The sequence below is a fragment of the Melanaphis sacchari genome, unplaced genomic scaffold, assembly GCF_002803265.2.
Source record: "Melanaphis sacchari strain LSU unplaced genomic scaffold, SCAv2.0 Contig22_pilon_pilon, whole genome shotgun sequence".
Classification (NCBI taxonomy): Eukaryota; Metazoa; Arthropoda; class Insecta; order Hemiptera; family Aphididae; genus Melanaphis; species Melanaphis sacchari.
Window position 1 is genome coordinate 2,652,463 of NW_020271107.1, and position 144,071 is coordinate 2,796,533.

Consider the following 144,071-nt stretch of genomic DNA (forward strand, 5'->3'; position numbering starts at 1 on the left):
TATATCTATGATGAAAAACAGTGAAAACCAAATATGAAAATTTTAGATTTAAAAATTATTTTATAACTATCATCCTTATTAATTAATTATTAACATGATATATTCGCGATGAGTATATATTTATATGATGAGTACAATTCTTGTACACAATTAATTCAGAATATCTATTATTTATATTGTATTAGCTTAATCGTAGTTTGAATTATTTTAAGTGATTACAAAATCTGTATAATTTAATTCAGAAGACATAATCATATGTTAATATTTTGTAAAAAACTCTTTATAAAACATATAATTCAATTTACACATTGTATCAGATGAAATAAATTTCTGCAATTGATGTGACAAGGAATCTTTACAATCTTGTGATAAACCTTTTATTGGGGGAGACCTGGAAATATAGAAGTATATATTAATGTTGTAGAGCAGATAGTATAAAAGCAAACATTAAAACGAAATAATAAACATGTATTTAGTAATAATATTTTTATGTTAGTATTTAACTAAAGATAAATATAATATAATTAAAACCTTACATGGTGACAAGAATTAGATTTTAACAAACTTTAAAAAATGATATCACTAAATTTATATAAGCACGTAAATACTATTCGTACAAGTATCGGAATATAAAATTAATCCATCACATTTTAATTAAATATACTATCGAAAAATCAACATTAAAGATTTAATAGTAATAACACTAATAAGTAATAACTACCAAGTATCACAAAATAATAATAAACTTAATAAATGATTTAAAAACAAACGTTTTAAACCAAATCACGAAAACATTGAAGATTGAACCTGAAAAACCGCAAATACAATAAAATACAGTGTGAGAAAACTTATATTTTAATTTGGTAACATTGATTATTGGTATCACCGTGGATTATATTAAAATATAATTTTTAAACAACTTTACTCTATGTATCACAAACACGGTACCTATATAGTTAAATATATGTAGAAATACTAGAAATACAACCCTGAAGGCCTGAAGTTAAAATATTGCACTGTCCGTTTGAAAATTGAAGAGTTGTACGATTAAACAACCACAAGCTGCACTGCGGTAGCATTTGTTGTTACTATAGAATATAGATGCATAGGCCATACATGATATACTCTGTATTCACTATTTTTTATTTATTTAATAACCTGTGCACAGACTACGAAAACTTCGTATATATATATATATATATATATATATATATATTATATTTAAATGCTTATACATAAATGTATGAATATTATGTACACATCAGTATGTGAAAACGCTCTACAGTATCTATGTTATTAACATTTGTTATAAATAAGATACAAAGCTATCTAATATCTAATATGATCGTGCCATCGAATTGACTAAATAGATGGATCCATCGACTTATCGTTTGACGTTTATGGTTAGTGCCGTTAGTGGTGATTAGTTTTTACTTATTACCGCAAGCCGAAAATCAAGATTGATTATTATTTATTATAACTCGTTAGTTAGTACTAACTACTTACCTTACTCATACACACGTTACCTACTAAGTACATCAACTTACTCATGAGTTCCCAGTTTTCAATTTCTACTACAGATTGTCACGCTTATTATGTTCCGTATTACTTATTAGGTAAGTATTAAATAGGTATTAGTGGCGTAGACTTGGAGAGAGGTTTGAGTATTTAAACCGCCATTATTTTTCCACATCTAATATATGTATTATTTATATTGTATATTCAAAAGTTTACAACTCAACTTTGTACTTGAATAGTTTAATTGGGTAGCAAACATAACGAAAACTGTAAAAAACTAAGTTTAATTTTCACTTAACCTCCCCCCCCTTGCAAAATTCTGGCTACACCATGATAAGTATCAATGTAACATCTATTGATTTTGGTTGCTACTTTTATTAATCTTTACCATTTAATAGGTATAGGAGATACCAATTATTCAAATTTCTATGTTTTTTGGAAATTTTAAATCTAATATTTTAAATCATGAATTACTGTAAATATATCTATTTATTCAATGATTATGCTTTCATAATTAAGGGTGTCGGTCTCTATTAATTTATCTAATCAATTCACATATTGTATCGATGGCTCGTAGCAGGCCGTGCATTTGTGTGAGTATTTAATTTAAATCTATTTAAGTTTGTGTGTAATGCTTCCTAGAAATTCTATTATTATTTTTTTCAACCGGAAATTACAATATCTATGACTTGTTTATATTGAATATTGTATACTTTATTTAAATTTTAAAAGTATTAATCGTAAGAACCAACACTCACCAGATTTTTTATTAATATTATAGTTTTAAAAGTATTTTGTTTAATCTTTAGCTATTTAAAGCCATATAAAGTAATATTCTATTTTTAAATGTGATTAATCAATTTTCATTTGGTCAAATCGTTTAAAAATTTAATACAAAATTAAACATTAGTAGTTCTTTCAGTCTAATAAAAATTCAGAAAATACGTAGGTACAATTTTTTTTATAAGCATTTAAAGTTCAAATTTTTATAAAATTTATCAAAATTACGAAAATTTGCAAAACATTTTAGTTAAGCATAACATTTTCAATATTTGTACCAAAGATTTAAAAATTCAGAATAAGATTCTAGACAAGTTTTACTTATAAAAATTATGAAACAAATCGATTAAAATTCCAAAAATAATTGTTTTGAGCGTTTTAAATTTATTTTTTTTACGAAATTGAATATTTAAATGGAAATAGTAATTTTTAGCTATTTTGTTGTAATTCATAGTAAATATTATTCGTAGTAGGTAGGGACTTGAACATTTTTGACATTACATATATTACTATAAACCTGCTTTAAACATAAGATAATTTTACACTATAATATAAACTAATAGTAGGGTTACCAGATTATACTTTTCCGAACCCGAGACATTTTGAATGGATAAATATTATATATATATCTCGTCAAATTAAAGAAAAAAAATATATATGTAAATTATATTTATAATAAAATAATATTTACTTTTTTTGGTCATTTTATATATGTATTAATGAATTATGTATACAAGTAATATAATAATAATAATTCATATTCTTGTCCACGTAGTAAAAACCATTAAATTTATGATTATCGCGGTAATTGACCCTCAAAGTCTAAAAATAAGTCTTGACAATAAAATACCTATGATTATCGTGCGTAGGTATAACCTTGCATTTTGTAATGTGTAAGAACTAGAAAGATAATGTTTTCTTATAATTGAAAATCGGTATTTTATTGAGTAAAATTTTGAAACCGGAACAAATTGCTGTCCCAAAACACTTTCTCGGGACACTGGAACACTTCACACTTGGTTAAAAACTGGTAGTGTCTCGGCAAAACCGGGACGTATGGCAAATTGGCAACCCTAACCAAGGGCGGATCCAGCATGAATTTACGGTTGGAGCACTTTATAGGAAAAATTTTATAATATAGATATATCCTCCACAAAAAAAAAAATTTGATACTAAAATTTTTATTTTTTTTCCAACGGGGGTGGCACTTGCCACCAATACCCGCCCCCTGGATCCACCCATGACCCTAACTAATAGTATTTTAATCAAAGTATAAAATATTCTAGGCTGATATATCATCAATATATATTAATAGTTTTTATTGAATTATTGTCAATAAAAAATATGTCACTCAGTTGTCTCAGTCAAAAAACTTAAAAATTTAATTCAAAGTTTTAAGTTTCTAATAAGTCGTTACTAATATAATGTTAAGAAATATTTGAGTACAATTTTATTATTATATACAACAATTTTTTACAATACATGAAGTTAGAATTTATACAAATTTTGTCAAAACTTTTATTTTTTTTATATTTTGTACTTAAAATTATTTAGTTAAAAAAAGTGTTATTCAATAAATAAATAATTTTAAAATATAATCATTTGTTTCTTTTTTGTGATATAGGTAGAATAAATGGGAATTCGTTTAGTATGCGTGAGTGCGTTACATACCGGACTGATAATTAATTTAAAAATCATAGAATTAGGTTATTTTTATTATTACAGATTACATTAAAAATCAGTAAAAAAATTTAAAAAATTGTTATTAAATTATGTTTGGTAATTCACTTTTGCTAGTAATTGCTACATCATTTAAAAATTAAAAAAAGAAATTGTATCTTGTATAGATTCATGCCTTAATAAAATAGCGTGGTAACATTTCAGCTGATGTTCTATACATTTTTCATGGGATTTTGGTTTTTAATATTCCCCGTGAACAGGTAGGTCACGTACTAAACGAATACCAGATTATGTATTACTTTGTGAATTTAAGCAACCTTTCACTCCATTGATTATCGATCATTTCTCTGAGCCAGGAGTGTTACAGCTGTATAATTGTATTATATACTAAGTCGTTTAAAGATTCATCATAAATCCGAAACCGTATGGTCTGATATATACATTGTCATTTACTATAAATTCATATTGAAATATATATTATCATACTATGTTAACAATAACCAAAGGCTCTAGTATATGATATCCCCCTGTCACTTCGTACAAATATCGCCCTCTTTGCAGACGATACTACAATTTTCTCCAAATTACGTAACATTGAAGCAATAACCACAAATCTACAAATACGTCTTGATACAATATCTTATTTGTGTAATAAATGGCGTATCCAAATAAATGCGTCAAAAAGCATAGGTGTTATTTTCAGTCTTCGTTCTTACCGCCTCCCTGCACAATTAACATTTAACAATGTAAATATACCTTGGAACTCGTTAGTAAAATACCTCGGCTTGACATAGGTTAAACGGCTAACATGGCAGCTCCATATTTCATCCAAACTTCAACAGGCATATCAGCGCCTTTCTATGTTATACCCTATTCTCAATAAAAAATCTTCAATACAGAAAAAATGCTCTCTTCTTACACTCATGCGTGTTCGGTCTGGGGGAAATGCGCGACTATTCACTTCAGTAAAATTCAAATTTTTCAAAATAAAGTGCTAGGTACGTATTATCGCAAACGCACCTTAGTTAATAAGGAACGTAAACCTACACAATGACCTTCAGACCCAGGAAATCGTACACCACATAAAAACCTCATTAAAAAACTTCTATACCTTACTGCTCAACTCTTCTGGCTCACTTCACTATAACTTCCACATACATAGATACGCCTCAACGTAGATTAAAACGTGGACATTTGTATGACCTGGTTTAACAACTTCACATATATACAGCAGTTGTATGTTACTCGTAGTCTAATATTTAAGCTTTATAACTTGTTATATATTATATCTGTTTATACTTTTATATAATTATTTATTAATTATTTTTATATCAGTTCCTTGTTATTTAAATTATAGTCAGTTACGTCTCGGCATAATTATCACTAATGCTGCATATATAGGTACTAGATAGTAAATTATCTTACTATTTAAATTTCTATGTAAATTAATAATCATGTTCAAATAGTTAAAAATGTACCATTGTAAATATCAATATATGTAGATAGCAAAGGTTAGGAACATCTTATTTTAACTAAAAAAAAAAAAAAAATGTTAACAATATACCTAATGGAAAGCCGGCTCCTGCCTCCTTCTGATTACATCGTTTACGCAGTTTTGTGTCGTTTCATTATGTATGATTCAAGATATGTATATTAATATTTTATTTATCTTTAAAAATTAGTAGCATTAAGTTAATTTAAAAATAAAATTTTTGTTTATTATTAATATTAGGTACATAAGACTCTTAAGAGTTAAAATGTAAATTTTAAATTTTAGTAAAAGATTTAAACATTTTCTCATTACTTGTAGTATTGATTTTGTAATATACATATATCATAAAATCAATACTTGTAGTGTGTTTGATGATTATACAATAAAGTACTCGTAAAGTTATTAATTTGATGGGTATAATTTTGTCAATTTTGTGTAACAACCTTCCCTTCATTTGAAATTTCTAGTTGCGTGTCTACTCTGAATAGACATTTTATTATAATAAAACCTAAAATATGCGTAGTTAAATATTTATTTACAAAGATAAACGCTTCACTATTTTAGCTTCTCAAAATTTTACACTGTTCTTATTCATTAATAAATAAATATAATTAGAAATTTAGAATAATACTCTAAAGTAGTAGAATACATTTTTTCCTAGTTAGTAATATGTAATTGTCCTTGAGCTGTTTTGAAAGTCAAGATGCCAAGAGTATATAATTTAAGTTTTTTTGAAAATTTTATATTGAACTGTATCTAACAAAAGATTATTTTGTTTTAAAATACCAAGCTTAGTGAACTTAGATACTATAAGAGAAAGGAATAAGCTAGGAATAAAGTTAAATGGTTACAGAATAGGCATATTGAGATTTGCAAACGAAATTGCAATAATAGCGCAGAACAAAAAATATCTAAAATATATTTTTAAAAACATTGGAACAGGCGATGGAAAAATATTTAAGTATGAAAATCAACACAAAGAAAACAAAAGTACTAGTATGTAGTAGATACAATGATATGAGAACAAGAATAAAATTAGATGATAAAACTATAGAACAAGTAGAAGACTTCATATATTTGGCTAGCACTATAAGCTTAGATGGGAGATGCAAAAAATAAATTATAAAGAGAATATGCCAAGTTAAAGTGGCATTCAATAAGAAAAGAAATCTTTTTATTTAAAAAAACATTGACCTTAATATCAGAAAGAATCTACTAAAACGTACATCTGGAGCATAATGTTCTATGGATGCAAAATATGGACTATTGCAAGAAGAGAAATGAGAAGAATTGAGGCATTCAAAATGTGGTGCTATAGAAGGATGGAAAAGATAAGTTGGAGTGATAGAATCAGTGAATCACTAATGATGAAGTTTTAGAAAGTGTATTTGAGAGGAAATCAACGTGGAAGAGAATACAAAAAAGCCAAAAAGGTGAAATGAATCAATAGGTCATATTTTAAGATATGATGGGTTGCTATAACTAATCTTAGTTATCAATGAAAAAACTCAGAGGAAGACCGAGATTGTAATACAAGAATAATAGAAGATCAAGATATATGTAATTCATATCAAGAGTTAAAAAGGAAGGCTAGTGATAAAGAAACATAGAATTTTCTGCAAACCAATCATTAGATTGAAGATTGCAAATTTTAATTCATAATACATTTATTACCAATTTAATATAATTAGTGATTAATGATCATTGATCTGTCAAAACATCAATTTTAGATGTTGTTAAATATTACAAAATATTTAACTGAATTAAAATTTTATATTTATAAAAAATTTAATATTTTTATTTTAAATCAAGTCATAATAATAAACAAATTTAATAGTAAAGTTATAAAATTAAATCTCATTTACTAGCTATATTATACATATACACATATTATTCTATATAGTTTAATTAAAAACAATTAATTTATACTAATCAAACAATTTGTAAGCAGGTAAGTTATCATCATCTAAATCAGTGGATGCTGTCTGATTACTAGATAATCGCTTCTGAGGAGTCGATTGAGTAACTGAATTATTTTTAGAATTTGCTATTTGTTTAAATGTTTCATTAGAAACTGTTTTCTTATCACTATTAATAGGTCGTACAGTAACTTCTCCTGTTAGTTGACTAAAATTGGCTGCTGCTACATCTTGCAAATCATCTTCATTAATAGATATCTCTGATACTTTTTGTTGAATTTCTTCTTCCATTTGAGCTTGTGTTGATACATCCATACCTGATTCTTCAGCTTTTTCACGCATTTGCATTGTTTGTGCCCAAGTTACATACTCCAAATCTTGCATTAAATGTGTTGCAGGATCATCATCATCATCATCATCTTCAGATTCAATTTCTCCAACACCATTTTCCCCATCTAAATGTTTATTGTGTTGTTTCATAAGCCTATTATCATGTAAAATTTCAGCAGTTAGATCACTATCAACTGACAACAATTCTATAATTTCAGCCTTTATTGGAGATTTAGCTGAAGTCAGAGCACATAAATAGGCACGTAAATCATTCATTACAGTAGGTAGTTTTTTTTTGTTCTTTTCTAATTCATACTTTAATTTTAATACACCAGGTATTATGTAGTCAGTCATTACCATCTTGTATGTTTCCAAAACTACTCGTTGTTTAGCTAAATCAGCTACTTTTTCCAATGTTCCTGGGTCATCATCGTTGGTATTTTCTCGTGGTTTTCCAGATGTTAAAGCCATTTCTTTAGCTTTTAAAATCCAAAAAGCATCCCTCATGACTTGTGTGGCGCGATCTCTGACTTTATTGTTAGCTGCTGCACTAACATCTTTAACAACTTCTTCAAAAATATTAAATATTTTCACCATAAGTTTTAATTTATTATCATCCAACATATGTGTTAACATAAATCTATAAACACAATGACGTGATGCTTTCTTTGAATCCCCTTCCATTGAAAAAAATGCCTTTAGCTCAGGATTAGTAAAGCAATCTTCAACACCACTCGCGCGTACTCCAGTATAGCCATTAAAATGAAAAATCACTTCTATTAGCTTCCGTTCCATAATATCTTTATTTTTAATCAGTAAATAATTAACAATAAATGATGAAGTTTCTTGGCGTACTTGATCATCAGGATCTTCAAGCATGCACAACAAAGCAAAGAAGGCTACATCTCTAAGTTTTATGTAGTCCTCTAATATTAATCCAGTAAGTAATTTTAGTGCTACTCGTTTGACAGGAACACTTTCGGCTTTTAAGCAAACACACATTTCTGGAATAGCTTGTTCAACCAAAGTTGTACAGCGTAAACATAAATCAGCTAAAGCAGTTAAAGCATTAATTTTTATTGATGGGTGGTATGGATTTTTCAATATTGTTCCACATTGGACTATTGCTTCTTTTGCAAATTGTTCATCCACAATACTTAATTTACCAATTGTTAAGATAACAATAGTTTTTAAAGCTGAAGAAACAGATTCATCAGTTTTCCCTAAAAAGCCTAATAGATATTGTTGAAATTTATGTTTGACTTTTAAATGTTGTACTAAACCTATTTCACCCAATGTATATATATATCGAATAATAATCTCTTCATTATCCATATTTGTAGATGTCTCAATACAATTACAAATTATATTAAACAGTTTTCTTAAACTGGTATTCAGTTTTTCAGAATTATCTAATAGTAACACTGTATACAAGTCCAAAGATTTAGATATAAGACGAGTTGGTACTTTAAAATTAAATAGAAGATCTTCAAATGTGTTAAACAATCTTTGTTTTGTTTCTTTGTCCAAACGTTTATAATTTAAAAATAATATATCAATCGTAATTTGTGCATGTGTTAACAAGATGTTTAGTTCAGAAGGATTTTCTTCTCTTACAAACCATAAATCAAATTGTGTATCAAAATACTTAACGATAGGCGATACATTTGAAATTGTTAATTGATGGGATATCAATTGTAATAAATATAAGCTATGTACAGTCCATTCATGATTTGAAGATCCTACATATGTCATTAGGTCTTTAACATTACGTTCTGTAAGGAATCCATTAATGCGCCATTTTTCACATAAGCACATCATGTACTTGCCTACTTTTTCATTTAAAGCATTATCTAAAACACGCCATGGTAAATATTCTAATGGATCATTACCATCAATTATTTTGGTAGAATATGGTTTAATATTGTTCAAGATAACTCGATGCATACATTCAACTGCCAATTCTTGAATCTTTTTATCTCGATCTCCAACTAAATGAATTAATCCTTTAAACCAATACTTAAGCACATCTTGATTATCAGGATATCTCAAAAGCAAGTCAGTCAATCCAGAGACTGCCACTTTTCTGATGGTCATTGCGTTGTCCGAACAACTACTCACTAATAATGCTAAATAATATTTTTCCATTAACTTATTATTTATAAGAAATAAATTACACAAAAGTGTGAGACTTATACGACGAATATAAGCTCGTTCATCACGAGCATGTACATTTAACACCCACAATAATATTTTAGCACCAGGGTAAATGCTTAAATTACTTATATTATTTGGGTCAAAATTGGTCATATCACTATCCAAATATTGATAAAAATCATGGAAATCTTTTTTACAGAATGATGTATGATTTAAATTATCAAATTTAAGGTAAGGATCAACAAGTACACGTTTGGCTAAGGCTGTTTGATGTGCAGTAGCAGTAGGTGGACCTGCAGTCAAAGTTGCAAACAATGAAAACGCTTTAGAACGAACTGTCAATAATAAATCTTGAAATTTAGATAGAATAACAGCCACAATAAATTCATGTTTGGTTGCTGGCATAAGTTGCAATAGAGTTGGGTCTTCAGGTTCAACTTCTTCAGGTTCTGAAAGTAATTTGAAAAGAGTCTCCAATGCAACAATACGTATTTTAACATCTACATCATATACCATACGTAACAAATAATATTTAATTTTAATTCGAACATTATTTGGACATAATCTCCAAACCTCTAATATAATTTGAAATTGGCGAGGCCTTAATTCACTACGTTCAGGTCCTCGATGTAATAAATGTTGCAATAGTATTTCTAATACATGCTCAAATGGAGATCCCAATTTTCTAGTTATTTTTCGAATAAAAGACAAATGATGATCACGAATTGTATTAAATTGCCTCGTAGTCAATTGCATTTCACGCTGTCCGTCAACTAATAAACCTAATAACATACAATGCATAAGTTTTTGGCCTATAACAGTTGTTGATCCACAGTTTTCATTAAACATATCTGTTAAACCTGAATATGCATTGAATGCTAATGTTCCATAACTTAAGTTTTCAGTAGGCACTTGCTCTAAAATATTGCCAGAATTTCGTTCCAAATGGGTTACATCTATCATTATATCTATAATCATATCTAAAGAGCTAATTTCATCAAAGAATTGAAATCGTTTGACCATTATTCCTATGGTTCTCACAATAGCCAATAAATCAACCATTAAATCAATCTTTTCATCCTCTTCTAATGGTACATCATCACCACTATTTATACCTCCGGTAATATGTAACATAGCAATACAAGACTTAACTAATTCTGTGCATTTCGTAAGTATAGTAATATGATAAAATCCAATATTCTTACTACCCATAAATGTAGATGCTAATAAAAATAATCGTGTAGCAGACAAACCATTTTTTCTAGCACTAGGTTCATTTATAAATTTTAATCCATATTGAATGTAACAATTGAGTAAACAACTCAATGGTTTTGGATGAACATAGCATGTATCATCACTAAAAAACTGATCCCATAATATATGAGTAGATGGTTGTTGTAAGTAAACATTTAATAACTCACAAGAATCATTTATAATTGATGGAAAATCAATTTCTGGCATGACAATAGATTCATATGATTCGGGAAATTTGTAATAACTATAATGGCTACTCATAACTTGATCTACATAATCTTGGGATATGACACCTAATTGAAGGCCAGTCAATATGTCAACTACATCACTCACATCAGTTACTTCTGGAGCTTCTGAAATAAAAAAATGTAAGTCATTTATAAGAGTTATGAACTTAATATACATCTCAATAAGTATTAAATAAAGTAAAACAACAATGTGTTGCAGTTTTAACAATAAAAAAGTGGGTAAGTATAACAATGTATGTTGTAAAATTAAATAAGAAATAATTATTGTTAGGTTATGTAAATTTAAAGGTGGTAAAAGATCATGGAACAAGCTTAAGAAAAAAACGTAATGGCTGATACACTCTTATAAAAATCCCTACATAAAAGCACAAAAAAATGCCAAATAGAATTGTATTATAATGTATTTTATAAATACAATATATAAGTATACTTGAACATGTTAAAATAACCATTATAACATAATTTATTGACAAAAGGTAAAAATTACTAAACAATAATTGTTTTTTTGAATATAGCAAAGATAAATAATAAAATGTTCAATGTGCATACTTCTTGATAATCAACTAAACAAAATATTGCAAGTAATATTTTACTTTAAAAAAAATTAAATAAGAACATTATATTTTAATTTAAATATTACTAATAGTGATACATTAAAAAATGTTAAAATGTACTGTTTAAAATTTCAAAATTTGCTTGAATGAAATCTGATGAAAATGAATGTCAAGTAAATACATATTTTTTAAACATTTCAATTATACAATTAAAAATGTACTAACATAATAGTGTCTTAAACATATAAAGTATAAATATAGCTTTAAAAAAATGTAATTAAACGATTTAGATCAGGGGTTACTAATTATTATTTTTGAAGGGCCACATTATGGCTTTCAAAATTCTAAGAGCATATTTTTAATACAATATAGTAAATATTATTTTAAAATTGGATGTAATGAGGACATTATTTTTTATTTTTTATTATTACTCACTATAGTTTACAAACATTAAGAACATAATTAATATTACATATATTTGAAAAAATTTTAAATAAAAATAAATACAATAACACAAATAATTTTTTGGTAATATGTTATTTATTCTATGTCTACAGGCAGGATAAAATTTGTTCGCAGGCCACCATTTACTGATCCCTGATTTAGATCATGAAAAATGGATAATGTTTAGACGTAAAAATCTTAATTTTGTAAAAAAATGTATTTTACACTAATTAAGTTTTAGTAAATACATATTTATTGGTTAACTAATTAGATGCAAACATGCAGTATATATCATAATATTCCTCTAAAGAACTCTTATCTTTGTTGTAGAAGTTTGATGGTATATTATAAATTTTAAAATGTACCAAATAGATAAACCAATGAATATTTTGTATTTTTGACATTCGAGTTCACAAGCATTTAATAAATATTTACTATGCATAAATCATAAAGAATTGGTGATCCTAGTCTTATGAAAGTAAGAGAATTATTTAAAATATCATATAGCAAAACATTTACTTACCGGTCAATAAAGAAGACATTTTTTGGCGTGTTTTCTTTCAATGAACTGCTTAATAATACATTAATAAAGGTATTCGTGAGTTTATGCTTAATAGTTAAACTAAAACACCGGTATTAACATTAATTTAAAAATTAATAAATAAATTAACGTTAAAGAGATAGTAATGTTTATATTTTAATAACACTTTATTCTTGTAGTCTTATTTTGTTGATGTTGAAACAGTGATAAAATTGATATCACCTGGCGTTTTCCTTTAGGATCATGTTGATGATCATCAACAGGCTTCAAATTAGCAATCATAAATAATTATTGTAATCGTAGTACTGAGTATAAAAACATCGACTATTATAATAACAAAACATTTACACAAAATAATTAAATCGTAATGATTAACAATGGTACTTGCCACTTGGCGAGCGGGAATTTTAAGCGTCCCATAGCCATATTATGACAAAAACGGTTAAAAATGTTAAAATGATAATAACAAAATGCGTTTATTCCGTGATAATGAACGAAGTGCTCCACGATTTTGGAACATTTCGTCAATCGTTACTCGTCAAATTTTCATACGAATTTGAAACTGCTTCCATTCCAAATCCAAGTAATATTCAAGTATATCATGTCCATAGTTCATACCCATTTTTAATTCTTCAAATCCGGGAAATTAAATTATTATACCACCAAAAAATCAGTTTGTAAAAACGCCAACACGAGTCACAACCCCATGACTATGGTGATAATAAATAATAACATTGATTATAAATTTATAATTTATGAATAATATTCGAATATTCAGTCATTTTAAAAATTTTAAAACTTACAAGTTAAAATATGTTTATCTCATGATTATGATTTATGACGTATCAAAATTGTAATTTTAATGAGTAGGTAATGTTCAAGTTACTTAATTTTATGAACTAATAAATACATAAAATAAGTATAGATTCATGTTATGAATTTGAAAAATAAAATTATGAATATTACGGAAATTAATAACTTTAGTAATTAATAAATCTATCAACTAATTCAATTATCATGAATAATTTATTGAAGACCTAAATATAATTAATATTAGATCAGATTTTACATCTATTTTATATACCAAGACGTATGATAAAGTTTATTTTTTGGTGATAGGAAGTAATGTTCATTTTTTTTTTACTTTTCTATTTGAACAATAAAAATAACTTATTAGTTATTACCTTACCCTTTTAATTTACAATAAGAAATTATTATTTTTAGATTGGTAATGTATAAAACAAAAGTATTGCAAATTTGCCAAATTTCAAAACAAACATAGTAAAATATTTTTACTTACCATTATCCTAAAATAATAAAAAATTAAAATATTATGAATTCTTTTTTTGAAGGTACAACCATCAAACTCTTGATGAATTAATATTATATTTCAATTAATTTCTTAAAAACACCATGTATACTAATATAAAAAAGAAACAATTTACATACTTCTATAACAAACCAATGGGCATGAGTACAATTTTGATGAAAACACTGAAAGTACCCATGTCTCATTTATCCCTTTAGTTTGGTAATCATGGATTGGGCCATGAGCTATTTACTTTGCCAGTCACCATCCATTAAATCATTTAACAATCATAAATTAAAAATGGTTTTATTACTATTTATGACTAAATAACTTATAAGCTACATTATTTAGCCATGGTACTACATATTAATGTATTAACATAAAATAAGAACTGTAATTAACCATAAGGTCCATAAATTACATTAGTTATGAGAGGGCTTATTTAAAAACTGGGGGTGCTGGCACATCCAATTCGCTCTCCAAACATCTAAGCTAATAAATATAAAATGTTTTATAATAATAAAAAAATTAATATTTAACAATCTAAATAAGCTTTTACTTTCGACTAGGATATGTGAAACCTTTAGACTAAAATAGGAAACTAAATATTCTAAATAAGCATTATCAAAAGAAAAAGTATATAAACATTGATTTTATTAATTAAAATAATGTTTTTATAATTACATAATACACATTTCCTATGTATAAATATAACAATATATGTGTAATACATTTTAAAAATCACAACCTCTTGAATATTTTAAATTCATATTTAATACCATGTTCTTCTTGAATTCCTTTAGGTACATCAGCTTCATTTATTTCTTCAAATTCTTTAAGATTAAAATCGGGAAAAAATGTATCACACAAGTATTCTTGATCAATTTTTGTAATATATAATTTCTTACAATTATTGTCATTAATAGCTTCATTGTATAAACCTGAACCACCAATTACCCAAATTTTTGCAATATGATCATTTAAATATAATGATTTTAAAGCTTCTTTTAGATTTGAATACAGTAAAACACCTTCTGGTACACTGTTTAAAGTTTTAGAAATTACTACATTTTTACGTCCTTTGAGTGGTTTATATTTCTCTGGAATTGATTGCCAAGTACAACGACCCATAATGACTGCATTTTGAATGCCTGATTGATTCACCTGAGTAGTCATTTGATTGAAATATTCCATTTCCTTTTTAAGTCTCCATGGTAGATCACCCTTGTAGCCAATACCTCCATTCTTTGAAACAGCAGCTATGACATTGTAATTCATATTATCCACTGAATTCAAATCAATAACAAAACCAAAAGTATATATAAAAATAAAAAAATTACAAAGTAGATTTTAATTACAGTAAAATTTTGATTTTTGAGATAGGAATAACGATTGTACTGATAGTAGTTAAGCGTTTTTACAAACTATTATCAATTGTCTGTTATAATGATAAAGTATTCACTATTATCGTGATGTAAATTGTAATTTGTAATACATCACAATCTATTAATATCAATAATATCCATCACAAACTAATTATTAATTAATTAAAAATAAAAGATTAAATATGAATTTAAGAGTACTTTTTCCTGAACTATACGAATTGAAATATATTATGTTAAATAAATCATGATTTTTATTTCTGTAAGTAAATGTTGTGTAAATTTTATTGTCTTTTTAATGAAAAATAAAAATATTTAAAACTTTGTTACTTGATATAGTAAAAAACATGTTTTCAATAAATTGTGTTATTTTATTAATAGTGTATAATAAAATAAAATACATAATAATTCATTATTTTTAAGTAAATTATGACTTTGAATAAAATAATCATTGAGTTAAAGAAAAAAAAAATTTTTACAGCTAGGAAAATATTGCTCTTAAATTCACAGGTACTTAACAATGTTTTATTTGTATCACAGCTTTCTTTCTGTCAATTTTGATTTTAGAATATAAGTTGATATACCAAAATGGCTTGTAAATAATCAATTAATTCGAATATGATATTTAAAATAAGGGTTACTATTTAAAAAAAATAAAGGTGTGTTGTGTGTGCGTAATATACAAGAGTTAAAAAAATTGTGAATTAAAGGAATTAATCATCCTATAGTTAAATTTAATGTCCAGCAAACAGAATTAAAAAATAAATACGGTGTACTAGGTTATAAAGTGAACTTGTTTCCGAGGACACACGGTATATAAATAAATAATAATAATTTATAACTTATTATTGAAAAGCAAACATGAGAAATTATTTTCTATTCAATATTATCTATAATCATAGTATTGTACTAAAAAGTACAAATTAGATGACTTAGTAATGACATTTCGTTGTTATTATTTTTTTTATAGATTTACTCTTAATTTGTGATAAATACAGTGTTTACAAATAATAAGTTTAAAGAAACATGTTCATTTAATTTTGATTATTTTGTATTCAATATACCTAATGTCTTATAACTTGTGATTTATTAATTTACTAATTTTATCATTATTTATTTTCATTGTGTAAATTTCTAATGAGAAGTTGAAATACAACTTATACGAAAGTTAAGCAAATAGAATGACAGACAAATAAGAATATATTTTTTTATAAATATATTTGAAGTATTTTAAAGTTAAAAAAACTACTTTATAGTAATATTCAATTTGTTTGACTTCTATTAAATTGAAAATATTGTTGTTTAGGGGAAACCTGAGAAAAAAATGATTTTAAATGTCAAGCATTTTATGTAATTATTCATGTAAATTTTAAAACGCAATACATTCATAAAATTAGATATGTTTATAAATTATAATAAACCAATATAGTTTAGTTATAAATTATAATGTACTGTATAATAAAATTACAACTATGTCAAATATTATTTCTGTAATTATTTATTTACAAATAAATATAAATAGAGTATAATTATCTACATAATTATATTAATTAAAAAAAGACCGAAACAATAAAGTATATACAAAACATAATAATTTATATAAAAATCGTTGGAGATTTTTCTTTTTTATCAATAACTTAATTCTAAAATTAATATACACATAGGTTAGAGAAGAATATGTTTATATGTATATAATTATTATGGAATAAAGTTTATACAAAATTGATAACAAAAAAATAAAATATGTTCTAAAGAACTTGTCATATCAATTTATCATGAATTCACAAGTTTTTATATTATAGTATAGTTTATTTGTAAAATGAAAAATCTGCCAGTTGAGCTATCTTAAAATTATGGAAAATTTTATTTTTACACTGTAAAATTAAATTATGTTTTGAACACTTACGAAATACAATTACATCAAAATTGTATTAATACAACTACCAACAATGTGTGATCACCTTAAAATGTTACGATTGTCTATTATTTTTAAACAAAAAAAACAGACGTCCATTAATTATTTAGAATTAAAACGCTTCAAATAAAATATATTCAATAAATATAAGTATAAATAAGGGAAGTGTCCTACAAATTAAAACCAAATAATTCATTCTTTGAATAGTTTAAAAACCTTTGTTTTAGCTAATAAAATAGTCCTAAATTTTCATTTACTTCATTTAGATTCTATATAAAATCTTAAAATCTAACAAAAGTGAAAATTGAGATCTTTTTTTTTGACTAATTGTCAAATATATTAAATGTACTTAGAGCTAAAAACTGAATATTGACTAAAAGTTTAAGTAAAAAAAAAAAATTAAAATTTGGAAAAAATAGAAGAATAAATTTTTATCCATTACAAGCTTTTTATAGAACCTTTTTGTCATGTTGTCAAAAAAAATAAAACAATCACAGTTAAAAAAACAACCCAAGGCTTAGAATAACGTAAACTTTAAAAAAAAAAAAATATGGTAATATTATAACAAGTATAAAAAAAATTGTTCGATTTTAATGTAAAAGGTTAACAAATAGTTAAAAAAAAAAAAAACTTTACATAATATTTTGCATATTGCACATTAACATGAAAATTTCTTATCTTAAACTAGATAACAAAATTAAAATTAATTGACATCTGCTGACCTTAACATGATAATATCAATAACTTGGAGTATTCATAGAACATTTGTTTGTATTATTAGTTCAATTAATAACAAATTGAGGAAAACAACATTTTAATATTATAAATATACATTTTAAATTAATTAAATTTTTTTAAATAAATAAATATCAATGTACAAACTTAAATTAAATAAATAAATTACATCTTATTAAATTTTTATACAAAACGCTTATTAATGATAAGATTGATCTAAAATTATAAGAATTTTTACCGTCACCGAACTTCACAGTTGTTATTTAATGAAGTATCAGGATTAGTTTGGTTACTTGGAGGTTTCATAACATATCCTTCTTTACATCTAGATATTTTCAGTTTAATGGGAGAAGCTTTTTTCGGTTCTGTTACTGCACTGACTGCAGCTTCATCAGGCGCTGCTTTTGAGAATCTAATAATCAATTTAGGAGTGCTTTCTTTGGCCTCTATTACCTGAACTTGAGATATCTCTTTATTTGTGCGTGGTTTCTTTTTCCTAGATACTGATGGACTAGACCGACGTTTCTTTTTATTCTTTGTAGCAGGAGTTAAAGGAATTGAAGTGGATGCTAATGCATCTTCTTCAAAACGAGCAAATACTTTCTTTCTGAATTTCATGCTGTCTCGCCGTAATTGTTCCATAGTAGGTGCTATCAAATGATTAGTCTCATCATTTTGAGTGTCACAAATTCTCTTTTTAGGTGGACGAAGACTACGTTTTTCTTCCATTGTTGTAACCATGGGTTGTTCACCACCAATTTTGATTTTTATCTTTGGTGTAGTAGCTTCTTTACGAATATTGTTAAAATAATTGGATTTTGGATCATCAGACCCATATTTAGTGCGCTTCTTTTCCATATTAGCATCTACTACTGCTTTGTAGTCTTCTTTAGTAGGAATTGTAGTCATCGATGCAACTGCTTTTGGTATTGTAATAATATTTCGACTTAGTGGAGGGACTATAGGATGGTTTGTTGTCTGTTCTATATTATCTTGTTGGTTACAATATTGCCGAAGCAATTCCTTTTTCCTCATTTGTCTGAAATTGGAGGGTACACTAGCAGCTTCTGAAGGAGGAACTGAATGACTTGGTATATTCATACTTATAGCCGATGTATCAATTGTTGGTAATATTGGTTGATTTTGAACATTATTGTATTTAGCATTTAAGAAAGGACCTTTTATTTTAACTTTTAATTGATTCCTAGATTCGCTTTGTAATACTGTACTCGAGGCTACCGGTTCTTTTTCTATAGGAGGTGGTAGTTTGACTATTTTGATTTGGTCATCCATTGAAATTAATTGATCTTCTATATCTTTATCTTTGGAAGATAATTTTGATAAGTTCTGTAAGTCTTCTTTTAAGGTATTTACAATATCAGTTACTTTATCATCTGCATTAGTATTAGCATCATAAATGTTATCAGAATATGATGTTGTATTGTCATATGAATTATACGTTCTCATATCTACTGGTCCTGGTATCATAGGAGTCAGTTCATTTATTAATATTTGAGCTGGTTGATCTTCAATAGTAGTTTCAATAATAGGAGAAGGGGGTTTAAGTTCTTTTATACTTGCATGTTTTCTTCTGTAGTTATTAGGACTGCTATGGACTTTAGGAGACACAGGCGATTTACTATCCGCTTTAACATCAGATTTTTTACGTTCACGCATTGCTCGGAGATTTTCCATAACACCATTATTATCATTGCCAAATTCTTCGACAAAATCAAGATCATAGGCAGTACCAGCAAGTTTACTAACAGCAGGGTTATAATCAGTAAAATGATTTGATGAACGTCCACGTCCGCGTCCACGACCACGTCCAGAAGATTTGGACTGAGGTTTTGGTCCTCGTTTGTTTTGCTTTTTAACTTCTGGCGAATGATCAACTATTTCAGGTGATTTATAAGATAGAGCAGTAACACGGCTCGAAGATCGAGTAGGTTTAGAAGGAGATTTTTTATCAGAAGGTGTGCGATTAGGATGAGGTGAACTAGTCACTGAAGGAGATGAAGCAATAATGGACATTGGAGATCGTTCTGGCAAAGGAGTTGTAGGAAGAGCAGGTGATTGTTTAGGAGTTGGTATACTTGGAGTAGTTTGATTAGATACTTGGCTGACACTGATAGGAGTCTGTACTGGTGTTTGATTAATGTTCTGGTTAACCTCTGCTTGACATACAGATGGAGTATGTACTTCTGGAATAGACTGTTTATTCAAAGGTATTTGTTTTGGTGTTGATGTTAACGTTAATTGATTGGTGGACGTTACTTCAGTACTAGTAATTTTACTTTGACTAAGAACAGGCTCTTGATTATTAGAAATTATTTGTGGAAGTGTTACTTCAGTTTGGTTATTTAAAGTTACTGGTACTTGGTGTTGATTTGATGTTGATTGTAAATTAATCTCTTGAATTTGGTTATTTGTTGAAACTGGGATTAGATTATGATCACCAGGCATTTGATTACTAGTAGAAACTCTAGGACTCTTAGGAGATTTAATTGTTGGTATAACAGATAATTGATTATCTATTAGAGATGCTTGATTAATTGCATTGAAAACAGTATGCATCACAGTTTCTGTATGTAAAGATAAATTATTAGTACCAGAACCCATCAAAAGATTGCTATCATTATACATACTTATATCATTAAATGGTGGAATAAAATTATCATGATGTGTCATTGGAGATATCATGGCTGCAGTAAATGCCATATTTTGAGTTGATGAAGTGAAGGCTGCTGTACAGGGAGTTTGTAAATGTAAAGGTTTATTCGATTCTGGCATCAATGATTGATGAGTTGAGAATGGTGGAGGTATTGAAAATTGTTGAGGATTAAAAGTTCGCGATGAAGACATAAATGACATCTGATTACTAGTAGGTGGGTTCAATATAAAAGATGGATCCGAGTATTGAGAATACTGCATATTGTCCATTTGCATTGGAACAGATGAAGGAAATGGATGTATATTTTGATATAATGACTCTGTTGTACTTGGATCTCGATGTTCTGGAGATGGTTCATTTGATGTATCAGAACGCCTGGATGGCATTACAACGCTATCTGACCAACGGTTTGCATCATTAATATCCTGATATGGAGATTCTGCCTGGCTACGCTGACTTGGTGGTACCCACCTCTCATCAGATAAAGCGCTTTCGCTCCTATCCAATTTATCTCGTTCTGGAACTTTATTCACATCTACAACTTCATTGGACTGTTGATGGAATTTATTGTATGCATTATAAAGAATATTATCTGTCTTTTGTTCTGGTTCAGATGGTTTAGGCGGGTCGAGTATTTTAGGAGTATCGTTTAACTCAATATTTTCTATATTTTCATTTTCTAATGGTACAGATTTTTTGGTGATTCCTAATCTTAACTTTTCAACAAGGTTTAAGGTTTCTCTAGCTGTTACTTCTTTTGAATCATCTTTGAAGAGGAATTCATTGTTAAATGTAAAAGACAATGGCGCATTTCGAACATCTGTATCTCTTGTCAACCCAAATCCTTCCTCATTTGCTGCTTGTTCAACAGCAAGCATATCATTATCAAAATCAAAATCTGGAATATCCTTATTACATTGTTGTGGAGAAAATATTGATCTTTGACCACCAGAAAATTGATTATTACAGATGAATGGCGTTTTAGAAAGTTTTTTATCATAATCATTATTAACCAACTCTCGTTCTATATCTTGTCTAGTTAAAAACGAAGAACTTAATAAATTTTCATCTTTGAGATCATTTAAGCGATGACCACCTGGTAAATACAAATTTAACTCATCGGTTTTTTTATTTTCTTTATCAGATGTATGTTGTACTGGTACAACATTTTTGTTTTTCACTTCTTGTATGGTTTTATTAAGGCCATGGTCTTCTTTAAGAACTCTTTGATCTCCATCATCAAGTTTCAACTTCTTCTCAATCTCTTTGTCCTCAATTGCATGTACGGGCTGTTTCGTTTCAAGTTTATTTCCGTCCGGCTGACTAGTTGATGTTCCAACGTAGTCACGATCGCTCGATTTTCTATTTCCATCATCCCGGACACTAGAATCTCCACATGTGACGATTTGAACAGTATCGCATCGATCACTTCCAATCGATTTTCTTCTAGATTCCTCTCTCTTAGGTGGCGGATCCTGAAACCTGTGTTCAGGCCGCCTGTCGGAAGTTTTAAGCTTCTTGTCTGGCGCCCTGATCACTTTTTGGTCTTTATCAGACTCACTACTAGAGGAGGAACTAATTTTAATAGGTTTATTTTCTGATAACCAACCTTTAGATTTAGGAGGGCTTTTAGTTTTATTGACTTCTTTTTGTGGGCTTACACGCTCAATAGATTTATTTTTCTTTTCGGGTTCTGTATCACTTTCAGATGAAGACGAACCTGATGAAGAGGAAGAACTAGAAGTACTTGAAGTACTTGATGAACTACTAGAAGAACTACTGCTTGATGTAGAGGATAAAGAAGACTTTGTACTACGTTTGGACTTTATAGTTGAATCATCTTTTTTAACAGATTCAGGTACTTTAGTTTCTTCAACAGGTTTTGTCATACCACTCTTAATGCCTTGAATGGCTTTTTTAGCAGCTTGCCTCTGTGGAACAAAACTGAATGAATCTTGTGGATCTGATTCTTTATCTACTGAACTTAATTTTTCAAGGTTTTTAATTTTATTAACTTTAGTGGGTTGTTTATCTGGTGATTTAATATTGGATGTAACCTTTTCAGGAGATTTTTTATGTGTTGAAAATAATTTTTCTGGAGATTTCTTTTCATTTAAAATTTCGTCATGCTTATTATGTACTCGGTGAATACTTTCAGTAGCCTTCTTAGCAGCTTGTCTTTGAGGTACAATAAGTTCTGTAGGCACCGTAGGATTATTTTTACCATCTTCTTTTTTCATTTTCTTAATGTCTTTCTCCAGTAATGTTTCTTTGGTCTTGGACACAGAAGTACTTTTATCTTTTACATTTTTAGCTTTAGACTTTCCTTGAGAGAACTCTTTAACTGCTGCTTTGGTATGTGTATAAGATAGATTATCTTCTTTGTTTGATACTTCAGAATCTGAGTCAGAATAAATATTATTTACCTTAGTTGGACGTTTGGACAAAAGTTTAGGTAAAGCAACATCCTCACTATCATCACTACCAAACTGCTTTTCAATTTGTAACAATTTTTTATTGGGTGATGCACTCCATTTTTGTTTCACTTTATCGTTTTCTTCTTCAGTAGATGAATCAGTAGAAAGTTTTGTTTTTGAACGTTTTTTATTCAGCCTTTTTTCTTTTAATTTACGTTTGTTCAACATAGATTTGATTAATTCAGCTTCATCCATACTTGATCGTTCACTACTGATTAATTTAGGGGGTTTTAATTCAAGATCACTACTGCTTGACATACTTGAGTATCGTATTGACCCATTGATATAGGTTCGCTTATATGGGTTATTACTTGGGGGCCATTTTAAACCAGTATAATTAGATTTTTCTGGTGAAGCTGCTCCAGCAATACGAGACAACATTGTTTCAAAATCAGTGCTTAAGTCAGGAGCATCAGGATATGAGTATAATCGATCATATATTGATGGTCCATGATTAGCTTCTTGGACAGCTGATACTTCTGCTGAACTAAGATTAAGCTTAAGATCTGAAAGAACTGCCACTTGTTTGTGAAAAGTTTGCTCACGTAAACTGAGCAAGTTACGAGAAAGTTTTTCTCTTCTGCTGACCATATAACACAAATTTCGTACCTAACAACCAAATTTGATTTGGTAATTAATTTAAATCATTATAACATTAAAAATAATGATAATTTTAAATTTAATAGTATAACTTACCCTTTCTAAATCTTGTCTAAGTTGTACAAACATCTTATGTTTTTCTAAATCTGCTTGTTCTTGCTGTCTTCCAAGAAGATCACCATCATCAGATTTTGGTAATAACAATGGTCTGTTATTTCCAGATCTTCTTTTTAATACCCAATAATTATAAATATATAGAATACCATCATTATCAACGTCACGGCATTGTGTAACATCAGTGACACTAACATGCTTTTCAAATTCACTTTCAATTTCTTGCAACCTTGGAAAAAACATTAACATTTTTATAAAATGTATTATTTTAAATTTTATGTAATAAACATACTTGGCTGCTCTAGCTTGATTTTTTTCTTCAGAAGTCATATCTTTTCGTTTTCTTTTTGTAGAATCTTCATCTTCTGAACCAGAATTTCTATCTTTTTTACTAGTTACACTATGTTTTTGACAGTACGACTAAAATATTCAAAAATGTTTCTCATAAAACTGTTTAATATTATTAAAATATGTTAAGTGTCTAATGATACTAACCCGTAATTTTACTCCATCTTCAGCACTCTCATCTTCAATAATAGCTCTCATTTCAAGACCATGTTTAAAAGCACAAGTAACATGATAAGCAGTCTTGCATGTCTTAACTGAACATTGTATACATGCTCCAACTCGTTCTCGACACAATACACATATAAGTGCCCATCTACTAGGCTAAAAATATAGAATAATATTTAATTCATGATTTATTGCACTAATTTCTGATTTAAATACTTACAGGTATACTAGATATTTTGGTGATAGGTTCCATTTTTTCTACACATCCAATACTAACTTCAGGTATCCACAATGCACATGATACATGTGCCCATTTATGGCCTGATCGTGTGCATTTCATTGCACCATTTTTATTAGGACAAAGTACACATTCCGGACGAAAACGTAAAGTACAAGTACGACACAGCCAAGACCCAGAAGGAATTGTGGTAATACCATAACATGCTTGATGAACACAAATATTGCAATTATCACAAAACACCATTTCATTGCCATCTTCTGAATCAGGCTAAAAAAATAAAAAAGAATTTATTATAAAATAATAAACTAAATAATTTTCAATATTAATTAGTAATTACTAATTAACTCATGTTCAATAATGGTTTTAGGATATTTAGGTTTTAAACCATAATTACTCATTTTTCTCAATAATCATAAGGATTCAGTAAATATTAATCTATAAAATATATTACATAAAATGGACCACATGATACTTAAAATATTTGTTTGAGCTATTAAGAGGTAGTTCTATGTTGTTCATATTTATATATATTTTAAAATTTGTTAAATAAATAAGAATTAATTACTGCAGAAAAAAAAATTTAAAAAAAACTAATGATAAATATAGTATTGAAGATATTTGTTTCAATGTCAAAAATTATAAGTCATTCATTGCTGCGCGAACTGCAACATATTGACTCTCATCTCGAGCATCAATATATTGCAGTGGCTGAGATACCAGTGTTATGTAATTATAACCACCACGATTCAAAGCCTGTGTTAAGACACATTTTTTTTTTCAAATATTATTTATTGTATATTGTAAATATATAATCCATTCAATGGATATCCATCAAAAAACATTTTTGGTTTGGTTAGGTTAAGTAGAAATTATATTTTTACTTTAAAAAAAAAATATTTTAATGATAACATTATTAATTAATATTCACTTTAAAATATATTCTTTGGATTGTAATTCCATTGTATTGTTTGTGAACATTTTCACTTAATACCTCAGTTTTGATATTAAAAAAAAAATAAAATAAAATAAAAATTTACTTGACATTTTAAATAACTTATTAATCAACTAAACTTACACTAGCTGGACTACTGCTTGTTCATTCTACTACTATTCTCTTTTTCACGAGAGAACGGGACCGTTTCGCGCATATAGAATGAGCGCCAGTCGGCTTGTCCGCCTGTGAAATCCCCTCCACGCAGTCCGAAAGTTATACCTAACCTGGGCGGCGGCGACCAGTTTCGGTCGGAAGATGGTCCCGTTCTCTCGTGAAAAAGAGTATACCTACTATACTTCTTTATATATTTAGCAGATCATTTTTTAAAGTTTACAGAATAAAACAAGAAAACCTAATTAAAATTTATATTTTAATATTATACCAGCCATATTAAACTTGTGTCAATATTAATTTATAGCATAGCTGTTATATCAAACAATTAGAACATGAAAATAGCAAGACAACTGATATAATTATGAATTTCATAATTTTATTAAAAATAAAAATCATAGATAAAAAAACAAACCTTATTTTTATGAATCAATGTTGGTTTTATAACCTACTATATAAACTAAGAACGGCTTTGTGCACTGTTATGGTAAATAATAGCACTACCACTCAAATTTTTATAATTGTGTTTACGTTGAAAGTAAATTAGCTGCAAAGTTAGGTTATTAGTAAAATGGAGACTCATATTTTAAATGAATTATCAATTGTAACCATATTAGATAGTCATGAAAAATTATCATTAATATGAAACTATTTTATTTTTTTCACTAATTATAATTTCACATTACTTAATACAAATTAATTGATAGTATCATGTATAAAAATATATAGTTTCTTTTTAAGTTATAAGGAATTTTATTAAAATACTTACCTAAAAAATAAATTAAGTTCAATGAAATTAGTATATATTAATTTGAGAAGAACAAAACAAAATTGATAGTGTTGATAAATGTTCACCCTTTTATAAATAAAAATAAGGATAATCCAAATAAAAGTTCTTTGTTAACTGTCTAAAAAAATGTTGTAAGTGTCCCAGTTACTTTAAATGATGCAATATGGTAACTAGTTTTAAAAAGACCTACAGAAATGATTAAAACAAAACAAAATATTAATGTGAACTTTAAATCTTAGTGAAATGTTAAAAACCTAATAGCTTAAAATAAAAAGTCTTAATCGATAATTACTTTAAACAACACTATTGTCACTTAATTAAATGGCAATAACATAGCTTCAAGCTCTTGTGTTACTATATCTTACAACATATACTGTAGGCGATTTGTGTAGAGCAAAACCAATTTAGAGTTATTATTATAGATATGAATGAAAATTTAACTAATATTAAAATGTTTGCAAGTTGGATTTTTACAATATTTTAATTTTTATTGAAGTTACTTGTTTCTAAAATTTTGAATTATATAAATACTAATATTCATTTAAAAAATAAAATATCATAAAAATAAACATACTAACACATTTATGTTTTTATCTTTATGTTAAATAATAAGTTAATTTATTGTCTATATTAAAGCTAACAAAATAAAATTGGTTTAGCTGAATAATTTTGGTATTGAAAATTTATCGAGGCAAAACATGCGAGTATGCAATCTTCTTATTATAAAATACATAATAATTATTCTATTTTAATAAGTAAACATAAAATAAATATTAATAAACTAACCGATCGGCACACATCACAGATAACATTTTCATCATATTCAATTCCAAGGCCTTCTTCTTCTTTAATTATTTTTTGCACTTTTTCCCAGCACCTCATTTCTAACTCTTCCATAACATGTTCAAATTGATCATCTTTTATTTTTGGTAAGCCTAAATAAATGTTTAGATTAATATTTCATTGCACATGTTTACAATATTTTTAAATTAATACCTCCTAATGATCTTTCTCCATTACACAATTTTAACCAAGCTGAATCTAAATCATCCATATCATATGAACAAGATTTTTCTGCTTTCAAAGGTAAAAGTGATAATTGATGTTCTTCGGTTTTAAAATGCTCATCCTTAGTGATACGAATATATTTATGTTTTGGCCTAAAATAAACACATTATAATAGAATAATTAAAGAAGATTATTATTATTTTAAATATAATTAAAACAATTACAATTTGAATTCATTATGTTGAGAATGATAAATTGATGATGGTGAACGCCTAGGTGATTTAGTTGAAGACTGCAAGCAGACCACGGGAATTTCATGAACACTTGATCCAGGTAAAGAATCTGGATTAACTGGTACTTGTACACCTCGTTCCCACTCTTGTTTCCATTGGTCACTAATAATCCAGTATGCATCAGTAGACAATTGTTCAGAATCAGGAAGCTTCATGGCACTGATCAAGTCTTTACGAAATAACTATAATAAAATTGTTAAAAACATATATATATATTAACATTCGTAAAATTTTAATAAAAAACAAAATAATCACTTCAGCTGGTGCATCAGTTGTAGTCCGTGTATTATAAATTGATGATGGTATTCTCATATCTGAACGCGAGCCACTTTGAGTATCTAAGGAGGACGCTTCTTCTTCTTCCTGTAGCGTCGAAGGGCGCCCCTTCCGCCTCTTTGTCGGTACTAGAAAAAGTAAAAATAATTAAATATATTTTAATTAATTACATTAAACCAGTACTTACATGGACATTCATCTTTAGAGATCGGTTGACGTTTAGTTCTATATGACATGCTGAGTTTGCAAATGATAGAAACCTAACTCCGCCTTCTGCAGCATTGATGCCTGTTTTATATAATAACAATAAAAATGTAAAATACCAAACAATTTTTTTTCTTAAAAAATATTGGTGTCTTTTAAAAATGTGATTTATCAGTTTTAATTAACTTTTAAAATTCAAATTAATTATTATAATAATAAATTACTAAGTAATAATATATAAATGTATTATGTTATTTTATTATGAAATAAAAAATTGTTCACAAAACTAAGGTTACTAAATACAACCAACTAAAAATAAATATTACATTAAATAAATTGTATACATAAATACTTTTGTAAGTATATTTTTAACAAGGACCTTAAAATAATAGATTAAAATTAACCTAATGAGAACAATTTCAAATTTAATCATACATTATTTTATTACTTTTTGATTTATTAAAATTCATTGTAATAATACTTAATTTTATTTTACGATTTTAGATATTATTTCTTTATAAAATATTATTCTAAAAGGTAATATTTAATTTATAAAAGTATTTCAATTAAATGATAATTCAGATCAAAGATATTAGAAGCTATTATTTATAAGTTAACTGTAAATGATTCTTTATTCAGTGAATTTAGAATTTAGAGCCATAATGTAAGTTTAAATGGATTTAACAATAGGTCTATTTAAATATTGTTAAAAAAAAAAAAAAAATTAGTTTTACTATGCATGCAAGTAATGATCTGTGTGAATTAAAACAAAAATAAATGTAAATTAAGTTAATCAAAAAAGATTAAATTTAACGTAATTTTCTGGGAAATTAGTCAAAAATTACTTGAAAAAATTATGTACATAATATATTATAAAGCATTATATCACAGCTGCATTTATGACACTAGAGGCCTCAAGGCCATTCTATAAGTAAAAGATTTAATAAAAAAAAAAATTGCATTTACTCACCACATAGCAGAGTTAAAATAAAGGTGTATGATAAATTTTCTGATATTAGTTTTTCAAGAATTAACTGAAAAAAAAATGTCAACTAATATAATTTAAATACAACAATAAAATGATAAATATTTAACATTTTAAAACCAAATATAGTCACTACTAGCAGGCAATACAAAAACAAATAGGTATACTCGTAGGTATATATCATAACAGCCCACACAGCATGTAGTGTGATGGTTTAATTAACAAATATAAATATAAGTAATTTATTTATAAAAAAGAAATAAAAATATTAAGTTAAATTATACTATGTTTTTTTATTTTAACATTTAATCATAACAATATATAGCATTACCTAAGTTCAAATCAAAAATTCAAGATGTAAAAAAATACCTATAAATGTTTACTAAAATTATTAAAATAATTTCTATACACTTAAAATGAAAAAAAAAAAAAAACTATGTAAAAAATACAAATTAAGGTTTATACCATTTTATTTTGGGTGACATTAATCTAATAAATTAGATATCATAGTGATAAATTAGTATTAAATTTAAATATTTACCGAAGTATGACAAATTATTGTATTTTTTAATATTTAAATACATATCCATAACCATATTATCAATCATAAGTTAATTTTGTAACTACATTTAAAATTTATGTATTCTATTCCAGAAGTTATTTATATAATATTTAATTATTAAAATACTAGACTGTACTAAATATAATACTATTACTTATTATCTAAGCAATGGATATTGTCTATTAGTTACGATTTTTTATGTTCAAGAATTACAAGAAACTGAAATGAATTATCATTATAGGTACTTTTTTAAGAATAAAACACCAACAATATTTGAGACCCACTTAAAGATCACCCCACCAGTTACATTTTATTAGCCTAACTATGTTGAAGTATTCATAAATTATTGGTGTATTATTTATTATTTTGAATTTGTTTTTTTTCTTTTTTGATTAAAATGGCAGTAAAAGTTATTATAATTTTAAATTGGGAAATAAACTTAATTTTACACAATGATTTAAAAAACCATTGTAAAACATAATGCGTCAAGGATGTTAAAGCTACCTTCAACAAGGGCTAATCAGAAAAATGTATCATATTAAGAAACTTGCCATTTATACAAGTTATATGAACTTACATTTTTAATTTTATATATACTAATATTCTAATGAGAACTACTAATTAGAAGGTCAAAACTCTGATAAAATGTAATTTAACTACGTTCCTAACTATAACAATTTTGGATGCTAATTTGTTAAGAGTTTTCCTCATTCTGCACTTGAAACAAAGTAATTAGTTCAGCCAATTATATTTATTCATTTTGTTTTTTAATTATTATGTTATCTTGTAATGGTTGTTTGTTTTTGATATTTATATGATACTGATTTTTTGTATATTAATTATTTAGTTTTAGTAAAATGAAATAAGTATAATCAATTTTTAATTGAAAAATAAAATATCAAAGATAATGCCTTTAATCACAAATGCAGTATAAAAATGCAAGTAAAACAAAGAAATTGCCTCAATAAGAAAATAGAAGATACAATTTTGATGTCCAAAACAAGATTACCACAGGCATAAGTATTTTTTAAATTTTACTGAATTAAATCAAACCAACACGTTTTAACATTAAAATAGTGATAAACTGATTGTAAGAACATGGTAGTTTTAAATTTAAGAAGGAGGTACTATCAACATTAATAATGATATTTAATCATATTGAATAAAAATATTAGTTACTTTAGCATAATTTGATTTATTAATGTCATGAAAAACATTTGAAAAGAATGCTTAATTTACAAGCCACAAAAATTGTTTTAAATGCAGAAAACTTCAAAATTAAAATATAAATAATCAATATTTTATGAGTACTTTTACCATAGGTAATTAAATGTTTTTAAGAGTAAAACTATCATGATACATTAAACTTTAAACAATCTCAGACTTTAATAATATACACTCAATTAAGACCTTGAATTCATCTCTACCACCATTAAATTTATTGTAATCGTCAATTTACTTAAAAGACTAATATTTTAACAGTTATTTTTGTTTACTATAACCTTATCGATATTTATATAAATACACACATGAAAATCTTTATAAACAGTGACTGATACTAAGGGTTATTTTAAATAAAATAATAATAATAATAATGTAATTAATATAAAAAGTAGGTTGTTATAGAAAATGAATAGTTATAAATAAGACATAAATCTAATTCATTAGATACTTTTGTTCTATTGTAGGGTGAAATAGTTTTAGGCGACAAAAAGTCACAATTTTAACAAATAAACAAAAGAAATATCTTACTTAATAAACATAATCAATTTTAATGTACATTTAGTGAATAATACATGCATAATATTGAGAGGTAGAAAATTTAGCAAGCTGAGAAAATAAACTTATTGTGTTGATGGTACATACAGAAATAGAGTGATAGGACCTATATTAGATGGTTAACATAAAATGAAAAATTATTAGTGCATCACACGCATACACACTTTAAAAGACAACACCTATGTGGATTGGTTTATGACAAGTGTCGACGACTTACCAGGTATATTGTGTTTTGCAGTAATCAATTTGCTAATGCCAAGCAAGTCGGGACAGTACCAATGCTAGCGCATTCCATTGCTGCCGAAACGCGGGACGTCATATGACAATCGCTAGGAACATAAACGAGACATAAGAAAAAACGTTAGGGCGCTTGTTGGTCCACGGACTGAGGTGCACGTGTAGTGAAATTACGCAATGATTAAGTTATAGGAGGGGGCATAAGAAATTAAGAAAATTAGTACAAGAATTCGCACTAAAAGAATATATATAATTATTAAATAAAACATAAATTAGTATTTTAATATTCGGGAGCGTAATAATAAAACGTAGATAATGACAACAAATGCGGGCGGCCGGCAGATGGCACCACCGCCGTTTTCCCGTGTTTTCGTGTTTTGATTTGAGGGGGAAGAGGAATAAAAGGACGAGAAAAAAAATCGTTAACAACTGAAATTACAATCGGTTCCGCGGCTCATCAGAGTCGGGATTCGATCTCGCTAGTCCAGGGAAATTGTTACAAATACTCGCGTACTTACATGTGTGAGTCAAAGACTAGGTAATCCCAAACAGCTCTCAACACGTCCAACACATTCGGTCGGGGGGGCCCGTTTACATCAGCGGCGGTACGGGTCGGGCGAGAGCGCGGTTCAATGGACGATGGCGGCGAGATGCGCAAGTGGACGAACGGTCGCGGCGACGTGTACGCGACGGCGGACGTCCAAATGGCGGCAATAAACACGGTGTACGGATACACCAGAATGCGAGCGTTACGGATTTCGCACTTATCGTTTCATGCTCGACACTTGCGAGTAGCGATTGGCGATATTGGTATATAAAAAAAAAAAACAAAAAAAAACAAAAAACACCTTCCTGCTCCTGATGACTGCAGTGCTGCCAACAGACACGCCACTCTTCTCCCCACCACAAGAACAATACCGTTTCGTGATATACGAATGCCTTCCGATTCGACGGGCAATTGGCAATCACGAGTAAAATTCAAATTCTGAGATATTTTCTGGTTACCGTGGTATTTCTGGTTTATCTAGTAATTTTCCAGTAGCATTATTAATTTTACATTTTTACCTATCTTCCCGTTAGTCGTTATCTCTCCTTAATAAACATTTTTTATAAACCGTACAACGGATTATAGACTAATTATAGAGAAGAGATCAATATTGAGGATTAAAATATAAACACGAATTCAGACTCTGCGTAATTAAATGTTTAATTAAATGTTTAAGTATAAAAAACAATTGACATTCAAAGATAATAAAATATTATAAAAACAATTTTGTTGTCAACAATATATTTTTTTCTTAAAATAATGTTTATAATTTATGTTTGTTAGATGTTCGTTTTATGATTTATTATAATATTATAATATTGCAAATTGCAATAGTACTATCATCTCACCAACCAAAACCCTGAACCGTTGAGTTAAGCTGAGGCGCCGTCGATCAGTCACAGACAACAGTCGTGATCGTAAATAGTAAATTCTGTCCGGTAAATTTTATTACCTACTTATTAAATTACATTCACACGAAAAACTTGTTATTTAGTAATTAGATAATATAGCTGTATAGAATATAGATAGACAATTTATATAATATATGTATCTAAAATGAAATTTAAAAAATATATTATGCAGATCGTCGAGAGAAAAACCCGGACGATTTTAGTGGGATTTTACTTCAATGTAAACGGTTGGTACTACGCTAATAGTATACGTCGTTTGGCGCCACATTCCTGTACGGTTTTGTGTATACATATTTTAAATCACCTATACGTCTATAATCTATATCCATTGTAAATAAACCACGGTAGTATGTTACTATGTTATGATTAAATTCGGTATAATTACATAAATATATAATTTTTTACTACGATAATGCCATTATCACACTTTTAAATATTTTTAAATTAATTATTTTTCATAGGTAAAAATGTTATAAATATTAACCACTCGAGAGCGTAAGGGAGTATAATCGATAAATAACGACGGTGGTATAAAGACGAACTACATAGTCTTTATATATATATATGTGCGTATTAAATTTCCAACTGATAAAATAAATATTAAATATTATATATTTAAATATCTTACATAAAGTTAAATTATTTATTTTTATTAATTATTGTGTAATGGTTATAAAAGTACAAAATAATTTATTTAATTTAAACATTATAAAATATAATAAGGTACCTATTCGATATTCCCGCCTTGCTCTCTCAACCACACGGTCACTAATAGTGTCCATTTAGAGTGTTTTAAAGTTTTAAATACAAAAACATCCACTTTTAATTTAATTTTAACGTCTACATCATGCAAGTTCCAAAATATTGATAATTATTGATTAAAATATATTTTCTATTATCTATTATTTATCATTATTTCTAAAATATTCTAGATGCTAAATCTTAAAAGTTAATTATTGTCCATAGATATTTGTATCGGTAGGTAATTTAATTCGCCTATACGATACTTTTTTCTTAAAAAATATTAGTTCTTCATTCATAATGATGTTAATATAAAACGCGTTTTATCATTATTCGCACTACCTATACAGAATAAATCACTAAGTAAATTCAATCTTCTTACGTGTTTTTTCTTTTAATAATGTATTTATTCAAATTCTGATATTTAGAAATTTTAAACTCGAATACCATATTATAAAATTATTGAAGATTTTTGTACTAATTAGGAAATGTGGATAATTTTTTTTTAATTTTGACATACCATATTCAAAATTCAAATGAACATTTTTTAGTTATTAAAATGTTTATAAAAACAAAAAAAAAGGTCTTTATATAAAATATGTCAAATATATTGAATCTATTGGTTATTATACTTGGGCAATATTTAATTACAAATATTAATAAATAATATATATTAATCTATTGTTTATTAATATTAATTACCTACTAAAATGTTGAAATCGCCATAGCCCATTTATTTTCCAAGTCCATTATCATAAACTTATTATCCATAATACACACATCACACTGTTAAATAACTCAAAAACTAATTCTTATAATTTTGATTTTGGTTCAATAAAAATATGTACAATATTTCCATTAAGTACAAAGAAACTTGTTTATTTAACGGACACTTTTGACGGCCCCGCGGGCTGTGGCACGTGACTGTCTATTGAAGATAGAGTTTATTGTACATTGTAAATTGTAATTATAATTAATAGGTATTACATTTAAATTTTAACATTAGGTTAAGAATAAGAGATTTATTATGATCATTTATGACTAAAAATATTTGTCTTATACCACGATTTATCTACATAGTTTTTAATTTATATTCCACCCGCATGGTGCAAAAATCATCATAGTACAAAAGCTAAAAATACAGCATAGTATAGTGCAGTGGTCTTCAACCGGTGGATCGCGACCCATTTTTGGGTCGCGTAAGCCTTAAAATTAGGTCCCGACAAATCTTTTTTTGAAATAAAAATTAGATTTATAAAATTATATAAGGTAAAAAAATAATAATATTATTATATTATAATCATAATAGATATCAAGTATAATGTTTCATATTACAGTGGTATGATTCTATAATATAAGCAATTTGTTCTTTTTTATCAGGCTTACGTGGGTCGCGAAAAATAAAGGCCTAAAAGAGTGGGTCGTGAGTCTAAAAAGGTTGAAGACCATTGGTATAGTCAATAGTGGATATCTCATAATAGGTACATAGAATATTTTTATTAGTTTTTACTGACTAATTTTCGCAACTATTGTTATACCTACACAATTATATATTATTATTACCTGTATTATATTTAATAATAATATATTTATATAAACTAAATATTTTTAGAAGTATAATTCTTCCTTTATCTCATCACAGTGTTAGTTATTCAGCATAATCCGATAATGTTTAATATTTTTTTTAAATGGAAAATAATATGAATCCAGTTTAAATTTGTACGGTTTACCTTAAGTTAAAGAAAAGCTAGAAAGAGGTACAACCGCTTTGTTGTATTTATAATATAGTAAGTGATTTATAGTAATTTGTGGATTATACCTTACTATTATTATATTATAATTACAAACTATTTTAATATAGATACCTACTACCTAGCATGCATTTACATATACTACACATACCTATTAATGTTATTAACTTTTGACTTTTGAGTCAATATTGATTTACCGTAGATTGGTGAGAATAGGTTTGTATAGGCGAAATTTCAGTAAAAAGACCGTGTTCAAATTATTTAATTTTCTGAAATTTAAATTATAGTTAATGAGGTAAATGGCTTTTTAAGAAAAATGTTCAATAAATTTATCATACTTTTATAACCTTTTCATTTTGAACTATTTTTAATACTCTGTTTTTGAATAGAGTAAATTTAAAATTTTAAAATTATTTATTCATCGACAAATCTTGGTTTATATAGTAACAATCAGATGCTTGATGATAAGCTGCTTAGGTTTTTTGTATAGGTAGAGGTTTTATTATACAAATACAAAAATACTGGAGGGTGCTTGTTTTAAAATTGAGTGTTATAACTAATTTTAGTTGGTTTGGTAACTAAATTTTGTCAAATTTGAACTTAAAATATTGTTTACAAAAAAAAGTTTCTGCTTAGACGCTTAGACCAACATCGATTAATAAACTGTATAATATACTATATAGTAGTAGTTTCAACTTAGACTTTTTCGAATTGGAGTTGTTCGTATTCGAGTTAGCATTGTTGCAAAAATAATGTTGTTAGTTGATAATGAAGTATAATCGTAGTTTTGATAATATAACTATTATATTTATGAATCATGATTAGATATCTACTTCAGATTTTTTAGTTTTTCTGATGATGCAGATGATTGCCTATTATATACTTTAATTCACAAAAGAAATATTATTAATTTTTCACAACAGTCTAATGTCTATAAACAATCATATACATAATAACAAAACAGTGTTTTGCTTACGTATTCTTACATTACATAATAATTAATAATTAATAATAATATACAATATTGGGTTTTAATTTACTTTGTATTTTTTGAACCCGATTATAATTTTTAGAAAAATCGGTAAATTAATAGAACAGAAAAAAAAATGATGGATTCTCAAGATGCTAATCGCCCAGAACTACTAGAAGAAGTAAGATTGTTTCGCAATGCTCGTGAACGGGAAAAGTATGATAATATGGCTGACTTCTATGCACTAGTCAACACATTGCAGCATTTGGAAAAAGCATATATACGAGATTGTGTGACGCCCAAAGAATATACTGCTGCCTGCTCAAAATTGCTTGTCCAGTGCAAAGCTTCTTTCAAACAAATACAGGGTGATGATTTTCCAACGATTGAGACTTTTGTTAAAAAATACAAATTAGATTGTCCAGCAGCAATAGAGCGTATTAAAGAAGATCGACCGATTACTATCAAAGACGATAAAGGCAATACTAGTAAATGCATTGCTGATATTGTTTCTTTATTTATAACCATAATGGATAAACTAAGGTTCGTATTAGAATATAATATTATACGTTAATATTTAAATGTTATGTCTATTGACAAGTGATTTATTTAAAACCTAAGTTATAAAATTGGATAAGTCTTTAATATAGAAAATATCCATATGAGGTATTGGTTTTTTAAATAAAAAATACCAAAATAATTTAAAAATACCTAGGTACTTACTCCATTTTTGTTTATTTAATATCTCAATGTATCTTTATTCAACTACTTCCTGGACTGGGCCACTGTGTTACTGTTCTTTAGCACAGTGGGCTGCATGCCTCAATTTTGTAATAAAATACTAGTTTTTGTTAACAATTAATGAGCGAAAAAAAAAAGAAAAGTTTTTTTTAATATTATATCTATGGGTTTATGGGCCGCCTGCTTACTGAGAATAGTAGGCTGGTATTCTTCTAGTCCAGGCCTGATCAGTGCACATTCAATTTAGTTTGGATAGGCTGCACATTTTTCTACAGTTAATTTTTCATAGAATAAAAAAGAGCCTATCTACCCTTTTTTAATGGTTGGAATATTTAAGTTTAAATGTGAATACTTATATTTAACACACTCTGATTATAATGTCTGAGCACGCTTATGTGACATATATTAATATATTCATAGATAGTATTAATTTGATACTTTTTTTTTTTTTGTTTGATTATTTATCAATCCTAAGTTCTTTAGTTTTTACAAATTTATGAAACTCATATTAAAACCAAAAATCATGTTAATGTTTACCCATCTTATACTGAACAGGTTGTTTTTATATTTAGAAATGTTAATAATGATAATTAATTATCTTATTGAATTGCAATGTTTGTACATTAAATTTTCAATAAAACGTTATTCATTATTTAGCTAAAATTCCTTTTAATACTATTTTATAACTTTTGATAGAAAACTTCTCCCACTTAAATCTAGTTAATATCTAGTTTTGTATTATTTTAATCTAAAGTATACACACAAAAAATTAATACATTTTAACAATTAAATAGGTTGGATATTAAAGCAATGGATGAATTGCAACCGGATCTTCGAGATTTAATGGATACCATGAACAGACTTAGTATGTTACCAGCTGACTTTGAAGGAAAACAAAAAGTATCTGATTGGTTAAGTTCTCTGTCATCTATGAACGCTTCAGATGAGTTAAATGAAACCCAAGTGAGACAATTGATTTTTGATCTTGAATCATCATACAATGCATTCAACAAGTTGCTCCATCAGTCGTCTTAATTAAATTTATAAGCAATATTATAAGTTATAGCCAAATATAAGAATAACACCAGAGTATTTGAATAATTTTTATTTATAAGAATACAAATGATAATAAATTGATTATAGTTATATATGACATTAGAAAAAAATGTATTTATTAATAATAATAGTAGTAATATGCTTGTTGAAAAAAATAAAGATCACCACTTGATTATTTAGCAACAATAAAAAATATGGTATTTATAAATTCCATTGTATATTACTGATCATTGGGTTGAGACTCATCATTTTGTTCAGCTTCTGAAATTGCAGGAGGAGGAGGTGAGTCTACTGCTCCATCATCTTGATCATGGCCATCATATACCACTCGAATATCTGGATCTATGGCTACTGCTCCCATAGGGTTACCTCTAGCATCTAATTCCAAAACAGGATCAGCAGTCGCTTCTGCTAAATTAGTCACAGATTTGGACTTTAAGCACTATAAAAAATAAATATGTTCATTTAATATATATTTGTTATTATTTTAGAACCAGTGCCTATGTTATAATCTAATAATATGCATTTCCTATATAAATACTAAATAAGATAATATTTAAAATTAAAATGGCATAATTATCTTCAATTTTGAATTTAAACAAAGAAATGTGTTTTATTTATAGGATAAATCAATATAATATAGATATGCAACAAGTTAATGCAATAATTTTTTGTTTATTATTTTGATTTAGGTTCAGCTCATAAGTGACACATTGTGAAAGGAGATGGGAAATAAGTATATCACATCTATTGCTAATAATTGTCACTAGTGAGCAGAATTAAAATTAATATAATGAGTGGAAATTGTTAGAATAGGTATTATGCATTTATAGTGTTATATAATTTACAGTTTTAGACTTTTAAATCTAGATTACAATTTACTAATTAGCAAAAAAATAATGGGTTGATATCTCAATATTTCAATATTTAGTGGATATAGAAATAAAATATTCATATACAGTAAAAAATTTAATTAAAACGTGAGATAGACTATATATCCATTGGAAATAAAAATATGAACAGTGCTTATTAATAAACAGATTATTGATGAAATTGAAATTATATGATTTACTTGGAAATCTACGTGGCGACTCTTGGCTTCTTCTTTTTCCCATGACATATGGATAAAAGGTCTTTGAACATAATTATAAATCACATCTTCACGACCACCAGCTCTTTTTTTAATTTTTTCTTTATAAGTTGGATAACCTTCAATACCTAAACGAATCTTTTTAAGACCACGTTCTTTCATTACTTGTTTGGCAACATCTCGATTTTCAATGTACTTGAAGAATCTATATAAGGCAGTGCTGTTTACAGCTGAAAAAAAAAATTGAAAAATTTGAATGTCAAAATAAAAAGTGGAAATTAGGGGTTAGGTTAGTTCAGTTGTTAAGTAGGATTCAAGTGTACTATGTAAATTATTTCATAAGTATCTATATTAATAATAATTAATTAAAAACTAATTTAATTTTAATATACTTTGTTATTAATTAATAGATAATTAAGTATGATTCCAAAATAAATATAGTTATGAAATCATTTTAAATTAAAAATTTATTTTTATGAATTTAATTTATTAATTTTTACTTTGTGAATATTCTTCTCCCATTTGAGGTGGATATTCTTCATCCCAATCCACTATATCATCATCTAATAAGACTACTACATGACATTCACGATCTCCTCGTTGAGCAGAATTGACCATTAAAGGTAATATTAGATCCTCTAAAAATACTTCAAATTGACAACGAGCTCCTTCATTAGACAGCTCATGTAATAATCCTCCTAAATCAATAAAATTATTATCTCTAAAATTATCTTAAATAAAAATTAGTTACTTACTTAAATTTTGACATTTGACTGTTTTAGCATCAAAAGGTACTAACAAATAATCACAAGCTTCACGCAGTTCTTGAACTGAAATTGAAGATGGACACCGCATTACATTACCCTTATAATACTCCAAAATGCACCTAAATACATTTGCTGATACACCTTCTGCTACTACATATTCTCCACGTTCATTTTTATTTGTATATTCATTAAAACTGAACATTCTGTTAAAAAATGAGGTTGATTATAAAAACTTTTATTTTAGAATATAATTTTATTTTACATTACCTTCCAAGCATTGTATTTGAGTGTGCAATGAATATAGCTGGGTCAACAATAAATCTAGTGTTATCTACAATAAGAGTTACTCTTTCTTCTTTATTAGCAATATTGTTTCTAGAGTTAGTTAAATGACTTGAACCTGAAGTACTTGGATAGGATGAACCTGAAGTAGTTGCATTTTGATTCATCAGACTTTTCATAGAATTCATTGAGCAAGAAAATCTGGGCATAGCTTTTCTAATAAAAATAATTTATAAACATAAAAAATTTAATTAAAGTCATCAAAAAATAATAAATGATTATTTTTACAAAGGATATTTTAAAGATTATATTAAATTATTTAATTCAGTTTTAATGATAAAAATCAGTTGAACCTAGTTTTAAAACTTAATCTTAATGAATTGTTTAAATTTAAATTTTCTATTTATAGCTTTTACTATAGAAACTGAAGCTTATACATACAACAATAATTATGTGTGTATTTAATATTTTTATTTTAGTATAAATTGATATTTTCAATTATAAGTAATATATTGAATTACATATTTTATTAAAGCTATTTTTAAATTGCTTTCCTCAATTGCAAATTTTAATGAGTGAAAATTTAAAGTATATAATCAGGATTACATTTATTTAATATTTTTTCTTAGCAATTGATTACATAAACATTAAATTCTGAACTTACATTATACTCATAATAAATGATAAAAAAAAAAAAATGTTAACTAAAATATAATAAATATGTTACTAAAAAATAATCAAAACCAAATTTGAAAATTTCTTTTTTTTAAATAATTAAAAATATATTGTATTATATTATTAATTGACCGTAACCGATGATCAAAAAAATAAATTAGTTGTTATAAAATGATTAAAATTACTATCACTATATTCAATAAATTCAATAATAATGGTCAGGTACTCAGATAATATAATTTTGATAAAAACTAGTAACTACCTAATTCACTGTAGAATAATTTAATATTTTCAATTAATTGGTATATTGTGGTAATGGGTTAAACACATGGCTAACAAATAATATAGTGACAGTGTAATGATATTTAAAATACCTTCAGAGAAACAGTTATGAATTACTTATTTTTTTTTTGGAAATGGTTTTAAGGCCTGATTAAAACCACGAAACTTAAAAAAAATTATTTTTGAGAGGAAGTGTTCATGTTCATAGAGGTGATTTTAAATAAAAAATGAACCATTTGATGTAATTTTAAAATATTTAAAACTGATTATGATATTTATAGATTTAAAAAAATATAATTTATTTAAATCATAGACATAATAATTTGTTATGATTGACTATTCTAATCTATGTAATTAAAACCAAAGTCCATGAATTCTGAACTAGTTATATTAGTTTCAGCTGTTTCAAGTTTAAACTGTCTTGATTTTAATGTCATATGTTATTATTATATATAATAATGCGTTTAATTAGTTAAAAATTAAAAATAAATCGTTTATTTTATTGTAAGGTTTAAGTGGTTTCAACTATTTTAATACAAACAGTAACCATTGATCTATTAATCATAATCTAAATGACTAAAATTTACCTATTTCTCACTAAAGTTGTTTGTTGTTTATTGATTGGTGTCAGAGCCAACTGGTTACCAGTTGAATGACGTTGTACCAAACACGATTTGGGTTTTAAGGAACTTCCATAACTGTAATAAAAATATTAAAAACTTAAAATACTAAAACATATACTAACTATTATAATTTATAATATTACTATATTGTAAAAACAATAGCTTATGATCGAGTTATTGCTTACTTCTAAAGCCTTTATCGTACTATAAATGACAATGGTAAATTGTAATAAGTTTGACAAATATACCTTAGTCTTGTTTTGAACACACGGCGCCTATGATCTTCAGTGTCTTGATAATCTTCAGTGTCAGTACTTGTATCACGATCGTAGTTGTGACGGCCGTCTTTAGACATGACCCAGGCTAGATAAAAACAAATAAGTTTATTGTGAGGTACTGCATTCTACATTTGGACAAAATAAAATAAATTTAATACAAATATAATATTATGAGCATACATTGTTTTACCCATTAATAGGCACAAAACGCCAGTAAAAATTCAACGTCGTTATACTTCTATCTAGCAACTTTTATCTAACTTTCTGTTAACGAATGAATACTAAAAAACTTTGAACTTGTCAATGTAATAGTGTGGTAATAGTGAGTTGTTGAAATTAATTCCTGTTAACACGACTTAACAGGCGGTACTAAGCAATCAACAATGTGGCCACATCTATGTTTCGAACTTTCGAATAACTTATATTTATTATCGGGATGTTATGTTTTTGTTTTGTTCATTGCGTATTTTTATTTAGATTGTGTTATCATTATTATCAGAAGTACACCAACAAATTATGATGAGTATTATGTGACACGGTGGGGGCTAGATTATAGATAATAATGTAAGATTGATGTGTTATCTCTAGTTTAAAATGAAACTTGGGAGTTTTTGAGTTCCTTAACTCGATAGTTAATACTCATTACTCACCAGCTAACAGTTTATCTAGTGCTAAAAAAGTCGGATAATTTTAAGACCAATGTAGTTGTGAATTAATTAACAGTTAGTGGTTGAAGACAAGTGTCCAATGTCCTGATGTCTTACTAAAAGTTAATTTTTCCATTACCTATATAGAATTATTTATATGTTTATTTGTCAACTCATTAGAGCATTGATGGAATGGGGTCACGGATAAGGTGAGTAGTTACAAACATTACAATTCCATTAAATTAATTGTTATGACATTGATATAATACCGTTTATTAGTGTCTACTCTCTCTCTAGTGGTTAAATATTTAAAAACATTGTAATATTGTAAAATGTACATTATTTATTGTGGTATAATGATGTAGTCATTTAATATTTTTTTTGTATTTTAACTGCATTTGGTTTATATTGAATTAGATGTGTTTTAAGTGGTCCACATTTTTAATTGATGAATTCAATACAGTGCATATTAATCTATTTTATATTATACCAGGAATGATGTTGACCGATTGTTTGAGTGTTTCTGTGAAGTTGCTGGCCCTAGTAAGGAAAACACTAATCCATGGATTCTCCAAAAGTTTCCAGAACACTATAGAAAAGATGAACTGCTTGATACTGTACCTAATTTTGCATATCCTTGTGAATTTGACAGGTAGTATTAAATGTAAACTAATAATATCAATTCTTATTCTAAATTCTAATAATTTGAATATTTAGAACCATGATTCAGCACTATTCATTTGTACTGACCAATGCTGAATCAAAGTGGATTTTTGGATTTTGTAGACATGATCCTAAATCTGAGACTGCTTTAGTTGTTCTCAGTTATCTTCCTTGGCATGAATCATTTTATAAGTAAAAATCATTTGAAATATACAAATATTTATTTATTTTTTACAGTTAATAGTAATGTATCATAATTATTTTTGTTTTAGATTATTAAATTGTATATCTAATCTCACAAATAGTAATAATTCTAAAGATTTATGGTCATTTTTGGAATCTGTATATAGTAGTAAATTACCAATCAAAGGACTTGATTTAAAAATTAATAGTGATAGTGGTGAAGAGGTAATTAATTTATTCAGGAATTTTAACAAAACTTTAAAATTTTTTTTTTATAATTACAGTTATTTGTTTGTCAGTCACCAATTCAATTCCAGTTACCAAGCATTCCAGAAAACGTATGTTATTTGTTATTTAAATTAAAATATATATTTCTAAATAATTTAAAAATTTGATTTTTTAGTAATATTAAGAAATTATTTAGTGCATTATGTACTTATTTATGTATAGGTCTATGAATTTTCATTTTGAACTATTAGAAAAAAAAACTCAATAAAATATTAATTATTTTGTATAAAAGAATTAACATTTCAACTAAAGATTGATATTTTAAATTTTGTTTTAGAGAAATTTGACAGAATATTATAGTGCAGTTGATTGCCAAAATATGATTATTATATTTGCTTCCATGTTATTTGAACGTCGTATTATTTTTACTTCTAAAAAACTATATAGATTGAGTGCCTGTGTTCAATCTGCTAATGCAGTTCTATATCCAATGAATTGGCAACATATATTTATACCAGTCTTGCCTCAGTCACTTATTGATTACTTATTAGCACCAATGCCCTACTTGATTGGTTTACCTCACACATTATTCCAAGTAAATATTTGATTTAATTTAAATTTAGTTTTTGTCATAATTATTACTATTTTTGTTATTTTTTAGAATTTGCAGCGTAATGAATTGGGAGAAGTTGTTATTTTAGATGCAGATAACAACACTATTGAAACTCCATTTGATGATTTGGAAAATCTTCCAATAGACGTGGTCAGTAAATACTTAATAAAATATTACTACTGTACTCTGTCACTTTAAAAGTAACCTTAAATAGCAGCAATAGGTATGACGTTTACTGAGTATGCGCTCTCGGGAGTGTCATTTTTTTATTTTAACATTTGTATTGCTTGGATACATTAGTTTAAGATTAACATAGTTGTGTGATTTTTGAATTTGGCCAATTTTTGGAAAACTTTCCTGTGGGTATGGTCATGGTAACAGAACCGAACAAAAATTATTTGCCACCTTGAGTGTAATAAAACAGAATATAAATGAGTTTTTAAGGATAAATATTTAATTTGTTCTAGTTTTTTATGTTATGGAGTTTCATTTAACTTTGAATGATTTTGGTTGTTAAAAAGTTTCAAATAATAAGTTACTATGTATTGATTTGAAATTTAGTTTAGTACATAAAGAAGTAATTTTTTAGTAAATAATAAAAATAATCAATTTCCATATTAATTTGTACTTTATTCAAAATTCTTTTTTCAAATGTTATGGATTATTGATTTAGAATTCAATATTACAACAAATTTAACCCATCACCTAATTGTTATAACTTATTTTAGATCTATTTAATTTTTATTTTAGGTATCAACTTTAAGACAACAATTACGCAAAAAAGGTACACTTTTAGGCGATGGTGTTTCAAGAGCATTTTTACGTGCTTTAGTTAAGTTAATTGGTGGCTATAGAGATGCATTAAAATTTCATCAAGGAGAACGTATAACATTTAATAAAGAAGCATTTATAGAGTCTAGATCATCAAATATGCAACCATTTCTAAAAAAAATGTTGGAATTACAGATTTTTCAACAGGTATAATTATTGTAAATATTTTAAGTAATGATAGTTATTTGTGAAATTAATATTAAATATTAAATTATAATACTTAAAATATATAATTGTTTCAATATTTATTATTTTGCAAATAGTTTATTGAGGAACGATTAGAGATGTTAAATGCAGGACTTGGTTTTTCTGATGAATTTGAAATGGAAGTATGCAATTATCATGAGAAATCTAGTAATAAACTAAAGCATCAGTATAAAGATTGGACATTTACTGTAAAACGTGAAGGAACTGCATTGTATAAAACTGTTAAGAATGCGGTAAGTTAGAAATTTTAAGTTTTGTTTAATTGGGCATTTTAGATATTGTAATTGTTATTGTTTGTCATTATCTTAATATACATGGAAAACATTTTCAGTTTATAAATTAGACAGAGAATATGATTTATAAAAATAAAAAATAAAAATATTAGGTTCATCATTTTGTATGTGGTGCTTATTTATTTTGTAAATTATTATTATAGATTAATAACAATTACAATTTTATTTCTCATCTTATAAAATATTTTAATCCAAAAATACGATTTTGAGACTAATCATTCTAAAATTTTACAAAATTTATTACATAGATAATTTTATCCTGTACTTTAAAGAATATGAATTCAAAAAATGGATTTTTGGAAGTACCTACAATTTTTATAACGCAATTTATACATGGTTTAATTTTTGGTTATGAAGATTTTCTTATAAATAATCAAATTAATCAGATTATTAAATTTTCATTGTTAATTTTCAGGCTAATCCTACAGTAAGAAATGCTGTAAAAACGGTAAATTATTTTCATGTAAAATTTAAACTTTTAAATCATATGATACGTTTTTAGGTTAAAGAACGAGGAAAAGATTTTCGGTCGGCCTATAAAGACATTCGATCAAAATTTAATGTTCCGAACAAAAATCCTCGAACCAAAATTGGAAACCAGCCGAATTCTGCACCAAACTCTCCTTCAATGCAAAAGAGACTATCATGGTCACATACAACAGCATCTGCTAGTTATCGTAAAGAAACGACCAATGGATTACAAAAGTTAACTACATCACAAAAGTTAGTAAATATTGTTATTATTACAGTTTTATTAGATAGTAATTTTTTTTTTTCATAGTTTAAAAGATGCCTCAATTTCTCCATTACCAAAAATTGATTTGAATTTATTAGAAGATCTAGAAAAAGTTATATTCAGAACTTGTGATCCTCATGATCCAGAAAATTATTCAAAATTACATGTATGTTAAATAAATTTAATGATTTTAATTTCTTGATTATTAATTATTTAATCATAAATGAAATATTTTGTGTTCAGGACTGGGATGAGCCATTCAATCCAAAGTTCATCAGAGATAATTTAAACAATCCAGCATATGGATCTGTGCCAAATGAGTGTCCAATGGAAACTAAAGATCTGATTCGATTAGATTCAACACCTAGTATAGATGATTTTGATCCTTTAAATAGTCCAACTAACAGTAATGGTTTGATTCCAGGAGTAGGTCTTAGTAATCCTCTGTATCAATATTTTGTCCCATTAAATAAAAATCAATTAGAAACAAAAAATAATAATGACCTCCTTAACGAGTATGGATTAAACTTTGATTTGTTAAGTTGTTCTGATCAACCAGGTCCATCCATGTCATCAAGTCAATCATCTGTACCACCATTACCACCCAAACCACCTAATTTTAAATCAAACTGGACCAAATTTGAATAAAACTACAAATTAAGAGTTAATTTTATAATCCTTGTGATAAAATACATTTATTTTGCAATTATATTAATTTTAATTTAGTGGTTACCACTTATAATAAATATATTACATTATTGTCCATGTTTAAATTTTATTTAACATTTTGTTTTTTATATATATATATACTCATATATTATTGTTACACCAAATATTAACAAATGGACCAGAATGTGTCTGATTTAGATTGTATAACGCTCATAAATGTAATTGTATATTACATGTTATACATGGTAAAAGATTGTATGTTTGTTTATCATTCATTACTATTTTTTTTTTTTTTTTTTTTTTTGTTGATTGAAAATAAAATAAATAAAAATATATATGAAACAAAGGTCTATAATTTACCATTATTTTGATTTGCTATTAATTATTACATTGGGTAGGTTACTTCAACTATCCAACAGTTTTCATAAACTGGATAAAAAAAAAAAATAAATAACATGCTGTCACACCAAAATTATTCATATTATAAAAAATTTAAGGATGTGAAACCCATAGTTAATTTAAAGTGATAAAATTAATGATTTATTTGGTTCTCTAAAGGCATCTAATATTTTAATTTAAAAATATATTTTTTTATCATAAATGTTTTATTTATTGTGGTAACTTCAACTTACCCGATATTAATTGGGCCAGTGATTCATATGCTTTGGTTTATTCCTCACATTCTCTTATGTGGGGTGTATTCCCCCAAAATGTTTGCATATTATGGTTTTTACCAAACCAACATTATTCACAATTCACTGTTAAACCTTGTTTTCAGTGACAGTGATAAACTTAACATTAGCTGCTTGCTTGACCCATGCATCACCTGGAATTGATATCGTCCAATTTATTTCAACAATGTTTTATCCACTCATCACTTCGTAAATAATTATCTCTCCTATTATCATTACTTCTGTGGTGAAAATTATATATTAATCTTTACTTTTATTGGTAGTCAACTTTTTTAAAATTTATTTGTGAATATTCTACATTTGACTATGTTAAGATTTTTTCTTAAAATTTTATTTTCCTCCTAGTCTTTAAAAAACTAATATATTTATAATTATAAGAATACAATTCATGCCATATTTAAATCTTCATTCAACCACTTGATTACAACGCTTTTACTCTTATTTGTATTAAATGTAAATACAAATGATTTGTATCTAAACGATGTTTTAAAGCTTTTGTAAAACGAATATAAGATTCTCTTATTAAAGAATTAATCAAATTGTGGAATTCATTTGTAAATAAAAATAATCTAAAATTTTAAATTTTAAATGATATTATAGTTAAATAAATACAAATTTTGTATTTTTATTATACTAAATTACTATTGAGTTGAAGCATACATAGTAAATTCATAAATTTTAATAATGTATAAAAATTAATAATATTTGCATTTAATACATAAATAAACTTTCATTCAATAAGTATGGAATAAAAATGTTTTCAATATCACTAAGTATTAAATAAGGAAATTTTTAATCAAGTTATTAAACATAAAATTTTAGATGTTATAGAAAAAACTTATTTAGATAGTACAAGTAAGAGTCTGAATAAATATATTAAATTGTAAAATGTTAAGAATTGGTTATGTATAGAAATTAATCTAGAGATGACTATAAAATAAATAAAAAGCCACATTAAATATAATTTTTAATATTATTGTAAATAAATATTGTACTAAAATATTTAAATAATATAAACATCAATATTATGGTCACAAAATTAAAATAATGAAGTAGAAATATTCTTTTTTTGCAGTTATTTTTTATTCTTCATTCACAATTATGAATTCATTACGTTTAGTACTCCAATTGCTTCAGCGAGTCTATCCAATTCATCCTGAGACTGCTTAAGTTTTTCCTTATTTGCACTTCTTACATCTTCAGGAACTTTAATTTGGTAATCTGCTACATTCATTGCTTTATTTAGTTTCTCTACAGTTTGAGTTAATAGATCACTCTTTTTTTTCAACTTTTCTATTTCCTTAGATGTATCAATCAAGCCCTAGTTAAAACATAAAATAATACTTAGAATAACTTTTTATTTAAAAACAAAAAAAAATAAATTTCACATTAATTGTTTATAACTAACCTTTAATAAAAGATGTACTTGGCATTTATCAGATATAGGTAAGATAGCACATCCATTTGGTATAGATGACACATTTGCAAGTTCTACTTTACTGCAATTAGCAAAAGTAGCAATCTCTAAATTAAATTTAGTTACAGTTTGTAATGTACTTTCATCAGAACAATTAATATATGTTTCAGTTTTTGAACTTTTAGGTACATTATAATCTGATAAAGCCGATCTAATGCTATGAACAATTTTTTGAACCACTTCAACTTCATTTTCGGTTTTTAAATCTCTCCAAGAATATTTTATCTAAAAATAAATATTATATATGTGCATTTTATTATTTATTGTAAATCAAATCATAATTTATTTGATTACACTTACTGTTTCGGGATATACAGCAACAGATATACTAGGATATCTAGTAATATTAGAGTGTGGCAATCGCTGATAAAGTTCTTCAGTAATGAATGGCATAAATGGTGATAATAATCTCAATCCTGTGTCCAAACAGCAAAATAATACATTTTGAACAGTACTAATCTTATTTATATCATTAGATGCAAATACTGGTTTTAGTGATTCCTAAAATTGATATTTATAATATTATTTCTGTTTAAACTTAAATATTACTCAAAATTACCAGGTACACATCACATAAATCATACAACCAAAAATTGTAGCACGCAGTTGTTGCACCATTTAGTTCATAGTTTTCAAACGAAATATTACACAATTCTACAGCTAATGACAAGCGACTCAAAATCCATATATCCATGTTGTTTAAGTTTATAACCTATTAAAAATTACAGATAATAGTTACATTTTTTTTATATAAATTTATATATTTTTAAAATTCATTACAAAAATTAAATTAAATATTTAAATTTATTACCTCTGATATCGGGGAAGGTACAAATTCTTTTTTAAAATACATAAGTGCAAACTTTATGGCGTTCCAAAGTTTATTACAGAAAAAACGATAACCCTGTACCCGGAGAATACTCAAATTTATATCATGACCTGTAAAACAATAGTTATGTTGAGTTCATAAATAACAATTACATTCCAAAATATTATAAATCAAAAACATGATTTATTCGCTCATGATTGATCGATTTTTATTCAACTTAACAATAAAATTATGATTGTGTAAATACTAAATTGTAATATACATACCTTGGGACATGTATGAACATAAAGCAAAACGTAATGCATCTGTACCACATTCTGGGATTCCATTAGGATAGTCTTGTTTTTGTCCTGCTTTAGCCTTTTCTATTTCTTTTGGGTCCAAGTTACTGTCAGAAAGTTGTTTGTTTAAATCCTCTAATGAAATACCTTTAATAACATCTATGGGATCAACAACATTACCCAATGATTTGCTCATTTTACGGCCATGAGCATCACGTACAATGGAATGCAAAAAGATTTTCCTGATAATAAACATTAAGAAAATATTTTAAAGTTAGGTAAATTAAAGATTATATTACTTGAATCGGTTCTAATCATAATTAGTAAATCAATTTTGAAATTAATTCAGTTAAATTATAACTATTTTTAATTTTTAATATGTCTCACATTGAATTGTCTCTTTAATATCAGTAACAATATATATAAGTAATAACAAATAGCTTTTATACCATCAAATAAATCAAAATAAATAAATATAAGTTATTTTTTTAAGCACATCTCATACAATGATGAACAAAATGTTATATTATTTTTAATTTTATATCACTAATTATTACTTTTTTGTAGCATGAAGAGACTCTACTACTCTATAAGTTATCAAATTAAATTAAACAGTTAAAGGTCACAATGCAATAAAATTGTGTTGTATAATTATATGATATATATAGTATGTCAATTAAATTATTACTACAGTTTAGACTAGACTTAAACCAGTAAAATACAACAATAACATATAACTAATATGCTCCCATTTTCATTTTCAAGCAAATATAAAATCTAAAGTACATATTTAAAATGTATTATGTGAAATGTAATAATTATATTTTTATACGATGCTTCAAGAAAACATTGGTAATAAATGTAAATTTTTTAATTTCTAATATAATTTTTAATTACTTTAAGTATATGGTAAATTAAATTTTTACTTACTTAAATGGCAAACAACCCATTAAACGCTGAGAGAAGAAAACCATGCGAGCTACCCAAAAGAATAAGATATCATAACCAGTTTCTAATAGGGTGCCGGGGAAAAACATCTTTAAATCATCCGTCTTATAATAATAAAGAAATAATATGTATTATTAAATGTACTTATATTGTATATTAAATTGGATTTAAATTAATTACTTTATCAGGCCATCCAAATATCGAAAATGGAAATAGAGCTGACGAAAACCAAGTGTCTAAAACATCTTCATCTTGTCGAAGTGTAATATTTTCTTTTGGAACATTGAATTTTTTTACTGCTTTTAGTAATGCTTCTTCTGAAGAATATGCACTCACCCAACAATCATTCTCATTAATCTAAAATAATAAATTATATAGAATAAATTTGTTTTGTGTTACTTTAAAACTTACAAAATTTGGAGATTGATTATCAATGGTAACAAAATAAGCAGGAATTCTATGCCCCCACCAAAGTTGTCTAGATATACACCAGTCTCTGAAAAACCAAAATTTGTTTATATGATTTTTACTTGTTAATATTTTATAATTACCTAATATTATCCATCCAATGAAACCAAGTTTTATTATGTTGAGATGGTATAATTGTGAGATCACCATTTTTGACGGCTTCTGATGCTTGTTTAGCCATTTGGTCACAACGAATGTACCATTGTGGTTTAATGAGTGGTTCAACAACATCCTTGGATCGACTACAAACGGGTACAACCATTGGATTGTCAACAGTTTCACAATAAAGATTCTTTTTTTTTAATGCTTGTAAAATAGCTTTACGTGCTTCAAATCGTTTCATTCCCTTTAATATAAAACTTTAGTAAAATTTTAAGTTGACAAGTATTGTATTAAAAAAAAACACATACATTAAATTCGATACAATCACCAATAATTACACCATCATCATTAAATATTGTTATAAACGGTAGGTTGTGGCGTTTACCAATTTCATAGTCATTAGGATCATGAGCAGGAGTTATTTTTACCGCACCTAAATTAAATTATTAGAATATTGTAATATTATTAAAATACATAATTTTTGGAAAACTTACCAGTTCCAAAGTCTTTTTCAACATAATTGTCACAAACTATTGGCAATTTCCTGTCACAAAATGGATGTTGCACAAATTTACCATGTAAGTGTCGGTATCTAGGATCAGATGGGTGAACAGCTACAGCTGTATCTCCTACAATAGTTTCAACTCTAGTAGTAGCTACAATAATTTTCTCGTCTTCTCCTATGACTTTATAAGCAAATGATACAAGAACACCGAATTCAACTTTTTCTTCATAACCTGGTATAGATAGAAAAGTTCGACCAGGCAGTTCAATTTTGTCTACCTATTATACAGAAAGAATTTATGTAAAAATAAATTTTACAATACTTAAGTTGTATTAAAAATGTAAATTAACCTCAATATCAGAAATAGCACTTTTTAAAGCGCATGACCAATTTACAAGACGGTTACTTCTATATATATCACCACTTTCATGTAAACGTATAAAAGCCTCTGTGACTGCACGACTAAGTTTAGGGTCCATAGTAAAACATGCACGGTCCCAATCCAATGAAGATCCTAATAACTTTAGTTGTGTATATATACGATCACCTTTCCTAAGATACAATTATATTTTATGAAATAATGGTCTACAATATTAGTGTTTTAAGTCAAAGATTTTAATTTATTCTTCATTCAATACTTACTCTTTTTTCCAGTCCCATATTTTCTCAATAAACTTTTCACGACCAATATCATGTCTATTTTTTTTTTCTTCACGCCATAATTTTTTTTCGACTACTACTTGAGTTGCAATTCCTGCATGGTCACAGCCAGGATTCCATAAAGTAGTTTTTCCATTCATTCGATTCCTAGTAAATGTTGAATATTAAATGATAATTTAAATATCTTTTATAGCTTTATATTGAAATTAGAATTCAAGGAATAATTATAGAAATATTTAAAATATATTTACCATCGAGTAATTGCATCCTCCACTGCATTAGTGAGAGCATGTCCTAAATGTAAAGATCCTGTCACATTAGGAGGAGGAATAATCATAACAAATTTTCCTTTAGGGTTATCTTCCAATACATTTTTTTTCTAAATTTTAAAACAGATATACATACACATTAAGAATGAACATGCTGATATAAGACCATAAGGACATTGTATATATCTAAGTAAAAGTTAATATAAATTGTTTTTAATTATTTAAAATTATTTTATTTTGTAAAAACATAAAAAACTATTTTTAATGTCTAAGGTATATCCCATATTCTGGTTTGAAAAATCCTTCTTTTTCCCACCAGCTATACCATGCAGCTTCTACATATCCAGGGCTATATGAATCAGGCATTGGGCACAAAACATCTTTTTTTTCACCAGGTTTAGTATTCTGAGTATACACTGCTACTCCTTTTTCTTTTTTAACTGGCTCTTTTTTTTCTTTTTTCTAACATAAACAAATACATGATTAAGTTTGCATGAAATTTCAGTTTAATGTAAGTAACCTATTAATTCAATATTTTTACGTAGATACAGTATATTTAATACTTTATATTAATGTTTATTATATGAGAAACAAAATGTGTCATGTACATATAAGAGCTGAAATTGGAATACATACTTCTTCTTTTGGTGTATTCTGTTTTTGATCTTGTTTTTGTTTAAACTTTTCCAATTTGGCTAACTTCTTGGCTTCTTTTTCTAATTGCTTGGCTGTTTTTACTGGTGGCTCTTCCATGGTAGTTTATTTAATATGACTATAATAATTAAAACCGTAATTTTACATAAGTAAAAATATAAACGTACTGATACTTTAATATTTAGTAAATAACCTAAAATAATATGTACAAGGAGGTTTATCTAAAGACTTACAGGGACAGTAATTTAAAAATGCTACGAATACGAAGTATCAAATATTTGACCAGAAAATAACATAAATATAATTATCGAAGATCGTACCACTGCCACACGGCATTCACGAGTCACGATTCAGTGAACTGTATGTCTGTATAGCTCTAACCACATTACCACATGAATTAAGCAGTTTATAGGTATGGTACTATGGTCATTGCTCTGTTGACTGCACAGATATAATATCTGACATCTGTGGTTGACTGTTTCTGAAAGCATCTCTTATCACAAAGACTACTCTTTTTTTGTTGTTGCTTTAGTCTGCTAGAGGTAGACAGTGTTAGCATAGAATGATTCTGTGGTAGTTTTAACTTTTATCTATTACTGAGCGGTAAACAGGAATAAAATCCATAGTAATAAGTAGAGCCCGGAACTTGATGGCCTAAAAATCTTTAAAAAATAACCCTAAAAGTACTTAAAAATAAAAAAACATTTTCAAAAATTACGTTTTTTTTAATAATAAATCATAAAAAAAAAAATCGTTTATGAATTAATAATTTTTATTTAATTCATATAAATTTAAACAATGCTAATATTTTTATACATTAAATATGTGTTTTTTACAGACTATAGGGTCTTAATTGAATTTAAAACAGTAATTAGTAATAATGTCAATCAGTAATACAAAATAATTACAAAAAAAAAAATCGATATTTTTAGAAAAATAATTGACTGATTAGGCTGTACAATACATTAGTTTTTTCAAATATTTAGTTTTGTCAAAATAATATAAAAAAAAAAAATGTAAAAAATGCAAATGTATCTTCTAAAATGCAAAAAATGCATCAAAATCAGTAAAAAAAAATGACCGTATAACCAAAAATTACCGAAAATGGTTCCATTGAATTTTACAAATTTTAAGTCACATATCTGTAAATACAAGCCTTGTATAAACGCATTAGAAAAAAAGATGAAAATGCATTAAGTTCCGGGCCTTAATAATAACTAATAAGTAATAAGTGATATTGTAATAACTAATAATTTCTCAAATTTTTATTTTTATTTATTAATTTTAAATTAAATGATGAAATTATTGGTTATATAACAATAATTGTTATTGTGATTGCCATTATCTTTAAAATAGTAGAATAATAGCAAATAATAATGTTTCAAACATTGACTTGAGAGGTAATTTGTGTTAGCAAACTTGATCTAAATCGCACTTTTTTTGGTTAGGGGTGTTAAATAGTATAAAAATAGAATATATTAAATTTAATAAATTCTGTTATATGTTAATTATTTAAATTAAAGAATCTAACTTTCTCTGTACCTAATTTTCAAAATAAACAAGAAAAATGAAAATTTTTATGCCAATCCTGTTTATAAAACAAATTAAATTTTTTTTTTAATTGTTAGTCAAAGGAGGATGATTTTAAACATGGATTTTTCACCAAATATTTATTTAAACATTTTTTATGCTTTATTTAGGTATATTTTCATAACTAATGGAAAATTATTGATAATACAAGGTTCCTAATCAGTTATTAAATTTTTAATTTTAACACTTAAGTTTTCAACTTGTACAGGAATCATTATAAGTTTTTGTTATTGGAACTAAAAAAAAAAAAAAAAAAAATAAATATACAGGGTCCAGAAAAAAAATCTCCCGTATTTAGAGATCGCGTTGTGTGAATTGTTGTGATGGTACAATTATGGAGATTGGAGAAGGTATTGATCGATAGCTGTATAAATGCCATTTTTAGTAGGCGTAATGATGTGGATCATTGAAGATCACGCATTTGTCATAGAGGAGTATATTTGTATTGGTGGTTTTGCGATTTCTAGTCAGCAAGCATTTCGTATCCTATTACAACTTGACCGACACGTCTTCCGGTGTTGTTGTGGTCAAAGGGTGGCTAGACAGTTTTTTTCTTCAGTGTAGAACCCGTTATTCTAAAATTGGACACCTAAACGAGCATTGTTTTTCTATTAGGAACAAAATCATGTCGGTCAAGTTAGAACAGGATGCGAAATGCTAGCTGACTAGAAATCACAGAACCACCATTACAAATATACTCCTCTAAGACAAATGCGCGATTTTTAATGATTCACATTATTACGCCTACTAAAAATGGCACGTACACAGCTATCGATCGATACCCTTTCCTTAGTTGTACCACCACCACAACTCACACAGCGCAATCTCTAAATACGGGAGGTTTTTTTTTGCCAGACCCTGTATTTAAGCAACTAAACACACTTTTTGTGAGGAATATTTGTAGCTTTAATCTTTACGATATTGCATAATTCAAATAATATAAGTATAAAAACTTACAATAATAATTTTATCAACTCAATGCAATTTTAGCAATTTATGAGATTGGTTAAAATGTTCTAACATTTAATACTAGATTTCACATAAATTGTTCTTATATTTTCTATTTTAATTATGAAAGATTGAAAGTTTTTAATATGTCAATAGGAAAAGGTATACTGAGAATCATTAAAAATGTTTACCAGAGCATTTTGAAATGATTTCTAACATGAATCATTTTCTGGAATGCTATAATTTATTGGTATTTTTAATTTAAATACTAGTTATTATACAAATAATCAATTGCGTACAAGAATATGAGAAAGGAATATTACATTTCATCACTTTTAACATAAACCTAATTGGATTTTATTTTAGATTATTAGTTAACTCAATTGATAGTTAATATTAAAAGGCATTTCATTAATATAATAAAAATAAAGAAACCATTAAATTTTTTTATTACCAAATTATTTTATTATTCCATTGAATACAATATAATAAATATAATGAATTAAAATATAATTTATTATATTATACATGTGTATTTAAATATAAAAAAAAAATATTATTACTGCAGTATTTTTATTTCACCAAAAATTTAATCTTTACGAAGTTGAACTACACCCGTCTTGATTCCATCTTTTTTAATTATATTATATACTACTTCATCTCCAGTGTATATATCACGTTCTCCAGCGGCAGTAAATGCATCTTTCACCAAGCTTAATGCTTCTTCTTCAGTAACAGGGTTATCAGCAGTACGGTTTCCCAACTAACAAAATAAAGTAATTTAATACAATCATATAATTAATAAAAATTGATACATTATTTGTATTTATTATATAATTTTAGTACACAACTATGTTTATTTTAATATTGTTAAATTCAATATAAATATTCTATAAACACATAAATATTTAAAATATAACCACTTATAGATATATAAATGGGCACCAGATAGTTTTTAATTAGGAACATTAATATAATATGTTTAAAATGTTACAAACCTATGACATAAATGTCAAATGTATACAAATGTATATAACGAATATTGTATTGTATGGCGACACGTATTATACAAGTAAGGTCAAGAAAAATTGAAATTTATAGTCCAAGGAAAAGGATTAGAGTCGATACGAATATTAAATCTTAATGTAAGACTACTAGTGTAAACAAAGTTGTCACCACCACTTGTTATGAATCGATCATATTATAAATGGGAGATCGGTAAACGAGCTCAAGAACAGTTAGAGATATTCGAGACATTCAGAGGTAGGATCTAATAAAAATGTTAGTTATCTTTAAGTTTTAAATATGTTGCTGAACACTTACCTGTTTGCATTGAGGCAAATAAAAAGAAAATATATTTGATAGATAGCTTATTTACTAAATAAATGTTGTGATAATTAACTTATTTGAAGAATTCTTCACAAAAAGGTACGTTCAATTAAAGTAAAAAGAATTTAAAACATAACTTACCCAACTATCCAAAAACGGTTGCATGAGAACACCCGAACTGCCACCAGCAGTGTAATTCACTTTTTCACAATGGCCAACAGGATCATAACTGTATAAACAACCTTCACCATTATTATCGAGTCCAGCAAGTACATTGTACACATAGTAAGGGAAAAAACGTCTGCTGTACAACAAAGTAGATAGAAGTTGTGCAATAGAATTAGGCTGCATTATTGTGTTGTGATCGTATAAATATGACTGAAAAAATATTGCATTTAAATAAGCATAAATGTTTTATAATAAAAAATAATATTTTTTACCTTCAATTGAGACTGAATAATATTGGTCAATGATAATGTGTCACACCAACACCCTGTGCACCCAAGAACAGATTTGTCAGACAGTTGGAATAACTTTGATTGTTTACGTGTATAAATCATAAAGCCTTCACTAAGACGCGTGTCAGATGCAACAATTGCAAAATCCTTACCACTAATGGCAACAATTGAACTGTAGGTGTTTAAAAATAATTATTAGGTGGTATTTATCATAAATAATAATTTAAGTTAAAACAAAAAAAAGATCATCATATTTGTAACTTACCCTCCATTACTCGCATATGGTTCAAAGTTACGAGCTTTAGGTGCTCCTCTATCAATAATTGTATCCATATTTTAGAATTGCGACTTGAAATCAACTTCAAATATTTGAAAGTAGGTATTTTAAATTTAAAGTAAATGTATAACTTGATTATTGATTACACTTGAGACAGTTTGTTATTATAATGGCAAAATGACGAGTTAAAAAATATCTCACATCGAACCTAACCTAAAAATAATCAAAATAGTTGTTATCACATTATCACTACCAAGTTATAACACAATAACGTAAACATTATTTATGCAGCAATACCGCTGCTAAGATCTGAGACTGACTGAGACTTGAGTCCTGACCATAGGGTAAAAATTTATCAAGAAATTCGTAGTCTTTACCCTTTAAAAAAAAATAAATAACTTTCAAGATCGTTACGAAATCTATTATTTCTAGATTTCTTTTTATATTATTGAATAATTCTTGAATATATTGTTTAATTATTACACCTTTTATAGTGTCTTTAATTATCTTAATTTTTTTATAGAGAAGGATGAGATTTGTCTTGTCCTATCAGTATATTAGCATATCACATCATCTGATTCGTTGACAGACTAAAAATGTTCGTTTAATCTGTTGTAAAATACGATATCAGTTATCAGTTTATGTTTATATCACTCGCTGACCATTCTTATGAGTTAAGAGTGTTAAGACTTTAATATTTATGAAAGGGTTAAATAATAAGTAATAAGTATATAGTATTGTTTTAATAAACTACAATCGATATTTATCAGCATTGAGTATATTTTAGAGATAAGTAATTTTAATTGATTCAATATAATTTGTACTTTTTAGTTGATACATGCAAATTATTATTTATGCTTTTAATGACACCAAATTAAAATAATTATTAGGTTTAGAAGAAAATATAATACCCAAGTTAGTCAAGAAATGACGAATTACGAATACAATTATTACAACTTGAGGGGTTTAATAAATTAAGAAACCGATTAAAACGAATCAGAATACTAAAAATAATATACTACAATAATACTAACTGCTACAGACAGATTGAATGGTTAACTTGCTCAAAGACAGGTAAAATACATTATTTTAAATCATTAAGTATAATAACTAACTGTTGTACCAAAGCTTTTTTAAATCACCTAGTGGTACCCACTACCTACCTACCAAAAAAAAAAAAAAAACAGTTTTTTTTTTATATTTATAAATTATCTATAGATTGTATACCTTATTCTCTAATTAATTAAATAATATAAGTATTTAGCAAATGTTTTACCGTAAAAGTAATTTTAAATTTGTTTTTATTCGTATACTATTTATAGTAAATTATTACATATCATGTATTTATCATTCCATCTAATACCTGAAGATTTAAGAAACTTACCTCAATTGTAACTGGTATTAGATATTGCTGACAACTAACTACATGACTACTTTAAATTTAATTAATAAATATTAGATATCTTAGAATTTATTGTTTATTAAATATTTTTAGTAATAGTAACAAATAAAATATAATATTGATGCAATTATTATAATATGTTAAGACTGTTTTTTTTTTGTTTTCATTTCAAAACGGTTTGAGTATTTATTTGCTTTTTCTGTTGTATTATATTAAGTTTGAAATTTTAATTATTAAATTATAAATAGTAAAAAAAATGTCATAAAATACATCAAGTATCTACTAAATTTTTAATTCATACTAGGTTAAATAATATATTTATTTTTGTTTGTATGCTGTATCAAATACCAGGCCAAAGTAGTCATTAATCAAAAGTAGGTAGGCAACTAAATTTTTCAAGAAGAATAATTTGAAATAGTAGTTTTGCACCGATTTGTATCAAGGTTTGATTTTGATACTAATCAGTTTATAGACATGTAATTAATTGAATGCTTAATTTGTACCTAAATCGTATCAATACATTATCATGTAATTTAATGTAAAAAATTTAAATTAAAAAATATATTATGCATTGATAAATGTATAAAAAGTATTATGTTATTGTTGGTAATAGATTAAAAATAAAGTACTTTGTTGGTTTATGTTGAGATATAAATTCTCCATAGGTACTCAGTACTTAATACCCAGCCTTTTGAGTACTTCTTTTATTTCTAATTGCACAAATTAGAATTAAATATCTTTTTTTTCTAATTTTTATTTATTTTTTATTTATTTATAGTTACCTAATCAAATTTTCTGTACATTTCAATAAAATAATATACATCTGACTGGTACTGGTTACTGTTACGTGCTAAGTAGTATAAATTGTTATTTCTTTTTAAATTAGTAATTAATTGGTAGATAAAAATAGAGCTAATAAAAATGTGTGTTTATTTCAATGAAGTCTATTACTGAATATTTTAATTGTTTGATGTACTTATTCACGCCTACTGTAAGTCATAAGTTGTATTTTAATTCACCTAAGTCCAAAAAAAAAGTTCATTGTTTTGAATACTAGGTATTTATGAGATCTAATAAAATGATGAGATATCTATAAAGAATATAATAATTTTAAATTTATGTTTATTATGATTTATGACATTTAGACATATTAGGTTAAATGAATAACGTTACTGAAATAATTTTGTATAGAATATTTTTTGACTATTTTGTCAATGTCAGAAATTTTTTGATACAGGTTTTTGTATAAAGTTATATAGATATATATAATTAACATTTACATTTATAGATTTTGCTATCTTCGGCTTCTTTTAATTATAGACTTGGGCTTAAAGATAATATTATAAGTTTCTGTATACCTAGTATAAGTGTGATACAGGAGATATATTTTAATCAGTGTTACATATCCCATTATAATAAATAGTAGTGTAATACTTGAAAAATAAACTTGTATTTTTATATATTTAATTTATGTTCTAAATTAAAATGTTTGATTGTGTTGTTATTGAAAACTTTTATAATTATTTTCAGAAGTATTAACTAAAATGAATCGTCAAGCATTTAAGTTGATAACATTTGATATAACTGGTACATTATTAAAATATCGAAGTTCTCCTGCTGTAGAATACTCTAATGTTTTAAATAAATATGGATTAGAAGTAAAATTATCAACTCTTGAACATTTGATTAATAAAAATTGGACATTTATGACAAAAGCACATCCAAATTTTGGTCTTTATACTGGACTTAAATGGGAAAACTATTGGAGAACTTATGCAGAAAATGTTTTTAGTAAAGCATTTCAGATAGAAAATATCTCATACCATGTACCTTTGATAGTTTTAATTGATGATTTGATGATGACATATAGTACAGGAGAAACATTTGAAGTACAGAATGGAGCAATTGAGTTATTGGAGTATTTGAAAAATGAACAAATACCTTTGGGAGTTTTGACTAATTATGACCCAAGAATTAAATCTATGATAACAAATCTTGGTCTCTCTCATTATTTTAAATTTATTCTGTCATCATATGAAGTAAGGTCAGAAAAGCCAGATATTAAAATATTTAGAAAAGCAGAATCATATATTGAAAAAGGTTTAAATCGTAAGTTATTTTTGCATATTGGTGACTCTTATTTGTTGGACTTTAAAGGTGCAAAAAATGCTGGATGGTCTGCATGTTTAGTTCATACAGATAAAAATATAATTGAACAATATCCATCTTTAAGTGGTTGTATATTTGACAATTTTACAGCTTTAAAAATGTTTTTAATATCATGCAATTCAAAAAAAATGTATTCTGAACAATAGAATTATTATTTTGAAAATTTTTATCCTTTAAATTATGTTGAACATTTTGTCTTTTGTTGATTATGTTTTTTTTAGAAGAATTAACTAATAAAACACTTCTGTTTACCTATTAATAGTTATTTATTTTTAATTGTAAAATATATAATTTATTTTCTTAAATGAATATGAGCTGTATGGAATAAATGTATTATAACTTTAATTTAATATTTATCATTTTAATTTTTTTAAGTATTTTAAGATTATATAAAATTTAAGAATAATAGTTTTTTATTTGTTTTTGAAGTTTTGCTTTGTAATTATATTGATATATCTCTGTATGATTAATTCCTGATTTTTTTTCTTCGACAATTATTGTTTTTCATCCTATTATCGTAATCTACTGAATTATAGTTAGTAAATTTTATTGCCAATTTAAACATGAATATATTTTTTCAATAATTATATGGCCACTATTACCTAATTAAGAAGTTTTTACAAAAGTAAGTTTTATTTTTTGTTAGCCCAATTTGTTTTTATCAAATATTGATATGTATAACTAAGTGGTATGTATTTTAGTGTACTTATAATTGAATAATAATTAAAACATTTTTTTATTTAATACTCCAGTATAAAATTTTCATTTTCTAAAATCTCTTTATTATAATAGTTTTATTTTTACAAATTGTTTACACATTTTATGCATTTATATACATATATATTTTTAAATTTAACTGTATATATATATATATATATATATATATATATATATGTAATATATAAATTTGTTTTCTATTAAAAATAATACATCAAGTAACATTGATGAATACTAATTACTAAAAATCAACAATATATATCTACAAATTTAGAATTAAATTTTTTGATAATTAGTACTTAATTTTTTACCATTTTTCATAAAAATTACAAAAAAATCAACGAAAGTTTTAATTTTTGATATAACTACTTAGTCTTTTTGTTTGACAAATGTAGCTATTATTATTATTATTATTATTATATTATTATTCTGTAGACCTAATACATAATAAATTATTTTAAAACAATATTATTGCAAAATTGACTATTTAATAATGTATGTTTTGCATATTTTAAAATACATAATATACAGGAGAATAAAAAAAAATTGTAAGAAGTTTTCTTTGGGAAAAACATTGTAAATTCCTTGTCCTTAACATTTAATAATAGTACGGTTTCTCAGTCATCATGAGCTTTGTTTAAAATTTTGTTTATAATTTACAAAAAAATTATTTAATTTCGAGTTTATGTACAAATGAACAAAATGTATAAATATTCAATAAAAACGATAACAATATTTACAAAGAACGCATATTCGTTTACACTAAATACGGTACCTACACAGTATAAATATTATTGATATTGATGAATTTTATTTTTAATTGAATATGTTTTTTTTTTAATTGTTATGAATTTAAATTTTATATTTTAAGTATCACTAGGTATCTGATTTTATTTATGATAATACGAAGAGCCTATCATAACATGAAAACATTAATTTACTATTTAAACAATAATTAAGTGTTTGTAAATGAACCTACTACATGTTAAACCTTAATTAGGAATCTATTTTTTAATGTAAAATTTAAAAGAAATTTTTCGTAAAAAAAATATAATATTAATAATTATAATATGATGTGAAAATCATATAATATAATCATGGAGCACCAATAATAGGCCTACAATTATTTGTATAATATACAACTTAGCTATGTGTACGTCTTATGTGCGCATAGAAAATTATAACAAAAAGATTTAATTAATGTATGGTTAATTATTATTGATATAATACCTATTAATTATTAACTTGGTAATTGGCTGGTCCGAACTTGCATACATACAATTTATACATTATGTAATACCATTCCGTATAAGAAATAATTAAACGTCCATTTCAAATTTAGTAATATCGGATAATCATGAAAATTAAATGGTTATTAAAGAATTGTATCTTTAAAAAAGTATAAAAAATTTTATGGTTTAGGCGTTACTACGTGGGCATATAGTAACACAATATTTATTTAAATTTCAAAACAACGAAAAGATTATACCCCGCGAATGTAATTATTTGTTTATCACGTTTTTATATTCATATTTTAGTTTTAGTGTATTACTTAATATTTTTTAATTTTTAACGCAATTATCCTTAATATTATATTGTTTCTATTATTATCTGATAGTTGAGCGTAAAATTAAGCCGGATGTATTTTTTTTCTTTTTAAATTGTGTGATACATTTAAATAGACGTTCATTATTTGGTATGTTGATTCATTTTATATAATTGTGAACTGTATTTTTTGATATTTTTTTTTAACTTTAGGTGTACTTATTTGAAGTTTAGATACACACTCGTACATAAGGAATGCACATTGTAATTAGGTCGTGATATAGCTAGATTTAAAAAAACAATTAGGTATTATGTTAAATTTACTCGATAAACCCATAAAAATTATTTAAATAATTTGCATAATTTTTAAATACCTACTACACAATATAATTTCTTGTATTATTTATGTGGCATTATGACTGAAAATAATTGTGTATCATATAATATGTAAACAGGGAAAATATAATAAGTGTATATAATTTATCTAAACCGGATGATTACTTAATCTAACAATATTAATAATTTTTTAAAAAAAAACTATCAAATTTTAGAAAATAATTTTTTGCGTAGATAATTACAAGTAATCGAAAAACAATATAAATGAAAAAAAGATATTATTTAGGATTTTTACTTTTTATAATGACAGTACACATTTTAATTCCTTATTGCAAAGTATAATATTTTTTGGAGTACTTTAAATTTTAAACGAATATCATCGAAGCAGTTTATATATTATAATAAGAATTTTAAGTAGATTGATATAGTTAGCCAACTGGAATGGCGCAGTAAAACACCGAAAAATGTTGGTCTGCGAGTATTACTGCTCAATTTATCTAAGTTATAAATACTAACCTAAAACTAATTAATTACTCGTATGAAATTTGATTTGAAATATTCCGAATAATGTGTTGCTTTGGAATATGGAATTAAAAATGTGGATATCTTGTCATTCAAAAAATTAAAAAACTTAATGTAGTTAACGATAATAAATAATGCAAAATATAATTATTTTTTTAAAAATGTTGTTTTGTAACACCTTGAAACAATGAAAATTTTTTTTTTTAAAGTTATAAATAAGTATTATTTATAACTTGGTATAGGTGATTTATAAATAATATTCAATAGATAATGGTGAAATATCGCTAAAGGACGTTAATTGGTATTTAGCATTAATACGTAATAATCAAAAGCAGGTACCAAATTATAGATCTACTGATTACCGGCTGTAATATAAAATATGATTACCAAAATTATCGTCATTAATAGATAGTTGGCTTTATCTGTAGATCATGTTATATATTTATAGGTACATAGAAGATATGACTTGGCATATGATCTAACTTTTAAGGTTTTATCTTTTGAATTCGCTTGATTATAGAAGGTAGGTTATCCTAACGTATAAAAGGGTAGGTATTAGGTATATTATGGTTGTTATATTTTAATAATAAAATATAATAATGAAAAAAAGATCGAAATTGTCTTACGAATAAGCCTTACATATAATATAATATGTTCTATTTTTTTTTTTTTATTATAATGTATGTTATACATATTTGTTAAATATTTTTTGTTGATACAACGTTTTGTTCTAGTTTATTATTATTATTTATAATAATAACAATAATATTTTAATAATAATAATAATAATAATAATAATAATAATAATAATAATATGCATATAATAATAATATATATGCGACGGTTTAGTCCATTTGGCAAACGTGGTTACTGAGCGTGTGACTCGATCGGCGAGTTACGTTCGGAGACGTCATCATGAGGGAACTGCCAGTGTTGACGCATACAGCACACACCTCCGGGTCCGTCGGAGAGTGTTGTACTGGTGCTGTTTTGTGTAAGTGCCATGAAACAATAATAAAAAAAACATAACATTAAAATAGGAAATTAACAACATTCAAGCTAATGAATAATAGTATGGTACATTTTGCGTCGGTTGCTGTGGAGTTACACATATTTTATCCTCCCTCTCTTTTATTCATACACATACACACAACACTGTATTGGTCAAACTATGACAACACATGGGGGGTGTAGGGTCTTCTTAAAAAAAAAATTGAACGAAGCCAATGGCTTAAAAATAATAATATTATAACATAGTCGTATAGCTTTCCTGAGATAATATAAATAAAAATAGGTGTAATAATATATACTATATTATATAAACTTACATATTTTGTATCTTTAAATAATTATCTCTTATATTATAGTTTATAAAGTTTTCAGGAATCATATTTGTAAAATATTTAAAAAAAAATATTTAAGTTCTTTGCAAATAATATAATAAAAATGAAATAAAATTATAATTATTATTATAAGTATATTATGTATGCATGTAGGCGCGTGGTGTTATTGATCGGTCATTGATAAATAGTCAATAGATACCTATCAGAGATGACTAATTTAACGACCACCCTTCGAGTTTAACCATTTTTGAAACTTCATTTTTTTATGCCGGTACGTATTTTTAAGTTACAAGAATCTTTCAACTTTTCCCACCAGAGATTTCAGTGCATAATATGTTATATAACTCATACTATACATTTAAATTTATAAACTATAATGGTTACTTCAGTGAACGAGTTCTGTCTCAAACCATTTTAGATGCAGGTGCAAAATAAAATATTAAATTATATTAAATGGTACGCAATAAAACATTATATCAGTACCAATTAATTACCTATATGATAGTTTTTGGTTTTATTTTTAGATTTTAAAAATTACATATTATACATAAATTATAGTAAGTAAACATTCCGTCAATTATTTTTTACGAGGATAAAAATGAATAGTAACTACCAAGTTACCTACTTTTCCATTATATTTTATCATTATAATTATTCAATTAATATATTAAATCATAGAAAAACGGTTTAATAGTTTATTTGAAAAAATTAAGTTATAGGTATAGCATCACGTCATATGAATATTAAATAGCGTCTACTTATCTTTCATAATATTTTTATGATAAACTTTAGAATCAATAAACACAAAAAAACTTTTATTTAAAAATTAAATTACGTTTTTAATAAAGTTTAAGTGCCTACTACCTCCTACCTATACTTACATTTCAAAATTATAGAAAATATTTTAAGAATTTTGAGTTGATAAATAATATAAATTATAAGTATAGATATTATACCTAAGTAAAGTCTACACATTTATAAAAAATGCAAATAAAATAACAGGCTGTATAATGCTTATCTACAACGAGATTTTTATTAGTTATTTTTGGAAATAAACTGTCAGTATTATTATTTTTTAATTGTCATTCAAATAATAGATACCTATACGTCAATCAAGAAATTTAGAATATTATAGCATGTAATTATGACAATGATATTTTGTATGTACTTACATAAATAATAAGAAACATGCAACATTACCCAAAAAATATATATAAAAAGCATAGACAAGAAATCAACGAGATATTTATGTATATATTAAGCAAATATTCTATGTTTTGCAGGATTTTGGGTATGACTAAGCTAACGAAAAACGAGAAGTTATTTTGTAGGTGTATAAATTCAATACGCGTTATCATTTATAATATAGCACTACTAATATGATTTATTTAAATTTTCTTCAAAATTAAAATGTAAGAAAAGTGTATGTAGATATATATATAAACAAAAAAGAACCGATTGAGCTTACATGAGTCTGGCAAAGGTTTCTCCTCAGCCACCATTAATGATGCCCTTTCGGAGGGCGGTAAATGCTCGTCTAACGCGTTTGAATAGTTTAACATACTCCTGTGAACAATGTTTAATACTGGATATTTGTTTTTGTTTCCATTTAAGTACGTAGTAATTCTGCTATTTGGTATAAAATATTAGTGGTAAGTATATCAATATAAAATAAATCAATGCTGAATAAAATCAAAAAATAATATAATGATGTACAAAAGAATAAATACATAAAATAATTTTTGATGAAGTCTAACGTCTTAAATAAATAAATAATACTAAATAATAATAAAATAATAATTGTTAATCATAATATTTATTATGTTATTGTATGTTGGGAATATAAGTAGCGTATTTATCCGCGTTTAACGGTGTGTCCTCTGGTTTCACTAAGGTGATCGTGGACGTAGTTTTACTAGCCTCGATCTCTACCAAACTGAAAATATATATAAAATAAATAATAATAATAATAATAAGGAACAACTCAAAATAAATATATCTAATAACAAATAAAAATAAAATAACACATGCATTAAAGAACTAAAGAATAGTCACGTTAATGTATGCAAAGCCAACACCTTTTAATCATATTTTATTAGAATATATATATATATTTTATAAATATATATAATAGAATAAAAGTGCATTTTTATAAATTAGTATAAGTACCATAAAATATTTTATTAGTGAAGAAACAATATCGTTATGATTTTTATGTAAATACTATAGGGCATAAACACGAGCAAAAATAATACAAATTTAAATTTATAAAATGAATTAAATTAATACATAAATATTTTAACATGAACTTTAAGATCTTTCGGCTCATGCACTTACCCGTATAAGCGACTTGATTCCAAGACGCTTCCTCTGTGTTAGCAGCGTATACAAAATCAATGTGTTAGATTTTTTTGACAAGAATCTTATTTTAAAACCAAATATCTATAGTTATAATTTCTAAAAAACATCTTACCTGCCGTTTTGCCGAAATAGAGCTAGTATCTCTTCGAACGTTTTGTTTTTGGTCTCTGGCACTTTTTTATAAGTGAATATCCAGAATATTGCCAGCAATACGCTGAACGGTAGGAATGTATAATTATCCAATGCAGTCTAAAAAACAATTATGAATAAATATTATATAAATGAAAAGTATTAAATACAATTAAAATACTTTGAAATGTTGTTATTTTTAAATATTATAAATTAGCTGACCTTTAGAGGTTGGAAGCCTATGCCGACGGCGAAGTTGGCCACCCAATTTATGAGCACGGCGATGGACATAGCCGCAGGCCGAGGACCCTGGCTGAAGAGCTCCGCAGTAATCATCCAAGGTATTGAGCCTGGACCAACGGCGAAGAATACGACAAAACCAAGTATGGATACAACGGCCAAGTACGACATCCAGTCGATCATTTCCTGCACAAAACCGAAAAACTCCTAAGGGACGCTAGTAGTTGGTTCAACGTCCCTAGCCAATATTCTCAGTCATAATAAATCAAAAACAATAAATACTTTTAAATAATAAAAAATAATAATACATTAAAATAAAAAAATAAAATTGTGACTTTGAGAACTTTGGCTGGAACGATGTAATTGTAGGAAGAACAAAAATAATAAAAAGCTTAATTGCAAACATAAAATAACTGCTAATTTAGAAATAATATTTAAAATTAATGTATAACTATGTTACTTCGCTTATCTGATGAAGTAAAACAAGTAGAAAAAATAGTTTTAGACCCAATAAAATATTAACTAATAATAGGTACTATATAAGTGCAGCTAGTTGTGAAATACCTACAAAGAATGCATTTAAATAAAATATGTAATAAATGTTTAACCTCATTCAACAGAAATAATTTGTTTTTATGATTGATAAGTTAATTACCTATACATACTCTGTCCAGAAACCCGTGTCAAACATCATAGCTCAACGAAAATCGGGTTTTCTACGCATCCCTACACAGAACCCCACCAATTACGATGGTAGAGTGTTAAAGGGGGTGTGAAAAATTAGCGTGTTCTTTCGTTGGACAGAGTATAGATTCCATACTGATACATTATCAGCAATAATATTAAATATAATATATAATACAATTTGTATATTTTAAAAACTAACATTTTTTATTTAAAATATTTTTATAAACTTCAAAATGAATGAAATAAGATATAGTTCTCTCTTTTATTTACTCTCTATGTATTTTTTAAAATATTTATATAGTTCAAATGTAATAACGTAGGTATAAAGTATTAAGTATTAATGTTCTTCGAATATTTTGATATTTATTATTATGATTGATCTATTACGGAACAATTTTTATTCATTAGAAATTAGAATATGTATCAACTTATAAGCTATAGTCAGAATAAGGTAAAAACCATATTATTTGTGTATTTTAAGCATACCATAAAAAAATATATAAGTGTTAGTATTATAAACATTTTAAATTGATTTAGTTTAGAAATATAACTTGAAATTTCACTAAAAAACAAAGTAAATTTAAATAAGTTACATAATAAGCAGCAACAAAATAAAAAATTATGCATGCCTTAATCTAATTAAAATTAAGTATTGACTATTCAGTATACTCGTCATGTTGATTATTATATTTATATTTTTAGATACATGTATAGAAGTATTAAGCATATAATACGACATATTTAATTAGAAATTCATTAAAATAATAATAGTTATGTTATTTTATAATGAATTTCAATAGTATTTTGAATAAAATCATATATGAATAAATTATAATTTATATTTCATAGATGTATACGCTGACTATAAACTAATTGTACATTGATTTATGATTATTTACATAATTTTTTTAGTAAATATTTCAATAATTGAAATCTGAATTCAGTTAAATTTTGATTTAATCAACGTTTTACTAGACGTTGGAGTTTTGAAAATGTTTTATGATAATTATTATATAATTTATAATTTATTCAATAATCTAAACATTTAAAAATATCTAAAACTTAAAGCTTAAGGAGTAAATGTTAATTAATTAGTTATTGCTTAACAATGTGGACGGAATTTCTGGTACATAAATTAATCTCCAAATCTCCAATATTCTCATCTTCCTTTCATATTATAGGTACCTTTATTTATATTTTTATATATTATAAGTAGAGATGTTTCCATAAAATTTGTTGAGGGTAAACTCAGCAAAATGTTAATAATTTCAATTGAAAACTTTAGGGTGTTAAAAAAAAAGGTTTTCCATGTACCATAACAAGACGTAATTTCCAAAATAATAATAATTTTGTAATAAAAATAAATTTGGTATATTTAATATAATAACGTCATTAGCAAAATATTGGATAAGTATTTTTATAATTATTATTATCGGTAATTGCCAAACACGATTCTCTCACTCATTACAAAACCGATAACTTATTTTTCGCAAATTTATCGAGATTCAAGAGTATATGCAGTATACCCTATGGAAAAATCACTGATTATTAGTTTGCTTTATTCCAGATCTCACTGAATACATTTCTCATAAAATTTAATATGTGCTCTTTATAACTTACCGTGATTAACAATGATATCGTAATGAATATCGAGAATATAAACATTCCACCCAGACCGTATAAATGTAATGTTCTTCGACCAGTTTTATCCATCAATGGCATGGTCACTAGCGTCATATTCACCATAATTATACCAATCCCTATTGTTACAAATTTAGCTACATTCTCAGCCAAACCAGCAGTTATGAACAGACTAGTTGAATAGTAAAATACCTAGACATAAATATATTGTAAATTAATATATATCTTTTTTAAGAGACAAAAACATTTTAAATGTTATACAAAACAATACTCACGGCATTTATGCCAGACAACTGTTGCGACAACTGCATGACTACACTAATGATAAGTGGTTGTCTTAGAGTGGGCGAGCATACTAATTCCATCATGGATATCGTAGCTTCCGACTGTTGAGCACGTTCTTCAGCACGCATTTCTTCAATGTCTTCTTCGATCTGATTAGTTGCACGTAACCTCCGCAGAGCTAAAAGAAACATAGGTTATTTTAAATTATTTTTATAATAACTAAAAGATTAATTTTTAAAAGTTAATAATAATTTACAGAAATATTGATTATTTAGTTTTATAATTATAAATATACGTTATAAATGTTTTTTTAGCATTATATAATTAGAAATATAGTTGATTTAGAAGTTAAAGTATATAATTTAATTCAATTTTTATCGTAGAAAAAAAAAATATCAGATATCGCGATTATTTGATTAGTTCATTAACAACTTTATTAAATAAATATGGTTATTAACACCATATTATTATTCGAACTTGTCATTTTATATTTAAATTCAATTATGAATATGTTTTAAGCTGGGATATAAGTTTTTATAATCATAACATGAAAGGTATGCCTCTCCGCATTCTTTTTTCATCACTTAATTATAATTTTTTTATAGTATCTTAGTTGGGATCAAGGGATTCTTAATTCTTGAAAGTGTTCTAATACGTAATGATCATCAAAATTCAAAAATCATACATTAATCTATTATTATAAAACAAAATAGGTACATAAATGGTTTTTAAAATAAATAAAATAAATTAATAAGTAAGCAATAGTAAAATTATTTTTATATTTATACTAATAATAATTAATATAAAGGTTTTTTTTTATTGGTATTTTTTAATAAAACGTCTTCAAATATATTAAATTTGGAATTAAAATGTTCTCGTAATGCCATTAATAATAAGTATAAGTTATTAAAAAAAATAATGTCGTGATGAGCCTTTGGACCTCACCTCTTCCATACACAGGGATGGGAAACTCAAAATTACTAGAGGGTCAATTTTTAGAAAATTAAAATCTAGCGACTAGAACGTAGAAATCAAAAAAAAAAAAGAAAGGCCATTCAAAATATGCATTTAAATTAGTATTTATTTTGTTTAAAATGTGAAATTTTAACTTTAAAATTGTATGATGTAATTTGAAAATGTAGCATAGGCCGCTAGTTGCCGCGACTCCTACCTATAAACATTGGGATAAATATAGTAGATTAAACTTATAAACATTTAGAAATGTTAAATTTAAATTGGCTGAGATGGAAAACATTATATCTCTATGGATTATAAATTTCAAGTTATATAGTAACAGCTTTTAATATAAGTCTTGAACTTTTATACAGCTTTTTGGTATTTAATCACCTTTTCTTGCTTCTTCTTCCCATTGTTTGGTTATCAATAGATACCTTGGCGATTCAGGACATACAGGTAGTAAAATTAATTGTAAAATGGCAGGGCATATAGCTAATCCTAGAAGTAAAAAAGAAATATGAATAATGTTAAAAATATAATTGAATAAATTTATATTGTATAATAAATATCCCACCTAATAATAAAGGCCAGCCTTCGTCTGTACCCAAAATTTGTTCTACTCCCAATATCTGGGATATGAGCAGTCCAGCGGTTACGGCTAACTGATTGACAGTGCCGAGGCCACCTCGTAGGTTGAGCGGCGCTATTTCTGATATATACATTGGCACTAGTGATGTATTCAAACCTGTAAATAAAAAGGTTAAAATAGATGATAACATTTTCATTATAATAATATACTACGTATAATAAATATTTAATTATGTTTTTCATACCACAATTGACTCCTATAATGAATCGGCCAATAAATAGCACTTCATAGGAATTGAAGTACTTGGTGAGACCCATTAAACAAGCGCCACCAATGCCAACAAAACTATTAAGCAGTAAACCTCCTTTTCTATAATCAGTATGAAAATGTTATGTAAGTAATACTATAATAAAATACAAACGGTAAAAATAAAATGACAAGCTTCAATCATTAAAGTAAAATTAATATTATTTGTTTTTGTATATTTAGTTGGATAGATATTTAAATAAAACAAATACTTAATTAATTTATAATTTATATAAATTTATATTTGATGTAAAAGTACATAATATAATAAACGAAAAAATGCTTTCATTTTTGAAATAATTAAATTATTACCAACAATGCTGCATTAAATTAGATAAAATCAAGCTTTTAAATTATTATTTAACTACTATATATTATGAAAACATATATTATAATATGGATTTTACAATTATTATAATTTAGAACTATTTGTAAATAAGTAAAATTATTTTCTATTATATTATGAAATTCTAGTCATACATATTATTTATTTTTTTTGTTGTATTGAATTAGAGGCCATTTAATAATCTGTTGTCCTTGGAGAAGAATTGACAGCATAGTAGGTATATAATTGAATCTTATTTATTGTTTCCATTTCTAATATAAAAAACGTCATGGACACTTGTGTGTCAAAAACACGGTATAGAATATAATATTATTATTTATCAAATCAAGATTATAATTAGTTCTATTGAACATTAAAAATTATTATCATTTTATTCTTTACTAAATAGTATGTTTAGTCTTAAGAGTTAATTGTTTTAAATTAATTCCATATTATCATATTATTAAAATATAAAACACTTTAATTAAAGGAATTTATAAATTATAGTTAATACAATACGTTGTGATTTTTAGAGCTTATTGTAAACTAAATGATAAAAACCTTTAGCGAAATTTACATTATGGGCATTATTAAATGTTATTAAGTTCCTTGATAATGATTTAAATTTTAAATTTTACCATAAAAATGAAATGTTATTCACAAGTTTTAGATATTAAAAATATCCATTCTATTATATACAACGGCTTTTTTTAAATCATGTAACCCTTTTTTTAAATTCTAAATAATACTGTATTTTAATAAATTTAAAATTTAACTTTTTACATAAATGAAACTTATTTATATTTATTTACACAACGAAAATTATACATTTTATAAATTAATGTTGTATAGAACCGTTAATTAATTTTAACCAATAGCACACCATTTTAACATGTGAATTATTTTTAAATAGTAACGTATGCAGGTTTATTAACTAAGCGTATTACAATTATTTAATGTACAGCAAATCAATGATAAATAAACCACTATGATATAAAATATGTTTGTAATTGAATATTTAGTTAATATCATGCAAAAATTATAAACCAAGACATTTTTATGTTTTTTGTTATTATATATAATATATGTATAGATGTGTTTGTATTCATATTATTATTTTATACTTACATTTGATTAAAAAATTTAATTTATGTAAAAAAAATTATTAAAATGTAAATAAAATTCAAATTATGTTTAAATTACGATCACTGATTACTGATTAGTATAGGTACATGAATACTTGTACCTATGTAACTGAGATCGTTTTATTTTTATTATTGTGAATTGCGTAAGTATTCTAAAAGTTTTTTAGTATAACATGAGGTATTATACGTTGCATTTGAAACATTTTAAAATAATTATAAAGTTTAGTTTTCTTCCTAATCATTTAAAACAATAAAAGATTACGCAAAGATTATAGACTGACCTGCCAAAACGGTTGGCAATGATGCCGCCACTGAAGCCACCTAACATGCCACCGATGGCGAAAATGGATACAGCAAACGAGTAGAGTAACTCAGCTTGTGCGTGGTCCATACTTCTTTTATACCGATCTTCAAATACATCTTTGATGAACTTCTCTATGTTCTAAAAGTGTAAATAGGTCAATTAGAATTATTCATCATAACATAAATAATAAAATTGTATTTACCCCTTCAGGTGCATTTATCACTCCGGTATTGTAACCGAACTGAAGCATGCCTAACATCGACGCCAAGATTGTGTAGGATAAAAAGAACGTAAGCCCCTAAAAATTAAATAAAACAATAAGTCACATAAAAATTAAAAATAATTTTGCTACGAAATTTCAACGATTAAACTTTAATTTATTTTTTTAATAAACGGCAATATGTTCTAAATAAAATTGACATGCTATAAAATAAAAATAATGGTCCTTAAAAATTAAATAAAACAATAAGTCTCAAACAAAAATAAAATTGTTTTATTACGAAATTTTAATGATTTAATTCAAATTATCTTTTTCATTAAAAAACAATATATTTTAAATACATTTGGCCTACTATAAAATAAACTAACGCACAAAATATTAATGGCTACTTTAAGGCATAAATCCGAGCAAGTACGTACTTAGTTTCATTTTGTGCAAATATTAAAACTGAATTATTATCAATACTATTTTAAACGTTTTTGTTAATACGATTCACTCAAAATATTACGATTTATGAAATATAATAATCAAAACAACTAGATATCTAATTAATACATAAACATCATTATGAACATTTTTTTTTCAATTATATACTTAAAAATTAATATGTTTAATTAATTTTTAACAAAACACAAAATAACCATTACAAATACACATGCACTAAGACTCTAAAATAAAAATTATATTTTGTTTAAATAAAGTTGTGTAGGTTTAAAGTCATATATTTTTAGTTGATTAAAAACACGAAGGTATATATTTATTCTCTCCGTTATAACTTAAATATCAATACTTCAAACATGACAATTATTATTGTTAATTATAACTTTAATGATTGTAATAATATTTTTATGGTAAGAAAATATTTTTTAACCATTATAATATAAGCAATTGCGTTTTTACAATAATGATAAACAATAATATATTAATATCATATTTATACCAAAATAGGTAACTTATATTTTTATACTTACATATACACTATCACATTTATCACATTTATTGAAGTAAGGTTATTAATTTATAGTATTAAATATTAAAGAATGCAATCTCAAAGTATAAATTAAAAGGTTTACTGGTATTATAGTTATTATTTTAATTTGCGATTAAAAAAAAGTTTTGTATTTGTTTTATAGAAGAAAAGTAAAATATTTTAATTTCTGACTCTGGAGTCTTTTAAGGAATACTCAAAGCGAGCATATTTTTTAGTTTTTGCGTTTAATACACCTCTAAGGTACTTATTTGTTATCGCGACTACCTTTTTTTATGCGGCGTAAATCCCAGTTTTGCATTGCAAAACTTTAATGAACTACACGTTTAACAAACTACACTACACTATAAAAAGTATTGACAATATGAAAAATACTTAAACGACAGTGGTGTTAGCAAGTGTGTTGGAAAATAACAAATAGTATCAAGCATGCCCCATTAAAAATAAAACGTCATGTAGGTACTCATATTACTTATCTAAAAGAAATGCCCACAAATACTAATAAAAATCCACCACTCAATATCTTTAACGTCTCGTTACTGCAGTAACAATAACTGAATTATTTATTTATTACCGAACAGTAGTTATTTGGTTGAATTCGTGTAGTCAAAAGCATGATAATCAATTTATAGGTATTTTAAATTGCATAGTTGAACATTTTTCTCCTTGAGTTAATTATTAGTTTCTAATTTTGCATTTTATTCCTAATTTTTATAATAGTTTTAATATTTTTTTTTTTAAATTACGCCGCGTAATAACTGATAAGTACCCTTCTTCATTTTTAATTTTAGTTTGCTAGTGAATAAAGATAAAAGTTTCATGATTACAAAATGTATAATTTTTTGGCGATCCATCAAAGAAAATCAGGGAAAATTAATTTCAAGTGTCCCTTATTGGATCATCTCGACCGTGAAAGATTGATGTTAGTATCTATACTAATACTTCATTATCTAACTATATAATCATATAATGGGTACACCATGAAGACGAAAATTGTTTCCATGTCCATACTATTGCTTTATAGAATTAAAATAATTGAAATAAGAAAACAAATCAATGATACGAAATAAAATGATATTTAAATATTAAATTATATAAAATTACTGTTCAGATTATAACAAAAACATTTTTAATGTTATTGATACTTATGATTACATAACACATTGTTTGTAAAAATGTAAGTAAATGCCTTATACTAAATAAAATATTATTAAATTAATAACAATATATAATATGAATTTTAAGGAATATTTCATTGTACATATAACAATAATAATCGCAGTTATAAATAGTATATTATATTATATATAATTCATTCAGTATGTGAAAAAAAAGTTTTGTATTTTGCATTAACTAAAATAATTTTTAATTTTTGTTTTAAATAATTTATAAATGTACGATAAAATTTGGAAAGCGCTAGTTAAACATATTATTATTAATTATTATGTTAATTTACATATACTGGTCCTGGAAAATAGCGAGGAAAATTAATTAAAAAACTTTAACTTGATTTTCTTTTTGGTTCGCTTTCTGTTCTGAAAAATTCAAGGAACATTCGAAGTGCAAGGTAAACAATAATTTTATTATGATACAACGAGTTAATTAATGATATGGGAAATGAGCAAAATATCACATCATACTAATTTTTTCTCTGTTTATATAATGGTTCGCGATTTAGCGTGGTTTTGTAAAATTAAATAGTTTACGAACTTGGATTAATTATGTAAAGGTAAAGGAAGTTTTTTCTTTTGCACAAATAGGTCATATTAAGATAATAATAATAATTAAAACACGAGATCAAAAGGCTTAAAATATCATGTAGAGGGTATACTGGCTTGTATAACAATTTTAAATTAAAAAAAGTCAAGGTTATAATAGCTAATATATTAATTATTTATTTGTAGCTACTAAGAGTAGTGTCATGAAATTATTCTTATTTATCGATACATGTATTATACGTTCGGTTATACACTTTTACCGTAATTTTTATAGAAATAAAAATAAAATATAATTATTTACCATAATTTAACTGTACACGAACAATGCATTTTTAAATATAAAATTTGTTTAAAAAAATTTGTAAAACTAATACGTGAATACAGAATGTGTCAAGATAAAACAACAACAAATACCAGGTGTTTGACGTAGAAAATAGGTTTGCTATCAAACGTACAATTGTTTAATTTTTATGCTGAAAGCGATTTAAATATTTAGTTTATATTATATACTGAAGCTATAATAAAAACATGCAAAATTCAAATTCGCAAACTTCTAAGTTTAGATATATACCTATACAAATTTATTTATAGTCTATAGTTTCTGTTAAATACTTATATAATATTATTGTAATCAATCATAGAAGATTGTTGCTGCCCGCAGATTATAGATACGTATAATATTATATAATGAAACGAAAGAGTACATAATATTTTGTTAAAATTGATTAATCAGCAATATGGGTAAAGGGAAAAATAAAATAAAGCATGTTTCAAATAAATACAAAATATAACGTATTATATAAATTATGAATTTGCTTGAATAAATCAATTTTAAACCTTCACACCCAAAAATCATCATTATGTTTAAAATAAGTGTATTAAGGTATATTATGTTTATAATATGCTATATGGTATTAAATATGTATACCAATTACGTTATATTTTGTATCAGAAAATAAAAATAAAAAATGTATTTGAAATATTTATGACTGCCCGATCCTGAAATTGGGTATACCTATTTTGTTACTTATTAGTACCTATCTATTTAATATATGCAGTATACAATGACACGTATCCCTTTACCAATGTTATTAAATTAAATGGAATATATGTGATGGTGCTTGATAATGAGTTTATAAATAAGGGGGGGGGTGTGGTGATATAAAAGCTATAATAATTAATATTTATTTATTACCATCTTATGATGTGTAAAAATTGTTAAAACATAATAAAAATTGGATAAAATATAATACATACATTTTATGTGTCATAAAATTATTTTTAAGGGCTGTTACTCTGTAAACTTTTTATTGTAATATACATTTTATAACTCAGAAATTTTTATTTCAAATTTAAATTTAGATAAATAAAAATTTTCAAAATAAAATATAAGATTAATAATTTAAAATATAAAAATTGGTTTTATTTTATAAACAAAGTATCCATCATCATAGGATATTTCTTAAATGGTATATAAACTTAAGCATATGAAAATATGGTTCTTAAATATTCCAAAAATCAGAATTTGAATAAATTAATTATTAAAAGAAGAATGGGGATGAACATTCTTGGTGATCACTCTGTATAATAGATATTATATTAGTGCGTTGGTCACGCACTACGAGATTGTTTCCAAAGGATTACGAAACCGAACGCGATTTTTGTTTTTGTTTGTCACTAATCTTGCATTCAGCTTGTATAGGATATTTATAAATATATATAATATAATACTGTATGGTGGTGAACACGGTGCGCATATTATATACCTTCAATTATTAAAAAGACCCTTTTACTCGGTGGGTTGTATGCACTGATTACACATTATACAGGACCAATCTATTTAATTATTTATTTTTTTTTTTTGATTATTTTTTGTAGCAGAATTATTTAGGTATCAATTTTATTATTATTGTTATTTCTATATTTTGTGTATTTCTAAATAATCAAGTATTAATAATTGTAAGAAATATCTAATAAGCATAATAACTCATTTATTAAAAAACATTAATTTATCTTTAATGAGCAAAAGAATTCAGTACTATTCATATCCATCATGATTTATAAAAATGCTTCACGATAAAATATCCAAATTTTATAAAAACCCTGGAATCTATCATATTGTATACGAATTTATAAGAAAATATTCAAAGAGCTGTGTTAATATAATATTTTGAATATGTCCTCGAATCGTGATTCGTAACTTTCTGGTGGGTTAGTTAAAAAAAAAATACTTATAAATTATCTATACATTATATATGTGTAGGTAATTTTAGATATTCTTTAGGTATATTATTACATATCTGTATGACACATTGTATACAACCGTACCCATACTCGTATAACACTGCATGATACTAGTGCACACATTTTAGCCATATATATATATATAATTGTACGTCAGGGACGTGATCGGGGAGGATGAGCCTGTCATATCCATTCCCCTTTAGTTATTTTTTGTCAATTGACTTTTTATAATTTATTGTTAAAATAAAAATTCTAGTTTTCAACTTTATTTTTTGTGAATTTTAATTTTTTTTTAAATATTTTTGTTATCCATTGCAATTTTCACCAATATGTCACTAATAATTAATAAGTAATGATATACACAATATATAAATTCCCCTGAAACACGGTTAATAATACATTATTAGAATTGACTATAACACCAAGTAAAACAGTAAATGAAAGAATGTATGTATTTTTTGTTATAAAAAAGTCTGAGAATAGTCAAAAATGCATATATCCTTTTCCTCTTTCGAAAAAGGTAAGCACACCATTGCTTATACATACATGCAATAACATTAACTATAATATTTAACCGCATATCATTATAACACTACTGGCGTATGTGGATAAGCACAAAGTTAGAGTAGGTATCTACGGACACTAAGGACTACTAAAATAAAAAAATAAAAAAAATAACGGTACTGCATACACAAACATCATTGTAACACATTGTAGGGGATTTTGCGGGCGCATGATGAACGCGTAGCATGCAATATTCGTGACGCGCGCCCGAGGGGTTGTAGTGGGGGGGGGATGCATGGAATTTGGGGTTGAACGATCTGAACAGAGGGGCTGTCAAAAAGGACCTGTTCGAGCAGCCTGAGCTTCCTGCGGTGCGACTGCAGCTCCAGACGGTCCACGTACTCCCTGAGCTCCTCGATCTCCTCCTTGACCTGTTGCACCGTGTCCAGTTCGTTCTTGATGGCCACCATGTCGCGCTTCACCTCGGTCACCTCCGATTGGCACGACTCCAGCGACCTGGTGAGCTCGTGCAGCTGTGTCCGGATCTCGGACAACGCGACACTGGTCTCCACGTGGCCACGGTGTTCGGTGCCATAGTAGGCGACGGCCGGGCTCGGTGACACGCCACGCGACTGCAGCTCGTCCAGCCGTGTCGTCAGGTTGGCGCTCATGTCCGTCACCTGGTGTTGCAAGCTGCGCAAACCATCCACCATGTATGAGCTATACACACATAAGAAGGGCACGTGCACATCGTTATCCGATACTGACATTGGAACAAGCGGTACAGCCAACGCATTATTATAATATATATATATACATATATATATAATATTATGCAATAATATATATTTATATGCGCACGCTACTTATATATTTTGAGATTATACGCGGGTATGATTATGTAGTGTTCGGAAACGACATGTTCATTGCGTCCACGCTTTTTATATTTCACATGTATTTTTAGTGAATTTTGGAGTTTAAATTGTGGTTTATCGGGTATGTCTATAACGATTACGTTTATTATATTTTGATTTTGCTAAAAAAGAATGCGACGTGAACAGTGAATAATCAAACATATAATACGTTCATTTTATTTTGTGAACGTTCCGAACACTGCATGGAGCACTACATAATATAGTCTATTATATTATACAATAAATAATAATATATTTATATAGGCTAGGTTCCTATAGGTCAATTAGGTTACCCACATTCTCCTGTATTATAAAGAAATTAGAAAACAGTTCTACGAACTATTATTATCTATTTCCGATTTTACGTGTTTATTACTATATGATTATACTAAATAGATAGTATGATGGAAACTGCAAGGTTTAATAATGTGTGTGTATATTATATTTATATATACATATAAAGATACAATGAATTATTATTTTGCAATACTTTTCAGTATCATATATACGCATAAATAATAAGCATTATCATCTACGATTTATCATTAAGAATACGTTGAACGGAAATTCTACCGATAATTTTTGGTCAGACGATATTTTACCGCGCTTGTATAAGTACATAATATAAAATGAATTCAATATACGATAGTTAAATAACTGGTTATTAATTTCAATTTTTTAATAATCACCGAATAATGTCCACTATATAATGTTAACCAATTTTTGAACAATTAACATTTACCTAATTAGGTACTATATCCTAGGTAAATATGTTTATACATGGGATCTCTACTATGAACAGTGACCCATGAATATTGTCCTAATCTCTTTTTGAGCTTACTATTGTAGTTGCACGTGGTTAAAGTTTATGCTAACCATAAATTTTTAACTCTGAACTAACCATTATATTATACTTGAACAACAATTTGTATTTAACATGTTAATGTATTAATTACAAACTATCTGACACCTGTAGATGTTTAATTCAATGGCATTGGTATACAAAATATATTCGATTCTTCTTGAAACACAAGTAAAATTTTCAAACTGAATTAGGTAGTTTATAAAAAAAAATTTTAACGACTTGAATAATATGGCAATATTTTGCACATGATAATTATTATTATAGAATACGAATATCTTACAATGCATATCTGTCACGTAAGTACTTTGTCTATTTTATTATAATCACATTTCACATTTTATTCTTTATTATTTGTTTTATACACTATATAACTACTCTAATATAGGGTAATATTTTAATTTAAGATAAATCAACTTAAAATTCAAGTAAATATCAAAATATATAAAAAATATATAAAATTATTCAAAATATTTATGCGTCATATCATTTTTGACGATTGCTTTTATAGAAAAATATATAATTTCATTTTTATTTAATTCTTTTAGTTAACAATATTATAAACAGTTATATTAAACCATACATTTATAGATAACACGTATTTTGATTCATGTATTATTAATAAATAAATTAGATTTTTAAAAAATGTTTGGAGCTTTTAATGTATTTGTATTATTTACATAAATATTAAGATATTCATTGTCATATAATATACTGTATTTTAATAAAAATATAGCGAAATAAATTAGAAAAATGTCATTTTCATGAAATAAAAATAGTGGAATGATTTTTTTATAATTATTTATTCATATTATTTGATTTGTTAATATGAACAAAAAAAAAAAATGAACTTATATATTCATAAATATTATTAATAATGTTAACAGCTAAATAAATTCGAAAAAAAAAATTAAAATTAACAATTTTAAATGATTTATTTGTGATAATATTTATTATAATTTATAATATATTGTGGACTGTGGAATTAAAAGTGTAGGCAAAACTCAATCAAATATGCTGCGGTGTACATCTCAATTATTAATATGGTTAAAATAATCTATAATTATAGCTTTACGCATAGTATAATAATAGTATAGCTGCAGCCTGCAGTAAGAATCTCTTAAAATTATACGAACGAATCGAATGGTGCAAGTATACGTACGATCATTATATAAATACATCGTCATGTGTCGGCGATTCAATTTAAGTTCCCACACTGCTGCCATTGCCATACATACCTATTATTCAGAGTTCAAACATAGACATTATATGTATATATATTATTTAACATTGCGCAATGCACATATTTATGATATACTTATATACATATATATTATAACGAATGCGATATGTATACAATTAATATTGTTTCGTATGTACTGCACATAAGAAGCACATTTTCTGCTCATAATATACATATACAGCATCCAATAAATATATATATATATATTAATCGTATATTCCACGAGCAAACAGCAGACATTACCGGACGCAAACCATGTAGAAGTAATCCTGTATAATATATGTAAACGTAAAATACATACACACACAGTATAAGGCAAGACCACAAAAGAGAACGCTCGAAATCACATCAGGAGTGCGTATGAAACACACATACAGAGTTATGGAGATGGATATAATTTATATACTGCGTGTGACGCGATGTTGATGCGTGTGCGTGTGGGTGTGTGTGTCAATTCTTCCATTAAATACTTTAGTGCATCATATCATACATATAGCGATACATTTAAAAGTGTCTACACTCTTTGTTTCAAGAAGTTTTAGCTTTTTTAGAAATATTTTTTTTTAAAAATTCGATGTCACAGCTAAAAATCAGATGTATTTTCGAAAAAAAAAATGATATATTTACAATTATTTTTTTATTGTTATTCTTATTGATTTTTGAACGTCAACATACATTTTTAATTTCACATTTCAAAACAGAACATCTTTTACAGTATTTCAATACATAAAAATTAAACTTCGAACGAATAGGTACAGTAAATTAGTAATCATCAATGGTTATGGAAGAGACTATTCTGAATTTAAAAAAATCGTATCTGCCGTATATATACATAAACTGAATATGAAAACTAAAAAAAAATATACGTTATTATTTGAAATTATGAATGTATAGATATTTAAACGGACCACCTTATCGACCCTGCGTCTCCATAAACTTATTACAACCTATATATAATCTATTTTTTTGATATGTTTAATTTTGTTGTAAATTTGGCCTATACACACACAATGTATACCTACGCGCCCTCGTCTGCCTCTGGCTGTCAACGGTTAAAGCCGATCGGTCAGTACAGCATATTAATATACTATACGTGTACATAACACTGCGTAGTCGGCTCCTTTCATTAGTCATTACGTGTCCGAATTATAGCATTTATTATTGATTTAACAACTTATGAGTTACGACTTAAAGATACGAGTATACCTCTTAATCTTACCGATTTTAAATTATGCCAATGTCGAGAGAGTATTCAAGCAAAACTGCAAAAAGAAAATTGAAAATAAAAACAAAAAAATGATTAGATCAATGGACCAATTTTTAAAAAAAAACTGGTAAGTAGGTAAATTATAGACAAATGAAGACATGAAAATTAATAAAGAATTTCTTAAGACTTTTAATAGCACAAGATTAACTGACCAATAAAGCTATACTAAATGCTGAATAATGCCGTATAATAATGCTGAATATCTGATATAAATTTAAACAAGGCTATAAATAACTTCTCTAATTTAAAAGCAAGATAAATTAATTTTATTTAATTTTATTTATGAACATTATGATTCATAGACAATGATCTGGGAGAAACTATTTTGATATTTTATATATATATTATATGAATATGGTAGGTACACATTAAATTTTATTTTGATTATCATTTATCAGTATTAAGTAGATTTGATTAACTGATATTTTATTAATTATCTACATATTTATTTTTATAAATTTTTTTATAATTTTAAATAATGTTTTATAATAATTATATATTTAAATATAAATCTGATATTTACGTTTTGCAATATTTTATTTATAACCATATTTTAACATAATATACCGAGTATTTAATTAATATTTGTAATAAAATTAAATAAATAATAGAGTAGTTATATTTTAATAATAAATAATAATATACATGATGGTCACGGACGCACACTAATTGTCTCCCGAAGTCAAAAAGGCCCATAATTTTTATACGAATTGCTTCCCGGCTATATATCTACGAGTTGTCTCTCGACGTATCCTACATTTTATCATAAACGAAAAGAGTCTAGTACTAGTTGCCTCCCATTAGTCAGGTAATAAATATAGAAGTGATTCTAAACATTTTCAATTATCATGTATCAAAATAAGTTTGTAATTTCAAAGTCGTAATTTATATTTTTGTTATATTTTATATTTGATACGATTATATTATCTATACGACTAACCATTATGATAATATATTCTTTTGTGTAATGATAAGATATAATACAAACCAGACCTGAGCCATGCTCAATTATTATAATAAATAATATGCGTGATCGAGTAATGTTTATAGTTGATTTGCAACACTTGTTCTGGTTGTACGATATTATTTTTACAAATATTTTTAGAAACGTTTTTAGAATGAATCAATGTGAAGTGCGAAATATACTTAGTGAAAAGGGCAAATGTGTTAAATTAATTAAAAGTTTTAAATTTAGTTTTCAAAAAAAATTAGCCTCCAACAAAGAACGGCGGAACTGTACGATAAAAACAACATTATTCTATATATTATACCTAAGACTGATGTTTTTTAACATGCACTATATGTATATTTTTAATACGTAGTATACTATGTTTTATTTTTATTGATTATTTTTATATTGTTATTGTTTTTAACCAAGTCTAATATTTTTAATAATGAATAAACATTACCTATTTATGTGGAACTGTTTAATGAAGTTTATGAACCACTACTTAATTCTATATGGGAAGCAACTAGTATGAAAATTTTTGGGAGGCAACTCGTATATAATTATGAACTGCCCTGGTCATCGAAGGGAACTAGTGTAAATTAATCTCTTTATTTACGACAAGGACGGGAGGCAATTCGTATTTTTCGGGAGGCAACTAGTATGCGTCGATGGTCACAAGTTCTCTACATTGATAAGGGTTTCAAGTTTCTTAAATGTTCATCATAATTACCTTTGTAAACTTTAGGGCTTCCTGTTCAGGGTCCCATAAATTGATTGTGTCCGAGGCCTCAAGAATCCTAGTTGCGGCCTGGGGATAACGTGATAATTTGTACGGAAAAATTAATTTTCATAAAGATATTTTAGAGTATAAATTCTTAAATGGACGATACAAGTATCTATAGTTATTCTATAGTAGGACTGCGGAATAACCTACTGCAGATTTTGCATTAGGTTTTAAATGTGTAGGGTGGTTGTTATGAGTTCAATCACGGTGTGTACTTTTAATCCCCAACATTCGATACATTTCCATCAGAGAATCAATGAAAAATCGAACATTTATAATTTTTTCAACTTTCTATGAACACTATACTGGGTAAATTTATTAGTTAAAGTTTAGACTTGTGAAATAGCAGACCAATATTTTGAGGAATATATCCTACGCTATTCTAATCTGTTCATCTCATTAGATTTTTATGTATCAAAATAATTAGAAAAATATTTAGAATATAAAATTAAAAATGTATATTGTTATTAAAAAAAGCGTCGAAAAACAATAAAGATGATATACTTGTAGGTAGTGAAAAATATTTAAAAATAATTTCAAATCAGATATGCAAAAGAGAATAAAAAAAGAATATTTAGAAAAACGTTAATACTTATCGAAACAATGAGAATCAACTATTAAAATAATCACCCAACGTATAGGTAAACTGAACATTTTTGAGCATAGCTTTATCGTTTATATAATATAATTATAATTATAAATTAGTAATGATATTATAATTCTATCAAATACAATAAAATAAAATATAAAAAAACATTTTTAAATACAATTTCTTTTGTAATAAATTATGCTGTCAGATTAATTTTTAATAGTTTAATAGATTATAATTTAAATTGAATATAATCACTTATACTATAATTATATAATATATTAATCATGTAAATAAAGACTTTATTTTTTTTAATCCCTAAATGATAATGTTATTTTTATGTCGTATACAACTGTTTTATATATTGATAAAATAAACCTATTAAATTAAATGAGTATACGTGCACCATTATACTATTGTGTATATACTTTTCAAGTTTGTAATATTCATAAATATAAAGAAAAATGAGAAAGAGGAAGTTTTTTATAATTTTTTTTTGTTTATAAAAGAACTCTGTTGACAAAGTCAAACAGTTCAAAACTCTTGAACTTTTATAAAACTTTTACTATTGTCTTGTGGTGACACTTTTTCATTTTGTCTCCGGACGATTTAAAAGGAATAATATTCTCTCTATTTTTGTTCATCTTGGCAACCCCAAAAGTTAAGCGGGACTTAAATAAAGAAAAGAGCACGTCTTTTGATTTCTTAACAAAAAATGTATGTCTGGTATTTTGATCAATGAAAGAAGCTTATGGGGAACGCTAACCGGATCGGAAAGGGTAACATAGGACGTTTCCTAAACAAGTAAAACATTCTTAACGTATAGCCATAGGTATCTATTTGAAAACTTACTAACTTAACAATATACATTAGGCGAGTTATAACTTCATATAAAACATTTTCATTGAATCCGTGATATAAATCATAAGTTTATTTTACTTAAATAATTTAAACACAATGAATTGTGCAACTTATTAAAAATGTGAAAGATTGTTACATATTCGTACTTTTAAAGCGTTTGATTTATTTTAATATCTATTTATTTCCAATTATATTTTCAATTGATGATTTTGATGTAATAATAAAATAAATATATAAAAATATATTTTACAAATAATTTAATTTAATTGAGATAGTAGGTATCTAACAATATTTTAATATTTGTATTAATTTAATTTTAATGAAAATAATATCGATAATTAGTCATATTTCATTTCACTTATTATTATTATTTTGATTAAATTTGTTTGAAGATAGGAAGATAGATTCAACTAAACTTGATTATACTTTTTTGATTTAAGGTGTATTTATTTTTATAATTTTCCATTTAATAATTAGTATCATTTATTTTGTCATAATAAGCGATTGTGAGGAGCAACAATAACTGGCACAATCACAATCTGACTTTCATATCAGGGATTTGGAGACTCGCGATTTAGAGAGTTTATACATAAAATGTATTTTTTATAATATTAAAAGTATTTAACAAAATGCTATTAAATAGATTGTTTGACTATATTATTTAATAATAGGTAATTTGTCTGAAGAAATTTCAACTAGTACATGTTGATATCTCATAATAGGTATATCACTATAGGGGATACCTAAAGTGTGTCAGCAGTCTTATCGATAAATTATATTGAATAGCCCTAGTGCATTTGTACTTATATCGAAAAATTATATTGAATATATAGACAGGTACATAAATAAGTATTAGAAAAGTTATACGAGAGCTGAAAACTTAAAAAGTTGTACGTTTTGGATTATAGAGTCAAAGATTTTAAAATAAGTTATTAACTATTTACCGATAATTTTTTTTTAAGGAAATTCATTATTTTTATTTTAAAAATAAATTAGTAATCAGTAGTACACATTAATATGAGATATTAATGAGTAATAAACGTAAAATAATATCATTATAATTTAAAAATACAATTATTGATAAAAAAAAATCTATAAATGAATTATACATAATTTATCAAATTTTAATTTATTTATATTTATATCTTATTATAATTTGTCAAAAAAGTTTTTTTAAAATTAAATAATTATTAAATTATCATGAATTATTTAATATAAAATACCTATTTATTTCTGGTTATAAATATACAAACACAAGAGTTTAGTTATAATAACCAATGCATAAATAATTGATCATAATAAATTAAACATATTATAATATGAAAATATGTAATATGTACAATAGGTACTTAATGAATTCAAAACATGCCAAAAGCTAAATATATTTATAATCTATAATATTATTTACTTGGTAATCTACTAAATAATTTGATTATAAAGTGACTTTTTCTTAAAATTATAAAATTTAATTTCTATTATAAAATATTAAAGTCTAAAATGATTTGTAAACTATAAAGTATCTTTTTAATATTAATTGAATGCTTAAAACAGTTATTATGTTTAATCGATTTATCGCATTTTATTTATACTTTACAAAAGTTATCCAAGTATTAATTGTATTATTCTAATAATCACATTTACTTAAACGATGAAGTCTGGACAGTTTAAGCAACGTTTTAGTTTCACATATCCAGAAAAAGATTAAAAAATAATAGACAATTTTTTTAAAAATAATAATGTACATTATATTAAAAAAATTTTAATCTACCTACAGCTTAAAAGTCCTACGAATAATGAAATAATTGTTTGCTATAAAAACTAATTAATGTATAATGCTCATGACATACAAAACTGTATAAGTTATGACAGATTCCAATAGGTACATTGAAAGTTAACGAAAAATTCAAGAAATGTTGTACCTATATCATTAAAATATAATACTTTATAAACTTGAACCTATAATATTATTAGGCTCCAAATAAATAAAAATAAAATTATCAGTTAAAACAATTATTTGGTATTTTTGAAATATTTATAGACGAATTTCAAATTCTAAGAATGAATTCATAAGTACTTGAATGTTCGTCTAAGTTTTTAAATATAAATTTTCAATTTTGTTGAAACTGAAAATTAGCAACTATAAACAACATGACTATTTATACATACATACATATATATATATATATAAGTAATAATTATATTGTATATTATTATTGAGTAGTTTATGATTTTTGTGTAGTACGGTAAAACTCGGAGATAAACAATAAAATATCAAAATTTAGAACACAATTTTCCGATTAATTTTCTACCACATAAAGTTATAAAATACTTTTAAGAAATATTAAGAATTTAATTAAATATACAATTTAATCAATGTCATATGTTATTAATTATTATATATTTTTAGTAAGTAATAACAAGTAAAAAGAATACCGAAAATTAGATAGGTATGTATGAAAAATATTTGAAATGTTAATTAAAAATTATTTATCAGATTCTTGTTAATTGACAAATATTTTAATGTATTTAACACTGTGTTATTCTAAACAATTTAATTTTTTTTAGAAAACGTTGACGGTATTTGTAAGCTTTTTCATATAATTACGGTACAATAGTGGAAAGAGATTAATTGATTATATTGACATGTTATGTTATACGTTATTACATTATTATGTACGTATAGACGTAAATGTGAAGGGTTTTTTAGTGGGTTAATTTTAAAAACTCATCGATTGGTGTATGTGCGTACATAAACCACAAGCATGAGATGTATAACTAATATATTAATTTATTATACATATATACATATACAATATACATACATACATATATGACCGTTGCGGGAACAGATTGGATTTAGAAATTATGCAGACATAACAAATTCTAATAATATGTATGCACATTTTATTAAAAAGCCTCTGTTTCGAGTGATTCTATACTAATTACATGGATACCATTTATTATTTAGGTTTGAAGTCACGGTGATGCGTACTGTTATTGAAATTGACTGCATCAGTCATAAAACCGGACTCGCTAGAAATATCCGTCACTCGCGTCGTACAACGGAACAAATCGATCGGTCGGTCGATCGCAGCAGACGCTTCGGCCTTGGACAACAGAAGAAACAATAATATATTGACGGTGATCGCGCACGCTACACTTGTCGACGCCGCGCCGGCCTTGGATATCCGACACGAGTTTCGCTTCGCAATTTTGTATTATCATATACGTTTTGGTACGGCGTGTGTATAATATGATGGCTCTGCAATAGCGTATGACAGTAAGGCCGGTACCTACGGGGGAGGGGAGGGGGTGTTGTAAAAACAGGCGCCTAAACCGTCGGGGCGAGAGGATGCGGCGACGAGGGTTCCCTTTACGCCACGACGCTAAGAGGCCGCGTGTATGACGCAATGAGAGAGCAGAAAACACTTTGACGCCCTCCAAAAATGGTTTTATAAATTATACACATAAATCGTAAATAGATTTCAATTTGTATTAATCAACACTTTACTTGACGTAGGATCGAATTAATTCATAGCACACTATTGTTCGGAACGTTCGGATCATTATTTATACACCGATCGTGTCCGTCCATTTCTCTATTTTATAATGTTACATACCTGCGTATAATATTCGCAGTGTCGCTTTTATATTATATAACGGACGGGAGTTACGCTATAAAGTCGTTACGATATATTATTGGTATAATATTATGTAAAAAGGGTGTATATATATATACACACACACACATATATACGATTATAATAGCAGCGTAGTTGGCGTTATCAAATAGTCAGCAAGCATGCAACAATGGTGATGGTGCGTAGTAGCTTACCTCACAAGCATTTGCCTGAGCGTGGTCTCGTCGTCACTACCGTCGCTTTGGTCGGCCTTGTTCGAGCCACGCTCGGACGCTTGACGCGACGCAAACTGCCTCGCCACGCCCACATACCGGTCGCTGATCACTTCGCCCTGGTCGCTGACCAGCACGCCAGCTACCAGGCCGCTACCACGACCACCGTCGCCGTCGCCGCCGCCCTCACTGCACGGAGGGCTGCTGGTGCTGGCGCTGGTGCTAGTGCTAGTGCTGCTGCTGCTGCTGCTGGTGCTGGTGCTGTTGTTGTCGTTGTCGTTGTTGTTGTTGTTGTTGTTGTTATTGTTATTGTTGTTGGGCGCACCGCCGCCACCGCCACCGCCGCTGTCACCGCGGCTTCCAGCGTTGTTGCCGTCTTCGCCACCGTTGCCGCAAACACCGCCTCCGCCTCCTCCTCCACAAACTCTGCCGCTGCTGCTCGACACTTTCATACAACGAATCCACGGCGGGCGGTGCCGTCGCACGGCGCTCCACCAGACCGGCCCGCGGCGTGCAGCGGCGATACCACGTGCCGGCTGCTATTACTCCTCACACCAACCGTCGACACCAACACCTGAATAGCCCATATCACATACACATACACCACAAAGCTTTGTATTTACATACACACATACACACGGCATGCACTGAATGGTGTATAAAGTAGTAATTAACTAATGAGCTACGAGTAGGTAAGAAAATATATATTCCGAATGTAGGTACGTTAAATGTAATAAAACATTTTTTCTTTTTCATATAATTTATTTTTTTATTTTGTTAGAATTAAGGCTTTAATTACAAAGATTATTAGCCTGTTATGATATAATGGGATGTTACAGTGTGTGAAAGGATAATTAAACATTGTACGTATCTAAGTTTGATATTTTGTCAGTTTGTTTAAGAGATAAAGAAGTATGAAAAATGTCCAAAGTTAAATCATTATTTTCTTCTCGCTCGCGTGCCTAACAAAAAAATTTGTTAATTTGTCTGTGATTTTTTCAGGGCATTATTGAGTTGAAATTTTCAAAAAATGCATTTTCTGTTAAGTTTTAGAGCATTTGTTGATACATTTTGGGTATTTAAATTTAGGCCTTTAATTATAATTAAGCATGTATGCGAATTAATCAATATATATACTGGGATTTTATTTTTCGGAAATTTTATTAAATGAGATTCCGTTGAAGAAGCGAAAAAATGCCATTGATGATACTCTAAAATAGACAATTAACAGAAAGAAAGAATAAAAAATCGCCTGACACTTGTAAAGTTGTTATCAGATATCATATAATATGCTTTTCTTCTTGGAGGGATACATAATTATTTTCTATAAATAGGATATTGATTATACGGAGTGTATATGTACAGTGATATTAACTTGATGAGATTGCTAATACTTCCTAGTTACCTGATAGGAATATGAAAAACCAAAACGACAATATATTTGAATATAATAATTAAGGTTAGGAAATGCTTTATAGAAAGCATAGTTGCAGTAATATATTATTCTATATTATTATGTACCTACATGATTAATGTTATAAAATTTTCTTTGTATGATTTTTATTTTTTTACATTCATAATAAGGTTTAATAATTCTTATAACGGTTATAACTATGTACCTATTATGTTGTTAGGTTTTATTAAAATTACATATAATCATAAGCCATAACCTATATTATTTACAATAAGTTGAATAAGGAAAAATCATACAACAACATAAGCGTGACTTAGATATTTAGACTCTATGAATTATACTTTATGACTATACCTTATGTTAAAGATAATATTATTAATTATAATAGTTGGTAAATATAATATATATCTACAGTATAGTGCACGAGCTATATAAAACTTTGTATACTTTTATAATTAATAAAATTGATCTTATATTGTGTACTAGTTGACATTTTAATTTAATTTTCATGTTTTACATAAAGTTTATAATTATTATAATAGCCAATAGATACTTAATTATATACTATAGGTCAATATAATATTAATGTTATATTATTAATATTTATCATACTTCATAGGATTATAGTAATACTATTAGTTAAAATTGTGCCTTTTTATGTGAATACTTGTCAACAAATATATCTTTACTTATGGAATTATGCCTACATATTGGTTGGTGACTGTGCAGATAAATACTTATTTTGAAATGTTATAATTAAATAAGAAAAATACTTCATTGTTAACAGTTAAAATTATTACTATGATTATTATTTAATTATTTTGGGGTAATAATATATTATTTAAGGACTAAGAAACAAATTAAAATTTTCATGAAAATATCTTTAACACGATAAATAGTATCTACATTAAGACTAAAAAAATTAATTCACTTTATACGTATCCACAAATCAGTTAATTGTTAAAAATAATCAATACTCTTCTGAAATTTTATAGATAGATGCTTAACCATTATTGTTTTATTTATATTTTTGCTTTTATGATATTGATCAAAATTGTAATATGACATATTTTAATCAATATTAAAAAAGGTAAAAGCATTAACTGAAAAGTGAAGAATTAATACAATTTTATTATTTCTGTCTTTATTATTTGTATTACACATTGTTATAAAAAAATTATTTAATAGTTTAATAAGATATAATTAACCACTGGTCATATTTTTAATTTTAAAGCACAAATTTTATGAATAATGAATTTGGTACATAACTGTTGATGAAAATGAACAATGTTATAATAAAAATTAAATGTTACTGTAATTTTAAATAAAATTTAATACTCGATACACTAGTATTATATGTATATGCAATAAGTAATCACGAATTAAAAATTCAGTTAATATAATTCTATCATATAAAATAATATTATTATTATTATTATATATTACATGAAAAATATACCTATGTACCTACTAAGTAAATAATATACTTGGTATAATACAAAAAAATATTAATTTATTAATATTTAACTAACCTTGATACACTAATATGTTTATAAAGTATGTTATGCATTTTAGGTAAATTATATAAATTATAACAAAATATATACCTATAGTCTAATTTTTATTAAACAAATTTAAAATAAGTTTATTGACGAGAATATTGAAACTACTTGTAATACTTTAGCGATTTGTTCCACGATACCTAAATATAGGATTAAAACTTCAATGACTTAATGTTATTATAACTTCTTTTGCGATTCACAAGATTTTTTTACTACAGAGATCCTAATAAAAACTTATGTACTGCCTACTCTACAACAACTTTAAATACTGAATAAACTCAAAACTCAAAACATTGTTTTAAATTTTAAATTTTGAGCCGAATGTATTGGTCTTATGATATTTTATGTATTTAGATTACAGTAATAATTTTTTTTATATTGTTATTTTTTAGAGCTGAACATTTTTAATACGGCTAAAAAATATAAATCTAAATCATAATATTCACGTATTACAAATATCTAAATATTATCTAGTGGTTTAAAATTATATTTAATTTACAATATCGTAATTATAGGTTAGGTACACTGGCTTTCGGCGGAAATGCAAGCACATTTTTATACAGTTCAGTCAAAGTATAATTTAAATCAGATCGGCCAAGTACAACTTAACGGCTCATAACTGTAGGGGTTGCTCTTGCAACATCATCGGTAGTTGCACTGAATACTGATTTGTGAAAATTATTGAGTAATCAATTGGACCAGATTGATAGATTAATCTATTTATTTATTTGCGGTAATGATTTTTGATTTTAATTTCAACTCCAATGTGAAACATGGAATCAAAGAATTGATGCGATCCGATCCTATATCTAATACGCGAATAATAATATAATGCAAATGAGTATACAATAAACTGTTCAAAACTGTATAAAGCTTAACAAATAAGGTATTTACATGTTATGATCTAGGTACTACAATATGTAAATTAGATAATAAAATATAAATATTAAAGATCGATTTTCAAAAGTATTTATATTTTATGTCAAAACATTTTATAGTAAGTTAATATAATTGTTTTAGTATTTGTTATTTAAGTGAACATGATTTTAAATTTATTTCATTAAATCAATCAAATACTCGTACCTATATTCATAATAATTCTTAAAGTTGAAATGACTTTCTGCATTAATTATATAAAAATTAATAAGTAGGTAAATACATCGTGTCAGATTTTATTTTTAGTAATAAAATTATCGAGAGCATAAAAATATTTAGGTCAAAAAGCATTTTAATTTATGATTAATGATATACAACTATACAGTATACAGGTTTATAAATCAGTTAAATATATATATATATATTATTTTTAAACTATAAGACTTTTATTTATTTTATACTATGTAATCATAAAAATAATTTTGATTCAAAATAATAATAATAATTTTTTTTTAATAATTCAAAGTTATTTAAAAAAATTTAATTTTTACGAATACATATCTAACATTAAACATATAATGTGCGATAAATAATTTATTATGTTCATGAGAAAATGTTTAAGCGGTTAAAAGGTGAAAAAGTTGGATTTTTCCAGTAGTGATAATTTGTTAATGGTATTTAATCACGCTTGAATAATAATACAACAGATACACGAATTTATAGTAACACAAAATTATATATATATAATAAATGCATTTAAATATTTCCCAGTTGTTTTTGTTTAATACGTGTACAAATAACGTTTCGTATTCTCATAATCGTAAATTATGATATATATATATTATTTTAAGAAAACATTGAACTTGTGAAAATATGAAATTTGAATAATTTTTGTTATATTATTAGTTATAGTATCGGTTATTAAATTTAAAATTAAGTATAAAAATTATAAAAATATTTTTTAACATTATAAGATATAATGAAGAAAAAGACTGCATATATTAGTAAAAAAATAATTAAATAATAATATTTAACTTGGATTTACTCTAATAAATGTAACTGTAATAGCAAAATTTTTTACCTGCTGTTATAATTAATTAATTCGATAATATTTTACATTAGGCGCTTCGAATAACGATGACAGGAAATTAACATTTACGTAACTAGCACCTAAAAATATTTTTAAAAATGTTGTAACTACTTTAATATTTCAATAGTTTTTAATTATTTTATTTAGATCCTATATTAAAACTGTTTATGTTTTTCAAATAGCTTGTATAATATTAATGTCGGATTTTATGAATATTTAAAAATTGTAAATAATATAATAATAACTAATTTACCTAATATATAAAAGTAGTAGGGTAAGTTTTTTATTATATTTTTATAAAAAATAAATCATACAAATATTTAAAAATGATAAAATTAAATTTGAGTGTTATTCTCATATTTTTTAAAGTATTTTATATAATCTTAAAATTTTCAAATTTTGAGCACAAATTTAAAATTATATGCAATTAGAATAACTATACTATTCTTTGACATCAATTATAACTCTAGACAAACTAAAAAATATTTGTTTTTTCGTGAGCTCCCCTTTAAATTCAAAATTTTAAAAATTGGCTTCGAAGTGTACATTCTTAAGTATAGAATTACCTGTACCAACTTTCAGAACCTAGAGTACGACAGATTTGGCTGTGAATCGCTTACACACACACACACATACAAACATTGCTTTTTATTAGTATTCAATAAAGATAATCAATAATTTAATAAAAATAAAAATACATACATATAAATAGAACAAAAAGAGTTAAATATTTTGAATATTTAATTATGTCTATTAATTGCCAATATGAATATTCGGTTCTAATTTCAATTCTTTATAGATAGATATTCATTTTTGAGTAAAGTACAAAAAAAAATTTAAGAAAAAATATTAGTTTTTCTCAATATATATATTTTTTTTTTTTTTTTATTACTTTTTTGTGATTATTTCACAAATATTGTACATTTTTTACTTTTAACTCCAACCATAACAAATATACGTATAGATTCAATCTGCTACAAGTAACTACCTTCAAAATAAAAGAAGTTAAACATTGTTTCTACTGTAATGTTATACAATTTTTTTTTAATAATTAGACAAATTATGACTTAATATTACGCAAAAATAAACGAAAATTGGAAATATAGATGTGATATTTTGATTGAATATTTATTATTTTGTGATACTTGAAGAACAATATAGGGATGATTTTTATCTAGTTTTTTATTTGCAGCGAAATTTAGCCATCTTTTATAGGAAAGTGGATCCTTAAAAATATCCACAGCAATCAATTATTTGAGGATAGACACTAGTACACTACTGTAATCTATTATGCGATGGATATATGATTTAAAAATATATACCCCATAAGAATTTTATGATAAATTAAAAATTTCAGAGTATATTAAAAATATTAAACTATAATTTATTATATTTAATTATATTTAATATTATATAAGTTTAGATACTAAAGAATATAATTATTAATTATTAATTATTTTATTAAGTTAACGTTGATATATTCATAGAGTAAATATCAAACATCAAAATAAATAAATTAAAATGTGTTTTCATAAGTTACATAAGTATCATAATGACTTGTGAAAAAGGTCACTAAGTTTCCTAATAGATCACTGAAACTACCGAATAATTATAATAAAACAAAGCGGTTTTCAACATAATCGACCGAGCATGATAGAAGGAAATTATCGCTACTTCGCTAGTACGTAATTTAAGTTCCCTCACTCACTTATCCCCTGACAATTTAAATGGAAAATTCAAAATTATAATAATTAACTTTTCCATCGTTCCTTTAAATATAAGCAATAAGAACCAAGGGATAATTAATAAACTTTTTATTTAATGCTACAACACAACCATATTATCAAATTTCTTTGAAATTAAAATATTTCCAACAATGGATATTCTGAATTGAATGATACAATATGTAAAAAGAATAATATTGTCTATTAATATGTTATATTACAATATACGACACTCAATTTTTACAGAAATACAGATAGATCCAAGTATCAATAATTAAATATGTTTATATTTATAAAACTATAATTTTAGAAAATAAGGCAGTTTTTTTCATATTTAAAAATTGTCTTTAGAAACATTATAATTGATAAATTCATTAAAATCAATGGTTTGTGATAAATATTAATTATAACATTGTAAAAAAAATATTACTTTTAAATAATAAAATTATTTTCATACTAAATTTATAGTTAAAAATATATTTTTTTATTATAAGATTTAATGTATTGGAATTTGATATTTTTTCATAATTTTAATTATTAGATTAAGTTAAATACATTATTTTTCCCAGTATTATCTCATGATAATTATGGGATGAAAAACTACAAATATTTACATACTATCATCTATTTATATGAATGGAAATACCCTATTATCCCTACAACAGGTTGGAGAACTCATAAAACATTAGATGATTATTAAATTATTTGAATATTTGTCTATTAACCATTGGTGTAATGATTTTAAATATCAATATTTTTAACAACGAAATTCAACTCTTTAGTAAGAATTTAAAAATATAGAATGAAAATTCAAAAAAAAAAGAAAACTTGAAAATTGGTAAAATATTAATGAATACAAAATAAAATAAAAATAGAATAATTAATAATCTTATCTTATATACTTGTACTTTGATTAAAAAATAAAAATTCAACTTAAAATGCTTGTAAATTATAAGATTATTCAAGTTCTCATAAAGATTTATTATTTTAAAGTTATTAAATCTATACACTGAATATTTTAGGTAATAAAATGTACAATAGGTAGTAGGTACTTCCTACTAAAGAAATGAGGTACTTCTAAAGAAATGAATCCTTTTTTTTAATGTGATTTATTTGTGCATGCTATTACCATTAAAAATTAAATAAATTGAATCGATAGATAAAGTTATTAAATAATTGTATTTACTTAATTTAAAATAAAATTAAAACCCATAGAACAAAGGACGATCACTTATGTTTACGATTAACATAAAACTTTCGTGGTAGTCACGAATAATCATAAAATATAAACCTAACCGTTGTACATATATAGACGATAACTGTATAAAGAATAGTGGTGCTGTTTTAGCAAGTGAATAAATAAAGTGAGTCGAACAGGTGGAATGAATAGAAAGAACAAAATAATTCAGGCTAAAGAGCAAGAAGCATGCAAAATATAAACTGTAACCTGTCAGATAAGTCTTAAACTTGTTTATGATTAATGCAATATAGGTTTTCGTCTAGAACATGTATACTATGTACTCGTAAGTATGTACTATATCTAATTCAACCTACTCCTAGCTTGTAAGTACTACTCACAAACACAAAACAAGGGTCATATACACAATTTTATTATTTATATGAACACAATATATTTAGAGATATTATTAATATCTTAAGTATAAAGAATGATAGTGTAACATAATATAATTGAAGTTAATTAATCGATAATATATAATTGGAAGTATTGAAAATTATTAACTTTATTTATAAATCGTAAATACATAAATAAAATATAATTTTTATTTAGTATTTTATTTCAAATAAAGGAAAAAAAAAAGTATTTTATTTAAGATTATAAGAATAAAAAGAAGTTTATTAAGAATCAAAAAATTGATAGTAGTTTTAACAGTTGTGAAAAATATAAAAATGATTAAAATGTAAAACCTGTGAGCATTTAAAATTTTCTAGAATACAAATTTCAAATTGTTTAAAATAATAATAGGGTTTATTGTAAAAATTACCATTTTATATTCATTTATATAGTAGTCCTGGGTATATAATATATAATATTATATTGACACTATAACCGACAATAGGTATTAATTTCAGCATTCTCATGAGGATACTAAACCATGAATAATAATCATAATTTATACATGAATATACGTTTATATTAATAATATAAAGAAAAATGAACGATGGTTGATATGATCAATGGAAATATATATATATATATATACGATATATTACTATCAATTTTAAAAATGATTCTGTTTATATTTTATATAATTATAACTAATTAATATTTATTAATATATAAATAAACGTTATAATTAATAAACTTAATTTTTAACAATTCAAGATAAAACTTACCTCAACCCCAAACAGATATTTATTCATTTTTTATTCTTATATCTTTGCTGTTTATGATTTAAGTGTTGATAATGATAAGTACTTTCTGAAACACACATAAAACATAAAATAAAAATAAATTATCTATATAAAATTACGTACTTATTACCTACTTTAGACTATTTATTATAATTACTTAAACATAATATTATATACAAATAATTTAAGTGGTGTACGTTTGTAAATAATAATAATTTACAGATGAATTATAAAAACGTAAAATCTCTTAGTCTTTAATACATTTAACAGTTTCAGCATATATGATAATATGTGATATTTTATAAATAATTTATATGTATGTATAAATTAAGTGCTTTACATAATGCACCTAATCAAAAAATATGTTAAAAACAAATAAAATTAGATAAGAATACAAACATTTTTTTATTATTATTATTGAGAGATTATTTAATAACTATTATACAAATATGATATATGTATTATATATATATATATTATCTATTTAAAATTCTTATAAATTATAACTTTACATCGAATAAATGAAAAATGTCTGTAATTCACTTCATACATAAGAACATATTTTAGCTGGATTAACTTGGATTAAAATGGCGTTTCGAGTAATGAAAATGGGTATCTAAATACATATTTTGAAAATATTTTAAATTTTTATCTTTTTCAGTATAAAAATGTACAAAAGATAATTAATTTATTTTTAAATAGCAACGTTAATTTTTCACTGAAATTTGAGACTTTTTGGTTTCTAAATATAAGTTTAAAACACCTTATATCCCCGTTGTGTCTGTCCACGATGCCGTTAGTTACCAGTATATAGTTGCGATTGTTGATATTAAGATATTTATTTATTGTCAGTAGTTACTGTACTTTGTTAGATAAATGAAATTGAAGTTTATTGCATTATATTAAAACACGTTAAAAAATCTGGAATTAGCATGCTTGTAGAGAGAGCTTTTCTAACTTATTTTAAAACAATATTTTGTAAAAAAAAATATATTTATATAAACAAAGTTCACAAAGTTAAATTCATTTTAAATTAACAAATAATATATTTTTAACGGTATTTAATCATGTTTATACTATCCCCAAGATTTTCTCAATATAATTAATTTTTACTACTACACACATAAGACATAAATAAATTTAAAATTAGTTAATTTTTATTAATTTTAATGCTTATAATTAATTAAAATGATTTTTTATCTCATTTCTCAAATATGAATGTATAATATTAGAGTAAATAACAAAGACAAAGAAAACGAATTAAAAGTTAAAACTGAATATTCGTTTATTCGTAAATTTCAATTTACACTAAATTTATCAATCAATTTAATCATGTATGAAAACTTTTTGTGGAAAAAAGAATATTCAAATCTTTAAAATATATCTGCTTTACTATTTAAGAAAAGTAAGTTAAATTGTGATTGTGAATCTAAAAAGAATAACAAATTTAAAATTTTCTTAAAATATGTATTTTAGTAATATGTTTTACATTCCATACCTCATTTAAATTCAAGGTTATCCAGACGAAACATTTAGTTTTGTACACCTCTTAGCATGAGCAATGAACATACTATATTTATATTATTATATTTTTATTTATATTTATACTTTGAGGGCAATAAATTTAATATTTATGATAAAACTGGTTTATACATATTATATGAACATGTTTGAGAAAGGAAGCTTTTTTTGCCAATCTTTCAGCTGTTTATGAATCGTTCTTTGTTGAAATAATAAACTATACAAATAATCCAAGAATACCCCTACCATGCAAAATCACAAAAAAATTAACTTTATTTTTATCCTATAGTGAAATGTAGAAAGTTTCTTCAAATATACCAATAGCGCCCTTTTACTAGTGAATTTTTCCAGTGTACTCCACTGATAAAACTATTTTTAAATATTTAGTTTTGTTTTGTATTGAAAATTGTTATGAGGTAATTTTATTTTTTTAATATGTATATATTTTTAGTCGTTATTATTGGAGATTGGTTTAATAGTCAAAACTAAATTCTATTAATTTTTATACCAAACGTTTAAGTTTTACTATAAAATCGAAAAAGCAAAAAAAAGGTTATCAACTCCCCCCTCTTGGTTAAAATCCTAGCTATGCCCATGTTATAGAACTACAGAATTACTTATCAATGAACACGTTTATACGTCTATTGTAGTAAAATGGTTAAGCCCATGGAATTTTTAAGTTTAATATCCCATCACTTTAAAAAATGAATACTATTAATTACTTAATTACGCGTATTGCATCCAATAATAATCACAGAATATATACCTAAGTGATTTAAATATACGATCATAAATCTTTATAAAAACATTTCACTTATAAATATTTACAATTGAATACGTTTTGAACTTTTTATTTCAAATCAACATGCAATTCTAGAATATATAATATAAATGCTAATACAATTTAAAAAACGAAATAAACTAATAAATCAAAATATCTATTTTCCCACTATACATTAAATTGTTGCATCAATGAAGTAGGTAGACTAAATAAAGGATTTTTTATATTAAGTTATACAGAGATTTTAATAATTCATTCGAAAATATCTATTTACGTTTTTTCTTCTTATTTAAAGTTGATACTATGATAATGTAAATATTAAAATGTGCACTTATAATTTTTATAAAAGTTAAAATTATAACATTTACGATTTACTCTAATAAAAACTTAAAAGTGCATATTACAATTGTATCAATTATTATTTTATCGTAAATGATAAATATAATGCATTTTACTTGGACATTTGGGGAATCATTTTTTTATTTGATGCATTAAATATAAGCATACTTTTATACATTTTTTTTTTATGAGTCAACAATCAAAAACAATAGCTTAGTTGTTAAATATTAGTTATTCATCCAAATCTACTTCAATACTGGTTAAATATACAATTACGGTAAAATTTACAAGTAATTTTTGACAATAAATAAATACTAATTATTCTAACTATTTGAAATAGTATAGAAGGTCAATAAATAAATACTAATCATTCTAACTATTTGAAATAGTATAGAAGATCTAATTAATTAAATATCAATAAAGCAATATATTATAAGCACAATAATATTTGTACATTATAATTATACACCCAAAATATAGTATGGATTATAATAATATAATTATAATATAACAATATACCATAAACTAATAATTACAACAATTGCATTTATGATAATTAATGGTATTTAACAACAGTTTTGAAGGACAAAATAGTGGCCATAGAAATGTTATTCGTAATAAGTATAAGTAATAATATAATATATCTCAAATATAAACCAATAGTTGATAACTCTTGTCATAGTTTTCCACTGTTAGTAGATACGTACTTAATGGAAAATACTTCTAGGAAAACCTATGTCAAAAAAGTACAAACTATACTAATTTACATAAAAAACAGTAAGATAAAACAATTACTTTGAATGAAGCGAAATAATTTTTTCTCTTGACTATAATAAAGTATTTACCATAGTCAGTAGTCACCTACTTATACGTAAAATTAGTGTGTTCATCAACAATTATTAGATTGAGCAGAAAAAAACATTTACTATCCACAAAACAGAAAATGTAATTTTCCAAAGCTTTAACTGGCATCTAAAATTAAAATTTCTGTGCATGCGAGATAAAAACTTATTTTTATGTATAACAGTATTTTATCAGATTAGAATAACAGAAATAAATAAACTTTTTAAAAACAACTTAATTACCTAATTTTTTTAATTATATTTTTTGAGACCATAATGAAATAATTAGTTTGTGGTTGTAGACTAAATTAAAATGGCAAGGTTAAACTAGCTAAAATATGTAAAACTATCTTTGGTTTAAAAATGAGTTGAATGTGAATTTTATTGGATGAATAATAATTGAAAGTCGTACAGTGTTGACCAAAATAAAATATAGATTCTAAATTGAAATAGACTTAACAAGAATTGAATAGTACCTATCCACTATATTAAAGTTTCTACGACTATACTATATATGCTACGTTGAATATTACATAATCACTCCGTATCCATTTTCTTTGTAATTTACAAAGAAAACCATTATATTCAAGTATTCAATTTATCATTAAGTATACACTATATATAACAATATTTTCCAGATTTTATCAGATTTTGAGTGATGACAGTAGATGCGTATTGGTTTTAAAATGGTGTATTGATAACTTTTCACATAAAAATATAAAATAGCAATAATTATTTCCACAATATATCTATTAGTCATTTCCAAGTAATTTAAAATGACTTATTCTGTCTTAATATTTTATAAGTCAAGTATAATTATCAAAATGTTTAAATATATTTGAAGTTTGCCTGAATAAAACATTCAAGTTCGAATAAAAAATTGTTGTTTTCATTTTATTAAATTGAAAATATTAATTTCAAAAACAAGAACATTTTATGTAATGCTAATAAAAAATAATAAAATTATGTAATATTTTTTTTATACATAGATATTGCACATACATCAAAATAAGTGAAATAATCATTTAGATATTGTAGATTGTGTACATTACACATACTATGCAATATCAAATATGCATATATAATATACCTACGTCATGTTTATAATATAGGTATCTAGGCATGCAGACATATTCAACTTAAAATGAATACGTTTTCTTACAACGTCTTGTTTGCGTGATCATTAATCTACAAATGTGCACACGATATCGTATATGACACGCAAGACGTTACAATTTCAAATAACATGAGAAGTATTATACATTTTAACTATTAGTTATAATAAATAGTAGATATAGAGATTCAATTAGAGCATCATAGTATAAACATTTTGTAATTGTTACAAATTGTTGCACATTATACAAAACACTGTCGCCTAATAAATTATAAAGGCTTTGTGTCTTTATATTATTTATTAAAATAGGTATGTTGTCATAATAATTATAAGTTATAACTTATAACCATTAAAATATTATATAGTATACACATCTACACATGTCATGAATAATTAATATTTATTGTGGAAAATAAATTTAAGTAATATAAGTATATTTATTTTTTTTAAATCTAGTTTTTAATTTAACCTTTTTACTGCTAAGGACGTACTATTGTGTTCCTTTATGTATAGCATTCAATATGCAGGTTGTTACTTTAGTGATTACACCGAAAATGTACAAAAATATAATTAATTCAAAGGTATAAAAATCATTTTTCTATGTTTATTGTGGTAGCAATGAAGTAGAATTTAACTTATATTTATTTTAGTGGATCACTAAATTGATGCTATCGCGTAATTTTCATGTTATCTGATACTGGTTTACTGTTTTAGTAATAACAATTTATAAATAATGAATATCTATTTTTTATTGTTTGAATTGTGAATTACAACTTCTATAGTTCCAATAATAGCAATATTCAGTTTCAATAACAAAATAATAATAATAATAATAATAAATAATAAGCCTAGGCTAGGTTGCCTAGTTTGAAAACCCCGGGTCGTATAAACTTTTAACTTATAATTTAAGTCAATATGCATGTAAATATTATTTATTTATTTTGACTTCAAAATATGGTTCAATTTAACTAAATTAGTAATTTAAGATCAAGAAAAAAAAAACCTAAAATTAAGTCAGTAGAGCCGTAGAGGTGAGTATATTAGAAAAAAAAACTTAGCAGTGAAAATATATATTATACAATAATATATTGGTATAAACTGTATAGATTGTATAATGCTGTGTTGCTTTAGAAGATGTTATTGCTTTAAAGAACTTTTATTATTTATTACCAACTTTATATCATGAAAATAATTTAATCATCGTGAACTTGAAATTAATAGACATATTTATATGATGCTTGTTTGATGAAGTCTTTTCCAAGATAACTATCGTGAAATTCCAAAAAAAATTGAATTATTACTTAAATTTGACTATTTTTCAGTTTATTTATTAGTTTATTATTAATATTTAAGCCAAATAAAGCGGAACTGCGGAACCTAATGTTTTCAATTTAAATAAATATTAAGCATGAAAATATTTTTCACTTTTCAATATGATCTTTCTTCTACTTTAACGTGAAATAACGTGTAATTCAATACTAGCCGTATATTATTAAATGCAAAATATAATAATATTGTCTTATCTATAACTTAAATTTTGATAACGGTGGAATATTTATCAGAATAAATAACTTTACTTTCTCGAGTTTAAGATGATTAGATGATTAATTATTAAGTACGTATCAATAATGTGGGATGTTATATTACAACCGTTATTAAAAATAAAAATGAATAAAAATTTTCAAATTTTTCGGATAAGAGTTGTTATTACCGAGAATGAAATCAGTTTTTCAGCGCATCTGCGCATCACTGTCGTAGTGTCGTGTAGAACGGAACAACAAAACGAAATACGTTCTAATGTTTTTCAGATCGCAGAATTGAAAACTAATAATTGTTCTACAATCACGCACCGATCGAACAAACGACGGACAGGCGTTCAACCGACACGCACACTAACTAACCGCGTGGCGATTATTTCGACACTAAACCAAAACAGAACAACCGTTCAACGTTCAACTATATATTATTATTATCAGTGAGTAGTAAGTGATGAGCGGCGGGTGAGCCACTCTACGATGGTAATACCCTACTACCAAAGTGATTGCGTGACTGACTACGTCTACGCGAGTAAAGTTGTGATAGCGACTAGGCAAAAATCACGCGAAACCGGTTGGTATTATAACGGACGTGCGACGGTTGCACTGCAGTACGATATTACGTCAAACGAACGGTTTGTTCCACTAGCTGAGGCAATACTAAACAGGTCTAATAATAATATAATATACGATATGCGTGACGCATAAAATTATTAATGGTTATTAATTTTATTTGTGTTTCAGTGATCAACAAACAACAATAACTATTTTTTTAAATTTTAATATATAAATGATAAACAATATATCTGTTGAATATAATATATAAATGATAAACAATATATCTGTTGAATATTTTTTTTGAATTTTAGTGATTTTGGAATCTTTTGTTATTTGATTTTATATCCTCTACTAAAAATAAATAAAAGGAGATTGCAAAAATTGAATCCATAAGTAGTAATATGCATGAATATAATTTAGGTGTTGTGGTTTTATAATCAGTGAACATGGGTAAACTACAGGTACAGTGAATAAATAGTAAATATTAAATAGTAGGTATAAATATGCTCTGCAGACCAGTGGAGTTTTTATGATTTTCTAAAGTGGGGTATACGACGTATACGTACTACGTAGGGAAATAGATAATTTCTCCGAGAGGGAAAGATATTTATGTTTAAATTTAAACAAAAATCACAATAAATGTTTGTGAGGGATTGTAGGGGACTGAGGTCTTGAACAGTCAAACACTAAATAATACTATAAGTTGATAACAACCGTCTGAATGGATAGTAGTGACTACTGACTAAGGTGTTATGCTGGATAAAATTAAAATAATTAGTGTTGGTCAAAGATATCGATAATTTGATAAAATAACGATATCGTGAGTATTTTCTCAATAATTGCGTAATCGATATTTAAAAACAATTATTGAAAATATCGCTTTATTAAAATACGAATAAAGTTGACTGATTTAAATTTATAAATACGCTTTTATTATTTTTATCTACTAGATAATAAATTATGGCATATTGTGATATATTTCAAAGCAACGTTGATGGGAAAACCGCTTGAAGAAGAAAATTCGTAAACTGAAAAATATATATTTCTATTATTTTCATAGGTACTTAATTTTCTACATTTTTATAATTTTACATATTTTAAGTTAATACGTAATAATTAATAATTAATATACATATAATTATAAATATATGTAAATCGATATTTTTTCGAAATCGTGACACGATGTCGGAAAAATAAAAACAATATCGATAATTAAAAATGTATCGTTAGTCTTAAAAATAATACAACAATAAATTATAAAAATAACTAGTTTTTAGGGTTTTAGTTTAATTATTATCTGTTTTCTATTGTATTATTGGAATTATTTAGAATGTTGGATGAGCAAATATACTTATGTATTACAAATTACAATATTAGTTAGGTATAGTATAATTACATATCTAAAAATACACACCCTCGTCTTGTAATATATTTTGAATTTTTGATGCGTTATAAATTTGTAACATAGAATCCATTATCCAAATATACTAAATACGTCGTTGAATATTCAAATATTGTATGATATTTATTATTTACTAGGTACAGATCCACTAGCTATTGCCTTAAAATAGCTATCAAACGCTTATTATTAGAATTTAGAAGCATAGTTTCAGCTGGATGGCTATTGAAAATAATGATGTTTGACGATATTTTACTACAGGAAAATTTTGAATCATAATAAATTAGTAGTAAGCAGTGTATGGATGCGGACATCAATCAAAATACTTTCAAATGTTTAATATTTCAATATTATGATAAATTTTCGATAATTTATATATATTAATATATTCGACAAATATATAAAACATTATACCTAAATCAGTAAAATATATAAGACCAGAGAAAACTATCTCAAATGTCAATTCCCCCTCCCCTGTAAATACACCACTGGAGCAGATATATTTATATATATTATGTATTTGAGCATATTATTTACGAATAATCCTCTGTAACGTACTCTGAAAAGTTTATCATTTTACCTAATAAAATTTGATGATGTTATAGTATTTTTTGGTGGAATTCGGCAATATATAATACATTTTTTTTTATCTATAGTGTCTAAAAATATAGTGGGTTATAATATAGTGGGTGGTGAATAATTTTAATCTTCAAAATAATGTAAAAAAAAAAAAAATGAAAAATATATACCACTAAAGTACCCTATTTTAGAATACAAATATTTTAAAGGATAGGTAATATTACTAATAAATATTAATAAAAAGATGTAAAGTGCACTCAAAAATAATTTTCAACTATTCAAAAATAACGTTAAAATAATGTGTAGTAAAAATAAAGCTAAAAACATGGGAGCAAAATGATAAAATTTGCACCTTCGACCATCAGTCAACTTGACAACGCATATTCCCATTAGAATTGCGTGCAGACTGCAGTTACAAGTTACAATATCAAAATTAATAATTATCAACTGACTTGAGGCACACGCTTATTCGAACGTGTCTATAGGGGGAAAACTGCAAAGACTGGTGTACTAGAACTTCGTCATGCTATACGACTAATTTATAAAAGTTTTACTTGGATTTTACAAACCTACATAGCACATTATGTGCAAAATCAAAAAATTCAAATCACTGTTGTATAATATGATGTATATTGAATGCGTTCATTCCTACAAGGAACCAGTGAACACTTTAGAATTTGGATTACTGCAGATTAACAGGTTTATCTTAATCTAGGAGTCAGGATTTCTCCTTGGAAAACTGACGGTTAGAAGTGATGGGACATGTAAATATAGGTATTTAAACACTTAAAATTTACTTTACACTATTCGTACACTGCATGCATAATTGTTTCACCGGTATTTCGCCACATTAAATGAGCACTATACTGTCTATACTACAAAAACTTGTATCATTGTAAATCGTTAAAAAACTATATTTTTTGAGCCAAATTGCTACAATAATAATTAATAAGTTATTACGCGGGTCGGGAGTGTGAAATAATAATATGCACGTCCGAACACCAAGACTTAGACTTCCCGTACTAGGACCTATAGAACTTTAAAATATGTAGGAATAGCTGGTGTGTGTAATAACTTCAACAGTAGTGGTCGGGATCGTCGGACAAGTAATGTCGAGCTATGTAATGCGTGTTGTGTAATGTGTGAATGTATAAAAAATGATTACACAGGTTCTAAATAAACTTAAAGGTTGTTGTTTAATAAAAAAACGATTTTGAGTATTACTCAATACAGAAAAATCACAGCAGTATAAATGTATAAAATAATAATTCAATGTTTGTAATATAAAAAATAAGTAATAACACAATTAATGGAACTGATAAAAATAAAATTTACGGCCCTTTTCACCCAACAACATGAAAATGGACAATAATAATTTAAAATATAAAAAGTAATTAATAATAATAATAATAATAATATATAACAAATTAAATAAATCCAATAATAATACTTAATTATATGCTGCCTGTTGGCACAACCAACAATAAAATAATAATTAAATGTATAACAACTCACAATTTTGTCGGTGCCTGCTAGCCAGCTGCTACCCGTTTCTATATAATAAGTTCACACGCACACAATACGCAAGAGTTTACAATAATATAAAAAGCCACGGCGTTTCGTGCCCACGATTTATAATAAATGATAGATAAATAAATAGGTAGATGTGACGATTAGCGCATACAAAACCAATAGTATATATTAGTATAATATATTATGTCATGATTAATGACCAACAAAATAAAAAATATCGCGGTTGTCCGAACATAAGTATACAGAATACGAATACCAGAGTTAGAATATCTATACCGTGGTCGTCGACAAATAACAGAGAAGTTCTAAGTTTCTGGTTCACAAATATATAATATGTGTGGCAGACGCTAACGGTTAACCACGATATTTTCCGTTGGTCAGTTTCACGGTTAAAGATGGCTGATGAATCGTAAATCGTAATCAGTTCTAGAAAAACGATCATCCACTCTTCACGACCGTTTGTAGGCTGTTCAACTCTGCGCTTCGACAGAATAACGCTGGAACGATTTCCCAAGAAACTATGTGCGTGCAAGAACTCCGCAAACGTATAAAGGTAAGGTGCACATCAGGTGTATATTTTTCACAGATACCTATTATTGTAAGACCATACAGATGGTTATTTCATATTTGTATATTATGTACAGTGTACGTCTCTGTGCCTAATGTATTGAATTTATTACATTCATACATTACACACTATAATATGTATATAATGCAATTATATATAGGTTCGTAGATCCAAATAAAAGTCGTAAAACTTCGGTAGAATAATCGCGTTATATACTTATATGTATGTGCCGTATGACGATTTTTAATAGAATATAATAAAATGTTGGTGACTTTTTTTATATCTTACATGTCGTGCGGTATTCATACTATTGAAAATACGCTTGTCGTAAATTGTTGTACAGACTGTATAAATTAAATATTAAAAAAAAAAAAAAATTATCCTGTACATGAATAGGTACCGCGTATACGCGATACTAGATTTACAGCAGTATTATTAGGTATAGGGTATGAATCCGGCGGGGCGAAAGATAAAAGCATTAGCGTTAAACGATCGACGCAAAAACAAAACATTTACGTCAAAATGTCATTTATATAATAAATCTATTAATATATTATGTATAGACGCGGTGGTTACCATCACGTAGTTTTAATCCAGATACTTAAAAGCCTACATCACCTATTATACGCCTTGTCTATATCTGCATGGTTAACAAATACCATATTACAGTAGTAAATATATATATATATATAAGCCACTCTATAGCTGCAGTTGACAGATGGTAATATTTTGCTATTCGGCTTCGTACTTATGAGTTATTTTGAGCTGTTAAAAATAACAAATGATATCAATGAGATGCATTTAATTATTTAAGAAAAATAATGTATTCCATTTTCTCTCTACAATAATGCGTACATATTATATTGCGTTTTATGAGGCATAACTTTATACGCATAAGTAGATATAATAACAAAATATCTAGATTATATGACAGTCGGTATCATAAAGTATTTTATAAACAACAATAACATTTATAATAAACGGTTTTAAAACCGTAGTATGCATGGAAAAGTAGATAATATTTAAATTTAAATTTTCGCTAATAATTTTGCTTATCATGTACATTATAAGTTATGATCCATAAATGTACAAACAAACCAGATACAGGAGTAAGAATTTATTACAAAGTATATCGATTAGAATATCGACACTCTAACAAAATAAACATTAATTTTGTTTAATGCCAGTAAACGGTCATATTTTTTTTTTTTTTATAAGTATATTATTTTTTTAAATTATCACTGCGATAAAAAAAAAATACATTAAATGTTAATTCAGTCTGAAAATGGTCATTCAATTATTCTAAATACATTTTAGTTGCCAAAAGCTTGAATGATAAACATGTATAGTGATGACATTTATGTTTTTGAACGTCAATATTTATAATTTATTAATTTTATGTTATTTTTTTCAATTTTTACTATTATTAGTACTTATATTAAATATTTATATTTAAAATGTTCACCATTACATTTTCTAAATGTAGTGCATATAAATTATACGCATACCTATCATTATTTCGAGAAAACATTTATTAAAGTGTAACTCGTTATCATTAAAATAATTTATGTGCAATATAGGTGTATATAGGCGTATATATAGTATTAATATAAAATACGCAAGAAAGTAAATCGATATTTCTACATCAACTGTCAAGTATAAACAACACAATTATTTTCATGATTATTATAATTCAGTAGGTATTTGATTATTTTAAAATTGTTTACATTGACAAAACTTTAATAATAATTAGTCTATACTCTATAGATTAATACACATATAAATTATTATTAGATTAATTAAATTTTCAAGGTAAAAATGTACTAAAAAAACAATAAAAAATTGATTTTATTACTTATACATATATACAGATATGCTGCAGATATCTAGGCATGAAAAATTAGTAAACAACATAAATATTCTAGTTTCTTGGATATTCATGGCTGAATAAGATTTCAATAATTCATCGACAGTAAATTTTGTATTGGACCTATTATTAAAATAAATATTTTGACGTTTTAAGTATTGATTTAATTTCAGTAAGAATTTATGATCGAATTATTTTAAAATATTTTCAACGTACCTTCCTATTTATAAAAATGGTTGAATAAATAATTTAATAAACTTAATTTTATTTTAAATTCTATAAACAAGAATAAAATAAAGATTAAATTGATTATCTAATGCCTACTTATAGTCATTTGAAGAACTGAAAAATAATATACTATATTTTAATCACCTAATAAATATTGTGTTATTTATAAATAATAAATGTTTAGTACATTCTAGTTATTAAAAATATACCTATTTAAAATATTTAATATTTGAAATGATAAAATATATATTTATTGTTATGTATATTTACGTATGTTTTGTATAATGTATATTATTATTAAGCCTTAATGTCATATACACAAAGTGATTTTTAAATTATTTATGTTTTTTGTACTACTTAAAGAGTGTTTTATGGTGATATAAATTTCTATTTTTCTAGTGAGAACCACCCTTATTTTACTCTAAACTATAAAATGGATAACTTTAAAATGTTAATATAAGAATTTAACTCAACATTTGAATGAGTAGGTTTTTCAGTTATTCAAATATTTACATTAAAAATAAAAATCTTAAAAATGGTTTTACAAAAATATAAAATAAAAATAATATTGAATTTAGTGTTTATTATACTTGGACTAATTTTACAAATAAATAATCTTGATACAGATTAATATTAATTAATAAAATGTTCAAATCACCATAGCTGGCATAATCCTCGTATATTCTAATCCTATTTTGATGGGGTTACACCAACCGTTATAATTTTGATTTTAATACGTAAAAATGTTCGGAAAATCTATTCGCTGAATAATTTATAATCTATAATATAAAATGTAGTAGGGTTGTCATTTGAGAAATCGAATAAACAACTTGTATTTTCACAAAATATTTTTTAAGAGTTAAGTGAAGTAAAAATATCTTAAAAATTTGAAAATAATATGGTTTTAAGATATATTTAAAAATTCTAAAAATCAGATTTTGAATTATTGCAATATTGAAAAAAAGGAAGTGAGCATGCTTTGTGAATCACCTTGTATAATACAATACAATTATTCCTATTGATTTCGATTTTATAAGTCACTGTAAGTCAGTTATTTGACTTAGTCTATTTACTATCATTCGTTAATAGTATAATACATTATTATCTTTATAATTGGTAAAAATGCGTTTAAAATACATTTTGTAGAATAATAAGTAATAATTGTGTTATTACTTAGTGAACATAGATAATTATAATTATGATGGTAATAAATAATAACAACATTATTAATGAGTTGACAATTAAATCTGTGATAAATGAACGGTTTAATAAGTAACGTGGGTCACGAAAAGGGTTAAACTATATAATAATATATAGTATAGTGCACCCATAATAATAGCCGTGTTTTGATGATGGGTTGTCGTGTTGTGGTGGTAATATTAACGGTTCGTCGCCAAGGCGTCTATTGTGTAATATTTATCCACTATAGTGCTCACAGATATAGCCGAGCAATGCACGGCTCCAATGATAGGATAGGAGGGTATAACTTATAAAACGATGAAATTCGATCGGTAATGTTTTGTTTGTTTATTGTGTTCCCTTCGCACCAAACACTATATATAAGGCGATTAACCAAGCATACTTACGACCCTTTTATCTTTTAATTACGTATTTATTTAAATTCTGATTTTTAATAACATTTATTTAAAATATTATGCATTTTCAAAAAATTAAATTTTTTACACTATTCTTGAAGAATCATGTGCCGATTATATCGACTTTTTTTTCAAATTATATTTTTCCTTTTTTACTGTAAATTGTTACTTGATAATTTTTTTTTTTTAATTTTAACGCGTTAATCAAAATTTGAACAAGTACTTAGTTTTTAAGTATTAAAAAAATTCGAATTACATAAAGATGTATAAAATATGATACAACTAATGTACCTATGTATATAACTATTATAATTCTGACTGTAACAAATTGTGTGGACGGCATACGTAGTGTAATGACAGCGTCAAACGTTAGTGGCACTGTAGAACGTGAACAAAAACTTGAAACGGCGCAGAGGTAAAGCGGCTCACTTCAACATTGCGGTGATGCACCGAGAAATGGTTTCAGACGCCTATACTTCACAATGCGCCCATTTTATGACGTCATCAATCTCGTTCGATTTCACACGTACTTATCGATTTCAAGCACACTGCCACTGTCGTTTAACGTTATTTAGGAATCGCACTCTTTTCGCATGTTTTTGTGCGCATAATTTATTGTTATACGGTTATATTATTTCATAGTATACTAAATAATAATTAATGGTAATGATCTTTTTATATCGCGCACGACATTCTATACGTACGCATGGTGATGCCCGGACGGGCAGAATGAACGTTAGAATTTCACGGGAACTAAGCGAACATAATTTTATTGTATAGTTAATGTATCACAAGGCCAAGTAATAGTGTATTTCATTTAAATATTCAAGGTTTTTACTAAATTAAAAAAATTGCTTAAGTACCAACATTACTTTAAAGTATCAAAAACAAAAATTAGGTTTCGATTGGGATATAAGTGTATTACGTATGTATGTTATGTACCTGTATAGGTGGAATAGATGCTAAATTAGTGGAAATAATGTGTGCCAATACGTTGCTCTGATTTTTTTATTACATAAATACAAAACTAAATTAACAACATTGTAGATAATAAACTACAATTTAATCTAACGAACCTTTTATAATTGTTAATAATAATTAAATTTAAATTGTATATAAATTATAAAAAAAATTAGCCTTTTTTTACATTTTTTAACAGTTATTTTCAACACTCAAAATCTGTCTATTAAATAATTAAGTATGATGAAAATAAGATATACCAGTATTCCACAAAAATGTAACATAATGTATTAAATGATACAATATAATTTTATAATAACGAATGACATTTATTGGACGTACCTAAATCTTGAGGATTAAGATTTTCGGCACACCGGAATGTTTGTATACTTTATATAGCCTAGATCCTAGTCAATATTATAGCCATGCCTAAAATATTAGTACTCAAAATAAAATATATAAGTACATGTTGGCTTTCGTGGTTTCATAGTTAGCAAATAGAAAATAAAATAAATAAGGAGGAGCTAATTATATGTAGGCACTAAGTATTTATCACATGAATATTTTTTTGAAATGCTTAATATTACAAACTTTTCTGTTGCCTTATCAAAAATTCCCGAGAATTCTTTTTGAGGATTATTCCTTCCCGAAAATTCTAAGGAGTGCTATAATTCTACATAAAACTTATGTAAATGCAACGTGCTCTTATATTATACAAGGACCCACCTACGAACTGCAGAAAATTTTGATTGAATTTCAATATCGACGTGATTATAATTGTAGATAATATTATATTACACAATAATATACTGATAGGTACTACGGGGATTGTTGGCTTTTTAATAATGATTGTATAAATAATATAACACCAAAAAAAAAATTTAAAACTACAGAAAAAATAAATTTTAATTGAATTTAAAAATCATAACCTTTAAAAAAAATTTAAATCACTCACCATTGATTACCACCAGGTAACTGCTACCTATTAACAAGTTGTGTGCCCAAATATGAAATTGTGTTTAATATTTATTTTGGTTACATGAATGGTCTGGTAATTTTTTCATGAATCTCTTTTTTTTTGTAAATCCTTAATTATAAAATTAAGTTCATTAATATTACTTTTATTAGGTATTATATATTACGGCAAGGTTTCAAAAACAATCATAATTTATTGCTATTAATAAAAATAAAAATAAAATTCAGTAAACGTGATGAATAAATTAAAATAAGTACTATATAAATAACATAAGTTAATTTATTCATTTTAAATAATTAATCTATAAAAAATCATAATGGAAGTAATACAATAATTAAATAATATGTAAAAACATATTTTTTTAATTATTGCAAATAAAAAAGAAATAAATCAGGAATTTTGTATTGAGTCACGAGTTTTATCCGGGGAATAATAAGTTTATCGTCAGAATATGAAAATCGGTATTTAATTTTTTAAATGCGCAAATTGGAAATTAGTGCATGGATGCAAAAACTTTCAGGTCTCTGTGATTATTCTTTTATCAATTATAAAAAAAAAAAATTATCACGATAATAAAAATCATGCATATTCTGTAAAAACGAATTTGACCATAGAAAAGCTAATAGTGAATAAATAGCTAAATTTTAAAATAATGATGTCCTATAATCTCGGAGAAGGTAGAATAAATAAGACAATAAAATAATTGTTCTATTTTAATTTTTCTTATCGATTAGGTACTTAAGTTTTATTTGTAGAATCATTCTGTACATATTTTCTAAAATATACGCTACGCAACTGTCATAATAAGTCATTGACTTATGATTATAAACTATAATATTATAATGCTATTAAATATTTTAATTTTATTTATTGTGTCTAGTGAGATTAATCAATTTGAAAATCATAGATATAAAGGCTCTACATTGTAGGCTATGTGTTGTCATTGTAATAATGTTATTGTTCTCGGCGCAAACTATATTTAAAATAATACGTGAAAGTGATTTTGAAATCATAGCGGTCATTGACACCGCCACGATGCTTTGCTAAAAACCGACGACGCATATTATCTTTGCACTAATATATTATTATAATATCACTATTCACTATAGTTAATTAAAATTTGTTAAAATTATAAAAATTTAGAGATTACGAATATTTTTTAGAAATTTTTTTTAAAAATCTTTAATTTTTTAGTAAAATATAATTAGTACACGTAAATTTATTTTTTCTAATAACTTTTTCAACCGACTGATTAGTGAAAAGATAGTTAATTTGGTAAATTTGTTATTAGTTTTAGTTCATCTGTCTACGCTAGAATTCATGATGTAATATTAATTTCTCTTTTAAATTTTTCTAGTGTAAATATTAAATAATATAGAAAAATATAATACAATTACAATATAAATTTCTTACTCATTTTCTTATAGAATTCTAATGTTAAGTAAGCTACAGAAACAAATTAATCATGTAACTAAACAAAAAACATTTGAACAAATTTCTTAAATTTTAGTTGATAATACAATAAAATCTTATCCTTTGATTTTTCTTAGAAGATTTCATTTTATCATGTTTGTTTTATTAGTATTATAGTTATTAATTATTAATAATCTCAATTATTTTAAAATATGCTGGGACGTTTTTACTTTTGATATACAAATTACCAACGAGATTTATTGTTCTACTAAAAAAGATATTGTAATTGAAAATTAAAGCAATTTGTCTACTAAAAAGTTTCTCTATTTAAATGAAAAAAATAACATTGTACTATTAATACATTTATTTTTCCGCTTAGAACCTATAATTAATGTTAAAAAAAGATTTTACGTAAGTTACAGTAAATAGATGATTTAAAAAAAAAGGTTATTATTATTAAAACTAGTAATCACAGGGTATAACATAAAGTATATATCCCAGATCCAATTATGTTACTGTGATTGTTTAAAATAATTATGCGAAAGACCCACGAAATTAGCATTTATAATTTATATTATGAATAAAAAATGAATAAAAAAGACTATATACTAAATCATATTAAATAAAAAAAGCTAATGATCAACTTTTGATAAGATTTAACTTTAATGTGTAATCTTAATTTTTTTTATGCTTATACATTGTAGCCATAGGTATTTATTAATATTCCATATTTACGATTATTTTTATGTATAGGAAATTTTAATATTCTGCAAAATAATTTAAATTTTTAGTGATCAATTAATAAATGTTAATAAGAGCCTATTTAAATAACTTTTTATTGTTGATGAAATGTAATAATGATGATGTGTATTTCTATTTGTTAAAATATTTGAAAATTTTTCTATAAATTAAATAATTTTTGTATATATAATAACAATGTTTAGTTCAGTAAATTGATATGTTGATATGTTGTATTAGACACATAATTATTACATTTTTATACATTTTTATCCATCTATTTTATCAATTTTAATTTGGTCACTGGGTACATTACCTGAAAAATCTAATATTTTTCTATATAAATCACTTAAATTGGGCTTCATATATAATTAAAGATATTCATATCCTTAATATATGAAATATATAACATGGTTAAAGATTATTGATTATCTAAATTATATATATTTATGTTATAAATTACTTATTATTTACTAATCTATTATATCTCTACAAGAACTTTAAAATACGTAATAATATGTATTATAATACTTAATGTCTATTAAATTATCATAATTTTTCTTACCAGTAAACATGAATATGGTTCTGTTCAATCGAAATATTTAAGACTCAGGTATTCAGCAAGAAGAAAATATTTATTCTTGTACTTTTTTGTTTAAAAAAAAATTGAATGAAAATCTAAAACAAAAAAGTTAGCATATTACACAATTATTTATTATAGCTTATAATTTTTAAGTAGGCGTACATATTATATAGTTTGTAGATAAATATTTTTTTTAAGTTTCTAAATGAGTACCTATATATTATATTATACGTGTATAAGTGCATATAATATTTTGTTTTAAAGTTAGTACAAATATTAATTTGTACAATATAATTTTAAAGTTTTTAACCTTCTAATAATTATAACATAGGCTAAGATACTGTAAAATATTCGTGAAAGAGACTTAAGTATTTGGCAGCAAACAAATCCGGGGATCTTGTCCTTTCACTTTTATTTGTCTCACTGTTACAATGTTTTACTTTTCATAGAACATTTTGTTATGTTGATGAAACAGACTAAAGTAAACTGAATAAACAAAATATTTTATGAAACTAAAATATTACATTTTTAAAATTATTGTCAACCACAAATCATGTTGTAGTAAAAATTATTATTACAAATTGTACGCGTACTAAAATCTTAAAAGATCAATTTAAATGTTTTCCATTTTAAGATTTTAGATCTAAACTAAATTAAACATCAAATTCTAGTTAAATTCAAAATTTAAACCATTAATTAAAAATTGAAAAATGAAGAAAAAATGTCCTTTTAAAAAAAATGTATTTATATTTTAAGTAATATTTATAATTTTTTTAGTAAATTTGTATTTAATGTTAATATTTTAAATATTTTCAAAAGTATTTGTTGATAAGTATTAAAATTCCAAGTTTTTTACCATTATTTTTAGAGTTGTGACTAAATTATTAAAATTAATTTCGTGATTTGGCAAATATAATATAATATATCCATGAAGGTACCAACTGAAAAAAATAAATAATCCTTAAGAAATAAATAAAGTTCTGAGAGTATTACAAACAAGATGATAGCTTTATTTTATATTAATAGATAAATCAGGCTTTATTTTAAGGTGAAGTAGAAAATAAAAAATGTGTAGTTGGCTTTATGGATATGTGCACTCGAGAAATAAAGAGAATATTAAGAAGTCACTTTGCTGTCTTAGCAATAATGTATTTAAAAATCATCAAAATAATATTTAAATCAAATAATAATAATCTGTAATTAGCTTATTAGATATTAGATATGTTAAATTTTGATATTTAACGCACGTGTATCTGATCAAGAAGTTTTTGTTTACTTATAACTTATAAGAATACCTAGTGGCTAGTACCTATTGTGTTATCGATTAAATAAATATCAATGAACAACTCCAATTTTTATCTTCGTCTCTTTATTGCACTTCTAAAAATTGTAGGTATGATATTTAGTTTTTACTTTTCTATTTCTATTTTATTTACGATAACATAACGAGAAAAATTAAACCCTCTTCTTATTCATCGTTAGTCATTCAGATCAAATGTATTTTTTTTTATTTAATTTTTATGTCCACTATAGACAATAACAATAGTTATAGTAGGTTTAACTGGCTCAGTTTATCTAATTTTAATGCCAAAACTTGAAAATGAAAATAGGGTATAGTTTAAAATAGTATATAGGTATCTACTTAATAAAGTTTACATTAAAATGTATTTTTATATTCAATTTGGTTTTTGTTTAAAATATATACTCTATTTCAAGTTTGGGGGGGGGGGGGTGTAATGTCTCCCTGTTAAAATTATGTTAGCATGAATTATATTTGTCTTAATCTTTTCAATAAAGCCTGTAGAAATATATAATTATTTAAACATAAAAATAAAATATTTATTTTTGATCTATATTTAATACGTGGATATTATTTATTGTTTATAATTCGCATTATTCAGTTATCGCATTAAAAACCAAAGAGTGTCTTAATAAATCTATGTGTTAATATATTTTTATGTAAAAAAATACTTTAAAATAAAGTAAAATTGTACTAAAAAATGCTTGTATACATTTAAAAATTAAATCCATTACACTAAAATAAAATTTTGTCACTGATAAAAAATATTAGATATAAAAATAATTAATATTGAATAGCATTTAATTATTATATAATTGAATTTAATATTAACAATGTATACCAGTTTACTGTATAAATTTATATTTTATTATATTATATTATTGATAAATTAGTTGGGGATTTTGACGGATGAAATTATATTTGTAAAGTTTGTGTAATTAACATGATTGATTAAACTATTTAATTTATGGTATAACTATAACAATTTCTGTCTAAACAAGACCAGCTTTAATATTTATTGGATTAGTATTAGGTAACTTAAAGATTTACGTTTAAATAACCAAGTATTTAATACAATTTTAATCTTTCAAGGAATTTTACTATAAGTCTATTATTGAAATTGATCATTGATCAATATTTATGCTTGTATAATATTATGTTTGTATAATTAACGATGTCATAAGTATAAGTTTTTTATTATTATACATTTTTTTATTTAATTATAATTTTATAAAGTAACATAATTTATTACATTTAATTACATAAAATTAAACAATTATTTATAACCATGCACACAATAGTGTGCATAAAACTATAGGTGCTATCTCAAGGAATAAAATTATTCAAATGTTACTATAGTAATATTTTAAATACTAGAAATTATACATTCCTTTGTAATAAATTATGTTTAATTATTATCAAATTTGAAAGTTAACATAGTTGTTACGTATTAATTTTTGTAATTTTGTTTTGGTCTAAATGACACTTAACGTAAAATAAAATATTGCATACAATTTCAGTCGAGGACTAGAATTAGAACCTTTTGGTTTCAAATATAATTTTTCCGTTTATTTTATTGTACTAATGTATATTGCTTGGGAAACATATTTTAATAAAACAAAAGAAAATGTGACGTGATGTTAAAAATTAATCATTATAATGATTTTTTTTTTTTTATTTTGTTGAACAATTTACAATAATTAATAATATTTTACAATCATTAGCTCCTTTAGGTTCTAAGTCTACGAAGTAATATATTAAAACTTAATATATGTTTTTTTTAATAAATAATACTTCAGATTAATTAGATTTAATCATAATAGATAGATAATGATAATATCATCCATAAAGGTATGATCAGATAATTAATTTAAACTTTAAGTACTGTGATAATATATTATGATATTGTACATATATCTTACCACTATATAGTATACATTATATCATTCATATCAATCATATCGCTTGCCAGTAGTGCCAATAATCTATTATAGATACAATAGTTTCATTAAGTAGCATTCACTCTGGAGAAATAAGGATCATTAGTTTCAGCTTCCTCCTTATTGTACATTATGTAAATATATATATTTTTTTTTATGCATCTACAAATTCATAATGACATTAAGTGGTTGTTTATTGACTTTTTAAATAATTAAGTTAGACGATATAACAATATAAGTCTACAATTTTTTAACAGTTATAATTTATGAACTGTGATTGATTATTAAATCCATTTATTCAATAAGATTGAAGATATTAGCATTTCTGTTCGCGTTTCTGCAGATACCTATATTGCGAACTCAATAAAATAATACATACAACATTACACTCACAAATAATATAATGATTCATACATGACCCAAGTTTACAATTTATACTATTGCTAAATTTAATGAATGAATTAATTTTATTATGAATAATGTTTAATTATTCATTACGATAAATTATCTATCAGGGTTTACAGATCGTAGAATGTAGTTACTTACATAAAATCTATATAAATTATGTATATATATACATATATTGTGTGTAAATGTGTGGCTAGGTATTAACTGTTAATAACTTATTGGCATAATAGAATTTATCAAGCTTATATAAAATGCATTGTTTGATTTATCACTTTAATGTTTGCAATAGATTCATAGGTAAGTCTTCTCAATATTTTTAAGAGTAAATCAATAAATTTAAATAATTTTTATGGTTTTGAAAAATAAAATATTTATAAATCAAAATTTTTAGCAGAAAAATATTTTCATAATTATAATTTATATTTTTTGAAATTTTGATCTATAATTTTAATATTACATACTAAAATTAATTTTTTTCCTTAAAATACAAATTTTTAATCAGATATTGAATATTAAACGAGTAATAAGCATTTAAAGTTTGAATGCTGCCAAAGAATGATGCGTTCCGCTCTCTTAAATTAAATACTCTACACCACATAAAGTGTGCGATATTCCTACCATTTTACTCATTGTATTTGATCTTATTTTAATATAAACACATGTTTATAATGAGGTTTGATGCATTATAAACTCAAAGATTATAATAGTGATTATACCAAATCACACGTCAAACATGATTAACAATTACAATTCATGCAGTATAAACGCACTACGCTCATCAGCTGCTGAACGAGTGTTTGCAAATACCTTGCTAGTTTTTAGTCAGAAATCTGAATAATATCCTGATGTAACATTATAATGGTTATATCATATAACTTATATGATATAACAATATTTTCTATTAAAATTCTTTTAAAATACCAGATATACGAGTATGATATTTTATGTCCCTAAAAATGCAAAATATTTTTTCAATATTAAAAAAGTAAAAATATATTCAGTTTAAATTTATTATTAATTAACTATTATGTATTATTAATTTGATTTTAAATTTAATTCATTTTTCAATAACTATTAGAAAATAGCCAAAATATATTGCTCCATGTATTCCGGTGTCATTTTAGTACGCCGATTTGTAAGAATGTTTTTGTATATGCTGAGAATCATTCGACATCTGCAACTAATGTCACTGGAGAATATATCTAGTGATTAATTTTTATTAGAACCCAGAAATCGTATAGTGAATATTTTATTTATTAAAATGCCAATAAACGTGAAATATGTTCTTTATGCCGATATTTCAAAAATAAAAATATTCTCAATTATTCTTTAACGTGTTGAACATTTTCTAACCTCTAAAATATGTTTTTTATGTAAAATAAATTTTCCTGCGAATTCTGTGTTTCATGAATCGTAATAATATCTTACTCCCATTTAACTTCATTCACTAGAAACAAAGATGTAAAATCATAAAAATCAGACCTCTAATTATATCATATTTTTGTGAACCGTAAAGCTAGTAAATAATCCAGTGACCTGCATATGCTAGTGGAAAAATCAGTACTTACTTATTTTAATCTACTCCTGTAGTGTATAGTTCATATAGATATTCAAATAAACACATCTAATGACTAATAGTATATAGTATACATAGACACTTTAAATTAAAACCAAAACGGATGTGATCAAAACATTAATCCAATCATAATTATGCGAATTGTATGAAATAAATGATAATTATTATAACATAATATGAATATCCGGAATATCATGATATATTTTGTACATTAGAAATGCTGACCGATTACAATTTAAGCAATCGTCGTTTTATTAGAAATATAACACGATGGTATATTGCTTCGTTTCTCCTGCTACATCTACGTCTAGTCCGTTAAGTACTGTTATCCATCCACATATAACATAGATAATAATTATGCGATTATATGAAAGCGTATATAATATGATCAGGCGCGAAATCTAAATTGTATCGCGCGTGGTGCGTACATACTGGGTGGGAGCGGGGCCGAATATTATTAGGTCTTGATATTCAATAGGCAATCGTGTTATGCAAATGTATTCGTTTCTCGAGAGTACAATGCATATATTAATTTTGCATAATAATAATATGATTCACGTGTAAATGTGTAATTGGAAAACGGATTCCTTAAACACGATGGTGAATGATAAAACCATAATAATAATATTATGTATGATCAGACTCGAAACTTTGGCAGGAAAAATGGGGTAGCTACCTTCTTTTTTTAGAAAAAAATACAATTTTAATTATCCATTGATTTTTTTCTCACCCTAATAAGATCAGATAACAGTAAAATTGACAAAATTGTACTTATATTTTAAATTTATGAATTTTAAGACTTACTGGTAAAACATTATTAATTGTATATAAATAAATATATAATAATATAAAAATATCCAAAGAGAAGAGGGACTAAGCCACTTAACCCTTTCCCCCCGGATCTACGCCTGTGTATTACAGGATAAATGTATAATATTACGCGTGCTAGGCGACTGACGCGGCGGCGACAGATGAAAACGAGAACAGCGGCAGTTCCGTAGGGCAAACGGGCGAGTGTCGGCGGCGGCAGCGGTGGCTATAGCACTGTGCGGAAGGGCGAAGAAGTGGCGACCGGTCCATATGAGAGCGCCACGCCCTGAGTTACCCTTGGCTGGCTGGCTTGGCCGGCCGGCGTATTGATCCGGGGGGAACACCGCGGTCGTAGCAGCGGGAGCCGAGAGACAGCGTAATGCGCTCCGCTCTCGCTTAAATATCCTTACACATATATATATATATATAAGGATATATATACATATACATTTATATATATATGTTTGTATGTATGTATATTGTATATATATATATATTACATGTATACACGCAGATGCCCCCGCGCGCGCGCACTTACATACATTATATATCATATCATTTTTCGTGTATTGTGTATAATATATTAAAATATTATTGTATTATATGTGTCAATGACTTATTAATTATTATTATGCACACTTGACGTGTTATATTATATTGTAGATTTTTATCACGTACCTGAGCAGTCATTTCAAAATGTTGTGCGTGAAGTGTAAAAAAAATGTACCATTATCCAGCCACAATATTAAGGTCACTCGGAAAATAATAATACGACTATTGGATTAGGTATAGAAAATTATTATTAAATATAATATTTTACTTATAAATTATCATTTTTTTTTTCATTTATATAAATTGAAACGGGTACTATACAAGATAATTAAGTATTAATATATTTTCTATCAAAAATTATTCGGCAAAAAGAAATTCAGAAGATAATTTTTACGACAGTTTTTAATATAAATTAAGTACTTAAAATGTTCAAATTTCGAACAGTACGATAAATAGATAATTTCATTCAATAAGAATCAAAATTCAAAACATAATAATTTTATCATTAAATATTTCTAATACGATCCTAGTATTATTATTTATGTTAGAAAAGCGTCTATTATTTATAATAACAAATATATAAAATACAAAAAGCATCCCTCAAATTACCTCCCTGATAATAATAACGTAATATTATAATTATTTCTTACAATGATCATACTGTGATATTTATTACATTGCATTTTAGTAATATTGTACGATATAGGTAGAGAGAGATCGAAAAAATTATATTTTGGTGTCATTTGTGAATTCTTAGTAATCGCCGCCGCCCTCAAAGAAACGTAGGCTCTTTTGCTTCGAATGCATTTGTTTTAGCCCCCACAATCACTAGCATCTATGTGAAGGAAAAAACAGCCGGTTTATAGTTGTGTGACGGTTGGAATTTGGATAGTAGCATTATGTCGAGTACCATTTATAAAAAACACGTTAAGTTTTATCAACTTTTAATGAGACGAATTTTTTTCGTGTTAAATCGAACCGTTAGTGCACAGATAGCTTAAAAATATATTTAATTTAGATCTGCCGCAATTAATTCATTACAGGTTAAATCTGTGTTTAATGATATTAACAATTTAAAAATAAACTTATTTCAGCATGATATAGTTTGACAATAATAAATTTATTTAAACATTATGAATAAGTTTTATATATACAGAATACTTTCATTAGCTCAAAGTTAAATGTGTAAAAAAAAAAAATTGTAAAACACGAATTTTGTTGAAATATTATTCAACGTTTTTGTTGACCACATTATGATTAACTAAATTCATCAATTTAAATCTAAAACATAAATAACTGTACATTATACAAATTAAATATTTTAGACAGGCAAAATGGTTTTATATTCATGTATTTTAATATTGAACGTCTTTATTAGTATAATAGTATATGTTATGTATATACACATTAACGTAAATATTTAAAATCAATGTAAATGTTTTTCACAAATAAGTTTATCTGTTAATATGGCTGATCTTTCTTCTTATTTATTTTAAGGCGATTTTAACAAATACCTACAATTGAAATATTTTTAACTACTCTGAACTAGTACAATACTACACTGTACAAAAAACCATTTTTTTTTATTGAATATTAAAGAAAATAATATTTAAAAAATTTTAAAGAAAACAATATTAAGAAATTTTAAATTTATATTTATATTACTTGTTAAACTCTTTTGTAATGTAATTTTTAATTTCTATAAGCTAACGTGGAAATTTGTCACTAGTGTAACTAAATGTTGAAAATCTGGGAAGATAAATGAAGTGGTTGAATTGAAAGTAGAATGCTTAACAATTTGAAGTGGTAGAAATGACAACAATCAATCAACGCGTAGACCGACCGTCCCCCTATTGTAATAACAAAAGAAGTTTCATCATCAACTTGCATCATTTATGTGACGTGAATGAACATGAAGCTTACAAATTGACTCAAGTATATAGTATTGAAAACAAAACTAAATTTGGTCACGTATAGTAGTACCAACTCAATTGTTTTGAGCTATTAGGTTTTAGAGGGTATTAGAATTTCAATTTTTAATAACGAAGTAAGCTTTCCACGATAAATTATATTATAAGTTATTATACACTACAAATAATATTTATTTTTTCTTGCATACAGATAATTTTTGCAAATGTCATGTACATTCATTAAGATACTTTATAAGCTCCATAATCTTTAGTGAGTGAGGTTTCTTGGCCATAATAATATATTATTTCAAATGACTTAAAGTAAATGTAACAAGCAGTAAATTGTAGACGGAAGAAAACAATAAAATGATGACGCATATTTCCAGTCCATGAAGTTCAGCGGTATACTACGAAGGTAACACGCGTGTATGGGTGTATTTTTTTCTATATATATTATATTTTTTTTTCGTTTATACTATTTCAGAATGTTGTATAGCCTTATATTTATTTGCCAAACGATTTTGCCGAAACGTCACCTAGACTAAAAATTTCACGGTATGTTTATTTCTCTTCTCGTCCTCTGCTTACTCGTATTATATTCTTTCGGTCACAAGTTCAGTAAGTTGTGTATAAATCACTGGGACGGTGCGCGTGCGAAACCATTTTGTACATCTTTGCTCATATTGCATGCATGCGCGTGTATAGTTTGTAAATTCACACACAGATATAAATTCTTGGGACGTATCGGAACGTATTTTATTTGAGTTTATTGGACTATGTTGTTAAGGCGAGAAAAAAGTAAGTGTGTGTGCATGAGAAAACGAGTGTAGAAAAAGAAGGTGAGAGTAAGTTATCGTGTGATATTTTTCTATAATTATACTTATGTACTTATGAAAAAATAAAATATTCAAAATATTCTACATTTCTAATAGGTAAAAATTTCCTTATAAACATAGTAAAAATGAATGCAATTGCAATTATATATTATGTATATATTACAACTCCGTACATTAATTTTATTCAATTGCAATACAAATGTATTAAATATACAATAGTTTATACTACAATATTAGTATAAAATATTAAACAACGACAATTGAAATTATAAAAAAATCATGCTAAGTTAGTTGAAATTGATTAATTTGTTTTGTTAATATCATTATTTTTATTGTTGTGTTTACTTAAATGCTAATTTAAATGATTAAATAAAATGTCGTAAGCTAATTTTTCACCTTGATCCAAAAGTGTTTCGTTTGATTATTCTTATTATACTTTTCTTAGTTGTTCCAGTTATCCTTCCAAGTCATCCACAAGAACAAATATAAACCATTATCATTCTGCATAAATTAAACGCTGTAAATAATGTCTGGACTGCGCCAGGTGCATTTAGGGAGTTTTATACCATATAATCCCCTTATCCCTCCTTCTTACAATTTACTATATACGTACAGTAGTTGTAAAATATTGTTTCCTCTTTGTCCTTCTCTTATGTTTTCTTGGCTTCAAGACAACGATTGTTCCTTTATTTTATTATTATTTTTATTATTATTATCATTATACACATATATAGTATAAACATAAAATAAAAAACTAGAACTTTCAATGCCATGTTCCCTGAGGGTGTGGTGTTTTTGGAACCGGTCCAAGAGTCTTCTGACATATTGACCAAGTTAACTTGGCTCTAAAGTGAATTAACTATGGTACCAACCAGCACCATACATTTTCTCTAAACTAAAGGGGTTCACATTTAATACTCGGGTAGCCTATAATGAACAACCAACGATACCTTTTTCATCCCCTTTAACTTGGTTGGTAAAAAAACATATTATTTTTTCCACGTTTGTATAATAATAATTTACGACTGAATAACGATTTTTTTTTATCAAAATATAATACCTTTCATAGAAATAAAATATTTTTCAAACAATTGTTATTAGTTAAAGTAGTTATGAATATTCTATGAGTCCTGTTAAATTATAAGGTACATAGAGATTTATTTTTAAAATTTAATACTACAATTAAATGAATAAATTTAAAATTTATATTTTAGATTATATTTTGTATAGAAAAACATAATAATAATAATAATAATACAATTATAAGTTCATTTTAGAAAATTTAAAAGAAACCTAATAAATATAAATATTTTACATAATATATGTTTAAAAATAAAAACACAAAAATACAAAGTAGAGTTTTTTTGTATAATTTGTTTTTTTAGTTCATACAATAATACGCTATAATTAAACGTTTTTTTTCTTTTTAGATAGTAAACAATAATAATAATGGGAAAACACACCGTGAAACGAAATTTTTGTATGTTTTTTTTTTATTCCTTCAATTCACGATATTCAACAATAGATTTTATAAAAAGATCTACAAAAGATGGGATTTTCATGTCTTTTTGTCCCAAGGTAATTTGATTAAGAGTGTGTCGGTGGAAAAACTTAGAGAAATGGGACATTTTATATAAAAACACATTCAAATAAGTTTTGCAAAAATTAAAATTAAAAAGCTGGCACACTTTCAATTCAATCAGATTTGGCAGACCGACCATATTTTTTAATTCCAGAAGTTCGTAACTTTTTATTTTTATTATTTTAAATAAATATTACAAACAAAACAAAAAAAGCGCTTTTAAGTAATTATTTTCACATTTTATCCTTTTATATATAATATATCATCTATTTAAAATTGTATGAAAACAATAATACCTATAGAAGTTATTAATTTACTATTATCATAAAATTTTATTAAATTAAAATATAAAATAATACTTAATACAGTTGGTCTTATAGGTAATTTTGTTATTGTATATCTTATTAATTATTTTATACATCATGTGTGATGTATTAATGAAAAAATGAATTTATAGAATATTTAATTGTAAATAATAGTAAACCAATATTAAACAGGTAATAATTATTTATTGTATCGTTATAGTTATTTTTAAATTCTGAGTTAAATGGTGAATTAATTAACATACATTGATATGAGTTTTTTTGTCGATAAAAAAGCTTGAAAGTTTAATTCAACATTCTACATAAGTTGTTCTTATAGATGTGTTAATTTATTTAAAATATAAGTATAAAAATGTATGGTTTATAAGCATTTGAAATTAAAATTTTAGTGTAAAATGCAAATTATTTTTTAATTAAAAATTTGTAAAATATACAATTTTCAAAGTTATTAGGTTTGAAAATGTAATAAAAAGTTTCCCAAAAGTAATTTTCATATTAAAAAAAAGAATCTAAAAACATAACCATAATTTTTTGTAGACATTTTAAGTTCAAATTTGGATAAAATTATATATTTAAGCTAAATAATAGAGCTATATAATAATAATTTTCATTAGATTCTTTGTTAAAATTAAAAAAAATGATTCGTGGATATATACAACTTTTATGTATATTAGTATAATATTATATTTTAAATATATAATGATATTTTCAAATGCAATTTTTTTTGAAAAAATATATTCAACGTTTCAACCTATTGTATTATTCATACTTAAATACATTCATTTACCTTATAGCAAAATCAAACATTTAGTATATGATATAGGGCCGTCTTCGTTCAGAATCGTTTTTTGTTTAGAAATGTAATGATATATTGTTCAAATAAAATAACGTATATTATAATATACATAATAAAAATACCTAATATTAAATTAAATTTAAATTATTTTAACAAAATAAGTTTAAAGATTTTAAAATAGTTTTTGAAGATCAATTCTCGTGGCGATCAATTTACAACTTAGATTAATATTATACACAACCAATTCATTGTAATCCATTACTTTAGTATCACAGTTTAATAAAACACATTAATTGTCTTAAAAATATACAATTTTAAAACCTAAAATCAATAAATTTAAAAAAAAGTTGAAAAATCGAAACATGTAAATAGATACAATAGGTATAATAATGCTATATTAATTAATATTTATAAAACAACGTCTTATGAACTTTGCATATTTGTATTATTTCATAGTTAAATTCATTAACCCCGTCCATCTAGATTTTAGTTTCCATTGTGTTAATTACCACTTTTTGCTGTATAAAAATATCAAGTTAGAATATTATATACAACTTTTAGGCTTTACCCTTTATTCTTAGTGGTATTATTTTTATCAAAGTATATTGTTTTATAGATGTAGGACAATAATTTCAGTTTTCTTTAATTATTAATTATTATATCAATCGTCTGTTTCAATTTTAAAATTATAAAGCTTTAGTTTTTATGGTTGATATTAATGGATAGTGGATCAATTTTTTATGGCATGCTTTTTATGATACTTAATTTCGCTTATCGAAACATTAAATTATTTTGATAAAGTATGTGTTATAAACACCTTTATTTTATAAATTATAATTTATAACTCATCAATTCAATATACATTCAAAATTTTATTTTTATACATTTAAATTCTCAGAAAAATATTCTGCTTTGATTTATGAAAAAAACAATGTATACTATCGTTCAAAATATAAATAAACTTAAAAAAAATATAATAAAAAAGATATTGAAACATTTATTTTTTTAAATAATTTTTTTTTAAATTAAACTTAAGAAATATTTCCAAAAATTTTGAGAAAAAATGAGCTGTGCTTATTAGTTACTAAAAAATCACATTATATTGACTTGTTAAAAAAAAAAAAAAAAAAAGTATGTATAATATTATGAATAAAATCAAAAATGCATCATTGGTCAAGATAAATATCATCTGGTTAATGCATGACAATCAAACCATGAAACGAGTTAAGAAACAACTGTGATTACTGATGATTATTCACATTTCGCACACAGTTGAATTCAGTTTGCAAAAACTAATTAAAAGTAAACAATGAAAATGTTTCTTGTAAATTGTAATAACCAGCAAATTTCAACCAGCCATTAATTTCTCTGTACTCACGCGTTATTTGAGGTACTAAAAATTAAAAGTAAAAGTAACAATAATGTCATAAATACAATATAATATATAAAAATAAATAATTTTACAATTTAAAATAGTAAATATTATGTTTTAAATCATTAAATTAAACTTTATTGTTGTTATTGATTAATTGATTGCTTTTTATTCACGAAATTTACTAAAATTGTTTCATCCCAACCGTTCAACTTGATTTTAATATTTTTATATCCCACGTGGAACTTACATATCGTTTCACGTACATTACGTTTATTTATGAAAGTAAAACTGGTAAAATGTGCTTTCTAGCCTCTAAATATATATCCATATAGAAATGATTTCTTCTTTGGTTCAATTCATTATTTATTATTTATTTATATGTATGCACATAAATGTCTTAAGTGTTTTTATGAGTATTTCTATATTTCTTGGACAATAATGGTACATTTTTTATATATTTTGTAAATTAATCATTGAAGCACAGAGGTGGAAGTCCCTAGAAGAATCTATAAAAAAAACATAAATTTTTTTGTAATGTGAAAAACGTATAAGTTTTAGAGCTGCATATTTTAAAAATATTTAATTATTTAATAAAAAGTATTTCAACTTTATTGCATAGAATAAATATGATTAAGTAGTATTGTTCATAAATAAAAATATAATGTTATTGATGAAATAATGATCTTCTATTTTCCTCCTACCACAAAACTTTAAATACAGTTATAAATACAAAAATACTTAATTAAATATCAACACACACTGTTAAGTGTTTGAAATGTTTGAATAAAATATAAATTATTTTTATTTTTATTATTTTCTAAGTGAAATCTTTTTGTTTTATTTTTATTTCCATAAAATTTTTAAAACATAACAATATAATAACAATTAGTGTCAGATTATTAATAAAATATGTAATTCTTAAATTTATACTACAAAACACATAACTAACTAAACAACTTTGGTTTTTTATTTGTACTGTATACACAAACACAATACACATATATAATATGTAAATATTAAACAATATATGTGTATCTATAAAAATATAAATTAAAATATGATGTTAAAACATCCAAAAATATTTTTTCACGTAATATGAAAAGGTCATAAAATCAATGTAAGAATATAGTTGTATTTTCTGTATTCTAAATTTCTGGTGTATGAATTTTATTAATGTATTGGTTTTTATTTTTTAATGATACAGATATAGAATTGAAAGCTACCTAGCTATATAACGGGGTGTTTACTGGACGGAATGTAATAAAAAAAAAATCGAGAGCGTTAGAGCAATTTGAGTAGTTTTAATCCAATCAGAGAATCCACAGCAACCAAGAACGGAAATCACAGCAGTAATAATTGTATATATACTCGGTCATCCGAAAGAGTAGGTACCGTACTACTCTGTCTAGGAATACGTCTGTGCCAATACGTAATTTCAATATTCCGAGCAGGACCTCAAAGACGAATTCATATTACTCTCTTAAAATGTGTTATTATTCCATTTTAGTTTTTTATATTTTTATCTTTCGAAAGAAAAAATAAATTTATAATAGTATACTATATAGTACTTTATACATAAATATTTATAATACACACGCCAATATATGTATATTTATTTAATAATACTTCATTTTAGTCTTTCTATCAGACAACAACTTGGTATAATACAATTATTTCAATTCAACTATAATAAAATCAAATTTTAAAAATTCTACTAATATGTTGATTATAAAAAAGAAAAAAAATTATTCCTTGTATATTATATATTATAGGTATACACCGTGCAAATATTGAAATAATCTATAATTTTGTTGCTTTGAGTTAATTAAATTAAATGAAACAAACAATGTTATTTTTTTCTAAAACATTAGTTTTATTTTAGAAAAATTATAATTTTTTTATTTACTTGATATATAATAAAAACCCTAAACTGGAATATTATTTTTAATTAACGTACAATAAACGATAAAACCATGTTTCATCAAAAATATTTATGTTTGTAATACAAACATTTTGTCAAAATGCATTTGTAGAATATAATTATGTGTATATTTCTAATTTATAACTCACGTTTATATTATACAATATTTGTTATTTTTTGAACCTAACCTAACCACGCGCGTTATTAGCTCAATGTGCTGTCAGTGCACGTAAGGTACAAAATGAGTCAATGAATATAAATGAAAGAGATGCTTGGTTACTGGATGGATAGATAGATAGATGGACGAACGGATGAATGGATACAAGAAAGGGTGCTGTACACCGGAAGTGAACGCGAGCAACTTGGAGAGAGGGTGAGATGACGTCCATTCAACAAGTAAGCCTGTATATTCGCGAACGACTTTCAACCCTTTGCTGCAGATACTGTCATTCAATCTATTATATTATTTTTTCGTGTTAATACTTAATTGTATATTTTTAACTAACTATAAGCCTATTTTGAGTGTAACTATATGTGTCTGTATGAATTTGTGTTGATGGATAAATGTATTATTTTAAGGGGGGTGAAAAATTAAGAATTTTAATTCGTAGAACGTGAACAGTAAATATAAAGTGAATTTTAATTTCCAAAAAAAATAATTTTCACCACTCGGAACATATATAATATAAAAGAAATCCCTAAAAACATATTATAAAAAGGTTGGGGATATATATACAACCCGTTGGCACTTCTGTGCGTATGTTTAAAGACGGGTTAGAGCTGGAGAAATACGTCAAAAGGTATATATACATATGTATAGGCCTCGTTTAATGAATGCCTCGCGCAGCCCCGGACCAGGAAGCTGGGTTAACAATGACGTCATTCCGTTGCCCGTAACCATGGATACTACCGTGAATGACGTCATTGCAGTCTCTGTGTGACCCAGTTTTGTATGTCGGACGGACGCGCGTATGACCTGAAACCACCGCTACCGTCGACTCCCTATACGACATAATATAACATAGTGTATACAGGGTGATTCACCAAGGATATTTATTATTCACCCCATTATATTTTAGTTTAAATTTATTTATATTCTGATTTTTAGAATTTTTCATACTTATTTAAGTATTATATTTTTAACTATTTAGATTTTAATGCTATTTTAAGGAGGTCTTGTATGTAATGATGATATAAATTTATATTTTTTCAGATGAGAATCATCCTTATTTACTGAAAATAACTAAGAGGTTATGTATTCGAAAATTTCTAATTCAAAATTCAAACAAATAATATTCGTGAGTTAGTAAAACGTATATACTTAAGATAATAATCCTTAGAATTGATTTTACAAAAATACGAAGTAGATACAATATTGTATCTAGAATTATTTTTACTCGGGAAACTATTACAAATTATAAAATATTGATAAACTAATAAAAATCACTTAAATTCATAGCCCCTATTTTGTATCTATTAGCTTTGGTATACGAAAAAACAAATGATAAAGTTTGAAGCTCAAAAAGTTAAAAAAATTAAAAAACTACTCGTAAGAATTATGGTTAAAATATATCAGCAAGATTTTAAAAAAAAAAGGATTTATATTGCCACAAAACATTCCTCCTTTGATTTAGAAATCTAAGTATTGAAGGATCATTTAAAAGTTCAAAAATCAGAATAAAAATAGATTCATTATTAAAAAGAAAATTGGGGATGTACATTGTACATACTTGGTGAATCACTCTGTATTTATATATTTATATATATGCCGACAAAGAACGGTGTTGGTCGGGTAACTGGTGACCGTAGGGACCGCGGAGATAGTATAGTAGTACATATATATGTATAGTGTATATAGTGCTACAGTAATGTAGGTATCGGTGTGGTGGATGGCAGTAAGAGTGGTTGTAACATCATATATTTTTATTTGATTTTTTTTCCACCAAGGCATTTTGCCTTCCATCATCAGCTGCAGTCTCCTCTATTCCTACTCGTGATATAACTCTTTCGGATAGGATTGTATAAACCCTTTTTTTAAATCGTAATTTTTTAACTCGTTTGATATATTTCTGAGGCTAAAATTTCTTTTACAATACTATTATTAAAATGAAATTATCAAATTAATTTCTAAAGATAAAAATTAATAATAATGTTAAAAATATAATACATTATTTCGGTTTATTATTAGCTTTTACTGGAAATAAACTTGTCCCAGCTACTATCGGTGATAATTTCATTCAAATTATTTGAATAATACGGATGTAAAAAATTTAATATTTAAGAACGCTGTTTTTATTTTATTTTAGGAAGCACAAAGAACACTTCAAACATATGTTTTGAATCGTTTAAATATTATACAATGATAGAACATTATAAATCAGTAATTACTATTGTTTACCTACTAGCAAAACTGAATTGTTTTATATATATATATTAAGAACATCTAAACAAAATGTTGATATCAATTTGAATCTAAGTTAATGTGCTAAGTTTTATAGTTTTATTTACATCATAAAAACTTAAATACAATTTATAACGTTTAAAGATAAAATTAAATATTTAAACACACGTGCTGATTAATAATTAATACGCATCTAATCAGGTTAGTAATTTAAAAGAATATAATTAAATGTTTAGGTCATTATCTTTTTAACCGTCCTTTATAGTTTTTATAAAAAATTTATATAACATTATTATTTTACAATTACCTTCACATTTGTTATTTAATTATTATAATAACTTTTAAGTAGTGTGATTTTCTTTTCGTAGATTTTAGATAAACTTTGTTGTTAAGTATTGGTTTTACAATTGTGTGTATTTTATTTAAGAATACTAACTTTTTAACTTTTTTTTTTATTGATTTAAGAAATTTACAATCTGTGAAACATTACATAATATGCAATTATGATAATATAAAATACTAACTTAAGGTTTTAATTAGCAATAGAATACATTACAATTACAATTCAATTCAGATGGAAATTTATCTTACATATTAAAGTATTGTTTTGGTCCAAAACTATCTATATGTTTTTAAGCTGATTTAAATATAATATAATAAATAACATCAACTATAAATTGCAAAAATCTAGTTTATACGATTTTCTTTGTAATAGAGTAGTTAAGACTATTATTTTTACTTAAATTAATATTCTTAATTTCTCAATGATATTGTTTTTAATATAATCATATTAATTATATTTTCTGAGTTAAGAAATTATTTTTTTTTTGTTAACGTAGTTTCTACTTTTACTGTTTTTACATAAATATTAATAATATGTTAAACTAATAAATAAAATAGTGTTAGAAATATATATATATATATATATATATACCTACATATTTGTATGTATTCTGAATAATGACCATGCAGTATGAAAATTTTCATTATGTTAATTTTAATGTCAATAAATTAGGCTTAGTAAAATAAATGATTAAAAATATTAGAGCTATTTATTCCGAAGTCTTAATATTACTTTATTATTTTAATCGTTTTATAAACCAATATTCTATTATCTAAAAAAATAAAAAAAAAATTATAAAATAACATTTAACGACAATAAATCATACATATATATAATATATATATATCCAGTTGAAAAAAAAATCAATTCAAAGCTAAGGAGGCAATAACAATGACACAAGATATGTACATAATATTACGCCAGGGAACTTTTCTGTGACTGTCCATTGTTTACACTTGAAATCAATTCAAATCGTTTAACAATTGAAAGCTTTTGTTATACGTTCATTACAGTGATATTAAAAAAAAAAAACAAAAAAAAAAAAACAACACCAATTTAGCGAAAACAGATTAAATAATCTGCAGTAGAGCACTTACCCACACGAAACACGCTGCACAGTTGTTATTAAATGTCACGCGATTCAAATACACACTAAAAAAATAACCTAAAGAAAAAACTGTTTCGACTGTTCAGCGTTCACGTATAGTAAAAACATAACAGTAAGTATTCCAAATGTATTATTATTATTTTTTGAGTGTTAAATATAAGAATGTTTAATGGGCTTTCATAAACTTGTAGCGTGTAATATAGTACTTATAAAAGAAAAAAAGGAAAATAAATAGCTATACAAATATTTATTTTTAATTGTGTACAAAACAATAATGAAAAAATCAGTACTAAGTTTTAGACTGCGTGTAAATTTATGACTGCGGTTGTACAATATCGAGAAAAAAAGGTCATATGTTATTTACGTATTGCGTGTATAAAAAACCTTTTAAGACACATTTAAATTTAACAAAAACTTTAAAAAATATTTTTATCAAGTCAGATTATAATAACCTATCATTTTTGTTAATATTTAGAAGAAAATTATCTTAAACTGAAAATAGGACAAGTGTCTAACGTATGATCTATTGCAATTTTAAATCTTTATGTATATAACTAAAAAAAATAAGGAAACCATACACATACATGAAAAATACTATTATCATATTATTTTCAAAAATATTTTTTTAATACTATTTTGAATAATTCTTTACTACATATAATATATTGCTTTTTATTTTTGAACATTACTATTTTTATATAATATGATAATCGCTTAGCAAAATTATTGAATGTTAAAGATTTTTAATTTTATATGATAATATTAAAATAATTTATGATTAGATATTTGAAGAATAATTAAAAATAAATAGATAAAATATTTCAGGAAATTTTTATATAATATTGCTTATAAGACTATTAATCAAACTATAAGAGTTAGAACGTTTAATTAATATTAATTATATTCATTTATAATTATTCTAAAAAAACAATAAATAATAATTATGTTGATACTTATAAATATTTTTTGGCATCGAAATATTAATCATTATAATGACATTAAATTCTAAAATGTTGCTACATTTGTTATATTCTTCAAGTTAAAAAAAAAAAAATTGCGTAAAATCCAATAATTTTTAAAATATAAACAATGGTATACATAATATACACAAAATATAAATATATACATGAAACTTAGAACGTATATTCTAACAGACCAAGTTTATAGAAATTTTCCCAATTCCCAGATGCATATTGATCCTTGTTAAAAAAAAAAAAAATGTGAATATAAACATTATTGTAAAAAAACTAAAACATAAACGTTTTTAAAGTAATAAGATATTTTATGAATATTATAAATTTAAGAAAAGATTAAACAGTTCAACTTACATTAATGTTATTTTAATATTAATTATATCGTTGGTTATCAAATATATTTTATTTTAAATTAGCCTATTCAGATTTTATTTGCAATTATCAGGGATATATATTTGAGGATTTATCACATCAATGTGTATCATTCTGATTTAAAAGTCGTGAGATATAAATTATACAATAATAGTTAAATATATCCAAGATATTACTATTTTATTACAAAAATTTAAATTGCATATTTTAGATGATACTTCATAGTATTATTGCACATAACTGATATCTATGGTATTATTGAATATTTAGGTAGAAATTGTAGATTTAGTATTTTATATAGATAAAGAATATTTTAATATGATTTTTTTCTTTAATTAATCTTTATTTCGCTTTACTAACTTGATGATAAATACAGTAAAATTTACATTTTTTCAATTACATATAGATTAATTTTACGAGTATATACAAGAGTGTAATAAATAATAAAAAAAATAGTAATATACATTACTACACCTATATACGTACTATAATAAATATATTTACAAAATAGTACATTAATTTATGTTTATATTATATTATTTAGTTTTATTCCACCTTTAAAGTTTTAAGTTATTAATACCTAAAATAAAGATCACATCAAATATTTATAAAATGTAATAAAAAATAAAAATAGTTAATGCCTAACGAGTGTTCTTAATTTGTGTTTCTTCTAATTTATCTTAGCTAAGTTTATTTAGTTTATAGTTGAGATTGAAAACTATTGCTATTTTTAACTAATAAGTTGAATGTTACAACTATTATTTTTTTTTAAATAATTTACGGAATTTGTATTTTTATAAAATTGGTTATCGAAGTCAACTAGCTTTCAAACTAAGATACTGGTATAGCATTTATTACAAAATATAGTAAATATTTTCTCCGTATTTAAAATGTCTTCATAATTTTAACTTTATATAATATTTATATATGTATTTTTATTGAAATGAGTAAATTATCTGTAACATAAAGGAAAAACTTGATGGTACGAATATATACATATTATTTATTTATTATTTAATGTATGTTTTGATAGACTATATAATTTTAATGCACTTTAATAAATAAAATAGATTGAATTTAAAAACAATTATTTGTTGAATATTTTTAATTTTAAAAGGTTTAGTTATTACTACAATGAGACTGTTTATTTTATTGATTTATATTTAAATAACAAATAAAATTAGTATTTTATCATTTTATTTTAACTAATTTATATAATTGAAAAGTAATTATTAAAATAGTAACTAGATATATTAATATATAGTTTAATCTACCAAAATAAACTACTACGTCATGGTTTTATAATTACACAAGTTTAACAATTTGATATATATTTTTAGTTATATAGGTATACTAATCTTTAAGTAGTATAATATAATATAAACATTAATTGGTTATTAGGTAGATTATTTAAGTATACGAACGATATTTTTGTCATATGACATAGAAGTAGCGAGTTTGCCTACTTGAAACGCCCTGTTACTAGGGATGAACATAAAATGTACCATGCCTACTGATTGAAAAATTATTAAAGATTAACCAACCTTATATTATTTTATCCTAACTAAATTATACATTTTAATACTACAAACTAATGTTTCATATATTTTTAAATAAAAATCTCTTCGTGAGCTACCAGCACTATTTATTTAAGAATATAAATCAGTTAAATGTTTATCCTGTATGATTTATATTTTAAATTTAAAGTTATTCATCAATACGCATGTAAATTATTATTTAACAAATGTACAGATAATATATATTTCACGTTTGATCAACTTAATTAACTTCTAGAATATAACGTTGAGCAATGCAATAATCGTCTATAGTCATTAATATAATTATAAATGTTCTTGTATAGTAAATTATAATAATTATACGAATATATTTAGGAAATAACCCACTCACAATTTCAGTAGGTATATTGTATTCAGTCGTTCACTGTAGGTGTAAATATTTAAGTAAAGCATGCAACTGAACGAAGTATCAA

General features: G+C 25.3%; 11 protein-coding genes across 25 annotated transcripts in view; 3 read left to right on the plus strand and 8 right to left on the minus strand.

The window, feature by feature from the left end:
• The window catches only part of LOC112594349 (3'-5' RNA helicase YTHDC2-like), a 10,854-nt gene extending 10,167 nt beyond the window's left edge, over positions 1-687 (minus strand). Inside the window, exons 1-2 of the mRNA XM_025339089.1 lie at positions 537-687; positions 306-391 (exon numbers count right to left, since the gene is read on the minus strand). Of these exons, the coding sequence (XP_025194874.1) occupies positions 306-391; positions 537-538 (88 nt within the window). The 5' untranslated portion in view covers positions 539-687. The remainder of the gene's footprint in view (positions 1-305; positions 392-536) is intronic.
• Positions 688-7,332: 6,645 nt separating this feature from the next.
• Positions 7,333-13,347, minus strand: LOC112594347. The gene is made up of 2 exons (XM_025339086.1): positions 12,900-13,347; positions 7,333-11,483 (listed from the first exon to the last, which is right to left on the minus strand). Exons 1-2 carry the CDS (start codon positions 12,916-12,918, stop codon positions 7,399-7,401), a joined length of 4,104 nt encoding a protein of 1,367 aa, XP_025194871.1. The 5' UTR covers positions 12,919-13,347; the 3' UTR covers positions 7,333-7,398.
• A 1,581-nt stretch (positions 13,348-14,928) lies between these two features.
• LOC112594366 (dihydrofolate reductase) lies at positions 14,929-15,599 on the minus strand. Its single transcript, XM_025339123.1, has one exon. It carries the CDS (start codon positions 15,502-15,504, stop codon positions 14,968-14,970), a length of 537 nt encoding a protein of 178 aa, XP_025194908.1. The 5' UTR covers positions 15,505-15,599; the 3' UTR covers positions 14,929-14,967.
• Positions 15,600-18,422: 2,823 nt separating this feature from the next.
• On the minus strand, positions 18,423-32,914 carry LOC112594346 (PHD finger protein rhinoceros). 4 transcript variants are annotated; one of them, XM_025339084.1, is made up of 13 exons: positions 32,635-32,914; positions 32,097-32,208; positions 29,524-29,587; positions 28,537-28,637; positions 28,329-28,477; positions 28,005-28,255; positions 27,769-27,932; positions 27,559-27,707; positions 24,857-25,144; positions 24,619-24,792; positions 24,416-24,543; positions 24,106-24,352; positions 18,423-24,018 (listed from the first exon to the last, which is right to left on the minus strand). In XM_025339084.1, exons 4-13 carry the CDS (start codon positions 28,583-28,585, stop codon positions 18,499-18,501), a joined length of 7,119 nt encoding a protein of 2,372 aa, XP_025194869.1. In that variant the 5' UTR covers positions 28,586-28,637; positions 29,524-29,587; positions 32,097-32,208; positions 32,635-32,914; the 3' UTR covers positions 18,423-18,498. The 4 variants fall into 4 exon arrangements, with proteins under 4 accessions (XP_025194869.1, XP_025194870.1, XP_025194867.1 ...); XM_025339085.1 differs by having other exon boundaries at positions 18,423-20,843; positions 20,907-24,018; positions 24,106-24,543; XM_025339082.1 differs by having other exon boundaries at positions 24,106-24,543.
• Positions 32,915-36,938: 4,024 nt separating this feature from the next.
• LOC112594364 (vacuolar protein sorting-associated protein 28 homolog) lies at positions 36,939-38,869 on the plus strand. Its single transcript, XM_025339121.1, has 2 exons — positions 36,939-37,579; positions 38,572-38,869. The coding sequence occupies exons 1-2, from the start codon at positions 37,173-37,175 to the stop codon at positions 38,810-38,812; spliced, it is 648 nt and encodes a 215-aa protein (XP_025194906.1). The 5' UTR covers positions 36,939-37,172; the 3' UTR covers positions 38,813-38,869.
• Positions 38,870-38,969: 100 nt separating this feature from the next.
• On the minus strand, positions 38,970-43,246 carry LOC112594358 (BTB/POZ domain-containing protein 10). Of its 2 annotated transcripts, none has more exons than XM_025339111.1 (8): positions 43,021-43,246; positions 42,801-42,955; positions 42,517-42,627; positions 40,958-41,188; positions 40,679-40,893; positions 40,424-40,621; positions 39,906-40,153; positions 38,970-39,275 (listed from the first exon to the last, which is right to left on the minus strand). In XM_025339111.1, exons 2-8 carry the CDS (start codon positions 42,905-42,907, stop codon positions 39,054-39,056), a joined length of 1,332 nt encoding a protein of 443 aa, XP_025194896.1. In that variant the 5' UTR covers positions 42,908-42,955; positions 43,021-43,246; the 3' UTR covers positions 38,970-39,053. The 2 variants fall into 2 exon arrangements, with proteins under 2 accessions (XP_025194896.1, XP_025194895.1); XM_025339110.1 differs by having other exon boundaries at positions 42,801-42,915; positions 43,011-43,245.
• A 173-nt stretch (positions 43,247-43,419) lies between these two features.
• On the plus strand, positions 43,420-47,921 carry LOC112594354 (DENN domain-containing protein 1B-like). 2 transcript variants are annotated; one of them, XM_025339103.1, is made up of 13 exons: positions 43,420-43,686; positions 43,971-44,129; positions 44,195-44,332; positions 44,413-44,548; positions 44,608-44,661; positions 44,889-45,146; positions 45,213-45,314; positions 45,915-46,142; positions 46,259-46,435; positions 46,911-46,943; positions 46,998-47,218; positions 47,277-47,397; positions 47,475-47,921. In XM_025339103.1, exons 1-13 carry the CDS (start codon positions 43,670-43,672, stop codon positions 47,877-47,879), a joined length of 2,049 nt encoding a protein of 682 aa, XP_025194888.1. In that variant the 5' UTR covers positions 43,420-43,669; the 3' UTR covers positions 47,880-47,921. The 2 variants fall into 2 exon arrangements, with proteins under 2 accessions (XP_025194888.1, XP_025194889.1); XM_025339104.1 differs by lacking the exon at positions 46,911-46,943.
• A 1,689-nt stretch (positions 47,922-49,610) lies between these two features.
• Positions 49,611-55,230, minus strand: LOC112594350 (valine--tRNA ligase). Its single transcript, XM_025339090.1, has 18 exons — positions 55,019-55,230; positions 54,768-54,903; positions 54,411-54,593; positions 54,114-54,241; positions 53,845-54,009; positions 53,553-53,754; positions 53,192-53,480; positions 53,006-53,130; positions 52,679-52,941; positions 52,539-52,623; positions 52,308-52,484; positions 52,110-52,231; positions 51,165-51,421; positions 50,881-51,008; positions 50,629-50,781; positions 50,370-50,570; positions 50,001-50,294; positions 49,611-49,913 (listed from the first exon to the last, which is right to left on the minus strand). The coding sequence occupies exons 2-18, from the start codon at positions 54,882-54,884 to the stop codon at positions 49,692-49,694; spliced, it is 3,111 nt and encodes a 1,036-aa protein (XP_025194875.1). The 5' UTR covers positions 54,885-54,903; positions 55,019-55,230; the 3' UTR covers positions 49,611-49,691.
• A 2,614-nt stretch (positions 55,231-57,844) lies between these two features.
• Positions 57,845-59,577, minus strand: LOC112594363 (proteasome subunit beta type-1). The gene is made up of 4 exons (XM_025339120.1): positions 59,376-59,577; positions 59,093-59,282; positions 58,794-59,030; positions 57,845-58,086 (listed from the first exon to the last, which is right to left on the minus strand). The coding sequence occupies exons 1-4, from the start codon at positions 59,441-59,443 to the stop codon at positions 57,913-57,915; spliced, it is 669 nt and encodes a 222-aa protein (XP_025194905.1). The 5' UTR covers positions 59,444-59,577; the 3' UTR covers positions 57,845-57,912.
• A 420-nt stretch (positions 59,578-59,997) lies between these two features.
• Positions 59,998-63,104, plus strand: LOC112594361 (rhythmically expressed gene 2 protein-like). The gene is made up of 2 exons (XM_025339116.1): positions 59,998-60,461; positions 62,320-63,104. The coding sequence occupies exon 2, from the start codon at positions 62,334-62,336 to the stop codon at positions 63,102-63,104; it is 771 nt and encodes a 256-aa protein (XP_025194901.1). The 5' UTR covers positions 59,998-60,461; positions 62,320-62,333.
• A 3,746-nt stretch (positions 63,105-66,850) lies between these two features.
• On the minus strand, positions 66,851-121,650 carry LOC112594352 (glucose transporter type 1-like). 10 transcript variants are annotated; one of them, XM_025339091.1, is made up of 15 exons: positions 102,408-102,493; positions 93,369-93,960; positions 82,409-82,784; positions 76,593-76,688; positions 76,368-76,528; positions 74,555-74,679; positions 74,296-74,466; positions 74,112-74,219; positions 72,755-72,942; positions 72,459-72,671; positions 70,134-70,358; positions 69,895-70,031; positions 69,759-69,791; positions 68,890-68,987; positions 66,924-67,063 (listed from the first exon to the last, which is right to left on the minus strand). In XM_025339091.1, the coding sequence occupies exons 2-15, from the start codon at positions 93,836-93,838 to the stop codon at positions 66,924-66,926; spliced, it is 2,541 nt and encodes an 846-aa protein (XP_025194876.1). In that variant the 5' UTR covers positions 93,839-93,960; positions 102,408-102,493. The 10 variants fall into 10 exon arrangements, with proteins under 10 accessions (XP_025194877.1, XP_025194878.1, XP_025194886.1 ...); XM_025339092.1 differs by lacking the exon at positions 102,408-102,493 and having other exon boundaries at positions 66,851-67,063; positions 93,369-93,838; XM_025339093.1 differs by lacking the exon at positions 102,408-102,493 and having other exon boundaries at positions 66,853-67,063; positions 70,134-70,337; positions 93,369-93,461.
• Between the last annotated feature and the right edge of the window lie 22,421 nt (positions 121,651-144,071).

Excerpts from the sequence above, each read along its gene's own strand:
- LOC112594366 (XM_025339123.1), bottom strand. The coding sequence starts at position 15,504 with ATGAATTACAATGTCATAGCTGCTGTTTCAAAGAATGGAGGTATTGGC.
- LOC112594346 (XM_025339083.1), bottom strand. The coding sequence starts at position 28,585 with ATGTCATATAGAACTAAACGTCAACCGATCTCTAAAGATGAATGTCCA. Across the intron at positions 27,708-27,768 it reads TGGAGAAAGATCATTAGGAG|GCTTACCAAAAATAAAAGAT; the intron begins GTATTAATTTAA and ends ACATTTATTTAG. Across the intron at positions 24,544-24,618 it reads AAGATGGAGTAAAATTACGG|TCGTACTGTCAAAAACATAG; the intron begins GTTAGTATCATT and ends TGAATATTTTAG.
- LOC112594364 (XM_025339121.1), top strand. The coding sequence starts at position 37,173 with ATGATGGATTCTCAAGATGCTAATCGCCCAGAACTACTAGAAGAAGTA. Across the intron at positions 37,580-38,571 it reads ACCATAATGGATAAACTAAG|GTTGGATATTAAAGCAATGG; the intron begins GTTCGTATTAGA and ends ACAATTAAATAG.
- LOC112594358 (XM_025339111.1), bottom strand. The coding sequence starts at position 42,907 with ATGTCTAAAGACGGCCGTCACAACTACGATCGTGATACAAGTACTGAC. Across the intron at positions 40,622-40,678 it reads AGTCAAATGTCAAAATTTAA|GAGGATTATTACATGAGCTG; the intron begins GTAAGTAACTAA and ends TTATTGATTTAG. Across the intron at positions 39,276-39,905 it reads GTCGCCACGTAGATTTCCAA|TGCTTAAAGTCCAAATCTGT; the intron begins GTAAATCATATA and ends TATTTTTTATAG.
- LOC112594354 (XM_025339103.1), top strand. Across the intron at positions 44,549-44,607 it reads ATAGTGATAGTGGTGAAGAG|TTATTTGTTTGTCAGTCACC; the intron begins GTAATTAATTTA and ends TTATAATTACAG. Across the intron at positions 47,398-47,474 it reads AAAATTATTCAAAATTACAT|GACTGGGATGAGCCATTCAA; the intron begins GTATGTTAAATA and ends TTTTGTGTTCAG.
- LOC112594350 (XM_025339090.1), bottom strand. The coding sequence starts at position 54,884 with ATGGAAGAGCCACCAGTAAAAACAGCCAAGCAATTAGAAAAAGAAGCC. Across the intron at positions 50,295-50,369 it reads TTGCTGTATATCCCGAAACA|ATAAAATATTCTTGGAGAGA; the intron begins GTAAGTGTAATC and ends ATTTATTTTTAG. Across the intron at positions 49,914-50,000 it reads AAGTACATCTTTTATTAAAG|GGCTTGATTGATACATCTAA; the intron begins GTTAGTTATAAA and ends TGTTTTAACTAG.
- LOC112594363 (XM_025339120.1), bottom strand. The coding sequence starts at position 59,443 with ATGGATACAATTATTGATAGAGGAGCACCTAAAGCTCGTAACTTTGAA. Across the intron at positions 59,283-59,375 it reads CCATATGCGAGTAATGGAGG|TTCAATTGTTGCCATTAGTG; the intron begins GTAAGTTACAAA and ends AAACACCTACAG. Across the intron at positions 58,087-58,793 it reads AACCGTTTTTGGATAGTTGG|TTGGGAAACCGTACTGCTGA; the intron begins GTAAGTTATGTT and ends TTATTTTGTTAG.
- LOC112594361 (XM_025339116.1), top strand. The coding sequence starts at position 62,334 with ATGAATCGTCAAGCATTTAAGTTGATAACATTTGATATAACTGGTACA.
- LOC112594352 (XM_025339092.1), bottom strand. The coding sequence starts at position 93,838 with ATGAAAGTGTCGAGCAGCAGCGGCAGAGTTTGTGGAGGAGGAGGCGGA. Across the intron at positions 72,672-72,754 it reads AGTTGTCTGGCATAAATGCC|GTATTTTACTATTCAACTAG; the intron begins GTGAGTATTGTT and ends ATTTATGTCTAG. Across the intron at positions 68,988-69,758 it reads GAATCAAGTCGCTTATACGG|GAGTATGTTAAACTATTCAA; the intron begins GTAAGTGCATGA and ends CATTGTTCACAG.